The sequence below is a fragment of the Vicugna pacos genome, chromosome 1, assembly GCF_048564905.1.
Source record: "Vicugna pacos chromosome 1, VicPac4, whole genome shotgun sequence".
In the NCBI taxonomy this organism is placed as follows: Eukaryota; Metazoa; Chordata; class Mammalia; order Artiodactyla; family Camelidae; genus Vicugna; species Vicugna pacos.
This window is the reverse complement of record NC_132987.1, coordinates 112,997,730-113,130,048: the sequence shown is the minus strand read 5'-3', so window position 1 is coordinate 113,130,048 and position 132,319 is coordinate 112,997,730. Positions and strand designations below refer to the sequence as shown.

At 46.8% G+C, this 132,319-nt stretch overlaps 1 protein-coding gene across 2 annotated transcripts; it reads right to left on the bottom strand.

The window, feature by feature from the left end:
• Positions 1-18,943: 18,943 nt before the first annotated feature.
• On the bottom strand, positions 18,944-120,471 carry HUNK (hormonally up-regulated Neu-associated kinase). Of its 2 annotated transcripts, XM_072968471.1 has the most exons (11): positions 118,620-120,471; positions 80,639-80,931; positions 67,691-67,746; positions 62,629-62,764; positions 50,209-50,336; positions 42,774-42,909; positions 38,219-38,381; positions 34,791-34,874; positions 29,804-29,851; positions 24,808-24,988; positions 18,944-22,206 (listed from the first exon to the last, which is right to left on the bottom strand). In XM_072968471.1, the coding sequence occupies exons 1-11, from the start codon at positions 118,878-118,880 to the stop codon at positions 21,548-21,550; spliced, it is 2,145 nt and encodes a 714-aa protein (XP_072824572.1). In that variant the 5' UTR covers positions 118,881-120,471; the 3' UTR covers positions 18,944-21,547. The 2 variants fall into 2 exon arrangements, with proteins under 2 accessions (XP_072824572.1, XP_072824582.1); XM_072968481.1 differs by lacking the exon at positions 29,804-29,851.
• Positions 120,472-132,319: the final 11,848 nt, after the last annotated feature.

Below are 132,319 nucleotides of genomic sequence, written 5' to 3'. Positions count from 1 at the left end.
TCGCCTTCCACAAGGAACCTGGCAGATCCCGTGGAAAGGTCTGCAATCATCCTGAATGAGATGAAGGGAGAGAAATTCTTGCGTTGCATTAAGACTTCTGGAATCATTTCCCAGTATGAATGCAAGATTTGGTGAGATTTCCCTGGCCCCCACCAGTGTGACCATCAGGGAAGTTCACCAAAATATTTCAATCAAATAGTAGGATGACGTGAAACAGAAATGCTGGCAAAACCTCCTACTGGGGGCTTCTTTTATAAACTGGTCTAACTCACTACAGTGGTACATTTGGCCTCAAGCCTTTGAAAATAACAAGCTGGGGTTTACAGCCAGCAGGGGGGACCAGGGCTACGGGTCTTGCCTTGAAATTCCTGTTTGTGTCCGCCCAGGAGCTGTTTGGCACCATGTGGATGGGGACAGGCTGGGCGCCAGGGCGACATGCCGATTCCCGGCAGCTGATTAGGATGTCTGAGAGGCTCCCTTTCATTCATAGTTTCCCTGCCCTTTGCCAGCGTGAACTCCTCTGGGAACCTCCCCACTGGTCACGCTGGAAGGGGGCAATGCCAGGGACGCCCCTGCCACTCACACTCCTGGCTCAAACTCCCTGCGGCTGCAATCAGCTGCCAAAAAGAGAGGTCAGGCTGGGGGAAAGAGGGGGAGGGGGCCCTCAGCAGCAGCGCCAGGTACACCTGTGGCAGCCAAGGCGAGGGTTCCACATCATACATGTGATCACAGAGGCATCGAGTGGAGGCCAAAGCAGGATTGGGCTGCCTTTTAGGCTTGTGTGTCCTGCTAATGTATCGGTGACCAGCCTTCACGGGGGATGTTAAGGATGGACTTGCGTCTTCCCCGCTGCCTCCCCTCTCCAATTCTTATGTTGAAGCCCTAAGCCCTGGTGTGACTGGGTTTGGAGACAGGGCCTATAGGAGGTAATTAAGGTTCACTGAGGTCATAAGGGTGGGGCTCCAATCCTGTATGTCTGGTGTCATTACAAGAAGAGTCTTTGGGTCCCTCTCTGCACTGGGACAGAGAAAAGGTCACGTGAGGACACAGCTAGTCAGCCCTCTACAAGCCAGCAAAAGAGGCCTCACCAGAAACTAACCCTTTGATCTTAGACTTCCAGCCTCCAGGACTGTGAGGAAATAAATGTCTGCTGTCCAAGACACCTATTCTGGGCTATTTTGTTATGGCGGCCCCAGTAGGCCAATTGACTTTGTGTGAAAACGGGGAAGTCCAGGGAAAACCAGGACAGGTCATTACCCTACCTGGAGGTCCCCATGCCCTCCGCTTCCCCGCTTGGAAAGCCACAAGCGTGTGTACTGCAAGCCCCCTCCCACCATGGGAAGGCCATTGCTCTTTGCCTTCTATCTAAAGCGCTCCAGTCAGCGCCGGGCCATGGGCCACCCGCAGGGATGTGAACTCCCAGGCATTTCCACTCAGTGCCCTTGCAGGTGAAGAGGATCCAGCAGCAGGCGTCCGAAGGTCACAGGTGCAAGCAGGTAGAAGCGAAGCACGCAGAGGCTGGGGGATGCATGCCCGGAATGGGTAAAAGGGAGCCCTGGAGCTCTGGACACCAAGAATGTCCCCTGCTGCCAATATCCTCCCATTTTACAGATGAGCAAAGTGTGGTGCAGGGAGATTAAGCAATTTGCCCGAGACTGACGCGCTTTGGTTTGGGACTCCTTAATTTCAGACTTCTGGCCTCCAGAACTGCAGGAGAATAATGTTTATGTTCTAAGCCGCTCAGTTGGTGGTACATCTTTACAGCAGCCGCAGGAAGCCAAGCCAGGAGGGCTGTGTAATTACGGACTCGGGGGCGTGGCTGTAAGGGCCCCAGGCGGTGGAAGGCTGTTCTAGTGAGTGTGGCCAGCAAGGGCAGCTGCTGCTGAGGTCCTGAGGTCCAACTGCCCTGGCTTCGATGTCCAGGTCAGACAGGGTCTCTGGAACAACGCTGCCTCTGCAGTCAGCCACTGTTAGCTTAAACCTCATCCAGACTGAAGCTGACCCCAGCCGGTTCTTTTCCTTCTGAGCCTCAAGAACATGTGTTAGGAATCAGGATGCCCTGTGGGCCTCCTAGTGTGATAGTTCCAAGCCTGGCGGCTTATTGCACCAATAAGCTGAAAAGGAGCATCACGTATCAGGAAGCCTTGGTTCTCCCCTTCGGCGTCCCCGCTCCAGGTCATCAGGCTCAGGAGGTCACCCAGGACACAGGAGACCCAGTGACCTGCTGGCTTTGCAGCCTGGGCACAGTGAGCACCACAAGGCTGCTCCTTGTAAGACCACTCATGGCAGGGAAGCCACAGCGCCTCAGAGGAGTATGAGGCAGCCAAGGATAACAGTATTTATAGGGAGGTTTTAGAGGCAGCGCCAAATGCTTTTGTTATGTATCTATATTTTGTTAAGTAAATAAAGCTAGTGGCCACACAAATTGCATATGCAATTAAAAAGAAAAAGAAAATTTTAAAAAATCATGTATCTCAATATTGTCCTGTGGTTATATAAGATGTTATCACTGGACCCAAACACTAGGATGACTATTAACAAAAAGGTAGAATGTAGCAAGTGTTGGCAAGGATGTGGAGAAACTGGACGCTTTGTGTGTCTCTGATGGGAATGTAAAATGGTGCCACTGCTGTGGTCAACAGTGTGGCAGTTCCTCAAAAAACTAAACATGAAATTACCATGTGATCCAGCCATTCCACTTCCGGGGATACACCCAAAGGAAGTGACAGCCAGATCTTGAAGAGACATCTGTACACCCGTGTTTATAGAAGCATCAATCACAATAGCCAAGAGGTGAAAGCAACCCAAGTGTCCATCAACAAATGACTAGATAAAGAGAATGTGGTCCATTCCTGCAATGCGCTATTATTTAGCCTCAACAAGGAAGGAAATTCTGACAGGTGCTACAGGCCAGGTGAAACTTGAAGACACTATGCTAAGTGAAATAAGCCAGTCTCCAAAGGACAAACACTGTCTGCTTCCACATCTGTGAGGTACCTAGAACAGTCAAATTCAGAGACAGAAAGTAGAATGGCTGTGGTCAGGGGCTTGGGAGAAGGGTGATGGGGAGTTCTTGTTCAATGGGTACCGTGTTTTAGTGTTGTACGATGGATGGTGGTGATGGTTGCCCAACGATGTGAATGTACTGGAGGACACTGAATGGGACAGTTACAAGTGCTTCAACATGGTCAATTTTATGTTGTGTATATTTTACCGCAATTTTAATGAGTAAAAAGGATATTATCACTGGGGAAAACTGGGGAGGGTATGTGGTACTCTCCATACTGGTTTTGCAACTTATAGGAGCCTAAAATTTTTTTTAATAAAAAGTCAAAAAACTAAATAAAGTGAGCAAATCCTATATGGGTAAGAATGTATTTATGAGTGCATAGGAAAGAATTATGAGAGGATACACCCAATGTTTTTAGACGTGGGATTTGGGGGAAACATTCTTCTCCTTTTTTCCTTATCTTCTAGGCTTGTTAAAATTCAGCTGTATTATTCCATTTAGGGGGGAAGAAACCCTTTCTTTTCAAAAGGCTTCTGCTATTTTTCTAGTCAAATGCAGAAACACGAGTCTCTGATATTAAAGGGCCCAAACAGAGTCTCATTTTTAGACCTCCAGCAACTTGCAAACAACTGATTTATAAGTATAGATTTATAGATTTATATAAATTTATATAGATTTATAGATTTGTATAAATTTATATAAATTTATAGATTTATAAATCTATATTTATGAACACAAAGAAAATTTTGTTGAAGGAACTATAATCACCGTCCCTCTAATCAGTGGTGAGACGAAAACCAGGCAATTGCTGAAAAGAAAACAAAGGTGTCGGTCATAGCCCAGGCTAAGGGCGGGATGCTCTCTTCTGAACAGGAAAGAATGTCATTGTCACCAACAGACTAGTGACCTTGTCACCGGCCATCAGGAAGCTTTTCTATGAAGGTCAATCACTCCATGGGGGCTCTGGTGTCTTTCATCAGACTCCTCTGACCTTTTCCAGGCCCCCCATCACATCGCACCCCACAGACTGTGGAGAGAGGTTTTTTCCAGAGGAAACATCATTTTGAGCAAAAATTCTCATTTCCTAGCTGACTGGCTATTGTAGGTTAAATTGTGTTCCCCCCTAAAAAAGAGAAGTTGGAGTCCTAACTCCCGGTACCAAAGAATGTGACCTTATTTGGCGACAAGGTCCCTACAGAGATAATCTCCCTGCCAAGGAGAGCCCAATACCAGCAGGAGCTAGGAGGCAGGCCTGGGAGACCCGCTCACCGCCCTCCGGAGGAACTGAACCTGTCAGCTCCTTGGTCTCAGGATTGTGGCCTCCAGCCCCGTGAGACGGTTTGTTTGCTGTTCAAGCCTCCCGGCCTGTGGTATGTGGCACTTTGTCATGGGAGCCCCGGGAAACTGACACACTGGGCTTCACTGCATCTTCCCAGCGGCTGCTTTCCCGACAAGCCCACATCAGGCCACCGAAGGGCAGCCTCTGCCTTTGCGTCAGCTGTTGTTAAATTCTCCTTCCTGGACCCAAATCTGAAATGGCTGTTTTCCCATGTCAGCCTCAAAGACACAAGTTTGTCATCTCCAGCCCTTTTGCATTATTATTTTTCAAGTCTGATGGATTGCTCACCAAAAAACTGACTCCTAATACTGACAACCAATTGGAAGGCCCCTCCCCCTGTTCATGATGGCCACAGCCCAAAACAGGGACCACGGGACCTGATGACCTTCAGGACCCGAGACACCAGCCACACTGGGAGGCCAAAGGACAGGACATGTGGCCCTGGGGTAACCTTTCTAAACAGCTGTTTTGCAGTCTTGCATTTCCCAGGTCAGTGGGGTGCTTGGGCATGGCCCCAGATCAGGGCCCCAGGTTCCTGCCCTGGGAGGACTGGCGGGTGGCCCAAATCCACAGCGGATGGTTTGGCCCAGAATCAAGGGAATTCACAGCCCACACATCACAATGGGGAGGGTAGTTGGTGGGTCCAAATGGGATCACGAGCTCCAGCTCTGAGTGGTTTGGCAACATGAAAAACTCACAATTCTAACATCTCCAAACCTCAAACCTCCCCTGTGTGGGAAGGAAGGACCTGCAGGGCGCTTTCCCCACCCCGATTCTGCAGGGCTGCCCTGTCTGTGCATCCCGACCTCCAGCCCCTTTAAAGTGGTGCGTGTTGCTCTCTGGGCTTGGTGGGGGGGGGTGATTACGGGGGGAAACAACTTGCTGTGCCCTTTTCTCTCTAAACTACTAAATTCTTGAGCGATCTCAGCACACATCAAGTCCAGCCAAAGATCGGGTCTTAAAGCCAGGGTCAGATTTCTATTCATGTCATTGTGCAACAAATGTTGGCCAAATGCCTATCATGCTCCAGGCCCAGCTGGGCCTGGGAATACAAGATGAGAAAGCTATGGTTCTGAAGCTTGAAGAGCAGTTGTGAGTAGAAGGGGCAAGACAGTTGCAGAAACAGACAACTGTAAACTAACATAGTAAGTTAGAGTGCTCAGGATATGCACCGACAGCTACAGGAGAATCAGAGAGGGCCACTGCGTTTGACTAAATAACGCCCTCCCCTCAAAGATCTTAATAATCCCCAGAACCTATAGGCGTTACTTTTTATGGCAAAAGGAACTTAGCAGATGTGATTAAACTAAGGATGTAAGGATGTTACCACGGGGGAGAGGGTCCTGGATTATCTAGGGGGGCCAGTTAATCACAAAGGTCCTTACAAAATGGAAGGGGAGGGTCAGGGTCAGAAAAAAGAGGTGTGATGGAGGCCAAGATAGGTGCTGAAGTGAGGCACTCTGAAGTGGCCAAGCCAAGGAATACAGGCGGCCACTAGAAGCTGAAAAGACAGAAAAACAGATTCTACCCTTCAGAGACCCGAGAAGAAACCAGCCCTGACAGCACCTTGAGTTTAGCCCCATAGGACTCATGTCAGACCTCTGACCTCCAGAGATGTAGGAGACTACATTTGTATCATTTAAGCAGCTAAGTTTGTGGTTGTTTGTTACAGCAACAATAAAAAACAGGCATGTGAGGACACAGTCCAGGAGGGTGAGAATGGGGACAATGATATCTCCTTGGGGACAGAACATTGGCCATAGTCTTAGAAAATATGCAGGAAAAGTGAGAGAGAGGGCCCACCCAGCACAGGAGACAGCAGATACATGCAGGGAAATATGAGCAGCTGAGCATGGCTAAAGCACGAAGTTATAGGCAAGGAACGGTGAGAGTTGAGCTTGAAAGACAGGCAGGGGCCAGATTGCACTGAGCCCTGTGTTCTTGCTAAGCAGAGAGGAGTCTAGCCTATGGGTGTTAGGGAGCCAATGAGGGGCCCTAAGCAGGTTAGTGACATGGCCAGAGTTTAACATTAGGAAAAGCAGTGGCCAAGTGGACAAAGGATGGATTTCAGATCAGTTAGATAGTTGTTGCAATAAGCTTGACTCAAAATGATAAAGACTGTTGTAAGGGCTATTGAAAGGAAGTGGTTACAGTGAAAGGATGAAAAAAGCAAGATCCTGAGACTGGTTGAACATTGGAGCCAAAAGAGAAGAATCAAGCATGACAGCCAGGATTCTGGCCCCGGGGACCTCGGTGCAGAAGAAAGGAGAGAATAGAGGAAAGAGAGCAGATTTAGGCGGGACACTGGTCCTTCTGGAGCTTTACATGCTGACTTTGAGGTACCTAAGAGGTAGCTGAGATTTCCAGCCAGAAATTGGACACTCACGTCTGAAGTTCAGGAGGATCTAGATGTTAACAACTTCGGGAGTTTAAACAAAGAAAGTTGAGTGTGATGGCTGGGAGGTAGGGGTGGGAGGTGAGACACCAAAATTTGAAAGCAGGTGAGAGAAGAGGAAATCCAGAGGGAGACCAAGAAGGGAGAGTCAGAGATGAGAGGAAAATTACAGAACTGGGAGAGTAGAGAGTTTCTAGGAAAAAAAGTGTATGAGTCAGCAAAGGCTGCTGTAACAAAATACCACAGACTGCTGGAAGTCAGGGTTGGTCAGCAGGGTTGGTGTCTCCTGAGGTCTCTCTCCACGGCTTGTATAGATGTCAGTCTTCTCACTGTGTCCTTACATGGTCTTTCCTCTGTGTTTTTGCATCCAGGGTGTATTTTCCTCTTCTTATAAGGCCCCCTAGTTTTACCCTGTTTGGGGCCCACCGTTATAACCCCATTTACCCTTAATTACCACCTTAAAAGTCCTCTCTTCAAAGTACAGTCACATTGGGGTTAGGGCTTCAATGCATGAATTTGGGAGGTGGGGGGACATGATTCAGTCCGTAAGAGAGAGAGTCCAGTGAAATAGACAAAAAACATTCATTGTGTTTGGTAAGGAGGAAGTTTCTAATGTTGCTGGAGAACACTTTCAGGGAAGAGACAGGAGAAGATGCCAGAAGACAGTGATGCCTGCTGGATGGAACAGCATGAGGAGACGGAGGCAGCGAATGTGAGGGCATCTTTAATAAATTTGGATCTATTGGGATGAGAAGTGGAAGAGACAGAACAGATCCAAGTTGGAACTGTGTGGGGTCAATGTAGGGCAGGACTGGAGTGGCTCACTGTGGTGTACGGACAGCTTTGTGGGGAACTTCTGGGGGTGGCTTCTCGCCAGATGACATGAGGTCCTTCTAAGAAGAGTGTATTATTCAGGGTTCTCCAGAGAAAGAAAACCAATAGACTATACATACTTATACACACACACACACACACACACACACACACACACACACATATATATAGAAAGAGAGAGAGAGATTTTTTTTATGAGGAATTGGCTCCTGCGATTATGGAGACAGAAGTCCCACAGTCTGCCCTCTGCAAGCTAGAGACCCAAGAAAGCTGGTAATATAATTTCATCCAAATCCAAAGACGTGAGAACCAGAGAAGCATCTGGTGTAAATCTTAGTTCAATAGCCAGAGAAGATGAGATGAGGTGTCCCAGCTGAGCAGTGAGGCAGTAAAAAAAAAAAAAAGGGGGGGGGTAGTATCTCTCCTACCTCCGCCTTTGGTTCTCTCCAGACCCTCAATGGTTGGATGACGCCCACCCACATCGGGGAGGTGAGCAGCTGCTTTACTGAGTTCACTGATCTGAATGTTAAACTCATCTGGAAATGCCCTCACAGACACACCCAAAATAATGATGAATCTGGGCAGTTTGTGGCCAGACACTTTGACAAGTAAAATTAATCATCACAGACAAGATAAACACTTCTACGTGTTTGCTCCATGAATATCTGCCCATCCACTGAAGTGGATTTCTGTGAATCCACAGGGGTGGCCTGTGAGACTGGAAGTCAAAGACAGATCTTCAAAAGGGCTTGCTGTAACCTGTCTGCCTGGAGGCAGCAGGACCTCCTACACCAAGCAGGCAGGTCTGTGCCAGAGGGTTGAAGAGGACGTGACTGCTGCTTCATGCCTGAGTAAAAATGATGGTGGTTTTAGGAGCAAAGAGTCTCAAATTTTTGCATTAAAAAAAAAACAAAAAAAAACAATGAGCAAGCTAGACATTTGACTTTTTTTTTTTAAAGCATTTGGAAAAAAAGCCAAGAACAGATGGCAAAGAAGAGAGTTTTTGATTGTCATGGAAGATTTAAGAAAGGAAGGAGACGGTTCAGCGATGGAGCAGGGGGGAGTTGCCTTGTCACTCAGAAGAGCAATGGAAATGCTGAAAGGTCAGCGCGTTGGACAATTAATTGTGAGCATGACGGCTCAAGTGTTACATTCAGATGCAAGAGGACTTGAACACCAGGGAAATTTCTGTGAAAACTTGCCAAGGATTTTGATTGATGAACTTAAAAGCAAAAACCCTTGGCATTTGCTCTGACTTTTCAAGGGGTGTTTGAAGAAATAAAAAAACCACACAAGTTTTTGAGAAAAATAGTAACTGATCATGCAACATGGTGTTTCTATTATGATCCAGAAGCTTAAGTGTCAACGTTTGTGGTAGAAAACTTCAACAACCCTAAGTCTGAGGAAAAACACTCATTTCAAAAGCAAAAAGGAAGTGTTCATTTGTTCTTTCACATCAGTGACATTGTTCATGCTCCATTCATCTCACAAAAGCTGAGAGTTGATCAGATTTTTTTTTTTGCATAAACACAAAAGTGATTGGGAAATGTTAAATACTTTTTTTAAAGACTGTCTATGATTTGCATCTCACCACTGGCATTGCTTTGGCTCACCACTTACTTTTTGGCACATCGTTATTTGACTCACTTTATTACCAAACTGTTTCACCAGATAAGATTCCAAATGACTTTTGGGTGTTGAAGTATTTTTTAAATCCACTCAGAAAGGAATTGGACTTGACACTGTTGGTGGCATTCGGAAGTGCATAATGAATCAGAGCTCCTAAGAAAAATGGCTGTTTCTAGGACTGGGGCAGAGAAAACACAAGATGAGCCTGGAGCACCTAGGAGTGCCGGAAAATAAGGGAGTGCTCAAAAAACAAAGAAAGGAAGCATATCAAGGGGACACAGGAACAAATCTGAAAGTTATTGATGGACAAGACTGGACCAATTTGGGCAACAAAACAAAGTGTGCATATTGAGTTATAACTTAAAGTACAGAGCAGATGTCCCTGCGTCCATACGGATATTAATAAGTGATTGAATGAATAAATAAATGAGAGGAAAGAGACACATCTTCCTTAAAGAAGAATTTCAAATAATGTGTGTAATACTCCTTCTTCCAGGAAGTAGAGCTCAATTCCACCTCCTTTCACTTAGTCACTGATTTCCACAAACTATAGTAGAGAAAGGGAAAAACAGGAACTTGACAATGGAGAAACCTGGCAAAATCTACCTTAACCAAATAACTGAGGGCCATGTCATCATGGTGCCATGTGGTTCCCATGTACTCCCTAACACGATGTGATGAGGAGAGCACTTCTCCTCTGTGGCAGTCCTTACAAGGACCCATACACACCCCAGGCTAATTGAGGAAAACAAAAGACAAGCCCAGATTAGTGACATTCTACAGGACACCTGGTCAGTACTCCTCCAGACTCTCAAGTTCCTGAAAAATAGCAAAAGACTGAGAAACTGCCACGGACCAGAGGAGACTAGGGTGACATGACAACTAAATGCAATGTGGTTCCCTGGATTGGATTCTGGAAGAGAAAGAAAACATTCATGGGAAAACTGGTAAGATCCAAACAAAGTATCTAGAGTTTAGTTAATAGTAATGCACCAACATCAGTTTCTTAGTTGTGACAAATACACTCTGATAATGTAAGATGTTAACAATGGAGGAAACTGGGTGAGGAGTTTACAGGTGATGGGAATTCTTTGTACTATCTTTGTGAATCTAAAATTTTTCCAAAATAAGAAAAGTCTAATTCAAAAAGATATAGGCACCCCAATGTTCATAGCAGCACTATTTACAATAGCCAAGACATGGAAGCAACCTAAGTGCCCACTGACAGGGGAATGGATAAAGAAAATGTGGTATATATAATACAATGGAATATTACTTAGCCATAAAAATGAAAGAATGCCATTTGCAGCAATATGAATGGACCTGGAGATTATCATACTAAGTGAAATAAGTAAAATATCAAGTGAAAGACAAATATCGAGTATTATCACTTTTATGTGGAATCTAAAGAAATGACACAAATGAACTTATTTACAAAGCAGAAAGAGACTCACAGAGATAGAAAGCAAACTTATGGTTACCAAAGCTAGCATCAGGGGGAAGATAAATCGGCAGTTTGGGATTAGCAGATACAAATTACTATATACAGAATAGACAAATGACAGGTTTCTACTGTACAGCACAGGGAACTATATTCAATAGCTTGTAATAACCTAAAATGAAAAAGAATATGAAAGAGAATATGTATATGTACAACTATGCTGTACACCAGAAACTAATACTATATTGTAAATCAACTATGCTTCCATTAAAAATTTTTTTTAATTTTCCAAAATAAAATCATTTTTTAAAAAAAGGCTACTATGAATTCCAAGAGCAATACCAACACAGAATTCCACAATAACAATTTGAAAAATGGCAGGAACACTAGATAGAATATGAGTTCAATCTCTCAAGGGGCGGAACTCGACTGTTTTTGTTTTATTTCGGTGAGGCATCTCTCCCTAGGAAGTGAGCAACTTGTCCATAGTTCTTCAATGCCAATCAAGACTGAAAACGCAGGTCCCCCACTCTGGTGCTCTGTGCAACAGCACAACACCACTGCCACAGGATAGCTTACACTTCTATAGCACTTGCTTTGTACCCAACTGTTCTAAGCATCTTGCATATGGTAACCATTTAATCCTCATTTACCCCATTACCCTGAATTCCTGTTTTGCAGAAGATTCTAGATTTGATGCATCTTCCACTGCACCATGCTAAATGGCATGAGTGGAGAGTGGGTTTCATGCCTCCATGTGGAGTTTGTACCAGCCGTTGCTAGCCCTTCATCCTTGGAGGATGAAACAAACAGGATTTGTGAATGGACTAGATGTGGGAGGTGAGAGGAGAGTGTGGTCCAGGATGATGCTCAGGATGGGGCTTGGGCAAGGAAGTGTCTGCGATGCCCTTTACTACAAGAGGGAGCTCAAGAGAAGCTGCTTGGAAGGATGAGATCATTAGTTTTGGATACACTGAGTTGAACGTGGACCTTCTCTGGGGCTTGATAAGCATGCTTGAAGCTCCAGAGAATATTCTGATCCGAATACAGAGTTTTAGGGCCAATCACATCAATATTTCATAAACCCCTGAACATAGCATTCCCACAATTAAACACCTCCTCACCTCTAAGTTGTCCCTCTGAGTGGTTCTTTTGTGAAAGTCTATGTCAGAAGGTGACCAGAGCATCAACCCGTCCCCAGAGTCTGCCTTCCTTGGGGTGGACTGCCAGTCACTACACGTGATGAGATGTGGATTCCTCTCCTTCCTGCCTCTAAACATTCCAAAGGCTCCACCCAAAGCATCACTTCCTAACACCCTCAATTCTTGACATCTCAAGACTTCACAGAGTTGACTCTCCTGTCGTGCCCAAAGCACGTGTCAGGTCCAGACTTGCCAGGCTTCTAGCCCTGATGACAGTGGGAGAGAGTCCCTAACCAGTGGATTGGGTTGAATAGTGTCTCTATGTCCACCTGGAACCTCAGAATGTGACCTGACTTGGAAATAGGAGTATGACAGGTATAATTAGTTAACATAAGATACTGAGTTAGAGAGGGCCCTAATCCAATGACTGGTGTCTTTGTAAGCAGGCCATATGAAGACACACAAAGAAAAATGGCAAGTGAAGATGGAGGCAGACATTGGAGTCATGAGCCTATAGCCAAAGGATGCCAAGGATTGCCAAGAACTGCCTGGAGCTGGAGGAGGCAAGGAAGGATCCTCCCCTAGAACCTTCAAAGAGGGTGTGGCCCTGCTTGATTTCAAACATCTCTTCACCAGCACTGTAAGAGAATAAATTTCTGTTGTTTTCAGCCACCAAGCTTGGGGTACTTTCTCACAGCAGTCCTAGGAAACTAACACAGCCAGATAATGCAATGAGAAGACCTGTGAGATACGGAACATGTACATGGACAATGGCCAGATCACATAGAGCAATGGAACCCTGATTCTCAACCTCTGCAGTAACCAGCCTGCAAATCCAAACCACACCGTCAGCCCAGCCTTTAGGACTTGGTCAGTGGATGCCAACTCCCCCTAATTTTACCCCTGCTTCCAACTCTGCTCCCCTAACCAATCACATAGGATGTCCTGCTTCCAGTTAGCCTGCCTCCGGCTTCTCCATGACAACAGCCTCCAATGGAGCACACCTGAAGCATTCCCTTGATTCCACTATGCAGCTTTCCCCCTCCGCTGCTTGCAGCTGAGTCTCTGCCAATTGCCGAGTGATGGTTCTGACTCCCTTGCTACAGTGAGCTCTGAGAAATGGCCTCTGTTTGTTCTCACTGGGTGGTCATCATTATTTCCACACCTGGAATCTGAGGGTGTATGAGTTACAAGGGTTGCCATAACAAAACACCACAAACTCGCTGGCTTAAGCAACAAAAATTTATTTCCTCCCAGCTCTAGAGGCTGGAAGTTCAAGATCAAGGTGCTGGCAGGTTGCTTTCTCCTGAGGCCTGTCTCCTTGGCTTACATGTGGCTGCCTTCTCTCTGTGTCCTCACTTGGCCTTTCCTCTGTGCTCAGGCATCCCTGGTGTCTCTCTGTGTGATCAAATTTCCTCTTCTTGTAAGGACACTGGTCACATTGGATTAGGGCCAACCCTAACGGCAGCCTCAGTTTAACTTAATTACCTCTTTAAAGGCTCTCTTGCCAAATACAATTCATATCCCGAGATACTGGGGATTATGGCTTCAATACATGACTTGTGGGAGGACACGACTCATCCAGAGCAGTTTGGAAGAGACCAGGTCAGCTAGGGTGAGACAGAGTTGTGTGAATGCCATCTTGATTAGCCATTATGTCTCCCTTGTAAAAATGCATCATCTGTTTGCAGCTTTTAGGTGATTTGTGTGCAGCAGAGCTGAAAGATGGGGGTGACAAGACATGAACTAAATAGAAAGAGCATCTCAGAGAAGAGCTTGGGCCTCAGTAAACTGGCCTAGTCAACAGCTGCATGGGTGGAGGGGGAGCCAGGTGACTGTCCCAGCTTCTTCCATAATCATGGCACCTGCTTGCCAAATCTCCATATAGTCACCAAAGGGAAACAGTCAAAAGGACAGACATGCATTTGAGAAATGGGGACAATGGCTTTACCACACAACCAAGACCCATGATTAGTTGTTTCCAGGGTGGCAAATGGACCTGTTAGGAGGAGGCAGAACTCTGGCTGTGCTCTGTGAAAGATGCCCGTACCCAAACTTAGAGTCCTGTTTCTTTACCAGGTCCTCCACTTTAATGTTTATAACATACTTGAGGGCCTATGCTCTGGATTAGAGGAATATTTTCCTTTCCCTTAAGTGCCCTTCAGTCAACTACTAGTCTTTCATCTAACTCCTCTCAGCATTTACTCTTAATCCTATTTATTCATCAGTCCACCTACCAATCATCCATTCGCTATCAGTCCAAACTGATCACCAATTCACCACTATCCATTTACCATCCACTACCCATCTATCCATTTATCCATCCATCCATCATCATCCATTCATCCATCCATCATCCATCCATCCATCCATCATTCACCCATCCATCCACCACCCATCAGCATGTCAGATGTACTCATGGAGGACTAGGAGTGTTCAGGGGAAGGTAAGACAAATCATTTGGGAATGTGGAAAGAGCAGTTCCACATACTCTCTTCCTTCAAACACTCCTCACAAATCAGTTTCCTTCTTTCTAATATGGTCATCACCATGTCCACCCTCTGGCCCAAAATTTGCAAAAGGGAGCGAGCAGACCCCAGACATTATGACACTCCTAAGCAACCCCAGGGCATCCTTTAATTCTGGGCTCTTCATGCCAGGAAGTGGGAAGAGAACTGACCATGAAGGTAAATAGTTTGAGTTCTTCATGGCCCTGTCTCTATTCTGGCCTCGGATGCATCATCTGTACCCTGACCTCTGCTTCTTAAAATTATTCCCTGAAATATGTAAAGCAGAGAGGACAATCAGGGAAGGAGTCACAACATTCACACTGATTTTGCATCTGAATCCATGACACATGGTAGTTTTAAGGGGGAAAAAAGGGTATTATCTTTTTTTTAAAATCAGCAGTGAGTTACAAAAACTCTGCTCCAAGCAGCCAATTCGTGCTTATCCTGGAAACCCGAAATTTCTTGCTGCTCTTTGTGGACTGCCCCAAACTCTTGGGGGCACTGAACCCAGGACTAGGTGACCCCCAGGTCCTTGTGATTCTGTGACTTGGGCCTGGATGTTCTGAAAATGCGATTGGCTCACACAGTTGAAGCGGCCATGGGTGGGAAGGATCTGAATGGGCTCTTTGGGGCTCTCTGACTCAGACGGCTCTCCGCGGAGGGGATGCTGGTCCCGCGCCGCGTCATTCAGGTGTGAGTAATGGCCCCGATTTGTCTACTAGGCATCACACAGCTCCGCATCTGCTCTCAATTTAGACTTGTTCCCTAAAACGTTGACTAAGCTCTCTCTTTTCATAAGCAAGCAAGAGCCCATTTTTGAGAGGCTGTTCACAAAGAGAATGGGAGATGGCTTGAATGGAATGCAATTTGAGTACCAGGGCCACGCTCTGTTCTGCGCAGAGGAAGCAGGGATGAATCCGAGATGGGGTTGGGGGGACGAAGTGGCAGCGGCAGACTTGTGACCAGGACACTCTCCTGACGTGTCGCCCTGCCCGTGGAGGGCAGCCAGCATTGGAAATCTACCAAAAACAAAACAGGAAGGGGCTCTCTTTCTTTTTTGCAGGTGGTGGGTTCCTAAAATGAAACATCTGTGGTCTGTGACGGCATTAATCTTGGTTCTGTGAACTGGGCGAGCTACCTAAATGTACATGTGAAACAGAAACAACTCGCCCACTTCACAGGGGCCTTGTGAGGACTAAAGCAGGAGGCCTGGGGGGGGACTGGGGAGGGTAGAGCTCAGTAGTAGAGTGAGTGTTTAGCATGCATGAGGTCCTGGGTTCAATCCCCTGTACCCCCATTAAAATACATATAAATAAGTAAACCTAATTACTTGCCCCCCCCCCCCCCACCAAACAACAACAAAAATCCAGGAGGCTTAAGGGCCAAAATCTGTGTGGCTTGTTCTTCTCTGCAGTCTACACATTTTTAAAGGGTTGTTAAAATTAAAGCAAAACATGAAGAAAAATATAGGAGAGACTGCATGGTCATCTGCTAAGCGTAAAGGACTTGCTACCAGGCCCTTTACACAAGTCTGTGGGTCTCTGGATTGAAGGAAGAAAGACACTTGAAAGTACCTGGCACAGGGCCTGGCACACAGGGGACGCTTGGAAAAGGTAGAATTTCATCACCAAAAGAGGACGGTTTTCAGGGAGTAATTTAGTTGTAAGAAAAGGGTAAATGAGATTCAACATATGGGACAAAATCTGTAGGGTCTGTAGGATATATAAATATTTCTATGTGGCCTCCCCCCGTGTTAGTCTGCTAGGGCCGCCATAACAAAATGCCACACACCGGGCGGCATAAACAACAGACATTGCTTTCCTCACAGCTCCAGGGGCCGCAAGTCCAAGATCAAGGTGTCGGCAGGTTCGGTTCCCCCCTTGGCCTCTCTCCTTGGCTGGCAGATGGCTGCCTCCTCCTCGTGTCTTCCCATGGTCCTGTCTCTGTCTGGTGTCCCTCTGTGGGTCCAAATTTCCTCTTCTTAAAGAACACCAGTCAGACTGGATCAGGCCCACCCTGATGGAGGCCTTATCTTAACTCACCTCTTTAAAAACCGTGTCTCCAAATACAGCCACATCTGAGGTGCTGGGGGTTAGGCCTTCGACAGATGAGTTTTGCGGGGAAAACAACTCAGCCCATAACACTCCCTCTTAAAGGAAGTATTAATAAGTAACAATGCTTATCCCTTTATTCAGAACAAATAATCCTTACGCGCTAAGAGGTGTCACAACTGGGTAACAATGGGAAAGGCTGGTCCAATTTTAGGGGACCTGTAAGTGACAGGCCTCTGTACCTTCCTTGTGGCAGAAACTTTACCTGCATCCCAAATATCCACATGCTCTCCCACATTTCTCAGCCTCTTGCTCGTGGACAGGCACAGGACTAGTTCCAGCCCTCACAGAGCACTCAAGGGCCAGTGGAAACTCTTCAGCTCACTCTTGCTCTGCTGTGGTGGCCAGAGAAGCTTCACTTTGAGTGAACAGGACCACAAGCTGGAAGCGGCCTGGATCCCTGAGTCACACATGGAAGGCAGGTGCTCTGGAGTCAGCCAAATGGCATAAACATTCATGGGAGTAGGAAACAAACCTTTATGGGACAAACCATAGAGATTTGGGGTTTAATCTCTTCTCATCGCTAAGTCTGATCTACCTAACACACTGGTTGCCAGAGAGGAGCCGAACACTGGTGATGGGGTCACAGAGGCATTCTCATCTCAGACCTGCCATGAATGCACCACCTAACCTTGGACGAGAAGCCTTGGTCCTGATACTGGCTGGCATCCCACCCTTGTCCAGCCGGCTGTGTTAACAAGGCTTAGAAAGAATACATTCTGTTATTCTGGAGGGGCTTATATATAATATCAGCCAAAGATTTTCCTTTCAAAATAACTATGGGCCGCCTTCTGAGCAGCGAATATGTTGAGTAACTAGCTCAGGCCCTTAAGTCAGAGTCTTTTTTTTTTTTTTTTTAAATTCTGTAAATAATATACCTTCCTGGCCTTGTCCTCTCTGCAATGCCCTACTGGTTAGTCGCTCAACTCCAGTTGGTCCCCGAGTTTTCTCCACATCTGTCTACTCTATACTCCCCGAGCTGGTGCCCCCGAACTCCTCCTTATCGGCACACCAGCTCAAACGTGGATATACTTGTGGAAGGAGGTTGCCAAGGCTGAGGTGTCCCCTGACCTTCCCCACCCCCAGTCCCTTGGTGCCACAGACATGAGCTCTCAGAGATAACTGTGTGTCCTGAAGACAGGTCCGCAGAAAAGTGCAAATATAGACCCCATTTGTCTTTGGAACCAGATGTCTGAAAAGCTCCCTTGACAAAACAAACCCGCCACAAATAACACATTCATTTACTACTCAGGAAATACACTCCTTTCACTGGGAAGTGATGACATTAAGTTGAACCAGCTCCCAGTACTGCTCTGAATTATTCTAACTGTCTGTAGCACAGAGGGCCTTACAGAGAAAACAAATACAATAACCAAGAGGCTTCCAGACGCCCCCTGAAAATAGCAGTCTTGCATTCTTTCTGAACTTGTACCACTGGACGACATGACTATGCAGAAAACACTTTATTGACTTAATCCAGTAAAACCCAACAGCCCTTTCACAGCCAGCGCAGATAGCAGGGCTGTGCAGGGGTAGATGTTTACGTAGGGGACCTATTGAGAAGGAAAGTCTTTCTCCAGCTTCGAGTCGATAGTAGACAATGAGTGGATAACATGTGAGGTTCAAATCTCAAGAAGCTGCACGATTTTGAGAAGGACTTAAAACGGCAGCCCCGGTCCATGCAGAAACCTCAGATCCCTGTCGTAATGACGGTTCGATCTGCTGTTGGCTTTCCCCTCTGCCCACGGTGGCCGTGCTCTCTGAATGCTCTGTGTTCTTTGAGGGAGCAGCCCCGCTCCCCAGACTCAGTCTGAGGCCAGCTCACTCAGGGGCCCTGGTGAGTCCTTAACCCATCTGGGGCCCCAGTTTTCTCTTCTTTCATCGCTGGTTCCTCTCTGCTGTAAAATGATCTGAAAACATCATCATGAAAACTATATACACCTTCTTACTCCCCAACCCCACCCAACTTCATAGAAAGCTTCATGCAGCGCAAACTGTGGGCCTCCTGCTTTCCGCCATGCCACCCTCTGAGCCCCACTGCACGGAGGACATGGGGTTTAAGCAAGGTGGGATATAGGAAAAACTTTTTGTGAAGAGTTACGAATAAATCTGGAACAGGGCCAATCCAAACAGCCCATCCAGGACCCCTCCCATTCCACTTCATTGCCCCTCTCCCCACCTCCCTCACCAAGGCCTGAAACAAGGACAAAATCTAGAAGTGACGTTCACAGGTGTTATTCCTCCTTTGCCATTTTCAGAGTCTTCAAGGAAGATCATGACCCCGGCCCCCAGCCCGGAAAGAAAAATGCTGATTCGCCTTGAGCTGCCATTTGCTGCACACCAGGCAGATGGATTCTGCAGGCACACCTGTTGCAAGTGAAATGAAGCCGAAAATGCTTTCAAATACCCACAACGCGATTCCGTCTTGCATCCTGTCAGTTGCTGGGCCAAGAACTTTACCTAGAAGATGATACGATTATTTTGCAACCTCCTCTTAGTTTTCATATTTATCAGCAAAACAAACAAAGCAGCCAGAGTGAGGGAAAAGTGTATTTCACAGTCATTATAAAAGCACATATATTTAATCATGGTGACATAAATACAGTCCTTACTTGTGACCAAATCGTACAATTAAAGTTGACTTTTCCTCCAGGACATCACACGATGTTGGTTCAGTCACCTCCGTCGGTAAGTACAGGCTGACTGAGCTCACAGGCGCAGACTAACGAGAGACAGTCATGGTTCAAACGAATGACACACTTTGTCCTTACCAAGGGAGAGTCAAGTTTTCCATATAAATATAATAAAATAATAAAAGAATTTAACATTTCTTCTTTTACTCGATTTCATAGATGGGCCAGGTGCTCACACACACACAATACAGTTTTCCACCCCCCACCCCCGCACCCCCTCACTGGGTTCAGAATTGACCTGAGTTCACAGTTCAAGTTGCCAATGGTGACACGGTTGGTCAGTTGTAGGATCGTCTGCGGTGTTCTTGAAACGTGCGAGGGACGGGAAGCGTCCCGACAAGCTAACGGTGACACACTCATGTTCCCAAGGCAAGTAAAACACAAGAAAGAGACACAAAAGGCCAGACGAAGTTCACAGGCACAGCTACGCAGCCCTCAAACCTGCAGAGGGGGCCCTTGAAGCTGGAAACCAGCCTCCGAAACGGCTTCTTCACCCATCAAAACCCAAAACTTCACGGCAGATGGACAGAGGGACCTTTCTCCGATGCTTCTTTTCTTTCTCTCTGCTTAAAAAGCTCTATTTTCAATGGAAAGTTCCAGAACCCGGTCTGGAGCCATACAAAGGAATGTCACCAACAGCCAGGAGCCTGACCGCCTTGGGCTGGGGCAATCCTATCAAGCAGGAAGCTGTAGCCCAAGATCCTGTCAAGCCAAGACTGGGCATAGGGGTGGCTTCTGGGGACAGCCAGATATCCGTGCCCTCCTCACTCAGCCAGAGACGTGTGGGGCAGAAGGTCACCGCTGGTGAATGAGGAACCACTCCCACTGCCCTCTGGCGCAGGCTGGCTGCCAGCAGAAGTGAAGGCAGGCTTTGCAATGCTCCAGGCCTGCTTCAGAATCAGTGAGCTGAGAGGACCAGCCCTGGGGTGGCCACAGCGGTGGTTTCTGGTCATGCCTGCACCAGCCAACAGTTACAGACTCCAAGCCGCAGTGTAACCTGTCTCCCAGGCTGACGGCTATCCAACCCGTGCTGATTCTTCTTTTTCCAGTTCTGCTCATGACCGAGTGGTCCCCACCAAGTGCCAGGGCCCAGGGGACCCAGCCCCAAGCCAGCTCCAGCCAGACACGGTCACACAACACGGAGGTCCACAAAACACGTATGCAGCGACGGCACGGACACAGACCCGGAGATGTATCTTTGGTTCCATCCTTGGCAAAAGGTGTGAAAACAAAACAAGGACTCAAAGCCTGTTTGGGGAACACCGCTTTCTTCAAAGAAGACGTGGTGCTGTACTTTGAACGTGATTCTCTCCAGGCAAGCCTCTCACAGCTCACCGCCAACTGGCGGAGTTCTAAACCAAACTTATTTTTTTGGCAGCTGGAAAACTGCACTGCACAGAGGTAACGGTGTCTTCTGGGTACATCCACATCCAACCTTAACCATTTTCTCTCTTTCTAAATAAGCAAACCTGACTATGCAATATAGCTTCCAGAAGGAGGGGGGCACCGGGGGTGTGACGGGAAGAACACAGGGCCGGCTGTGATCAGTGACCACCAGCCACTAAAAACATCACCTGGGTGAGCTTTGATGCCCTCCACACATATCCTCTCGCAAGAACAGGAGTTTGCCGAAATCGCTTTCCATCTCTCCATCCAGGTTTTTAAGAATTATGTTGCTTTGATTCAATGATATCACATAAAGAAAAATCATCTTTGGGAAAGATAATTCAACTATTAGCAAGTTTCAACCAAAAAAGAAAAAAAAAAAGTCAAAACCTTGCTTGGCAAATGAGTGTCCCCACTGGTCCTTTCCTCTCACCAGGGTCCCTGCTGTTTGGATCAGTCTTTGATCAGATGCCCCGTTTTGCTCAGAGGGGTTGGTGCTGGTTTCAGAGGCTCCTGCCCATCTTCTTCAGGGGTTCCTGGAGGCTGGTGCTCTGGGGCACCAGCTCTTGCCACCCTGCAGGGATTCACTTCTAGGAAAGGAGGGGAAACCGTGGCCTGGGTGAACCCCTCTGACTGCTGAAAAGGGAACCACCCGCTGAGAGGCACACACAGAACACAAAATGGAGAAAGAGCTCGAAGGGTATGTAACTGGAGGAGCCCAGAGGCCGATGCACGGTTTTTGCCTGCCCGGGCCCAGCTGGGAGGTGGGCAAAGGGTCGGTGATTGGTGGGAGGAGGGACGCCGCGCATGATCGGAGCTGGCTGCACAGAAGGCCACCTCCCAGGGGATCCCAGCATCCCCGGGGGAACCTGACTTGAGACCAGGGTATGAGGGCTCTGGGTCTGCAGGTTTCAGCTGTGGGGACATCACACATCAGGAGGAGGTGGGGCCGGGAAAGATGCTCCGTGAGAGGCCTCTGAGTCTTCACACCCTGATGGACTCATGGAGCTGCTCACTGCTTCCCGTGGAAACACCCAGAACCCCACCGCTGGCCGAGTTAACACTGGCCTTTGACCCCGTCAGCCATGTCAAAGGAGAGGCTCACGGGGGCCATGGGCTGCAGCGGGGGCATGCTGGCCTCCAGGGGCCTGTCCGCCGGGGGCTGCACGCTCTGGTGCCGCTTTCTCAGCATCTGTCCAACGCCCATCATGGGGAACCTGCCTCGGCTTTTCACACAGTGCGGGCTCCCCAGGGGCTGCGTGGAGCCGTTACCCGGCCCTGGGGGTGGGGAACACACGCCCTCCTCTTTGGGGGGGCTGTTCTTATCATCGTGGGCAAAGGAGACCAGAGTGGGGTGCAAAGGGGTTTGGAGGGGGGATGGGCTTCCGGGCAGCAGGACGGGCGAGAGCGTTCGCTCACCGGGACTCCCGCGAGCCAGGCCCCCGGGGGAGCTCAGGATCCTGTAGTGATGGGATGGGGACAGCACTTCCGTCTGCTCGTCGCGATCCACGGACTCGAAGGAGCGCACCATGTCCAGCATCAGGGGGTCTTCCTTGGTGGGGATGCCGGCGCTCCCAGGCCCTGGCTGAGGGGGCTCCGGTTTCTTGACAATCTTGGGGGTCCTGGGGGGTGGCACCGGGATGAACTCCATGGAGGAAGAAGCCACACAATTGGAGTCCGAGGTTTTGCGGAAAATATTGCGGCAGCCGAAGGAATCTGCACATCAAGGAAGCAAAGGAAATCATGAAGATGGCTACACCAACAGGGCCGACGGCCCTGCTGCCACCTGCTCCGACCTCCAGCGTGACTGAGACAGTGAGAAGTTACCCAGGGAGGTCAGGAGAAACCGAGAAGCAAACGGCCTCAGCATCTGACTCACCCTATGGGAAACAGATGGTCGTCCTAGAACAGAAGGGACAGGAGGCTGGGGACAGGAGGCCTCCTGGGTTCCGATTCACCTCGTGGAACCAGCTTAACATCCACTCTCCTTCTGAATTCTTTTTTCCCCTCAAAGTAAGTTTTTAAAAAAAATTTTATTTACTTTTTAAAAATTGCTTTTCTAATTTTTTTAAAATGGAGATACTGGGGATTGAACCCAGGACCTCATGCATGCTAAGCACGTGCTCTACCACTAAGTTATACCCCAGCCCCCTCTGCTCTCCTTTTGGTTGCTTAAAATTCTGGACCCCACCAGAGAACCTTTAAATACAAAGGCACATGGCTCAACAGAATGACCAGAAAACCACTGGAAGGACATGGAATCCAGCATGCTGAGGACTTGCAAATTTGGTCCTCAGGATCAAAACTGGAAAGAGGGTTTTGCTCGTGACTTTTTTTTTTTAATTATGGTAAAAAATACATAACATAAATTCATCATCTCAACCATTTTTAAGTGCAGCGCTCAGTAGTGTTAAGTGCATTCACACTGTTGTGAAACGGAACTCTTCCCCTTGCAAATCTAATAGCGGTTGCCGGGGGCAACCGGTCTGTGAATCTGACTGCTCTAGGTCCCTCATATGAGTGTAATCTACAATATTGGTCCTTTCGTGACTGGCCTGTTTCACTGAAGGTAACGTCCTCCGGGTTCACCGGTGCTGTAGCATGGGGTCAGAGCTCCCTTCCTTTTTGAGAACTCCCTCCTGACTTTTGGTCTCCCTGGAGCCTCATCTAGTTCTGAGCAAGGGAGAAACACTCTTCCATCTATATATTTAGGGCAACCAGCCAATCCCCACGGTTTCCATCTCAAGTTGGCACAGACTAGAATCCAGGTTTGCAGATTCTGCCAGAAAAGAAAGGGAAAATCCCCACGAATGTGGAGCCAAGGGAAGTAAAGCCAAGTTCCTGGGGAACAGGCTCTGTGTCAGCTGCCTTGTTTTACCGTCACATTTTACAGGCCCCGTCGGGGCCGAGTGGCAGGAACAAGCTGCCACCACCGGGAGTGATGTCAGGGGCAGCCAAGGGCACTGGGAATCCTCCTCGCCTTACATAAATAAACACACGGATCCCGAAATAAACCTCCTCCTCAGGCCAGCACAGATGCCTGAGCTTCACCGGCAGGGAGAAGTAAGATTTCACTGACGGCTAACGTCTTCCAGGCTTCCAGCTGGCACGGGCGCCCCTCCCCTCTCCCTGAGACGCGCGTGCTCCCACCTTGCAGCCCAGCTTGTCCCTCCGCCCAGCCCTGCTCCCTTCACCTTCCCGCACCTGTAGATCCTGGGATGCTGCCTCACACACTCGCCCTACAAATCTCCCCAGTCAGAGTCAGCCCCGGGGCACCGACCAGACCCTGCATCCTTCCCAGCAAGGAGGGCGTGGACACCGGCCCGACCCTTGAGCACGATGCCAGCTCCTCTTCGCCCCACCCTCCTGGGAGGCCGTAGGCTACACAGGCCAGGAGGGAAAGCCCTAGGGCCAGGCTGTGCGGTTGGGAACCTGGACTCCATCACTTCCCAGCTCTCCGACTTCGGACAGCTCTCTGCTGTTTCCTCGTCTCTAGAAATGGGGGTGAGAATGATCTCACTGGGTTGAGGTAAGAGTTGAAACAGCGCCTGCCACACAGTGAGTGGTCAGTGTTAGCAGTTATACCGGCTCCGGGCTGTTCTAAGCCAGCAGGCTCTCAACTCCCAGGAGGAAGGAAAAACGCAAAGAAACAGAAGACCGTTGGCCTGGGAAAGTACCAAGGAATGGACTCCACCTCTGAGGCCGCACGTTTATCCCAAACACAGCAGCGATCTAGACTTCCTTGGGGGTATTTCCACAGGACGCCGCTGTCAAGGGCCCAGATTCGCTGCTGGTTCCAAAGCCAGAAAGGAGAATCTCCCAAGGAGGGGCAAGCACGGGCCCTCCAGTGAGACCTGCAGGACTAAACTGGACCAAGCGGGGTTGTCCTTCCGGGTGAGAGCCAGCGCCTCTCCGGGTCCGCAGACCCGTGCCGCTTGGGGCTGCGTCGGCCTCCCCAGTCCTTCCCTGCTTCCCCAGGGAACCGCCGGTTGGCGTCAGACAGCCAGGGCCCTCTCTGAACCTCAGTCACTTCTATTTAAAACGAAGGGATTGTACTGAACCCCATGATCTCTCCCATGCCCCCCCTTCCATGTAACAAAGACCTGTCCTCAATACCGTGCACACCGTCTCCACTTTCCCAAATCCTGCCTGCACAGGGGGCCAGCACCATGCCGCGTGGACCCTGATTGTCCTCGGGCACCTCACATGTGTTAACTCTGCTTTCCCACAGGCATGAGAATGGGTCTGTCCCGGGGGCGCACAGAGCCACGTCGCTGAACACGAGAGGCCTGGCCCGAGACCCCGCGGCTGACGCACCTTTGTCAGGGAAGCCGGGCTTGGTGGCCTTCCGGTCCTTCAGCAGGGCCCTGGTGTTCTGAGTGTGCGTGATGAGCGAGGCTGTGGGCTGTTTGTGCGGCGGCAGGTTCTTGTCCAGCTTCTTGGAAAATGGCCGATGAAGAAAGTCCCCTCTTTTTTCTTGTTCTTTGGGCTTTTTATCCTTCAAATCAGAAGCAAACATATGCACTCAGATGCACACAAGAATATACAATGTGATTCCTCTTTGAAGAGTTGGGGGAAGGGATAAATTAGGAATTTGGCATAAATAGATATGCACTATTATACATAAAATAGATAAACAACAAGGACCTACTGTATAGCACAGGGAATTACATACAGTCAATATCTTGTAATAACCCATAATGGAAAAAGATCTGCAAAAAATGTATGTATAACTGATTCACTTTGATGTACACCTGAAACATTATAAATCAACTATACTTCAATTTTTTAAAAAAGCCACACCTTGAAAAATAAAAAGTTATCGAAGTAGTTAAGAAACCCCAGTTTTTCAAAACACAATGCTCTTAGCTGCATGTTGAACAACAGAAGGGCCGAGGCCCAGTGATGCTCCAGGGAACCCGCCTCCCTCTCTCTGGGCACAGCGGGCTTCAGTCGTCCCTCGCTGTCTGCACTGTGCTGTTTCAAGGTGTTCCAACAAGGACAAGGTCATCCCTGGGCGGTCAGTGACTCCAGAACACACTGAACAAACCGAGGCAAAGCAGATGAGGACCTGAGGACATCTGCCGTCTTACTGAAAGCAGGGCCCTAAGATTCTGCCCACAGTAGTGGTTTTGCAAAGGCAGCTTTGCAAAGGAAACATAACCGCTTCCATCTTAACCTCAGTGTTGGTGTGTTTAGTCAATCCGAGGGGGTGGACAACAGCCCCCCGGAGCCCGGAGCCAGCCTGGGTGAGTTTCTGACCCCTGTCCCACCTCTGGTCGTGGGGCACTTATTCGTATACTTAAACTGGCTCGATTCAGCGTTTGCGCTGTCAGTCTCACCTTGACTGAACTCAATTAGAATGTCTGATGGGAGTGAATCTGACTGTTTTCTAAATCTTCAACCCCACAGCCTCTGGCATAAAGCCAAGGCACGGAGAGAAAGTGTAATAAACAGTTATTGAAATATGGAAAAACAAAAACAAAAAAGCCAGTGGAAGCTGAACTGAATTAAAATGAATTGAGTTCAAGCTTCTGGGAAGGGTGATGCCACTAAGAGGTTTTTTTCCTGGCCCTAAAGATCGTGTTTGATGCTTGCTGGTAAACGGAGGCAACCGAATCCCTGACCTCACCCCGAGTGAGGGGGGGACGGGGCAGAGGGGAGACAGATTTTCACATTTTTGCCTTAAACTTTAAGAGCATTTGCAATTCAAGAGAGCTCATCTATTTTTCATGGATGTTGTTGAAAAGCTTCTCAAGGAAACATCTCCCTGCACTTGCAGAGCCCTTTCTAATGAGGATTTTCAAAGCTTTTTTGGATTGGGGTTCATTATGCCGGGGTTTTGAGTGGGAAAGAACAGCAGGGAAGAGATGGGAAGTGGGGACCCCCAGCCCAGCTTTGAGTGTCACCATGGGGACAGCAGCTCCCAGGGGCCTGGGCCTTGGCTGAGGTGGCTCGTCCCGTGGGGGTGGGTGGGAGGAAAAGAGGGGTGACACTTCCACAAATGCCTCCCCTCCGGCATCCGAACAGCCACCGATGCCTTCACTGAGGATGCCTGAATGCCAGACGCTGCTCTGGCAGGACCCGCGATGAGGCAAATCCTGTCCTCCCCTCTTCCAGAGGACCCTGCAGTGGTTAAATCATTCACCTAGGAGCCAGACAACATCCCAGATTTTCATCTTCCTCCCTGAAAGTCCGTGTTCTGAACCCTTGACTCCATGCTGCCTTCTGGAAGCCTGGGGCAGGGCCAGGCAGTACCAGGGGTGGAGAGAGAGGCTGGACACAGCGACTGGCCAGGGCCAGGGACCACATTGTAGTTCGAGGGCTACAGGTCAGTATCCAGGATGCTACAGGGGGTGGGGGCCATGCGCAGGATGCTATGAAGGGGAAAGGGGACATCTGCTCCAGGTCATCTTGGTCAAGGCCAAGCACAGTTCTCCACCACCTTCCTCTCCCTGTTTCTACCAAACACGAACGGGCCCCCTTCTCTATGGCAAAGGAGAGTGAGTTTTCACGTTGTCCCCTCCCCACATTCCTGTCCCAAAAAGTCTGGCAGAATTCCATCCTTTGGCTCCGTTCTTCCTATCTCTGTTTTTATGAGAAAACTCATTCGTTCTACCTGTTTACACCTTAAACATGAAAAAAGAAATCAAATGTACTTTGGTGATACGTTATAAAACAGCATTTGGAAGAAAAAACAAAACTGGAGTGTTCCCCTCCCTCCACCCCGTCTAAGGGTGCTTTTTAGAAGGATGAGCACTCCGTCCTTCGGGCTGCTCTGCGGTCCCTACACCTAGAGGGCTTCCTGCGGGGCTCCCTGCATTCACCTCAGCTCCTTCCCAAGTCTCCTTGGGTCCTCAATGCTGGAGGATCAAGATACAAACTTTCAAGGGGCCAGTATCACCACCCAGAGTTCATGAATCAAAAGGTGTCCAAGAATGATTCTTCTGCAGAAATAGACCAAGCTTGGTTCTAGAAGTCTCTGCTGTAACTGATAAAGGTATATTTGGCAACCAGTAGAAAGCCCGCGATGGGGGCAGAAGAATGGGTATGTGGACTTATTAAGGCTAAAGATTCCGGGAAACCCTGCTCAGGGCCCCCTGCTGAACTTACTAACCCCAGGGTCCTGAACCCTGGTGCTTCCTCCAAAACCCTCCAGAGCACCCTTCTCCAGCTTAAAAGGATGGGTGACTTCATAGTGACCGGTTTTCTAGGGGGATGCCAAGAGTTCATCACCTGACCGCTCCCTGCAGGGGACAAACCCCTGGGTCAGTCCACATGGAAGGGTCACCAGCCCCCAGGACACAGGTTTGTTTACAAGCAGCCAACCTCCTGTCTTCCAGACACAGGTTACAAATGCAACCGATCATCCAATTTTACCTTTTCATTTGCATGGCCTATTTTCTCCAAAGGAGATTTCCGAGGGAGCAGGATGCTAAATTGCCTTATGTAACAGAAACAGATCTTCAGAAGGACTAATTATGTTCCCCCTTCGACAGGCCTGCACCCACTCCCGCGCCCCGCCCAGCAACGCTGGCTGCCTGCAGGCCTCTTTGGTTTCCTGCTGATTCTCACGGGTGGGCAGTGCGCCCCTCACCCACTGCACCTGCCGGTGGGCAATGGAGCTGAAGCTGCCAGTTCGGGGGGGGTCTTCTTTGCCCCCGCCAGCGCTCATCCCGCACCCTCAAGGCAGAGCCAAGAGGAGGCCACGTGACACACCGGGTGCAAGCAAGCCCCACACAAAACAGCTCTTTGTTTCCTTTAAACCATTTCCCACCCACCACACATGTGCAAGGACATTTACAAAACTGGACACTTCGGAAGTGTGGCCCCATGAAGGATTATCTACCCAAGACGTGTTGGATGTCATGGACTGTTTGAGGGAGGAGAGGAAGAAGCCAGTGAGGGATGACCCACTGGGCTCCTGGAGGGGGAGGTCTGCAGGTTCCGCAGCCCGAACGAGGAGGAAGCTGGTCCTCAGCCTCTGAGACGTGAGCTCCCGGAGGCTGGTGCCTCTAGACTGTTCCCTGCGACTCCAGGTTCCAGAGAGACCCCTCCTCTTGCCTTCCCAGTCTCGCTCCTGAAGGCATCGCCAGGTGACCTTCGGCAAGGCACTTCCCCTTGAGGGCTGCACCTCCCCATCTGTAACCAAAAGGATGGGTCCCTCCCAGCTCTTTGGGGATACAAATGAACCTCACATCTCACCTGCTTCATTGCCTGCAAGGCAAAGGCATCCATCTAACAAGGACAGATGCGGCAATGTCTCCTGAGCTCCCCCCCAACCCCGGCTGTAGGAAGAAGTGCTGCCTGGGGGCGGGGGCAGGGACCCCCTCACCCCTCACGCAGTGAAGAGCTGACCCCAGAGCGTGAAGACGCGGCAGAGGGCCTGGGGACTGGTGGCGAGCGGAAGTGTCCCCTTTGAGGAACCATCAGGTCGGGCTCAGTGTGGGCTTTCTGGAGCCTGGGGTCCCCGTGCCGATGAGGCAACCTCACGTGGCGATTTGGAGCATCAGAACTAGATGTGGACTGTGGACACCCGGGATGGTGCAGGGACCCAGCTGTCATTTGTTCGTTGATTTTGGTTCCTTGCTGCCCATCACATAAGGGAAAGCCACAGAGGCCTGATTTTGCCTTAGGAAACACACGAATGAGTTGAGAAAAAGAGGGCTTGGTTCTTAAGTTAGGCCACTGAGCCGGGAAGCCCTGGACTGCTGCAAACCCCACTTCTATGCAGACAGAAACATGAACGCATAGCCAAGCGTGTAGTTATAGCAAGACAGTTTAAAGAAAAAAAAGAAGTCAACTAAACATAGAAAGAACTGGTCTGATCTGAGGAGATTCTGATAAATCCACTTACAGCGGGACTGGACAAGATGGGGGTGTGTAGAGTCCAGAGCCCCGGGCAGAGATCCGCCAGCCTTCAGGGTCATAGTGATGGCTGCGTTCATGTGCCAAGTTGGCTAGGCCAGGGTACCCCGTGTCTGGTCAAACCCCAGTCTACATGCTGCATTGCAGGTATGTTTTAGATGTGATTGACATTTAAATCAGCAGGCTTTTTGAGTTAAGCAGACTACCCTCCACAATCTGGGTGGGCTTCATGGAATCAGTTGAAAGCCTTGAGAGAAAAAGACTGAGGTGTCCTGAGGAAGAAGAAATTCTGCTTCCAGAAGGCTCTGGGACTCGAGCTGAAACATCAGCTCTTCCCTGGGTGTCCAGGCATCACACACACACACACACACACACACACACACACGGTTTTGGATCTGTTTCTCTGGAGAACTCTGACTGTCCATCACAACCCCCTAGTTCTTACCTGTACAGCATGAAATTCAAGGTCTCTTGTCCAGGTGTCCAGGGAGGCCTGTAAAAAGCAGCATTTTTCAACAATTCAAGAAGCTGCACCTGTTGTTTATTCCCTAAACTCTACCCTCTACCACTGACAGCTCTGATGAAAGATTATTCATTTCAATATCTATAGACAAGAAATCAAATAGTGGTGGAAGCAGGCATCAGATGTCCTAATTCCTGCCCTGAATAGATTTTCCAGGTAAGGTTTTTATTAAAGTCTAGGACACGTAATAGAGGGGTGCTTTGAGGACCAGTAAGTAGTTCGATGTTTTCTCAAACAGCAGAAGCATGTATGGAAACAGCACCCTGATGAAGAAACAGAACCCAGCGGGCACCTGGAAGTCCCTTGTGCCCCATGTCCTCACCCCGTCCCCAAAGGTAACTACCATTCTGATTTCTAACAGCACAGCTTGACCTGATTCCAAAATTTATTTTTAAAATTTGCACAAATTCTGCAATAAGATACAAAGCCAACACTGTAATATTTTACCTTTAAACTTATAGTCCCCTTTAAGTATTTATAGTCCCCCAAAATGCATATGTTGGAATCCTAACCCCTAGACCTCAGGATGTGACCTTGCTTGAAGACAGGGTCAAGACAGGTCTGTCACATCCCCTTTGAAGCCTGGGGACGGGAGTGGGGGTGGAGGGGAGTTGGAGGGGTGTGAACGCTCACTCTCCTTTGCCTTTGAGAAGAGTAATTGTTCATGTTACCTTTACAGAGGTAGTCAAGTTAAGATGAAGTCATCTGGGTGTGTTTTAATGCAGTGTGACTGGTACCCTTATAGAAAGAGGAAACTGATCGCAGACACACACACACACACACACACACACACGCACACACGCACAGAGAGAACACGATGTGAAGATGCAGGCAGAGATCGGGGTGATGCTTCTGCAAGTCGAGGAACCAAAGGTGGCCAGAAAACCACCAGAAGCTAGGAGGCATGAAAGAGATCCCTCCCAGAGCCTTCAGGGGAACCAACTCTGCCGACATCTCAACCTTGGACTTCTTGCCTGTAGACCTGTGAGATGCCACATTCCTTTGTTTGAGGCACTTTGACACTACAGAGAAGCCCTCCTCGTGCTATTGTACAGTTTCCTACAAATCAGCATTATTTTTAAAGACTTGAACAAAAATGGCTCTCTGTGGCTTTAATAAGCCAGTTTAAAAGTGATGACCACCCTTCCATGACCCCTACAGTCCTCAAGGGCCTGTTTTAGGGAAAGGAGTCTCTGAGGCGTCACATGCCCACGGTGTTCTTCGATGAGACAAGTGTGTCATATTTCCAGACACACTCTGCCCGTTACAGGAAGAAGAGGTGGAGAAAGTGTTAAAGTCGTAAAATGACAGCACTGTAATCCCAAGGGAAGTTTTTTAATTCAACTTAATTTGGATCCTGTGTCTCCTAGGAGAAAAAGAACTGGAATTGAGAAGAAGAAAGAGGCCACCACATGCCCTCAATGCCTGGACACAGCCCCAGAGCCCGTCTGTGTGCAACCTTGAACTTCTGTCCACTGCTCCTGCTCCCCACCCCAGCTCCCCTGCCGCCTGGTGGCTTCTCCTCCAGGACCACTGATGGGAACTGGAAGGAAACCCACAGAGGCTCTAAGTGGGCTTCACCTGGGAAACCTGGCCTCCTTCAGACTTTCTTACCACCTTTTCTAACTGGCCCCATTCCACTTTCTAGGTTCCAACAGAGCCGAGTTGGATAATCTAGTCATAGCCTGTAATTTATTTAGCACAAGGATCGCTGCAGTTTGGAGAAAACAAATGGATCATAGAAAACTGAAATGCTGTTTTCCCACTAGCGTTCCTATTCAAACCCTAACCATTAAATATTTCAACAAATGCTTGAAAATGCTTACCATGTGTTTTGGGGCCAAAAGAAATAATCAGCTGAGAAAAATAAGCTGGATGGAAAAAAAGGGGGCCCCTTTTCCATCGTGGCTCTGACACTTTTGAACACATGAGCCGGGTCAGGTACCAGAGCGACCAAGGACATGGGTATCAGCCAAGTGGCTTAGAGGCCACCTGGGGCACACACGTGGGGGCACGTGGTATATCTCAGTTTGCTTTATTACCTGAGGCCCTAAAAGGTCAAAGGCAAAGCAAGAGGCTGGGGAGCCTAAGAGTGAATTCTGCAAAGCCCGGACCCCAGCCAAGGTGACTGCCCACAGTGCAAATGACTATAAGAAGTCCCTCCCTGCCGTAGGGCGTGGCCTTCAGGGGATGAGGGTTCAATTTGTGTGCTATAGTGCAAGCAGTGCCTCCACCTTGATCAAGTTAGATGTCCCACCTGGAATGTTCAAGCTTCTCCAGGTGCTGGCTCAATTCTATTTTTCTGAGACTTGGGTCAAAGTCAACTCGATTATTTCATTTGTTGATTTAGCAAATTTTTTCTTGAGCCCCTGCTGCATGCCAGGCTTTGTGGGGGCTCTAGGGACTTTCCCTGCTCTTAAGAACTCACAGTCCAGAGTGGGAGAGAGACATTCAAATAGTCCCTAAACAAATGAAACCCTGCCAATGGGACAAGCCCCAGGATGCAGAACGTGGTGTGACAGCCCTCACTGGAGGGGTGCGATCTAATGGCAGAGGTCAGACAACGGCAGAGGTCCAGGAGAACAGGATCCTGCCTTGGGATCTGAAGATATATAGACATCAACTCAGCAGAAAGGGGTGGGGAGAACATTCTGGAAGAGGGAACAGGGTGTGCACAGTCCTGGCAACCAAGAGAGCACAGAAGTTGGAAGACCCATGGGACAGAGCACAAAGCAAGAAGCAGGGCTGGGGCTGGGGATGTGAGGGGCAGATGGGGCTGGGAGAGGAGACTGGAGGAGCTGACAGAAGCCGGTCCAATCCAGGACATGGTGGCCACGTCATAGAGTTTGCCTTCCAGGATATGGAAAGAAGCCTTTGAAAGTTTCGAGCAGGGAAGTGACATGGTCTGACTTGAGTGTGAATAGCTTGCTCTGGCTAGTGTGTGGAGGACAGAGTGCCAGGAAGTCGTGGGGAAGGAGGGAGACCAGTTAGGCTGTGGCAGCGGTCCAGGCAAGAGGGGAGAATGGGGATGGAGAGAGTGGGGGCGGTGCTGCTTCTCAGGGTGAGGGCAAGGAATCAAAAGGACTCCCGGGTTTCTGCCCTGTACTGAGGGCGGGGCTGCCATTTGGAGACAGAGACTAGGGGTCAGGAGAGAGGTGGTTCCAGGCGTGCTAGATTTGAGACATCTTGCTTATGCAAGAGGAGGCTTAGTTAGCAATTGGCCAGAGGCGTCTGGGGCTCAGGGGAGCCTGGCCCCTACACCACCTCCACCTAAAAGCCATGCGTGTGCTTGCGGCTCAGCCCCAGGCTGCACATCCCCCTCCAAAGGCTCACCTCCAGCCTGGGGTCAAGGCGAGGCCCACCCAGGCCGCTCTGAATGCACACCCCTCCCCACTCACCCCTGGCGTTCCTTCCTCCTCCCCCACCGTGGCTCCTCCCCAACGCCACATCTCCAAGCAGAAGCCACATCCTCTCCTCATCATTGCCAGAGACCTATGCTCCCTGTCGTCACTCCCCCAAATCCACGTGATCTCTTTTCTGCCTTTGCCACTTCCTCCAGGACATCTAACTGCTCAGTTGTCACCACGGACCGTTTTATACTTGACCTTAACTGTGTCCTCCTGGACACCCTTCCCTCGTGGGTCTCCGGCTGCTCCGTCATCTTTGACAGTTTCTGTGTCATCAAAGTGTCTCCTCTGCCTCCCTGAACCATGCCATCCCCCAGACTCTGTCTAGATCGGTCAGACTCACCACTCCCTAGCTCCACACCTTGCCCACCTCCACACTTGGGGCAGCCACTTTTACACGTGGCATCTGGCAGCTCCGTACCCCATCACCTGCATCACCAGGTTGGCCTGGGTCGTGTCCCATTTGCTTCCTGCTGTCACCAAGGAGCCCAGAGCAGTGTTCAGTCACCACCCCCCAGCCCCTCAATGCCTCTCAAAGACCCAGGAGACCTTCCTTCTCCAGTGACATGTGAGGCTTGTGGAATCAGGGTGAAAACTTATGGGTCAGAAGAGGGAAGAGGCAGTGGACAGGCCACCTGCCTCCCACAGAGCATGGAGGGCGGGTCCTTTTCTGATTTCTCCTCAAATGAAGGAATTCCTGGGTGTCCCAGGAGACGCTCTGGTGGCAGAGGGACTCAGGCACATGGAAGAGGCTCTGGAGGGGAAATGGAAGTGGGTTCCGTTTTCCATGGAAAATCACTGAGAAGGCAGAGGAGCCGCACTCGACAAAACAGCAAATGAGGGGCCCTGGGGGCACCGGGCTCCAGACCCCGGATCTGAATTTCCCAGGCATATTCTCTTAACAAGCGTGTATCTGGGGTCCAAATTTGGGATAATATGATACTAGTCTTTACCCTGAAATCAAAGACCCTCGGTATTTTCTCTCAGGTATGTTCTAGGTAGCATCCGGCCACCAAGGACAACTGCCTGGAAAGGCTTTTCTGACACTTTTTGCAGTTCCTCATCTTACTTTCTTCTTCTGATGCCCAGCGTTACCTTCACTTCTATTTTTCAGCATCTCGTTTTCGCCTTTTGGAGCTCTGCCAGTGGTTTCCAACCTTGACTGTTCAAGGGAATCGTCCAGGGAGCTTTAAAAAATACTGCCCCCCGCTCCCACCCCTTGAGATTCCACAGAATCAGTTCAAAGTGCGGCCTGGGCATCCGGATGTTCAAACGCTCCCTGGGGATTCGAATGTATGGTCCAGCTAAGAACCACAGTCTGGAGACTGAGCGATGGTGGCCTGGCTGTAAACCATGTCTCAAAGGCTCAGTTAATTAAGCGAGTATTTGTCTTTGGCTACTTTTGTGTCCCATAATGATTGGTTTCCTTTCCACTCCACCCCCACAAAAATGGAAATCCACTCTTCCAGAGAGCTCCTGGGCTGTGTTTGGGGGTCACTCACCTCATAGGGCTCCTTGGTGGGCCTGCACTTTTCTATCTGATAGAGCTGGGTCTTGTAGCAGACACTGTCCTGGATGTCGGATTTCTACCAGAGAAGAGGGGAGAAAAAGCCTGGCTTAACTCATGGGAAGCAGAAATGTCCATTAAGCAGTCATTAATTTTTAAACCAGCACTCGGCTGAGAAAGGGCAGAATGTGGTTGGCAAGGCCCTTAATTGCAGTGCAAAGCCTCATCGGAGGTCAGCCCGCAGGAGCCCGGGGAGAGCGCCGGGCCCAGAGTCAGGTGACCTGTCTCTGTTACTGGCTCTGCCAGGAAAGGGCCAGGCGGCCCTGGGCTCATCAGTGCTCCTCGCTGGGCCTCAGTGCTCTCACCTGTGCGATGAAGACCACTCCAAGACGTGCAAGTGGAGACCGAATATGTGAGCAGGGAGGAACAGCTTATTTTATCGAACTACTGACTAGGACACAGATCTTGCTTGTTTAAAAACAGCCCTAGTTCCCCGCCCAATAAAAGTCACATCCATTCATAATAGCGTTTCAGAAAGACAGATAACCACCCCTAAGATGACCCAGGAGCATGACTTAGGTGTAACGCTCTTTGGTGGCAGGTGTAATTAAATGACTGATTAATTGATCAACCAACAAATATTCATGGGATGCTTTTACAGGCTCTCCAAATTAAAGTCCAGGCCTCTAGGTCTTAGAAAGAGGAAACAAGAATCAAGGGAGAAGGGGAGAAATGACGAATAATTAAGGTATAATATTTACTTTTTATAGTTCACTAGTTTCACTTTCAAAATTACATGTTTGTCAGTAATTAGCGAATGATATTATTAGCTGGGACAGTGCGATGACAGTAGCCTTGTGTGGAAATTACTGATCGGACCAGATATGACTGTCTGTGGGGAATAATTCACTCTTAAAAGCAGCCACCCACCTCGACAGTGGTTCTCAGACCAGCTACGTCCTATGATTTAAGGGTAAATTTTGAAACAGACACAATCAAATAAGAACCTTCTCCAGTTAGAACTACATTAGTTGAGTTTCCGGGAACTTCTCAGCAGATAAAACCACAGAGCTCTGCAGCCCTGCAACATTCGCAGCCCTGCTGCTGGGCAAACAAAGCAGATGGCAAGACACCGGGAGAAACCAAGACTCAGCCCAACAGCTTCAGGCAAACGTCTCTTACATGGGAGGAGCCGCGTGATTGCTTAAGGGCACGAGCAGCCAAAGTTTGCATCTGTAGATGTGGAGGCTGACATAGAAAGAAACTATTTTTAAAGCGAAAGCCCCTCTATCTTACTGATCAGTAGCCAGAGAACCAGTTCTGCCAAAAGAAGAATGTCTGAATCTGCCAGCTTACTTGGGAAAAGAGCAGTGTCATCCTTTAAATATGTGAAATCGTGAACTTTACAGCCAGTTTCGTGGAAACACTTTTTAAAAACTACTTTTTGAACAAATTCATCATTTCAAACAGAAAATCAGTGTGTTGACCCTCCTCTGGTCTTTTTACTTGAGAACTACTAGTCTCCTGGCATGGTGGTCCCCAAATGGTGTGTGACCTTGAGCTCATAGCATGTGAAAAAGTTGTCAGCAGGCATCAATAATATGTGCATATTTATTTAAAAATTATAAGCATGTACTGTACTAATATATCACGTACACTATAAAATTTGCAATAAAATAGGAATTTAAAAGGATAAGATAAGGAAGAAATATAGGGCATATGGTCTCCTTACAGAAGAGAAATGAGAAACAGCTTCAAGGCTAACAAGTCTTTTATGCTCATCAGCAAGGTGAACAGAGCCTCTGCACAGTACAGGAGAATCTCTTAATCACTCCTACTGCACAATAAAATGATATAATTAACACACTACGTGTCAAAGGTCCTGGCCTTCAAGTCTCTCCGGCAGTAGCTTTCCTGTGACCGTGGCACTGTCTCTGAAACCTAGCCTCAAAGCTGCATACCTGTTTCCATCCAAAGTGTCGTCCCATCACTGCTTACAGAGTGTTTTATTTCCCACCCCCACAAAACATTACTCTTTCTTAAAAAGCCTTTTACTATAGAGAATGTCTCTTCTTGTCTACATCTTTCCTTTGGTGTTTCACCAAATAAAAGTTGTTCTGTGGGTAATTTCCTGTTGAAGTCAAATCTGTGATGGACCCTAAGCTGAATCCACTTAGAAACATCAAAACTGCTGTTCAGTTGTTTCACAAAACGCCCATAAAGCTCCTTCATCTGCTCGGCAATGTTTTTGAAATGCCTCCCAAATCTATTTGATAACAAGAGACCCATTCTCACCATCTTGTCTTCCGGGCATCATTTTGGTCATTTTGGTCATTTCTGCCTCATCAGGGAGAATATCATTTCCCCAACTGTCAGTGGATTTTTGTCCTTCGCTCTAATATAAAAGCCTCACAAAAGGTTCTAAGACTATTGTTTAGTGGAGTTTTGTGATATCTGGGGCTATCACGTGACTTTAAATTGCACTGGAAAACTTCAGAAATTCGTCTTCATGTTCTGGATTGTAAATGTCAACAGGGACAAACCCCCACAATCAGATCTCAAGGCGCCACAGACATGGGGTGAAGATCATCCTTCAAGACAGTGGGTATGAAATCAGCTTTCAGATGGGCTCCCTGACAATTCCAAATTTCTCAGGCCGGCGTCCTGTTAGATCTGGTCAGCCCCTGTCACTCCGAGTCAGAGAAACAGAAGGAGTGATACACAGGATCTATCACTGCCTTTGATCCAGTTTTCTTTGCAGAATTCTTTTTTAGCCATTGTCCATTTAGAAAGAGTTGATTGGATACGGAAGCATGTAAGTTCCCTTACCCAGGCATGTATGCACTGCAGGTGGCAGAAGGATGAAGGTGGCCAAAGCAAGCGGGTACCACCATCCACCCCAGACTCCCAGCTCTACCTCCCTCATCTGCGACACGTGACACCTGGGCTTTCTGATGCCCAGACGGAGTGAAGGGGCCACAGTCAAGCTGGTGAAGTTCCATTTCATTCCTGTTTTCTAGCAAAGTAAATGTAAACAGTGGCTTTCTCATACCCCGAGCTTTAGAGGTGAATGCCTGAGAGCCTCTGCTCCCCAACCTTTAAAGCCACACACGTCCCTGGTGCCTTTTAAGTGGCGAATCCAAGGAGCCACCAGAAACTGAAGGAAAAAGAAGCTCGAACCTCTCCCGAGTCTGCCCAGACCTTCACTCTGTGGGCAAACATTTGAAAAACACCTCAGATCGAAAGCGCTCTCTGAGAAGCAGGTTTGGGTACTATTTTCTCCCACGTTCAGGAAACCCAGCCTTACATTCGCTTCAATTAACAGCTCAGATCAAGTGTCAGCAACTGGGAAGGAAACACTTTGGGTGTCAGAGCTCCTCTTTCCCCAGAGGGTAAAGAGAGCCGCCGCGGGGCCCCACTCACCCCTGACAAATAGCGCTCGAGTTTCTTGTTTAGGAGGAAGTAGATGGCGAGGATGTGACAGGCGCGGTTGGACAGCACTGTGTTGATTACGTCACTGTTCTTGTAGCCCAGCTTCTCGGTCATGTGCAGCACCACGCTGGGGCTCAGGTCTTCCAGGGAAATCCTGCTCGGCAGAGGGACAGAAGACCAGTCACATCTCCATCCTCCCTGAGAGGCCCTGGGGCCTGCTTAGTGATGCTCACAAACATGGCAGCACAGAGACCCCCACCCTCAACACACACACACACACACACACACACACACACACACACACACGCCCCCCCATGGACAACCACATCCATCATTCACTCTTTCATTCACTTGACTTTTTATTATGAAAAATCCATGTACAGAAAAGTAGAAGGAATAGTACAATTACCCTACGTGTGCACCCATACATGGCTCTACCCATTGTTAATGCGTCACCATACATGCTTGCTTGCTTTATTTATTTATTTTCTATAGTATTTTATATCCCAGACATCGTGACATTTCATTCCTAAACACCTCAGTGTGCATCTTTAAAAACCAAGGGCATCTCCTGCAGAATCACAATACCATCAAAATACTCAGCAAAATTTTAGTAATGTGTTAATCTTCTCTGATATCTAGAGTATATTCAGATGTCCTCAATTGTCCCAAACGTCTTTGCAATTTGACATTTTTTTCCCTTAAAATGTATTTACTGGACATGGGTGGAGCCCACACTTAAGTTGGGTGGAAGCTGGCGTGGGGAAGGAGAGTGCTCAGGAGCCAGTCCAGCCCGTGTTTAAAGGAACAATGCGAGCTTACAAGCTCACAGATAGGGGATCTGGGGCTCAGCCATAAAGTAAAATGCTATTTGAGAGGCAGCGAGTGTAGAGGTTCGTCTAGACACTGAACTAGGTTGCTCGGGTTTGAATTCTGGGGCTGCAACTTTTGACAGAACCTCAGAACCATAACACCCGGAGAAACCACGCAGTACACCCCCATAATGGTGCAGAAGAGGAAGCCGACTTGCCAAGTCCACAGGCCAGTTAGTAGGGGCAGGAAGGGCAGACCCAGGTCTGCTGACCACCTTCCACCACCCTCAGTGTAACCTATGTCAGCCCTCCCTCTGCTACGTTTGGCTAAGTGCAGGCCAAAGAAAGCACACCCAAGAAAGCAGATCTGCCTTCTTCACTCCTGATGGCCACAAAATGACAAATTCTAGAAAAAAGGTTGAGTAGGGTTGGCATGATTAATGGTTAAAAATAATAACATTTGTTTAAAAAGGATACACTTACTTGAAGACTGCCAAAGCACTTAACACAGAAAGCACAATTGTTTGAAACTAGCTGGTAACATCCAAGTGTGGGCAGGCCTGCCTTTGGCCAAGGAGATCACTACCCCCACTTGACCCCACTCGTGGCCAGTGAGATCCCTGCTGTGCCCCTGACATTGGCCAATCAGACCATGGCTTCGTGGCCTCACCCCTAGCCAATCAGATCATGATTTCTGTGACCCTCCCCCCACCCCGACCAATCAACCCACAGCTACATTGGATGACCCCACCCCTAGAAGGCCCTGGCTATCTGACATCAACCATGGTTCCCTGGGGAGCAGGCCCTGGAAGGGGTGCCACCGGGGTGGGGCTGGGAAGTGGAGGAGAGAGGAGGAAGTGAGCAAGGGCAGACACCCCATCTCTGCCCTTCATATCCTTTGTCTTCAAAAACACATGAGCTCTGCCAGCATATAGGCTGTGGGCTGACTCCTGACTGAGAGGAATATTTTAAATATTTTCAATAAGCAATGTGTATATTTGGTGCTTTCCTGTGTCAGTTACTGAATTTGTATCATCACTCCATGTTTGGATTACAGAGACGATGGTAATAAAATGTTCCGGAACACTAGGTATAACTCTGAGTAACATGAATCCAATTTTATTCCACTGTGGTCTAATTCTGTCCTGCGCTACCAATGGCCTCCTTCCCCTCCCACCCATCACCAGCGCTAACTACAGGTGTGGGAGCCTGTCCAGGCCCAGGCAGGGCAATGGGAGGGGGTGGCTTAGGGTCTGCTCTGAAAAAAATGTCAGCTCCCAGAACAGGGAGGCCAGCCCGGCACACCGCAACATCTGTGACTGGCTGGCATGAACATTTATTACAAAAAATTTACTTTTAAAGATATTTTCCTCTTGCCTCTTGGAAATCAACCTGGAGGCCCAAATGAATGAACAGAAGGCTTTACAGAAAAGTGATGTAAAGCATGGGACCTTTATTTTCTTTCTTTCCCAGAAGTAAAACATGGACAACATCTAAAATAATTAAATCTGGGGCTACACATGTTGGGAAGCTATAAAATAGACTTTATAAAGAAAATATTCCTTTCCTGGTCACATATCACTCCATTTATCTGTGTAAATGGTAAAACCAGAAAGATAATTATCAAAAGCACTTTTTGGCCTTATATATTTTTTTCAAAATAAAGACTGTAGAAATTAACACAACATTGTAAACCAACTATATTTCAGTTAAAATAAGAAGACTGTACATAACATCTGTCTTCCCCAATGGTTTAGAGTTCTGGTTTCATTATTCAAAAACCACACATGGATTTGGCTCTAGTATAAAATGAATAATGGGCTTCAAACAAACAGTAGGGACTGAGCTGCTGTTTTCGTTAATATACAAGATTTTAACCATTTTTACGATCTACCTAATTGATCATGTGTAGCCTTTATGCTTTTGACCAAGTCCAAATGCAAAAATTATCAATCTGGCAAAGCCAATACAGATTACTAGAATTTAAGTTTTAATCTACAAACGCCTGCCTATAACCCAGGGAGAAGGTACAAAATGAGATGCCAGGGCATGAGCCTTCGTGGATGAAGACGCGGCCAGCAGGGAGGGAGGAGGCTGTATTTAATACCGGGTTCCCTTCCTTCAACAGCTGCCCCATTGAGTGGATTGATTATGCTCATTTTGACAGTGATTACATTAGGTTAATGACTCATCTGGCAGCTACTAATGCCTCCTCTTTTAACGGAGAGCATACCTGTGTGCTTCAGTGCGGTGTGAGCCCTGGGAACGAGGCGTAGGTCCTCGGCTCTGCTTTCTGTTGGGGTAATATTCCTGGTATCTATTTCAGATACTAGACCAGACCGAGCCAGCACTGGAAACCAGCAGTCTATTTCCAGGTTCCCTTGGTAACCTGAGTAGCCTAGACTTTGTTTAAATTACCTCCCATGGGTGAAATGCTAGAATTCTATAAGGCAGCTGAGTGAAAGCACCCCACCTACGGCCAGGCGAGCATCAGTGTGGCCCAGTAGCCTAGATGCACATCCCACACCCCACCCCCAGACCCCCTGAAGTTCTCCTAGAAGGTCCTCCCCGAGGCAGAGCCCAGCCTGCCCGTCTCAGCTGGAGACCTCAGTGCTGCCTCCTTCATAAGGCTTGTGGATGCTTCCAGACCTTCCTGGGCCTTTTGAACGTGTGATCACAGAGGACACCTCTTTCCCTAGCCTGTCAGTCCCCATCTGCCCCCCCCCCCCATCAGTGGTTCTTCTGTCTTCATCTGAGCTTCAGATCTAGAATGTGCAGGCCAAGGTAGCTCCCAGTCCTGGAGGGTATCTGACCCACGTGGTCTTCATGTTTGCTCTAAAGTCACCAAGGTGAAGGGTTAGGGTTAGGGTTAGGGGTCCTCATACCCTCCCTCCGGTGAGTTAACAGTAGGTCAAATGAGAAGGAAAAAAGTACAAGGAAATTTGTTCTCAAATCTGGAGTCGACACCCCTGCATGGGGACGCGTGGGCCATCAGGTGTCCTCAGGGTTTCCACGCTGTGCATTCCGGCCTGTAAGCCTTCCTGAAAGAGCCCTCCCCGTGAAAACGGCCAAGGCGCAGCCTTCCTGGGAAGTCCACAGGGAAGCACGGCCTGGAGGGCTCCTGCTCCTGCCTTTCTTCCCGCCCCCAGCATTGTAAGGCGGGGGGCTCAGGACTGAAACACACATCAGAGCAAAGAGGTGGCAGAACAGGAGCCCAGGGGTGATCTGAAAGGGGAAGGGGCAATTCCACAGGATTCTGCCTGATGCTGGCAGGAGAGCTCTTGAGTGGACCACACACTCACACACTCTCATATACACACACACACACACACACACACACACACACACTCTCTCAAGCCATGGCTAGTCTAGACTGTCCCTTTGTGTGAATTAGAAAGAGGCACCACTCTGGAGAGATGTAAGTCCTTACATCCTCAGGGACAGGGTTGACCATGGGAGTGTGGCCTGGATTTCAGCCTCCACCCACCCACCTCCGGGCACCCCCTGCAGGGTGAGCTCTGCACAGCCGCCTGGGGTGGCCCTGTCCACACCTCCTCCTATGCACTGAGGTGGGCTCGTCTGCGGGCCTGGGGGTGCGGAGGGGGAAAGGGCAGCCAAGAGAAGATGCAGCTATTCCCTGAATCACATACAGCTTCCTGTCCAGAAGTATTCAGGGCTCGTAAGACAGGGCCCGTCTTGCCCGGGAAGGGGTCCCTCTGGGTGCACTGGATTACCTGTTGGGATAGGTGACATTACATGGCACTTTGCCCACGTAATTCTCATTGAGCCAGCGGTTGGCCAGTGCTTGCTGGATGTTGGGCCTCTTCACGGGATCTGGTTCCAGGAGAGAACGCAGGAAGTTCACAGCTCCTGGGAAGACATTCGGCAAAGAACAGGCACATGTCACAAGCTGAACGAAGACTCAAGGCAGGCGGCCCGCCACGCCTCCAAGCCATGGCTGATCTATTTTCTGGCACTCTGGGTACCACAAGTCCTGAGTTTAAGATATCTATCCAAGGGATGCACCTGGGACGTGGTAAAGCAAGAACCAGCGTGGGTCTTCCCACGCCCTGCACTTCCCAGAACCACCGGTGGTCTTTTCTGGAGGCTCACCTCTAAAGGTGAGCCAAAGAGGGATGAAAGGAAGTGAAAAGACAATGCTTGATCGCAAGGTAGGTTTTTGAGGACTCAGAAAGTAAACAGAGGGTAAAGACATTCTCACTTAGACCCTCCACTTTGGCCTTCACCACTGACGCCCAAAGTCTCAAGAGGACAGGGACGTCCTGCTTTCCTTCTGGGCCTTTCTTTTACAGCCATTCTCTGGGGTCACCATTTACTCCCCAGACTCTGTGAACTGACGGTGCACTTAGCTGAGCCAGTCAGGGCGAAACAAATCCAGAGAGACAGACTTGGTTAAAGTGTTAAGTAAACTCTGTAACAAGGACTCCAGTTTTTAAATTTTAGTTCGTGGACAAAATTCATGTACTCTAAACCCACGTTGGCCTGCTGGGCCCGCTCCTTTTGAACTGTCTTGGGCACAATATATGCCAATAAAGTTTGTCCTGACTCTCTAGCCCACTGAAGCTCGCTGCAGCACATCAGTCATGTGGACCGTGGGGTGTAAGCAAACAATGTGTGACATGATTGACAAATCGTGAAATCCTCACCTCCCCTTCCCCTTTCATCCCAGGCAAAAATGGTTTTTTCAGATGCCCTGTTTTCCTTTCATTAAATAAACATGTACAGAGCATCTGTTGTCCACCCAGGCATTAGTGTTAGGAAGCTGGTCTGTCCATAAATGGAACATTTGTATCCTTTAAGATTATAAGAATAGTGAGGAGGGTATGGGTCAGTGGTAGAGCCCATGCTTAGCATGCAGGAGGTCCTGGGTTCAATCTCCAGTACCACCATTAAAAAAAAAAAAAGATTTAGAACAACGGAGACAACTACACAACATGGAAAAATATGTTTATAATGCACATGAAGGTCACAGCCACCAAAATTGTTCAGCACAAGAATATGCAGGTTCACATACGGAAAAAGAATCCCAGGGATTATTTCAAAATGAAGATGGTCTGTTTTGCTTGAGCTGTGGGGTCACGATAGTTTCTTATTTATACTCATTGTATGGAGCATTATGATCACGTCTTTGCAAGAGAAAAAATACATGAACTCCAATTTCCAATATACCAAATGATAGGTTCTGGAAAACGATCTTCATTTGCTTGGTCCCCAAACTTTTCTGTCCTTCTCTCCAAAGCCGTTTTTCAGTTTTCTAAGATAATCTAACCTTTCGAGGAAAGGTCGTAAAAATTCTCACTTTCTCACAAGCTTTAGTTGTCATTTTAAAACTGTCCTTTACAGACTGATGGGTGTGACTGTCAACCATTTGTTGCAGGGTAAAAATGAAGCCATCAGAAGAGGGGCTAATGGGGTGCCAGGATCAACCCAAGAGAAGTAACTTTTGCTAGGTCATGCCTCCAGGTGGGTTCCTATACCGCTGATGAGGTCACCAGAGGGCCATTTCCCTCTGAAAACGTAGTGGGTAAAAGTATATGTGTAGACGTCAGAGCAGTCATGTGATACATTTAATATTCTAAGTTTTATAGCTGGGTCTTCAAATAAAACTTTTCTAAAATGTTCTTCAATGGTCTGAAAAGCAAATGGGGCTCCAGAAGAGGGGTTCCTCTTGTTGGACCCGCTTCTCCCTTCTCCCGACTCCCCTCATTGTAAGAGTCATTAGGATGCTTAATCAGGGGCATCTATTGGTCAAAGAAAAAAGACACCGGCTTCATGAATTGAAACAGGGAGGCTATTCAGTTAGCGATGTTTCTGAGACATCTCTGTTGCTTACCCTCAAAGGACCTGAACAGCAACCCAGGCTTTTTCAGAGTATGATTAACCAGAAGAGCTAAGAACAGACTGGATGTGCGTGTTCATTCTATTTTCAGAACCAAGCGCTCTGCATCTTCACAAATTGCTGATGAGCACAAGTAATTTTAGTTCAGATCTCCACTGGTGAGTTTTCTTTCTTTGGACATCACAAATATTGCATTACTACCCGAAAAGGACTTTGAAGACATCCTGAGAGCTCTTTGAAGTTTGTGTTAGGGCCTTGAGTATCCCTGTGACTCAGGGACATAAGGGATTGAGGTAGTCTCCACTGTCCTGGAAAGCGGTGGCGGGCATGGCTTCTGATCCAGTGCTTGGGGGTCTCCATTCAGGCCTAAGCATAGGGACGGCCCACACGGGGCATGCTCCCGCTCTGTGCTCCATGTCACAGAAGGTGCACATTCTTTGGGTGCAAAACCTGCTTTCGTCCATGAGCATCAGCCTTCCAAAGCCTGGACTGGCTTGTGTGAGCACCCTGACCCTGTGTCTAGGGAAAGAGCCACAGGAAACAGATGAAGCCATCGGACTTTCATGCAGCCCATGGGATGCACGCGGGGTCCCATCCCCACCTGAGGCTCTTCCCTCATCACCTCCCAGGAGAAAGCAGCATCAACAATTATTGGACCGTCTAGCCTCCTTGGAAATCTTAATTGGTGTTGGCTCATCCCTTGCAAATGCTAACATCCCACCTTCAGCATCAATTCAGTGACTTCATGGTACAAAACCCTCTTGATTTAAAGTGAGTGCTTGGCATGCATTCTAAGAGCCATCCTTGAGGCGTCGTGATGGAAAAGCAAATGTGGAAACGATGAAAGGCAGTCACGACTCTGTGATGTAAAAGCACCAACAAGCAGACAGAGAAACTGTCTAGAAGCCAGAATGGGAAAGCTCCCAACAGCTTATGCTTTCAACCCACATGGTAGAAAAGAGGGGCAATTCTTCGAAAGCACGCAGAATGGGCTCACAAGGGCAAGAACGCTGTGCTTTTTTTCAGCTCAAATTTGGCAGAAATTCTTCCAACTTAATCTAAAAAAGAGTACTATTATAACAGACGTGGCGAGAGCACTACAAGTATGAGTGACAGAATCATCAAATTAATAAAGATGTGTTAGTGAGACACTTAAATGGTACATTCTCCAGTTGGACATTTCAATTTTGATATTACTCAAAACAGAGGCACAACAGATGATGCCGCTGAATCTGGGGTGGGGAGGGGACTGGGGGCATCTTACGCTAAATAAAATAAGGAAAGACAGGGAAGCAGCCCAGGATAGTAGGGAAATCCAGGTGTGGGGGTCAAGCAGGTGTAAATTCAGAAACAGAGAAGCTATACCATCTTGCTGAGACTCAGTTTCCCCCTTGGATAATAGAACTTACCATGCAGAGCTGTCCTGAAAACAGGAGATACTATGAAAAGCCCTCACCCATGGCCATTCAATAAATGGCAGCTACTCTTGTTACTGGTAAGCTAGTATTATGGGATGTAAACAAGATGGTATCATAAATGAAGGTGAAAAGAAGTGTTGTACACTTGGGGTGCAAAGGACAAAGGGTTGGAGAAGCTGGGGGCTGGCATGAGGGGAGTGGCTGATGCCCCAAACGAAAGTCATTCACTCTCTAAACAAGATAAGATGACCTGGGCGTCCTCTGCAGCTCTGGGTCCTGCAGCCTCGGGCCAGTTCCCATCCTCAAGTAATCCAGTGAATCCATGGGCTGCCTTCCCAGCCCACACACTTTAACATAAGTGTCAGCAACCTCGATTCCCTGAGCAACTACCAGGTGCAAATGTTTGCCTAATACCTGGCACAAAGGGTTAAAGCCCGACGTGAGTGGACATTTATATAATCCCAATAGTAAAAGAATCAAAGGGGCAGGGACGGGTCCAAATTCCCTAATTGTAAAATCAGACCTAGAAATGCAGTTCATGCTTGTTCATGTTTGACAGGTCAAGACCACAAAGTCCAGCAGGAATGTGAAGGTGAACAAGCACACACGCAGAGCTCAAGGCCAAAGTCAAAACTGATGCTCAGGGCAGGAGCTAGGTGAGGCTGGACACTAACTCCAGTGATGCTAAAATTGCTTGGAGCATTTCTAGTTCTTTCTGTGGAACTTCTTTGGACTACTTTTTTTAATAACATTTTCAGGGGTGCAACTTTTACTTCTTTAAGGGTAAATTTAATTGTCACAATCAGAAAACACTTAGAGCCCAGCCTGTCAAGTCTGGATAATAGTATTGGGATAAAAACAAGGTTAGTGGTTCAGAAGCAATGAGACTGATTTTCTTGTGCTGTTAATTTACCTGTCCTTGCCCAGCTACCCGACTCACCCCAGTGCTGATCGCCAGGTCCCACCTGCTCCTCCTCCTACAGCCTGCAGTTCACACTGATGCTGTTTGATCAACAGATATTCCTGGCTTTCCACCATCCAGACACATGGCAGGGTTGCACTTCCCCAGCTCATTTAGCTGGGTGAAGCCATGTGACATGTTTTACAAACTCAGGAGTTATGAGTGGAACAAGGGTGGGAGAGTTCATTACTGACAAGAGAACTTTTAGACTTCTCTTTCCCTCTGCGGGGACCAGATTTGTTTGAAATGGTGGCTAACCCATCCATCTGGTACCCTGACTGACTAGGATGAACAGAACCCTCCAACTCTTGATCCAACTCTCAACAAATATGTAGCATGAATAAGAAGTGAATCTTTGTTGTCTTATGCACCTGAGATCTGGGAGCTATTTGTTACTGCAGCATAACCTGGGTTATCCTGACTACTACAGTGAGAAGCAGTTCCAGTTCCTCAGTGTCTCATTGGGATTCAAAGTGAGCACTGTCTGCTTTTTCCAGGCATGAGGGTACCAACATCCTCCTACTGTTCTTTGTATTGGACCACTTAGAACAAAACAGCCTCTGAACCATAAGAGGAACTTCAGAATCACTCTGAAAGGTGGCAGGGTTTATGACTATATAACTCTTAAAAGAGACTACCTTGAAAGATTGCATTTATTTGTAAACATTAAATCTTGTTTGTTACCGCAATAAGGTATCATTAGACCCCTATCAGAATGGCTAAAATAAAAAATAGTGAAAGTATCAAATGCTGGCAAGGATACAGAGAAACTGGATCACTCATGCATCGCTTGAGAGAACACAAAGTGTTACAGCCCCTAGGAACAAGAGTGAAGAAATTCTTTACAAAACTAAATACGTGCTTACTATATACAACCCAGTGATTTCACTATTAGGCATTCATCTCAGAGAAACAAAACCATGTTCAACAAAAACCTATGTATGAATGTTGATAGCAGCCTTATTTATCATTGCCAAAAACTGGAAACAACCCAGTGTCCTTCAATGGGCGAATATTTAAACTATGGTATATCTCTACCATGAAATACTGCTCAGCAAGAAAAAGGAACAAAGGATTGATACATGCAACAACTTGGATGGGTCTCAATGGAATTACACTGAATGAAAGAAAAAGCTATCATCTATCTATATACACACACACATATATATACAGCATTTTTGAAAGGACAAAAATTACAGAGTCAGAGAACAGGTGAGTGGTGGCCAGGAGTTAGGGAAGGTGGGAAACAGAGAGGTGGCCGTGGCTTTAGAGGGTAGGATGAGGAATCCTGGTCATGGTACTGTTCTGTATCGTGACTGCGGTAACTGTCACGGGGACCTACACGTGTGATGAGATCGCACAGAACTACGTACACAGCGACACGTACATCTGAATAAGGTCAATGAATTTCAACAATGTCCTGGTGGTCATATTGAACTACAGTTACTTAAGATGCTACCACTGGGGAAAACTGGATGAAGGATAGATGGTCTCTGTATGAATCTACAATCACCACACTAAAAAGGTATTTAAAAATCTAAACTGGTTTAAAAAAAAAACCTATCTTTATTCTCTATCCTCTTATCCTGATTTCTCTTATTTTCTTTAAGAACTTAAACCACCAAACATCACATGTGTTTATCTGTTTGTTTTTTTGCCTCCCCTGCTGATAGGTAAGCTGTATATGGGTAAAGATTGTCTTACTTCTCTTCCTGGTGACAGAGCGTTCCTAGCACATAGTTGATGCTCAGTACATTTTCGTGGAATAAGTGAATGCACGTGAATTATGGAATGAGTGAATGACAGTCACAGAACAAGTGAATGCATATGAAACGTGGAATGAATGCATGAATGTGCTTTCACTGCAGCACTTCCAACATTTCTGAAAGCTCTAAAACTTAAATATAACAACTCGGTCAACATTTTGCACATTTTCTAACTCCAGGAGTCACGGCTCTCAGCACAGAACTATTTCTTTTATATGGACGGAACTGTAACTCATCTTCCCAAGAACACAGTGCCTGCTTTGCTTTCAGCCTGCAGAGATTCTGCCCTCCCCAGCAGAGGTGAAAGTATGAACCGAACTAGATAATTACGGACAAGAACACATTTCAGCTTGGACACCATTTGGCAACCATAAATTCTGGGTCAGCTTCACAGACGCTTTGTAAACTCAAGAAAAAAAAAAAACCTAACAGTAGTAAAATAAAAGTGCTCTAGCTGAACCATGTATCATAAATTGAAATTAAATAATTACACCTTTTTTTTTTTGGCCACATGCCTTACCTCAGTGAAGCTGAGTTTATTCTAAGGAGCCAATTAAATGACCATCAAGGCCAAGCCGAGGCCAGGAACTTGAAGTGAATTGTGAACCAAACAAAAGAACAAATTGTACTAATCTGCTGGATCTGAAACCAAACCTTATAGGAACTGTTTACTGAAATGAGAACCAGCTAAAGTTTGAGTGTACTTTCCAAACACACCTGATGATTCAGTCTAATCGAGAAACTGAACCCATGTAGATTTAAAAGCTTTTGAACGGGCTCAAAAACCCACATTGCAAAACAAATCCCAGACCAAACTCAAATGAAACTAATAGCTCTTTAGAGTGGCTTGCTGAAGGAAGACACAATAGAAATGTGATGACAAACACTGTTTTCAAAGTCAACACTATAAAAGGGTGAGTCTTAAAACAATTCAGCCTCCATTATTTTTCCAGTGGAGACTACGGTCCTTCTGATAGGTGTGTTTTGTGAGGAGGAAGGAGGAAGTTAGGGGCTCAGAATTACGATGGAAAAGGAAAGGACTGAGGGCAGATGAGGGGAGTGGCTCCTTGCAGATAGGAAACCAATCGTTTCTTGAGACTTCGTTTTAGTACCAGGAAGAGACCGAGTACCCTGGACCCTGAATCGGAGTGGCAGGTGCATTACCTGTGGAGAGCTGGGTGGGAAGGGGGTTCATTTCCTTGTCCACCATCTTCTGGTACAAAGCCCTCAGGCTAAAAGGCTCCACCGTGAAAGGCAGGGTCCCCGTCAGCATGGCATACATGTTCACACCTCTGAAAAGAGAGACACCAGAGCGTGAGACCAGAATCCCCGGGAGAGGATGACAAAGAGGCCACGGACCTGGCCCAGCGGCAGCCCTGTCGCTTTCGCATCCCCCTCAATACACCTTCTCCGTCAGTTTCTAGAATCCTCAGCTCTGCCTTGAAACAGCAAATGCGAAAGGCATGGGCGAACTGTGAGGACCTGGACGATGGCTGTAAGAGGGGTTTATCCAGAGCTACCCACCCACTTCAGGAGGGGAAACTATGTCCCTTCCAGAAGGAAGTCCAGGCCAAACGATGTGAAAAAATACCTGGGGGACGACAGGAACCTTGAATAAAATTAGTTCTGCCACGATGTGGTTTTCCAAGTGTGGTTTACAAAGCAGAGCCTGGAGGAGGCCAGACCAAATATTCAGGGCAAGACCCTGCACGGAGGGGCAAGTCACAGCCTGGCCAGCCTGCCTGGTTTCCACGCCGCCCTTTGAAACAAGTCTTATACCCCAAGCCGGTGTTTGGCTCTTGCGTTGAATTCTGTTTGGACCTGTAACTAGAGAAATTCCTTTGTGAGGGGTCGGGGAGGGGGAGGGAAGGGGGAGGGGAGGGGTCTCCTTCTCGCTCTTATGCTTTTATAGCATTGTTTACTGTGAGTTTCTGCTACGTAGCCCCTGCTCAGTATCTCAGATGTGGTCAAAAGACCTTCCAAATGGGCTTAACTGCTTACGTCCAAAGCCAAACTAGAGAACAGCAACATCTCTTGGAGTATTTTTATTTTCCCTATGTGCAAACCTACTATCATTTTGATGCGATTTCCTGATGGGGATGAAACGCCTTGCCTGCCTAGAGGCCTCAAGTGCTCAAAGTACCCAAGGGAATCTGTTTTAAAAACAGGCAACAGGATCTCCAGTCAAAGCAAATCCCAAGACAGGTTGAAATGAAGATCCCTGGGGCCCCACTGCACTGAGGTGCCTCCGAACCACAGTGCTCTGGATAAGGACAGGTCCGGAGCCCCCCAGCTCCAGCCAGAAATCCTTCTCAAATTGCAGACATCCACTGAGACCTAGTTTCTGCTCTGCAAGTCACAGTTGAGTTGGAGAGACAGACACCTCCACATTCATTCCACAAATGCTTTTGGGCTGGCTCTTGGCCCCAGGCAGTGGTACAGATGTTGGCCTTGCGGAGGGAGGACCAGAAAAGGACTCGTCATCTTGGACTTAGAGTGGGGTGAAGGGACAGTCACAAGCAAACAAATAAATAAACACAAGCCTTTCAAGCAGTGAGTGCAGAGAGGGTAAGAAAACGCTCTGGCTGCTCTTGACCCCAGAGGAGTTCAATTAAGGGAGAGAGAGGACCGTAGTAAGTACGTGAGGATGGGTGGCCTCTCGGGGGTAAGTATATGTGTGTGAGCGTATCTGTCTTTGGCTGGCTGGATATGAGGATAAACTGTGTAGACCAAGCATAGAAGATAAGAATGGACGGAACACAGGCAGAGCTGCTTAGAGCAGCATTTCCCTGTGTGTGCCTCATGGAACCCGTTCCCTAGGGCAAGAACAGACTGGGGGGGGATAAAAGTTCTACAGCCAGATAATGTGGGGAGCAGTCATATGGCATTAAGGGGAGGAAAGGGGCTCAGGACAGGGAGCAGGAGACTGTGGCAGTAGATTAGCACGTTGAGAATAAAGTCCTAGCGGGAGGGGAGGTGTACAGTGGAAAGAGAAAGGCAAATATGCAATGGAGACATTTGAAGGGGACGAGGCAGGATGCAAAGGCAGAAAGCAGGACGACGATGGTGACGAAGTCGAGGAGGCTGAGAGGGGAGCCAGTTTGGGGGGCAGAGGGAGGGGGTTCGGGGGAGGTGGCATGTTTGAGAACCTACGGTGCAGTGCGGCACTGTGGGTGTGTCTGAGGCAGAGCCAAGCATCCCTGCTTCCGTCAGCCCTGGTGAGTGACAGAGGGCAAGCTAAGAGGGCCTCCGAACTGTATCACTTTTGCATTCGAAGGGGTCTTGGACACATGGCTCTTATGGCTGGAAACCCCGTGGGACACCCCACAGGGTTGTTGCTGGAAGACCCTTGAAGAGCCTCGGGGTCAAGCTCCCTAAGGCTGCCACTCAGGGCAACTTGACGCACACAAAGGGGCTTCCGAATACTAAGCCAAAGTCTGTAACTTCCACCCACTGGCTGTGGACACGACCAGTCAGCCGGTCCCTGCTCACCTCTGTGTGCCTTAATCCTGGCTCCAGCACGCTCACCCGAAGCTGAAGCACTTAAATAATATCGTTTTTCCCACAAGTGAGTGTTTTATGATACTCAGTGATTCTCCCCCTGAGGCCCTTGGACACAACCTCAGGGGCTCAGCAGTCCCACTTTTTTTTTAATAATTTTTTTTAATTGTAAGGTTTTTTTGGGGGGGGTAATCAGGTTTTTGTGTGTGTGTGTGTTTTTTTAATGGCAGTACTGGGGATTGAACCCAGGACTTCTGCATGCTAGGCACACACTCTACCGCTGAGCTATACCCTCCCGCTCTGCAGCCCCACTTTTGATTTTCTCTTGGGGACACACTAAAACACTTGACAAAGCCCAACAAGGGACATCAGACGGCCACTATACTCCTCAGACATCCTCCACTGTGCACACTTGATTTCATTTCATTTCACCTGCTTTTTGCATTTGTGTCTTACCAACACACACTTTTTGCTAAAATATATCAACTTGATTCTCACAGGCTAATGAGAAAGGATCAGGGGCAGACTTAATTTGTCAGTGGCATTCCTGTATTTCTATCTGTGGGAAGGAAAGCCTCCTGATGATCTGAAGAGCGCAGTGGTTCCCAAAGCGTGGTCCTTTGACCAGGAGCAGAAGCAGCATCTAGGGACTTGTTAGAAATGCAAATTCTTGGGCCCCACACCTTCTGAATCAGACGCTCTGGGGCGGGGTGGGGGGGCCTCCCTGCAGGTGCTTTGGAAGCACACTCAAGGCTGAGAGCCACTGGGATAGTGAAAAGTGGTGAGTGAGCTGGGCCTGAGCTGCTCAAAGAGCCTGTGCCCAGCGTGAGACTCGGACTCAGACTGCATACAGCAATTCAGCTCCCGCGGACAGCAGCCATGACATTTAATGGATGTTGCTACTTTGACTATTTGAGGGTCCTTTTTCATCTTGGTTAGATTTAACTTGTAAATTAGCTTTGGTTTTTCATTTGTACAGGACCCTAAATAAAAGGAGTTTAATTTTACATTTATGCCCAAGAAGTAAAATTTAAATAAAAATGAGAAGTCAACATGAGGGGTTACCAAGAATGCTCTTCCTTTACAAGAAGAGTGGATGATACTCAAGTTTGACGAATGCTGCCCTATTACCTTTCCTATTTTCCTTTATCTTTAGGGATGCTGAGCATCCTGTTACAGGTGGGGTGCCTAAAATAATGCAGGATGCTACAGGAGGTGGGGTGTTATGGTAATAGGGCAGGGATCCAACTGAAGGAGTTTGGCAAATGTAATATGGGAACAGAGGACCAACTCTAAAATCTTTATGAAGTTTCTTTCTTCAAAGAGTTCTTAAGACATTAAACTGCGTGTCTTCTTGTCACCCCTAGCTACAAAAGATGACAAAAATCTCCTCCAGTTACCGCCCCTCTCTGCTACCTGGTGGTGACCACAGATCAAGGAAAAGGATGCTTGTCTTAAAGACAGTGCTGGTGAACTCTGTGGTCAGACCAGGATCGAGCAAGTGGTTTTTATAGGCGTTCTAACTGATTATTTTACCAAACTCCCTCCAGATTTCCATTTCTCTTGGAGGAATTTATCATCAACAGAAACATCCCATATCTGTAAGGAGGACACAGCTCTTTCATCCGGCGTCTCTCATCTATAAAATGCGGTTAATAACCACACCTGCTTCTTAGGTTGTATGCAGGTCAAATGAGCTAAGCCACAGAAAATGCTGAATGCTATGCCTGGCAAGAATTGAGTGCCTGATAAATGTGATCTGTTGTTTCATCACAAAACTTTCAAAAACAAGAGATAAAAAGCTGCAATTACATTTGTACCCTATTGCCAAAGAATAACGGAAACCTACATTAATAGTCACACAACCACAGGAGATTTTAAAAGGGAAACCAGATTGAGCATCTCAATTCCCCGCTCCGGGAGTTTTCATTACACGTTTCATATCTGGATAAAGAGAAATCTAGTCCCTTTGACATTTCGCAAGTATGTGAGAATACCAAGGGGAAATGTGGAATGCAGCTTATAAACCTCCGTAATCCTGTAGAATTAGTAGGAGTTTCAAAACACGTTCAGAATTTCCTGATGTGTCTTTTGAAACATGGCCCAGGGGCTTTCGAGCTTCTCCACGGCAGACGTGGGGCCCTCAAGAACCACAGATAGTTTTAAAGAAAGTGATGAGATGGCAACAAGCAAATATAATTCAGGGCTTTCCAAGCAGGAAGAAATAAGGGTGAGTCACTGATGGATGGAAGCAAATCCAAGGAGACTGGCCAGGTGGAATACTCCGAGGTCAAAAGAGAAAGAAAAGCTGATGCTGGAAGAAGAGAGAAAGGGGCTCCGGAAACGTAGATGTGGAATCTTTGGGATTAAATCAGGAGCCAAGTTGGGGTCCTGATATTTAGTTGGATACACAAAAATAATCCTTGGAGGAAAAGCCGGGGTATCACTCGGCATCTCTGAAAGGAAAGACATGGAAACACAGCTCCCTGGAGAAGTCAGCCAGCAACTTTAACAAGACGCAAGGGACAAAGCAACTGACAGAGGTGTGGTGTCAGGGGAGGGTGTGAATACTGGTTCTCAGGGGGCTGGCGGGCAGCCCAGTCTATACCAGCGTGCAGCTGAGAGAGCCTTCAGCCAACATACCTTGTTTCTGCGTGATTCTTCAAGAAACTGCCTTGGAAAAATTAAAAACAGCTCTCTGCCAAAAGGCAATATCCTTCCATCTTTCAGTATCAACTTTCAGTACAACTTCCGCTTTAACATCTTAAAAGCAGAGTGGGAACAGATCCACCCGTTTGGAAAATCTCAAACTTCACGACTTCCCCGTTAAATGGTCTGTGTTCAGCAAGAATTTATTTTCTTGTGGATTTTAAGACTTCCCCACCCCGACTCCTTTCTTCCTTTCCCCCTTCTGTTTTAAATGCACATGCTAGCAACAAAAACAAAAAGCAAACAACAACAACAACAACAACAAAAGTCTTGGATTTTATAACTGAAAAATCTCAGAAGCTAAAGAAATCTTCTCTTTTAAAAGTCAGAAGCCCTAAAGGACCTAAAAGAAGCCATCAGGCTCCTCTTTCTGCCTCCTTCTCCTGCTAGCTTTCATTTTAAGGGGGTGTGAATGGAGAGGAGGCGCTATTTTGCCATATTTTGCCCTTGGAAGTAGCTGATGGTGTCTGGTACAGAGGACTGAGGACTGGAACAGATTCTCCCACCCTCCCTCCTGAATGCTTAGGCCTATATGGGGATAGAAGGGCTGGAAACAAGATGGTGCCCTCGGCCAACTTGTCTACCCAAAGGGACAGCGCTGGGACAGAGGCTTTTCTCACAAAGTGAAAACAGACCCAGTGATCGCAGGAAGGTGGTCTGGGCATATCAGTACGACATTCCACTAAGCACCAGGACTTCACACAAACGCTTCCGTCACCTCACACATCCACACGAGACCAAAGAGCAGCTTTGGTGGAAAAAATGTTGCATTCTCAATCCTTCCGGGATAGAATTCTCAATTCCTGTTTTCCTTATCCTTAGAGACTCACCAAAGTTCTCAAAAGACCATTGTAATGTTCTGAAAATTAAGTTAATTTTGATTCTTTTCGTTTAAAAAGTACATCTGCATTAAAGTTCTTTTTTTAATTAGCATACATGCCACTCTGAGGACAAGTCAGTTAGCAATAAAAAAAGGTTCGCTGCACCAGAATGAACATTTTATTTTTGTGTCTGAAATTTCAAAACTCATTAGAGATAGAGATATTTCATTCACACGGACTAAGGGAAAGAAGTGAATGAATGTAAAAACATTCATATATGATTCCAAATATGAAAACAATGACCACTGAAAATAATGGGAAACCCTCAGGATAGCAGGTGCCATTTTCCATTTCCTGATTCACTAGATGAGGAGGGTCTTGGGGGCCCCATTTGTGGGGAGGAGCTTTCTTTAGCAAGGTTTCCTTGAATGACAAGCTGGTTTTCTTCCTAAGTCAGTCTCGGAAGTCTTGAAGAAAGGCCCATTTGTCTGCCAAGGTCCAAAAAAAATTTCTGGAGACAAGAGTTTGCTTTTGATTTTGGAAGTGAACCCTTCATTCTGTCGTTGTTTCAGAGCAATAAAAAGGGATGTTTTAAAACAACAGTGCCTGACCCAGGGAGAAAACCGGTCCACTTTCATTCTCTTTTTAAACAGCCTTTAAAATTAAATTCTTTTTGGGTTTTCCGTTTCCATTCCTGCCAGCAAAGTCGTGGGCACCAAAGAGAAACCTAACCAGTTTTCCAGACACAGACCCGACCAGTTTCTCAGACATAACACCCCAAACTGGTGGAAAATTGAATTCTTAAAGAAGGCTCTGAAGTTTTGTTTTCTCCAAGATGAAGAGCAAGAGGAAACAGATTTTTCACATCTTGACTTTGCATAGGCTGTTCCCTCTGCCTGGAAAGTTTCCTTTCCTGTTGTCCACCTGGAAAAGTCCACCTCACCCCTCAGGAGCAGATTCAACTCTCTTCTGATCCTTCTTGAATTTAAGCTAGCTGGGGGCTTTGTTTGTTCTCTGCACCGTGCCTCCTGACATCCCCGCTTTGTTTTCAGGTGAGACTTACAGGTCATCTACCTGCAAGCAGGTATCTTGGTCAACTCAGGCTGCCACAATAAAATGCCACAGACAGGGTAGTTTAACCATCAGAAATTTATTTTCTCACAGTTCTGGATGCTGGAAATCAGGGTGCCAGCATGGCCAGGTCCTGGTGAGGTCTCTTTTCCGGGCTTGTAGGCAGCCGCCTTCTCCCTGTGTCCTCACATGTCAGACAGTGAGCAAGCTCTCTGAAGCCTCTTCTTATAAGAACACTAATCCCATCATGAAGGCTTCACCCTCATGACCCTCCTCCCAAAGGCCCCACCTCCAAATACAAACACTTTTGGGGGTTAGGGCTTCAACATATGAATTGTGGCGGGGGGGGACATGATTCAGTCCATAGCAATAGATGAGTGTTTTCAATTGCAAAAAAAAAAAAGGCCCCAGTGGGGAGGGTAATAGCTCAGTGGTAGAGCACATGCTTAGCATGCACTAGGGCCTGGGTTCCATCCCCAGTGCCTCCGTTAAGGGGGAAAATAAGCCACGGATGTCTTGCCACTCCCTCCATCAAGGGGTGGAGTCTACCTCTCGTCCTGATGCTGGGCTCCGCCATGCGATCTGCTTCACCCAAAGAGACGTGAGCAAATGTGACACAGAGGCCTCTTGAAAAGTGCTTATGCACCAAGGCTTGTCCTCTCTTACTCCAGGGACTCTTCCAGCATCATGTGAATGAAGTTCTACTTACTTGTGGTTTTCTTGTGCTTCTGGTTTTCATGCAGCCAATAATGTATGGCCTACTGGGGACAGCCAGGACTGAGTCTGTGGTTTATTGATCTGACCATGGAGTGACCTCTGTCGGGAGGACTGACGGAGACTTACACTCCACTGTTGGGAGAAGGATGATGAAGACTTCAGTTAGTCCATTTCATCTGTCAGTTAGCGAACTTGATTCAGTAAAGGAAATATTTCATTTACCCTGGGAAGGAGAATGGCTCTTGGGATCTGGCGTGGTGAGTTTTTACTCCCCTTGGACCTTTCCTGAGATCACGGAGCTTAAACAACAGAAATGCATCACCTCGCAGTGCTGGAGGCTCAAAGTCTGAGAAGCAGGTGTTGGCAGGGTTGGTTTTCCTGAGGCCATGAGGGAGACTCTGTCCATGCTGGTCCCCAAGCTTCTGGCAGGCTGCTGGCCATCTCTGGCTCCTTGGTTTGGAGATGCGTCATCTGATTCCTGCCTTCATCTTCACATGGCCTTCTCCCTGGGTCTCTCTGTGTCCAAACTTCCTCTTTATAAAAGGACACAGTCATGCTGGACTAGGGTTCACCCTCATGACCTCGTTTAATTAATTAAAGACCCTGTTTCCAAGTAAGGTCACATTCTGAGGGACTGGGGTTTAGAGTTCCAACATATCTTTTTCTGAAGAACACAATCAAATCCATAACATTTTGTTACCCACCTGCTTACGAGCATCCAATGGCCTCTCATTCCCTTTAGGACAAAGTCCAAACCCACACCTTCCCTTCCATCCACAGCCTCCACACATCCTGTTCCATCTGCCTAGAGCCTTCCCCCCAACACCTCCCTCCTCCCATAGCTGAGTCCTCCTCATCCTTAGGATTTGACATTGAGGTCTTCTCAAGAGGCCTCCCCCGAATGTAATTTGGTGCAGCCACTATGGAAAACAGTACAGAGATTCCTTAAAAAACTAAAAATAGATTTACCATATGATCCAGCCATCCTACTCCTGGGCATATATCTGGAGAGAACTCTAATTTGAAAAGATATATGCGCACCAATGTTCACAGCAGTACTATTTACAATAGCCAAGACACAGAAGCAAACTAAATGTCCACTGACAGATGAATGAATAAAGATGTGGTGTATATATATATATATACTGGACTACTACTCAGCCATAAAAAAAGAATGAAATAATGTCATTTGCAGCAACATGGATGGACCCAGAGATGATCATACTGAGTGAAATAAGTTAGAGAAAGACACATATCATATGGTATCACCTATATGTGGAATCTAAAAAGATGACACAAATGAACACAAAAGAGACTCATAGACATAGAGAACAAACTTATGGTTACTAAAGGGAAAGGGGGCAGGGATAAATTAGGAGTCTGGGATTAGCAGATATAAACTACTGTACATAAAATAGGTAAACCACAAGGTCCTACTCTATAGGACAGGGAACTATATTCAGTATCTTGTAATAACTTAATATGAGAAAGAATATATATATATGTATAACTGAATCACTTTGATGTACACCAGAAACTAACACAACCTTGTAAATCAACTATACTTCAATAAAAAAAGGCCACCCCATCCTCGTTCCCTGCAACCCCCATCACCAACTTCCTCCACAGCAGTGACCACACTGAATTTACAACTTAAAAAAAAAATTTGTGTCTGTCTGCCCCACTAAAATGTAAACCCTCCAAGAAGAAGGACAACACTGGAGCAGCAGCAGAGGGTGACGAGGCAGACTCGAGCCCAACCAGCTGGGTGAGTCCTGGCTCTATCACACACCAGCTGTATTATCTGGGCACGGGCATCAGTGTCCTCATCTGTAAAGTGGGACAACAGAGCATTCCCTCGAAGCGTTGTTAGGCAGGTGAGATGAGCTGAAACATGCAAAGCCCTTAGGACACTGCCCATCACTCCGTCGGAGGGTGTGAGGGTTAACAATGATCATCACAGGAGCAGAACAGACCGAGGCTGTCTTACTCACCATTGTGCATTCAGAACTCGGCTCAGCGCCTGGCTCCACAAATATTTGCCGAATGAACAAATTTCTAGTAAGCCAACATTTGGCTCATGCAGCTTCCTTTTGTTTTTTTTAAGCTTCATCAACAGCTTCTAAAAAGGGCCTAGTTTATATCATCCCCATGAATTAGGTGTGGGTCATGGGGTCTCACCCCCTAGGATGGAGTCGGCTAACACAGGGTTGCTCCGGGCAAACCTCATTTCTAAGAAAGATTAAAACATGGTCCTTTGTGGCTAAGCAAGGGTAAAACTCTCCACCCCAACTCCCTGCCACAGGGCACCCAAACAGGGACTGTTGGGGCTGTGGTTTCCGGTCTACCTGGAAATCCCACGTGGGACTCCAGAGTTTTGCCGCGATGAACTGAAGAACCAGAGTGTGTACAGTGCATTACTGTGTATCAAAGGCTTTTGCATACATTACTTGATGGCATCATGACTAAGAATGAGGCCTGATTAGAGCTTTCAGGAGATCTTCAGCTGCAAGTCACCTTCTTAAAAAAAATGCAATTAAGTGGAGGTTAGTAAAGGCCTCAGTGTTGGTTACAAGGCCAGGTGCTCTTCTGCATCTCTGACGATTCACACGCTCCTTCCTTCTACCAGCAGCTGTAGACTTTTCGGAGATGCCTGCTGTATCAGCCACGGACTGGAAAGGTCCCCCTTACACAGGCTGAGTCTCATCACCATGACAACCGGTGATGACACTGTATTGTCCATTCTCCTCAAGAGCAGGATCTCAGGAGCACACTGTAACCTCCTCTCCAACCTACCAACCTTTCTTTCCCTTTGATCACTATGCCGCCCACCCTGTTCCCTGTTGCCATAGTTATAAGTCACCCCTGAACTTCCTGGTCTTTCAGATGCCCCATTCTCCATAGCCTTCTTTTTGGCACATAAATTTTCCCTTTCAGAGTTTCCCATTTAGCATAAATAAGTTATGCCTAAGGGAAGAAGGTGATTATAGACTCAAAACAGTTCTATTCATTCATGAATAAATAAATATTTATTGAGAACAGATTATGTGCCAGACACTTATGAGACCAAGAATGGATTCCACCTGTATGTTGACTCTAATCCATTGGTGTCGGCTGTCTGGAGGGCTATGTTGAGAAGGATTCTGAGGCCCATCTGGGCACCGTATAAAAACTCTGTGATTAGCGATGCCATCCAAGCCACCCAGGGCACCTCAAAAGAGAAGGTGTCCTCTGCCGCTGCTCCCTGCTACCACTCCCACCCACCCCAGCGACCCCCGTCCCCCTTCCTGCACAAGTCATCAGCACCCACACACTCCATATGCAGCCTCCACTACACCTCCTCTCAAGAGGTAGGAAAAGAAGCCAGGAGCTCAGACTCAAGTACAAAGCACAGCTCCACCCTGTGCAGGCTGTGTGTCCCGGGGCTGCACTAACCACTGAGCATCCCCCATCTGTGTAAAGCATGCTGAGATGGCCTCACACTCTGTCCTGAGGACCACGGGGGACAGTTAACTCCATGCACTCAGCAGCTGTCCCTGACTAACCCACTTCAGCCCCTGGCTGAACAGGCTAAGCTGGGGTGCCAGGGAGAGCTGGTCCTTTCTGGGAAAGTTCCAAGAATTCTGGTGCCCTCAGAATCACATTCTTGTCTCTGGTTCCTCTGAATAATCTCCAACCAGAACTTCCTGAAGTCCCCTCACTGGGTCACTTTCCTTTGCTTCCTCTGCCAACTTTAGCCCAGATCCTCCGGCTTCAGCTCACCTGGACCAAATGCCTGTCCCTCCTTCCCTTCCTCCATTCTCTTCCTCCCTTCTTTCCTCCCTTCCTTCCTTCCCTCCTTCCTTCATTACTTCCTTCCTCTCCAGCCAAGGCTCTATGCTGGGTGCTGAGAAATCCCTGGAACAACAAGAGATGGACCCTGCATAGTGAAACTGGATTAACACCAGAACGTGGGACTGGACAGGCCATTTGAATGACCAGGAAATGGCATTTCAGGCAAAAGAAATAGAGAGTGCTTGCCAGAGGGAAGGGGGGTGGGAGGTGGGGCAAAATAGGTGAAGGGGACTAGGAGGTCCAAACTTCTAATTCTAAAATAAGTAAGTCACAGGAATGTAATGTACAGCATGGGGAATATAGTCAATCACATTGCAATAACTTTGTATGGTGACAGGTGGTGACCAGACTTATTGTGGGGATCAATTCATAATATATATAAATGTCACATCGCTATGTTGTACACCTGAAACTAATATAACATCAACTATATTTCAATAAAAGAAAAGAAATAGCAAGTGCATAGACCAGAAGTAGAGAAGATAAAACAGGCCAATGTGTCTGAAGAACCGGGAGCTGAGGGTGGGGTGGTGGGTGAAGAGGCAGGAGAGGTGGGCAAAAGCCAGACCTGCGAGGAGCATGGCTGGGCACCGAGTCTGGGTTTGACACTGATGTTGATGGAAACCTTTGGGAGACTTTGATCCGGGGAAGGATATGAGTGATGCATGAAACTAGCACATGATCTCGGTAGTGCAGGGCAATGTTTGCTTCTCCCCGGGTACCTTAACAAATTTTAATAAAAGCCTCTTGGGCAATTTGTGGATAAAAGACAGAAAGAACAGAGATGGAAAGTGGGACCCCAAAGAATCACTGGATACACATCCCAGAGCCTATAACTCATTCTCATCAAACACTCAAATGTTGTTGCATAAGAAGAAGACGGTGGAGACAGCAGGAGGGAGAATTCACTCTCAGAAGCTCAGTAACTCACATGGACCAGACATCGATTTTGGGGCCATATTTCTTCCTGGCAAGAAGTTCGGGAGCGGCGTAGGCGGGGCTGCCACACTGCGTGCTGAACGGGTCGGAGTGGCCCAGGATCCCGGCACAGTTGCTCAAACCAAAGTCTGCAAATAGGGGAGGAAAAAAGGCTCTGAATTAGAAAACTGTGGAAGTGAAGGAGAGGGTGAGGCAGAGGGGCAGGAAACATTCTCAGGCTAACACATCGTTTCACATCCAAAAGGAAAACCAGCAGCTGGGAATCATAACCTCTGGATATGGGTCTCAAGACAAAAGAATGTCAGGCAGTGGTTCCCTCGCTGAACTGGAAACAGTTTCCATCAGGCCTCCCAGGAAAATCCAACTCGAGCTAAAACGTATGTTGAACCAAAACATATTTTCATAAAATCTTGGAAATGAGTCATCCAGAAAAAAGACAGGCTTCGCTTTCGAGGACTAAGGCAGAAAGAGAGAACACGCAGAAGTCCTTGGAGTCAGCCTGCTGGCTTCCAAGTGGCCAAGTGGGAAAAAGATGAAGGAAGATCGATTTTCTCTGGCTGGCACTAGCGTCATCCCAGGTGACACGCGATCCTACCAGTTAAGAGGTGACTTTTGCGGCTGAATGTTTTCATTTCATGCAAGTCTCTTAAAAATGCTCCCAACGCATGCGGCAACATATGGTGATTTGAAGAGGGGGAAAAAATACACCCAGCGATTCAGACAATGCTGAATGTTGGCTGGAAAAATAACGCCAGAAAGACAGCAATGAGAATCAGACTAAGTGACCTCCCAGCACTGCTTTGATCCTGGCAGCAGGGAAGAAGAAAGACGAGCCCAGGGCACCTAAAGCGTCCATTACGCCTTTTGTGCTGTGTTTACTTCTGCTCTTACAGACACGGCAACTGACAGGTAATTAGAGAGCTGTTAGTGTCAGGGCCTCATCTGATAGCTTTCCTCTATCTCTGTTGATCTCAGAATTAAGACCAGGGCTCCTCCTTTGAACTTCAATGTAAATATTATGGTTCTGGTCCCCAAACAGAAGACTCGGCCCACAGGGCTCAGTCAGAAAGGGGCTATGGTCAAAAGACAGGCTTCACGTCTGGACAAAACCCTCGCACTTTCTCAACTGGCAGGATTTACATCTAATTTTGTTACTGTGTTTTTCTCCTCGACTCTAACACGTCTCCACCTGCAAAGCCGTGGCTCTTGGGAAAGCTCAGGAAAGGAGAAACGTCGGTGGGCCGGCGGGTAGAGCTGTGAGTCCACGAAGTTACAAGATGCAACACTAAAAGCCCCCCCGACAGTCGTTGGGTTAAGCTGTATGGTGAAAGAGCGTTTCCAAACGCAACCCCATACTTGGAACGAAGAATCAGAGCCAAAACAGGGACTGGCAAACCAACCAGGAATGCTGCCTGTTCACACACTTAACTTTTCTTTTGGGGTTGGGGTTGGAGGGGAGGGGGTGTATGATTTTATTTTTGCCTCTTAACCTCCCTCCTCCTCTCTTCCTCTGCTCCCAGTTCTTCCACTCCCACCCTCACCTGGCCCCCGTTTCCTTTCCCATCAGCCCAGTCAGCACCATTAGGTAGGCCCCACACAACCTGCCAAAAAGGCCCTTCATGAGCCCCAAGGCTCTCTTGGATTTGTATTTTAGGAGGAGATTGCTGTTCAAAAGGATCTGAGGGCCCCTGATCTCAGGCCCCACCCCGTAGTATCACGGAAGTGGGAGAAGGGTGTGGTCGTAAGTAGAAAAACCTTGTTGAGCTTTACATTGAATGGCCCTTTACAATTCCTAAAGGAAACTGAAGGAAACAGCCAATGCGTAAAGAGCACCCACTATGGTGAGATGGAGACATGGCATCAAGGAATAAAGATTATATTAACTGGGGCAACATTTTAAGGAAAATTTCATAAACAGTGATTTAGAGCCCAATCTCCTAGGAGCCCCTAAAAACCTCCCTTCCTAACCTCCATGGGGTTCCATTAACTCCTTCAGTTTCTTCCCTCAACTTTTGACTTGGGTGTACGACAAAGCGACAAGGCGCTTGATTTTACAAAAGGGCAGGGGAGGAGAGATAAGAGGCCCGATCACCCCCGGCTCCCAGGCAAGCTCGCGAACACAGCGTCTTGCCTTGTCTTAAGCACAGTTTCAAGAAGATAAATTAGCCGAGGACCTGGGGAATGAAGAAGATAAAAATCTACATTCTAAGTGACTTCTGTTGACCCAGCCAAAAGGGCTTAATTTAAAATACACTGTAGAGGAATAACTGGTATGTTTCACATGCTTAATTGTAAGCATTAAAGTTTTACACATATGCCTATAATTAGAATTGTGGAATGAGGGAGAAGTTCGCCTCCCCATAATGCCACACTGGTCTGCCTCAATTAGATTTGGTAAACACATAAACCAATTATCAGTCAATTTTCTGAGAGCTACAAAATGAATCTCAAAAAACACCCCAACGAACGCTGTTTTGGAAAACTGAAGTGCAAAACTGTTGTAAGCTGTGGCTCTTATATTTTAAGATTATACTAAACTAAAAACATCAGCCTGCTTTTTTTTTTTTTTTTAAGGAGGGGGAACCCTGATTATATCAAATCTTATTCTGGTTAATTCTAGTTAACTTGAAACACGGCTTACATGGCTTAAGTAAATTTATTTAAATCAAATTATTTCAAAGAAAGAGAAACTATTAAAAGAAAATGCTAATAGCTATAATTAACCTTTGAATAAACAACTAGGTAATCCCTTTGAAGAAAAGGTTCAAAGGGCTTTGAAGTTGCAGAGACAGTTGTGGAGGCATTTGCTCCAAATTGCCCAACCCAGGGACAAGAAAGCCCGCAAGACACTGGGCCTTCCTTGCCTCCAGCACTATTCCTTCCCTCCTCCAGCCTGCTCTGTAAGAAAAAATGAGGAAATGCAGATTCTACTAAACTAAAGGCAGTTCGCAGCTGCCCTCCGGGATGGCAGAATGTCTCTTTCCATTGAGTTGTGCCTTAGTGCTCTTGGGTTTGAGCTGATCAGGAGAGAACTGGGCGCCAAGTGAAAAGTTCTAACAAAGGGACATCCAGGGATCGGAGCCTCCTTCCCAGCAGTTTTGGGAATTCAGGTTTCTGACACCTGGTTTCTGACATTTTGTCCAGATGAGCTGCGATGCCTATGTGGGTGCCAGTCCAGTGGCTGCCAAGCTAAGAGGTGACAACTCGGAGGCACTTGAATAAAATGGTTCCTGGTATCTAAAGGGTCCCCCCACTCACCTCCAGGGGAACCGTGGGCTCTAATTCAGGTCTATCCTTCCCTCATCTTCTTTGCGCAGGTCTCCTCTAAGAGGGTTTATTAGGCAACTAATCTCTGAGCTACTTATAAATGCATCCGCTATTTACAGAGATTGGTTCTTTCAGAATCTTCTCAGCAGTGAAAATGTCTGAGCTTTTCAACATCGTTTATTCCTTCGGACACACCTGCTCTTATAAATGGTCACCTAAGGCCTGAAGAAAGAGAAGAGAGAGCAAGGACAGAGGCAGAGAGGGAGGCAAAGTGAGAGGAAGATGCGGGATGCTGAGCGGGAATGGAGACCACCCCCCAAGGTCTGCAGTTTGCTAGAATTACCAGCCTCCATCTAGACGACGCACAGGGAAACGAATTATTCTAACTCGTACTGGAATGTGCATCCGGCCTTCACACAGCCTGTTCTCTTACAATCTCTGCTGCTTTAGGGAAACCCTGTCACTGTCACCACCACATTATCTGAAGGCAAGTTCCACAGCAGCCTGCCAGGGAACTTACAAAACAAACTCCTTTCCTCCATCCCTCACCCCCGGACTAGGACGTGCCTTTGTTTACGCCACAGATCCTGGAAACAACGGCCAGAAAGACATCCTACAGGCATTTCAACGTCTGCCTTGAATGCTGCTGTATTTTGCCCTCAGGACAACGAAAATGCGATAGCAAAACAATCTGATAAAAAAAAACAAAACTCTTCAAATCGCCCAAGAATCTTTTAAGAATATATCCTATAAAACCTTTGGGGGGGCAGGAATCAGTTTCCTCTTATTAATCTTCTAATAACGAGTGCGTTTATCAACACCTGTCAATGGTGCTTAATCACCCAGCCAAGGGGTCTGGTGTCCCTGCAGCACCTTGCCTGTTTCTGGGTTGGAAGCCAACTGGGATTCCAAAGAATATAACTGGTCATCTGAATGATATGTTTTAGAAAGTCTTGAGATGGTTTTCAGTATTTGCCAAGCAAAATTTCCTTCTTGGGTATGAATGTTAAATTCACAAAGTTCTATGAGTCTTCTCTTTACTCCTAATATAAAGTTGTTTGAAGTAGATCAAGGTGGAAGAAACTACTTGCATTTTAGGTGGGAAAAGAAAAAAAGGAGTAAAAGACGGTGCTCACATCTGGGTATAAAAATGATGCCCTGCAAACATGCAGGCAAACAGAAACATGACTCTTCCAAACAGTGAGTGTGAATTCGCATATGGACCCTGAATTGTAAACCGATGGTGACTCACTCCATTCCAGAACCTCCCTCCTTCTGATTGGCACAGACCTCTAAGTAGCCCTCCGTGGGGGTTTCTCTCTGCACGACCACCAGTGTACTACAGGGCTGGGATAAAGGGATTAAAAAGAGAAAGCAAGTCACGTTCCTCTTATTTCAGTGCCTCTGCATTCATTGAGAAGAGGAATAAGGCGTGGTCAAGCTAAGGGCAGCATTTCTGAATCAAACAATGTTCCACTATTTTTAAGAAGCTTTCTGGTGAATTCAAATGAACAGAGCCCCTAGAAAAGTTCAGCTCCACCTGAATTAATGGAGAAGCAGAAGTTTGAATAATCCTAAGAACTAGTTTTATGTTTCAATTATTATTAAAATTAATTTTCATTTTCAAAACTATTATTAAATATTGAAGGTAAAAGGTGATACTCTAGAAGTATTGTTTGGGGATTAGAAATAGACCATGATAATTTTCAAAGTCAGAAAATAAATAATTGAGAACTGACAACACACCACTTGAAGGATAATCTTGCTTAAGGAAAAAAAAGTCATACCGATCAGCTTGATATTATTGTCTTCATCTAGCAGCAAGTTTTCTATCTTCAAGTCTCTGAAATAAAGAAAACCATACAACATTTCAGGTAAGTACTTGAAACAGTGGAATAACATTTTGCTTCTGAAAGAAAATGAACTGTTTAAGAGCCACTTTGAACCAACTCATAAAGCTTTCTGCCAAAACTCACACAATCGATAAGTAAATATTTATAGAACGTGATATAAGTAATTGCAGCAGACTGAAAAAGCTACATGATTTCAGAGAAGACAGACAGCAAGGAGGGCGGAACAAACCAGTTTCTGGGAAAAGTGGGACCAACGCTGAAACTTGGAAGTGAAGGAAACCGGGCTTGGGAGACGGTGGAAGACGTCATTCCAGGCAGGCTCCGCTAGAACAGTCGGGAAATGCAAATGTGGCCACGTGTTTGTGAGTCGGTGAGCAACACCAGCCAGAGTAAGAAAGATGGAGGAAAGCAGTTTAAAAAAAAAAAATGAAATCTGACATAATTATTAGTCCTACAACCTCCAAGCTTGGAGCCCAAGTGTTATCCACAAATTGGTAGGTGGTAATAAATTAATCTATTTAGCAAGCAGCTATTACAGTAGGCAGAAAAATAAACCCCAAAGATGTCAGGGTCCTAATCCCTGGTATTATGCCTGAGGACATGTTAACATGACATGACCAAAGGGAATTAAGTGCTAATCAGATGATGGGTGACTTTGGTCGTGGACACTGAGCTGACTGGAGGAGGTGGGAGGAAGAAATGCACTCAGGGTCATGCTGAGTGAGGGGCCTGTGGCATCCATACAGGCTGACTGTCAGCCCCTCGAAGGCAGGAAACACGTCTGCCTTGCTTACCACTGTGCCCCAGTACCTTTGCACATTCCATACCTAGTAAATATCAGTGCATCTAATTATCAAAGTGATTGTTTAGAATTCCAGAATTAAAAAATGTGGGCAAAATAATAAACCATCTACGTCAATGATTATGAGCATCTTAGGTTGTAGCCTCTCAACTCAGACACACCATGAATATTAAATATAGAAGAATATTCCTCCCTTCTATACACACACAAAATGCTTTCTCCCACTGTCTTGAAACATAGCATCCTTGGTCCAGTTTTTATTTTTCCCACTTGTGAATAGAGATATGGGCAAAAGAATTATTTTTGTCCTCTTATCTCTGTTGTACGAACTAGAATAGCGTGGTCATGGTAAACAAAAACAACAACTGATAGCAGTTCGTCAGAAGAGCTGAGGCAGAAGGGAGCAGCTTCTAGGACCGTGGTAGCCCAGGAGAGCACGAAGTGTCCCATCTAACGGGGACAGCAGCTCACAGCTCGGTCTCAGCACTGCCACCTCCTCCTGTTTTCCAAGAGAAGCCAGAAATCTGGATTCGATCCCAATTTTTAAATGTTGGCAACAAATTCACATCTGAAACAACAGTAACAACCACAATGCGTGGGCCAACCTCGCAGGCAAGATACAGCCCACAGGCTACCAATTTTCAACCTCAGTATGGGTGGAGGTTGAGCCTTGAAAGGACAGGAGATGCCCAGGGAAAGGGAAGAGGATGATGGGGGCGGGGGAACCAAGGATGACATCCTGGTGGGAACACTGACATCCAGAGCTGGCTGGGAGGGAACAGTCGGGGAAGTATCAGCACAGGAATGACAAGAGGCAGCATTTCAAGATGAGAAGAGTTAAGTCAAATGCAGAAAAAGACCAGCTCTGAAAACCTGACCGGAGGATTGCAAAATTGGAAGGTGGCTGGTAGCCTTAGGGCTGGACACCCGGATGAGAAGGGAGATTGCGCGGAACCTGGCAGTTGGGGAAGATAAACATAGTTCCCAAACCACACACACACACCCCCACCAATGGGAGGAAGAACTGTATACCTTCACTTCAATTCAAACAAAACAGTACACAGAGTACTGAAAAACTGCCCAGCCGTTAAAAGATATCACATATGTCCAAATGCAGGGTGTCCCCCAGTATAAGGTGATCTTCCTCACTCTTCCAGTGGGTAGACCCTGCCCCTCAGGAGGGGTTTTGAAAAGCACAGAGACATAATTTTTAGAAATGCAATGAAATTACCAAATGATTATACTATTTATCTATAGAGCTGCACCATCATATTCAAGAGCAGATACTATAAGGTTAATATAATTAATCTTAGAAATATCACTCCCATACCCTCACATTTTATAAAACAATTTTATTCAAACTTGTCGCAGGCAGGAGCAGGATGACAGAGAGCATCATCACAGGGTGTTTCCAGTGTAACGTGATCTTTAGGTGGACTGGATGTTTGAGATGAAGCACTTTTCAAATCTGTGCATGATGCACTTGCTGGAAATACTATCCCAGGCATCCATTCTGAATGTCTATAAATTCACCGTTCAGTGAATTGAGTTTAGAGTCGTCTCACAAGTGCTCGCAATTATGTCATATCCCTTTAGAAGTTATTATCAAAACTATATAAAATGTCTTTGCCTCCCTTTCTGTTGGCTTCCTCGGGTGACTTCCAGAGTTCCCAAAGTCATCAGCGGGTCAGGTCAAGGTTAACTGGTACTTTGTTGTTGAAAATAAAATAATTGAGATTGTGCTCCCATACTGTGAGACACTTGGCAAGCACTCTGTAAGGCACCTCCTCTTCCCTGGAGATGATGGGGACAGAATATAACCTTAACCTTATATTCAAGCATATACGGTAATTCCCAGCCACTTGCAAAGACTCACAAAACATTGTGCCAGCAACAGCCCAAACTGTGATTCTGTGAAAACTGATTATAAAGCAGCAGCACTATTTTCATCTAAAGGAGGGCCACAGTTTATTTCCAGCAAAATTAAACCTCTTTCCCTGGGAAGAATGGAAGCCACACTAAGGTATTAAAGGAGAAATTTGGTTCAGAACAAATACTAGGGAGAAAAACAGCTTAAAGACAGGAGGTAAAAGAAAGCAATTGACAAGAATAATAAAACTAAGCTGGATAATTCTGGGGCCACAAAAGCCCAGGGAACAACCACAATGATTAGAAAAATGATATAAATGGAAGGCTAAAAATAAGAGAAAATGCAGAAGAAAAAAAAATGCCCACTTTTAAAATCAGGAAAATGTCATAAAACCAGGGGAGAAAGTATTACAAGGTAATTATTAGGCAAAATGAAAAAAATGAAACCACGGTTTATTTTCACCCATTGCATCCCATAGTAACCTACCCCAGCCCCTGGGAAAAACGCTCAGCGCAAACCTGGCTAACTGGTTGTTTACGCAGACCTTACCCTTTTGTTAAGGTTTCTAAAGGATTTCAGCAATAACCAATCTAACTCCTAAAGGTTCCAGGACTAGTTAATGGAAAGGTAACTACATCTGTCTCTGTACTCAGTCTACCCAAATGAAAGGAACATTAGACCTCTTCTGGCTTTAGTTCCGCCTCCTGCTTTGTCTTTGGAGACTTACCTAGAAGGAGGGGATGGATACTTTCCTTCCAACTCTTTAGGGAAAAAGGCTCTAAAATTACATTTTTAAAAATAGTTTTGGGGGAGGGTATAGCTCAAGTGGCAGAATGCATGCTTCGCATGCATGAGGTCCTAGGTTCAATCCCCAGTTTCTTCTAAGAATAAATAAATAAGTAAACCTAATTAATTACCTCCCCCACCAAAATAAAAATAGTTTTAACAACATTGTAAATCAATTATATTTCAATAAAAAATAAAAACAAATAAAAGTAGTTTTAGCCTAGGTATCTACCCAAACGAACAGAAAACTGATGGACATGAATGTTTACAGCAGCTTTATTCATAACTGTCAAAACTGGGAAGCAACCAAGATGTCCTTCAGTAGGTGAATGGATAAACAAACTGTGGGGCATCAAGCAACAAAAAGAAATGAGCTATCAAGCCATGAAAGCCATGGAGGAGTCTTAAGTGCATGTCTTTAAGTGAAAGAAGGTGGTCTGAAAAGCCTATGTACTGTATAATTCCAGCTACATGACTTTCTGGAAAAGACAAAACTATAGGCAATGAAAATGTCACTGGTTGCCACAGGTTGCAGGAAGAAGGGTAGAGAGAAGAGGTGGAACACATTTTTTTAGGGTGGTGAAACTTTTCTGTATGATACTATAATGGTGGCGACATGACATCATGCATTTGTCAAAACCCATAGAATGTACAACACAAAGAGCATCTTAATGTACTGAGTACCCTAAGGAACCCTAATGGAAACAATTAATAATAACATATCAGTATTGGTTCATCAATTGTAACCAATGTACTATTCTACTGTAAGATACTAATAACAGGGCAAACCATGTGGGAGGGAGCTGGGAACTCTGCAGTTTTGCACAATTTTTCTATAAATTTAAAACTGCTTTAAAAATTAAAGTCTATTAATTTTTTTAAGTAGTACCTGGATATCTTTCCCCTTCCTACGAGGTCAGTATTAGGAATGCTATGGTTACCACCAACTGCCTCACTCAGGATGTTCACACTCGAGCATGCTTACCACCTGAGGTTAATTAAGAATCCATTCAGCACAGTGGGCCACTCAGACCCTCTGCCTGGCTACTCAGCAATGACCCCAAAGGCCACAAATACCAAGAGGCCACAGAATTGAAAGATATTGTCTTGAATAATAAACAAAGATGAACTTATTCTTAAGGTTTTAGTGTTAATGTATTACCATGTAACATTAAAAAAAAAAAATACTGGCAGGCCTCTATTATCCAGAAAGTTCCCTGTGGTCCAAGTGAAAAGCATGGGGTTTACCCTAGCTCCATCCCAAGAACAAACTGGCTGTGTTAAGTGTCAGAGCCACCAGATGGGAAGGAAGGTTCTGACAGTTGATGGTTTGCACTTAATGATGGGGCGATGCTCACTTTCGCATTAACGCTCCTTGATTGGATTAATCACTTTGTGGTGAAGAGAGAGTAGAGGGCTCTTCCTCTAGTCCTACAGTGTGAGATGCTCCTCTCTGTGGCAGGCAAACTTGACATGGTGTGAACTTATAACTGAAAGCCAAAGGGAAGGAATGAAAATGGTCCCTGCTGGAGAGGCAATAGCCTTTCCTTGGCCAAAAGGGAATTCCAAGAGGAGTCAGTGTTGCTGGCAATTAGGTTCTTGTCTCATCCCAGAAGGAATTCAGAGCCAAGTTGTGGAAGTCAAGAAAGTTAAGCGAGGATTTATTAGGTGATGGACAGTACCCTTTCAAGGGGAGGGCAGGCAGGCTCAGGTGAGCAGCTTCACTAAGTTTCTTTGGTATTTGGTTACCTTGGGTGTAAAAACGAATGGGTGGAATATTCACTGGGGAGGGAAGGGCCTGGGGGCCTCTTCCTTGACTTTCATCCCAACTCCACCTACCCAAGGGAAGGAGGGATTTGTCCTTATTTAGTCTGGATCAGAAGTATCAGGGCATCAGTGCATGAGGGGTACTTCTAATCTGCAAGGCTAATTTTATTGTAATGAGGGCATAATGAGCAAAATTATACTTGGACACAGGAAATTTCTGCCCTTTCCCACCTTTCTTTGCCTGCCTCCAGGACACCTGTCATCCCCTAAATGTGTCATCTCTTATCAGTCCAGAGGTTCCTCCTTTCTTCTGTCTTCCCAAGGACCCCCGCTGTTTACAAGATTATGGTTTCCTGCCATTTGGCCCATGCCCCCCCTCCACCTTTCTCTGTTTATATCTAGTTATCTGCCTGCTCCAACATCAGGACAAGCAAGAAAAGGGATGGAGCTCGTATGGAGGACCTGGTGACTAGGACAGTGCTAAGGGGCAGTGGTGGGAACAGTGTGTCTTGGGAACAAAGGGAAGTAGCCAGTGAAATGGCCCTTCAGCAAAGCAAGAGGAGGGAGCCCAGCCCAGAGGAGGCCAACCAGAGTGCAGGTTCAGAGGCTTCTGGACCCTTCTCTGGTAACCAGGCAATTTCAGGGAGAAATGCCTAATGGGGCTCATCATGGCGGCCCTTGGCAGACCTGACCTTGGATTCTGTTCTCTGCACTGTCTGGGGGTGGGGAGTCGGGGTGGGGATTCAGGGTGGGGAGGCATTTTTCCAGAGACTGAGAGAAGGCCCAGGGGAGAGCCCTAACCACCAGCCCTTTATTCTAGGTTATTTCAAAAGAACAAGCTCAAACAGGCCATGACTAACAATTAAAGTTCACCCACGGGCTACCAAGCACGCCTCCCCCTCCCCCCACCCAACCACTCCAAGGTTCCTTCCATTTTTTAAAAGATGGTAATCTCTAGGGTTTGGAGACTGGCCACAGTGAACTCCAATCACTGCCCTCCCAAACAGAGGGGTGGAGCGGGGGACCCCGTTGCCAACAACAAACACAGAGTCCCCATGCACTGTGGTTGGGGGTGGGGTGGGGAGAAGTGGCAGCTGCTAGGACCCTGCAGAGCAGAGGCAGATGGGAGCAGCACGGGGGAGTGGGGAGTGGGAGTGTGTGTGTGCACACTCACCTGAGTCTGTGCATGGGTGTGCACGTGTGTGGCAGTGCACACACTCCATGTAGGAGTACGTGTATGAGGGTGCACGTGTGTGACTATATATGTTGCATGCATGCCTGCAAGTGTGTTTGTGAGCACACGTGCCCATGTGTACACATGGGCATGCTCTGTATGTGTGTGTGTGTGTGCACGCACATGCTTCCAGAATACCGGGCTGGGAACAAAGGAAGTTTCTCCCCTGGGCCTCACCAGGCCATGCAGCGAAGGTCGAAGGTCGGGCCACTAACAAGCCCCAGGCCTCAACGGAGGGACAGGAACTCAAGAAGGAGCCTGCGGGAGCCACCCAGGGCTGAGACCCAAAAAGAAAGTGAGGAACCAAGGGGAAGAAAGCTGCCAGGATTCCAGGGAGGGGAGAGAGGGATGGAGTGGGACCTGGAGGAGCTGGTGAGGAGCCAGCGAAGGCCCAAAGTCGGGGGGCTGGGCAAAGCCTGGACAAACATGGCAGCCTGGGGAGGCGAGAAAGACAGGCAGCCGAGGCCAGGTCTCTGCAACAAGTCTCTGACCCGCTGAGCGGCCTGGGGCAACTTACTTAAACTCCCTGAGCCTCGGCTTCTTCTTTGGAAAATGGCATCACAAGAGGGCTGTTTGCAGGTGGAAATGAGAAAGTGGGCCGCTCCCAGCTGAACAACCTCTAAAAAGAGGTGAGAGGCCGGTGAGGTGAGGTGAGGGTCGGCCGTTAAAGATTCTAAGACAAAGTGAAGGGGGAGACTCCGGAAAAGACTTCAAATAGGTGGCTCATTTGGCGGTAAGCAAACAGTACCAGGAGGCATGAGCCCTCAAATGAAAGGTCAGAGAGAAGGGGCTGGGGCAGGAGGCGGGGAGGCTGGACCAAGCGCACAGAGGATTAGGTCTGGGGGAGAAAGCTGCGCCTGTGCAGATGGCCGCAAGATGGATTTCAGTAATAAGCCAGAATAAAGCATTCAAGGAAAGTACGTAACTCCCCAAGGCAAGAGGCACTTTTCAGTGAACAAGAGGGTTTTTTTTGGTTAGGTTTTATCTTCAAAAGCGCCGTATTAAAACCAAGTGATTTTTTAATCTTTGATTTCTTTACAATATGAGCAATTTGGTAAAACACAAGAATAATTTGTTAAGCGTGTACCTAATTTATTTATTCAAAACGAAACCTGTATTGAGCTCCTACAATGCCCCAGGAACAAATTCTGTTTATAAAATGAAACAGCTAGTCATTCACTAAGAAGATGCCACTCTACAAATCGTGACCTGAAAAATAAACAAATTGGTACGACGTCAATGAAGAGACTCCCTTGAAATTCCAGGGAGAATACGAAACATTCCAGAAAGAACATGCAACTGGCTACCAGAAAGCTTCCACGCCAGTGCTAACTCTGACACTAGCTGTATTCATTCAGTTTCCCTTCATTCATCCAACAGTCTTACTGTGTGCGTCCTGGGCTGGGCACTGGGCTAGGTGGTGGCCTGTGCAGAGGACAGTTACCAAACAAGCAAGTTATCATGTGAAGAGTATTTGGAGATCAAAGTAGAATTCCGGCGAGTCTATGACAGGGGCGGTGGGGGGTGGGGTGCTTAGCCTGGAGGGCCTCCTGGAGGAGGAGCTGGAACCTGAAAGATGAGCAGGACTCAGCCAGACAAAGACAGCAAGGGCAGCACAAGCAGAGAACAGCTGTGAGGCCTTGAGCATGCAGAACTCAGCCTCCGTGGATAAAATGAATGAGGTAGACTGAGTAGTAATCACAGCAAACACGTACTCAGTACTTACCAAGGGTCCCAGTGTTAAGCACTTTACATGAATTGACTCATTTAATCCTCACAACAGCCACGTGAAGTGGATAATCCCTTATCTCTATTGTGTCGCTGTGGAGCGAGAGGCACAAAAGCCTGAGTGATCTGCCCAGGGCAGCTTCTAAGAGGCAGACCCGGCGTGTGGACAGACGCAGGCGGTCTGGCTTTGGAATCCACACGGCTAACCACTGTACATCACAATCCACAAAGTTGTGGGGCTAGAGCTCTGTAAAATTTATTTCCCATCATGTTTTTTCAAGCCTAATTAAATGAAAAGCCTTTGATCTACATAATCAGCACTTCCAGATAGGTGCTCAGGCCCTGGGATCTCCAACAGCCCCTGGGTGCGAGCAGAAGTCATTCCCTTCTCATCTGACTTCCCCTCCCTCCTCTCTCTGAGAAAGCCTGAGTTAAAAGAACTTCTTAATACCCCACCAGTACAGGTTTGGGCCTGCTTCTTGTCAGGCCCTCGAGAACAAAGAAGGGTCCCCTCTCTTGCCCTGCATTCCTCCCACGTGCAGAAGGCCCTTTCCCAATGTTGATGAGTGAGGAAGGTCATGGCCCTGGGAGCGGCCGCGATGACACACAGCCAAGCCCAGGCTCCGGTTCCCTTTGATCATATGTCATTCTCTCTCTCTCAGTCCTTCGGGCCCCCATGGCTTGTCTCTTCCTGCTTAGGGACAGTGGTATTGTGGTACCCTGGTATGTTTTGTCTGCACAGCTTGATTGGACCTTGTTATTCTGAATGAACAAATGAATCTCAAATTAGCCTCTCAGCAGAATCAGCATTCTTGATGATGGATGTTAAGAGTCAACGGTCTACCTAGATTAGGGGACCATCAGATTTTGGCACCCCGCTGGGTGAGCATGGTTGAAAAAAAAAAACTCATTAGATTTTTAAACTCAAAGTATCTCAGGCAATCCTAAAACGATATAATAAAGAAGTTAAGACCATACTCTAACTTTGCAGAAGTTAAAAACAGCCCTATTGCAGCAAAAGACACAAAAGCTATGGTAGGTCCAGTTTAAAACAAAGTTCTCTGCCAGCTAAGGAAGTCTGATTTATAGACGTTTCGTTTCCTTTTTCCACTTCCACTTGTCATAGTTACATGATTTTTAAAGATCTTCTTCCTTTAAATGGTATTTAAATAGTTCCATATAGATAATTTTAAGTATTTAGATTTAATTTCACAGGAAATGAGGGCTCTGCTATTAAGATGCATTAAGTTGACGATGACATGACGATATGGTATCAGCCTAATCGGGAACTTTTAGAGCATCCTCTAATACACACAACCAAACACCCTTTAAATCACATAATGTAGCCAAATTCATCCTAAATCCTTTCGGATGATCTGATCTGTGTGCTCAGAAATCTGCCCGCTGGGGACTCCGGGACATCTCTGAAATGCTATATAAATTCTCTTACTCATTTGAAAAATCTAACCTCAAAATAATTTATGAAATTCATTCCACCTTTGCAGCATAAAGGAGAAAATTCTCCATCACAAAAAAGGGCTACAGGATATAACCAGCGGGGAGCCAGATTATGTCTGCTAAAAATTAGTGGTATAGAACTTTTCAAAGTCAAGATATTCCAGGCAAAGCCACTCATGAGTCTATTCTAAACAAACATCGTCCCGTGAGGTTTCAGCCACCTCATCACTTGTGTCCGTGTGTGTTGACACTCATTAACTTGATTTCTAGCGAGGAAAATGAAGAACTCCTCCAAAATGACACCTAGATTTCCAGTCTTCCCTGACTGGGAGCCCCAGACCTCCCCACAGTGTCCCGCTGAGACGCAGGACCTGAGCCTTTGCCAGGATTGGCTTATGAATATATTTCCAAAGAGGGAGGAAGAAATAGAATGCTGGAGAGCAGAGAAAGAAAAGGCACACCGTCTTTGCTATCAAAACATTATTAAATTCATTCCTTTGACATTCTGACAGTAATTGTGCTGAGAGGGATTGGATTTTTGTTAAAATTACTTTAAAAGGGTGTTGAGAATTTCCTGCGGGAGGGACCAGCCAGCAAGGCGCAGCCTTCACTGGCTTTTCTTTGTTGTCCTCAAAATCTTGCAAAGTCCAGTGTGCATCTGACTTTTGACAGCAGGAAACCCTTGTAATAACACCCTCAGAAAGCTCTTCCCCTGGTTCTATTTTCTGCCGTGACCCGCGGAGTTGGTAATCCAAGCTGATTCATTCGCGAGGTTTCTGCCTTTGTCATCTTAATCAACGGAGACAGAACCAGGCACTCTGACGACCATCATTTTCCTAATAATGGCAGAACTATGACACGGCAGGTTACACAAGGGTATTGTTGGAAAGAGCCAAAAATAGTCTTATTCACTTCAAATTTCTGAATGTTCCCTTCCTTGTGGATTGAAACTCAAAGAGTTCTAATGAGGCGTGATTTCGTGACAATATGTGTGACTAAAAATACGTACATGGAGAGGTTGCCTTACCTTGGTGAGGAAATAATCTGCTTGAATGGGGCCTGGCCAAGGCTGGCTCCTGGAAAGCTCTGAGCCCCAGACCTCCCCACAGTGTCCCGCTGAGACACAGAACCTCCCCTACTGTGTTCCCCTGAGCCCAGGACCTCCCCCACAGTCTCCCTCTGAGCCCAAGACCTCCCCACAGTGTCCCCCTGAGACACAGGACCTTCCTCATTGTGTCTCCCTGAACCTGGGACCTCCCCTACACTGTCCCGGGTTCTAGCACAGAGGGCAGATCATCCCCCAGTGCCAACCCCACTGGTACAGAGACAGCCCTCTCCACCTTGAGTTCTACTGATTAAAGACCTGGAAGCTGCTTTCTCACTGATCAGAATATGAATGGCTTTCAAACAGATAAAAGACACCATTAAGAGTTGAATTTTTAAAAAAACATGTTTCCTCAAAAGGTTAAACTTTGGAGTTTACCTTGTGATACAGCCCTTCCACACCTAAGAGTAGAATTCCCCAAAAGAAATGCAAACATACGTTCACACAATAACTTGCACGTAAATGTTCATGGTGGCATTAGTCACATCAGCCAAAAGGTGGAAACAACCCAAATGTCCATCAGCGGATGAACAGATAAACAAAATGTGGATTATCCAGAGAATGGAATGTTATTCAGTCATTAAATGAAGGAAGGACTAATAGACTGCAACAGGTATGAGTCTTGTAACATTATGTTAAGGGAGAGAAGCCTGTCTTAAGAAACCACATATTGTTTCCATTTATATGAAATGTCCAGAATAGGCAAATCCATAGAGACAGAGAGATTAGTGGCTACCAGAGGCTGGTCAGAGGGGCAGGCATGGAGGCTGACTGCTAATGGGTATGGGGTTTCTTTGGCGGGTTGATGGAAATATTCTAAAAAAATTTTTTTTCTTGGGGGGTAATTAGGCTTACTTATGTATTTATTTATGTAAAGAAGGTACTGGGGATTGAACCCAGGACCTTGTGCATGCTAAGCATGTACTCTACCACTTGAGCTATACCCTCCCTCTTTTGAGCTATACCCTCCCCCTCTGAGCTATACCCTCCCCCCTTAAAATTATATAGTGGTGATAGTTGTACAACTCTGTGAATATACTGAAAACGACTGACTTGCACACTTTAAAATGGTGACTTTTATAGTATGTGAATTGTATCTCAATACAAAATATTTTAAACACGTGTGTGCATATATATATATACACACACATATATATGTCATTTCCTTCCTCTTGATTTTTAAGTGAGAATCAATTAAACATCAGCCCTAATCTTTCTCAACAACTCAGAGTAATTATCAATTACAATTCCACGAAGGAAGAACAATGCGTTTATTGGTGAAGTCAGCACTTTCTTGGCAGGAAAAGAGGGCACCTTCCTTTCTCATTTTACTGTATTGTACTGATTTTATTTCACTCTAGCATGAGAAGTCGGCACCCACCACCAATGGCAGCACTGCCAAGAATCCTGTTTCTGTTCACTTTGCCTGCAAAGCTCCTGCTCAGGAGGAAACAGGCTGTTAAAAAAAAAAAAAAAAAAAAAGGTTGATTTTCATAATAATTTGCAAGGTGGGTTTGGCTTACGGGGAACATCCCTCACTTTCAAAAGCAAGTTCACAATTCAAATGGTGATTCAATTCAATTGAATAAAACAGCTATTGAACAAAAACCATATGTAAAGCAAATACAATGAAAGCACCATCACTCACTGAAAGGCCATTTCATGCCGTCTTAACACTGATGCTTCTTTCAGGCACCTGAGTAACTGTTCTCATAACTTTACAAATATTATAAGAGCAGCCAACACTTAACAAGTCCCTAACTATGTACCAAACACTCTTCCAAGCTCTTTCCATATATTAACTCATTTTCCCTTACACCAACCATGAGATATATATCATTATTACTCCCATTTACAGAAGAAGAGATTGAGGTTCAGAGTGGTTAAGTAACTAGCCCACACAACTATTAAAGGACAGAGCCAGGATGCAAATCCAGGCACCTCTGGCTTCAGACACCACTCTTTTAACCCCACATTAGCATTAACCCAACTCACAAAACACTTCCACGAAACGAAAATGTAGGAAGAACTGTAAAACATGCTATAAGGACTCAGCCTTGTTTGGAGCACACTGTATCAGCGCCGTCCATTCGGCACGGAGCTGGTGATCAGCAGCATGGCATGGCCCTTACCTGTGGACCACCCCGGCCCGGTGCAGGTGCTCCACCGCCGAGATGAGCTGCCTGATGTATCTGCGGGCTTCAGATTCCTCCAGCCGCTTCTTCTCATATATCTTGTGCATCAGGTTGCCCCCAGGACACAGCTCCATGACCAGGTAGTAGCTGTTTTCCGTCTCTAAGATATCGAGGAGCTGGGTGATGTTGGGGTGGCGGATCATCTGCTGGATCTGCCCCTCTCGCCGAAGGTTTTTAGTGACATAGGTGTCCTTTTTGGCTCTCTTCTTGTCGATGACTTTTATGGCCACCTAAAGAGACACCAGGAATATGGCTGCACTCAGACACTGCAGGCAAAATTTATTCCCTGACTATTCACAAAACCCTAGGAAAATACACAGCGACTCCTCTGCACCAGGAGAAAAACCTTATCTGAAATAGCATCAAGGGAAAAAAAGAAAAATGTAACATCAGCAAAGATCTAAAGATTCAATTATTAGAGAAAAGAATGAAATTTACTTAAGCAAACTTGAATGGTTGCCTGAAAGGCTCAGTGAAGAGTCGGTGTCAAACCTGGTTCTCCGCAAGGTGAAAACATAAATTCTCCTCCAGCAAAGGCCCCTCCCTACTCCCTCTCAGGCCTCAACACCATCCCTCCAGGTTGCCCCCCCCAGTGCCTCCATTTCTGAAAGACCAAATCCGCCCCCATCTTCAGTTCGAGGGCGTGGTTCGGGAGCTGGGGGTGGCAAAGCCCAGTGATGCAGCACCTCGCCCCTCCTGCAGCAGGCCCTCAGGCCAGCCGGCCTCTGCCCTCTGATGGTTGTGATCGCTGCACAGGTTAACTCTTGGCCCTAAGCCAGGCCCCAACCTGTTGCTGCCCCAGAGTCGCATCTCAACTGCCCATTGGACATTCTCCCGGGCCACTTCCCTCACAACCAAAATCACATGTGTGGACCTCCCAGCATTGTATAAAGACAGGGAAAGACAGAGGGAGGGAGAGGAGAATGGACCTAAGGACGGAGGGATGGAGAGGAAGGGAAGACCGTCTTCTGCCCAAATCTGCACCCTTCCCCGCTCTCCCCTGTCTTTTGACGGCGGTCACCAGTCCACTCACCTGGCCTTGAAACACACCACTGGTTGCCCTCCTCTTGTCTTATATCTTCACTCCTCTTGAATGTGACCAACCACATTGATTCCTTCTGCTAACCGCCTCCCTCACTTTTCCTTCCTCTCTGTTCCCACGCAGGTCGGGTTCATTAAGGACCTTGCCTCCTAGCACCCGGACGCGCTGTCTCTAGCAAGACGCTGGTAACCCAAGGGGCATTCTCATACAAGGTACTGACTCACTGGGCCCCAGCACAAAAACAGTGGGCCTTCCATGTCTGTTTACTTCCTTTTTTTGTAACTGCTTCATAATGCACTCAATGTATGAGTACAGAAGTGATCAATCAATAGAAGATTGATAAACGGCTGACTGACTGGTAGGTGGACAGATACATGTTTGCAGTGAGGGGTTCAAAAGTTATTTCCTTGACATAGGTTTCTGATTAAAAAAGTAATAAAAGTCTGGCCACCACTAGCCTGGACTATGACATCAATATATTCCTCCTGGGCCCCTGAATACACTCTATGCTCTGCCCTGAAATCAGGTCTAAAACTCTGATTTCCTGCTTAAAGCTCTCCGGAGGCTCACTGCCGCCCGCAGGTCCACAACCCCAGCCCGGCCCCATGGAGTCCAGCCCGACTCCCAGCACCGGACGCAGGTCTCCTCCCAGAACGCTCAGTTACGCTCCAAGCTTGTGCTCACACCACCCCTTCACCCATTCAAATCCCCCTCCTGCAGAGGCTAACCCCAGTTCCACCCCCTCCTAGAAAGTCTCTTTACCTCTTCTTCCTTACGCTCCCACCACACCCACCACTTGCGATACCATTTAAAGCACCCATCCCTTCCTGCGGGGACCCTCCTCTTTCACCTCACACGGTACTTTGTAAACAAGTGACCACTTGGTCACCAACTGAGGAAATCAGTGAACCTTTTTTTTTTTTTTTGATCATTGAAGCAAAAATAGCTATAAACAGCTTAATCTGTTCTCTCTTCTGGAGAACAGTCTTTTTTGTTTGTTTGTGCTTTGTTTTCATTTATAAATTTAAACACCCTTCCAATTAACATCAGTTTAATGGACCAACATTTAAACAATGTTTAGAGAACAGTCTTTTGTTTCATTTTTAGTTTTTGAGTTGAGATATGGTTGACATATAACACTTTATTAGTTTCAAGTATCCAACATAAGGATTTGGTATATGTATATACTGGGAAATACTTATCACAATAAGTTTAGTTAGCATCCATCACCATCATTACAAGTTTGTGTGTAGGATGAGAACTTTTAAGATCTTCAGTGTTAGCAACTTTCAAATGGACAATGCAGCATTGTTAACAATATTCATCATGTTTTGCATTACATCCCCAGGACTTCTTTATCTTATAACTGGACGTTTGTACCTTTTGATCACCTTCGTCCATTTTAATGGGGATTTTCAGGCCCATTATGACTAAGAGGGGATAATGAGCCACTGGACCACACAAGCCGGGTGCCTGCACTGTCCCAGGGCAATGTGAGGGTGATGCTGTCCACTCACAGAAGCGGGCTGTAGTTTGACGCCCCCTCAGTTCAACAGATACTAGACTAAAAGCTTTTAAAACTGTACTCATTTGTGACTATATATATATACGTATCTATCTCCATCATCTTGTGGGGGGTGGAGAGAAAGAGGGATGCTGGAAAGTACAGTAAGATTCCATCTTTGCTCAAGTCTATGTTACAATGTTTTAAAAATTACACCCTTTGGCAATGAAACTCTTGAAAGTACTATGAATAAACAACAGCCTGAAATCCCAGCAGTAATACGACCTGCCTTCCTTAACAGCACACAATTATTATTAGGATATTCGGCTTCACCCTTTAATTGCCTGTAGCAGGTTATATAACAGTTACCCAGAGACATTAAGTCCCCATCCTTGGACCACGTAAATGTAACCTTATTTGGAAAAAGGGAAGGATTTTGAGATGAGATTAACCTAGATTGTCTGGGTGCGCCCTATCTGTCAGCACGAGTGTCTTTATTAAAATAGAGGCAGTGGGAGATTTCACACACATTCACAGAGACATCCAAGTGATGAAGGGGGCAGAGATGGCCGTGATGGGCCACAAGCCAAGGAGCAATGCAGCCACCAGAGGCTGGCAGAGGCAAAGGACGGATCCCCCGGAGCCATTGGAGGGAGCACAGCCCTATCGACACCTTGATTTCGTTCCAATGAGATTGATTTTGGACTTTTGGCCTCCAGAACTGTGAAAGAATAGATTTCTGTTGTTTTAAGCCACTAAGTTTGTGATAATTCATTACAGCAGCACAGGACACTAACACACCAGATGTGTGCCCCACCACCCTCTGACTTCTTGGTTCCCAAGTTCTACTGATTCTCAGAGTCCTTCAGTGAAAAACCTGGACCCTTAGGCAGCCTTACCTGGAGAAGGTTTCCTATAAAGCCCTCTCTCTGTTTTTAAACACCCTTTCTTGTAAGCATCCCTAAACTTGTAAGCTCTGCATTGATAATGCTGCAAACAGAATGCCATTCTTGATTACACAAAATCATTTCATCAACTTCAATTGTAACAACCGAAATGGGAAAACTGAATGGGAAATGAAGGAAAAGGCAATGATCAATGATTACCAAAGGGAAGCATCTAATTTAATTTGACAGTAATCAGAGACTCACAGGCACTGATCCTACCAGGTGGAGCCCAGTGTGATGATGGGTCTCTAGCTGAAAAGATAAACTGCTTTAGTGAGGAGAGTTTTAAAGATTAAATCTGCGCGGACTGACTGAGGACCAAGTCCAAGGACTAGACTGGAACTCCCAACCTGGTTCTCTTCAATGGATCCCAGTTGCAAAGCCTCCTAAAATTTTACAGAGGAATCTGTTTTCACAGACTGCCCCCATATTTCCGAGTGGCGGGAAATTAGTAGCAAGAGAATGTCACGGCTCTTGTATAGCACAGCTGAAACGGATTATTCAGCAACTTCCCTCAGTGTGAAAAGAAGTTGCACTTTTCACAATATGGCAATTCCCACCTCCCACCACCAGAAAAATACCTATCAGTGATGGACAAGATCAGTAAACTTTTAAATAGCTAAGCCCATAAGAAAGAAAAGGAAATCCCCAAAGGCCAAAAAAAAAAAAAAAGAGCAGATTTAAGAGGAAGAGGCAGCAGCTATGGGGCAGAGAAATAGAAGATACAGGAGAGAAGGGAAGACTTCAGGCAAGGAGTTCCTGAGGGAGGAAAGGAACAGGGAGAGGACTCCTCTCTGCAGGGAAGAGGGGCACCACTGTCCCCTACCGTCCCCACCGCAGGAAAGAAGGAACGGGAGCACGTGGATCCCAGGTCATCAGGAGAGGGGCCAGCTGCAGAAAGGCATTCACGCTTCACGGCCCTGGCTATGTATCAGGAGAAAAATTCCAGCGTAGAATTTTACTTAGGATGCACAAAGGCATATGGCCCCGGTCACGGCGCACACCTCCACAAACCAATCGGTACCTGAGATAACGTACTGTGTAAAGCACTTAGAACAACATCTGGCGCCTAGTAAATGCTCCTGAAATTGATGCCCCTATTATCATTACCATTTTACTTTCACTGAGGCAACCTGTAGAGAGGGCGAAAAGCATTCAAGCTAAGTTCAGCTAAGAAAAAAAAAATGTGACTTCCTTGACCCGGCGCTTTAGCATATTACAAAGAAGAAGGAGAAGCCTGAACTACATTTCAGTGTTTGGAACTCTCTGGAATAGAGTCGCTTTTAAATCCCAAGGCAGTGGTTTAATATCAGTCTAGTCTCTCATCTTCTTTAAATACTGACTCAGTGGAGACTGTCTACATGGGATCAGAGTTAACAGGATTTAAAACGCATCCCTTCATCCCGAGTCACCCTTCACTGCCTTTAAATTCATTCCTCTGCAACACATCAAGGATTGTTCATGTAGCCAATCTCCAGAATGAAAAGGCAGATGTAAAACGGCTGAGGAAGGAAACCCCTGATCAAAGACACTGCTCTTTAAAATATCACAAAAACACGTATGTTTACCCATTAGACAATGTATCATGTGTTTTTGTAAGTTCAGTCTTTCTTTTTTTATTTATTTAACATTTTTATTGAGTTATAATCATTTTACAATGTTGTGTCAAATTCCAGTGTAGAGCACAATTTTTCAGTTATACATGAACATACATATATTCATTGTCACATTTTTTTCTCTGTGAGCTACCACAAGATCTTGTATATATTTCCCTGTGCTATACAGTATAATCTTGGTGATCTATTCTGCATTTTGAAATCCCTGTCTGTCCCCTCCCACTCCCTGAGTTTGGTCTTTCTCTAATAAAAGAGCTTTTATACCGTGATGTTTTAAATAATCAGAACACAAGGAGAATAGGAGGCCCTGATCAGCTGGATTTTCTTTTTTTTTTTTTCAATTTTGTTATAGATTTTTTTCATTATTTTTTCTAATGAAAGTCCTGGGGATTGAACCCAGGATCTCATGCATGCTCAGCATGTGCTCTACCATTAAGCTATACCCAGCCCCTTGAATTTTCTTTTTACATGGAAATTAGCCAAAAAGAGATTTGTTTCCAAAACATGTTGGTTTCTTAATGAATACTACATGTTAAACGCAAATGAATCTTTTCTTCTTCAGCAAACATTTATTAAGCACCCAAAATATACCTGACACTGTCCTACGTGCCAAACGCACACTATGAAAGAGACGTGGACCTTCAGGCCCATTTGCAGGGATAATTCAGATTTTGTTATAGTGGCTTAAGACAGCCACTCGTCATGGGCTGCACTGTGTACCTCCAAATTCACATGTTGAAGCCCTAACCCCTAACGTGACTACATTTGGAGATAGGGCCTTTAGCAGTAAAAAGATTAAATGAGGTCATAAGAGCGGTAGGACTGGTGCCCATGTAAGACAAGGAAGAGATACTGGAGATCCCTCTGCCCACACATGCACAGAGGAAAGGCCATGTGAGGACACAGCAAGAGGACAGCACCTCCAAACCAAGGAGAGACGCCTCACCAGAAAGCAGCCCTACCGGCATCTTGGTCTTGGACTTCCAGCCGCCACAGCTGTCAGAAAACAAATGATTGTCATTGAAGCCACCCAGTCTGTGGTCTTTTGTTATAGCTGGCCAAGCAGAACAGACCATCTGAGCATCATACAGTCCTTGCCCTGCAGAAGAGTCTCACTCTAAGTAAGAACCAAGGGCTAGCGTCCATTTTCCAAGGGCCGGGGTCAGGTCTGATGGCCCCTTTCCTGACATCACCCTGCCTTCCACACTCTGGAAGTTCAGACAGTGGTCTGGCACAGCAGCTAGGCACCCAGGCTCCAGGGCTGGGCGCCTTGACCTCAGAGCCTGCCTCTGCCACCTGAGTTCCTTCACTGTTATAAAAACTGAGGGGGAGAATAGTGCCTACCTCACAGGGATGTTGGGGATATAACTGAGGAGACCCAGGAAGGATGCTGAGTGCTGGGCACATTCATGGGAGCCCTCAATAAGGGTCCACTGTTAAATTTGCATGTTTTGTGTAGGAAGAGTGAGTAAAAGCAGAAGCCAGGAAGCCCCTGCCACCCAGCTCCCATCCCCATCACTCCCTAAGTCCTTGCCAGGGTCCCTGGTGCCTCCTGACCACCCAGTCCATGAGGTCACTCCCTCTCCTTGCCGTCTGCGGGCCTTGCACCTCCTGTTTTTCCTCCCAGCCCAGCCTTCCCGAGGGTCTCCTCCCTCCTCACATTAGGGATGTCCCATCCATCTCTTCCACTTCCGTGATTCCTATGATCTTCCATATGCTGAGAAGCGCCAACTCCTCCATCCCGCTCATACCTCTGTCCCGAGCTCTGACGGGCCTGTGGACATCTCCATCTGGATGGTCCACGGGTTTCCCAAAGCCATCACTTACCCCTGTTCCTCCCTGAGGCTCCCCAGCTCAGCCCAAGGTACCTCCCTCCACAGGCGCCCTTGAACCCCAGCTGTGCATCCTCCCCTACCCACCACACTCCTAGTCCCACAGCTCATTCATCACCAGGGCTTGTCACCTCCACCTCTTAAAATCTGCCCTCCCCATTCCCCTCCACTGCGTGCTGCACCACCATCCTCTCTGGCCTGGATGGGGCTCCTCTCCCTACCTCCAGTCTCCTATCCCTGCCTGGAATCCCCTCCCACCCAGCGCTCTCCATCTGGCCAACTCCCACCTCCCAGTCCTCTCTCTGACCTCAGATTACAGTTGGCTTCTCCCCTCCAGACTGGCTCGTGTCACCCTGCACTTACTCCCCCAGCTGTCACACCCATCACACACACACTCTGAACAACTGGGGGCTCCCTCCCCGCTGTCATTTCCAGGAAAGCAGGCGTGGTCTGGCCTCCTTACTTTTGTGTTCCCAGCTTTCAGCCCTGGGCTTGGCTCATTAAGACCAAGGACAGGAAGGAAAGAAAGAAAAGGAAGAACAAAAGATCCCCCCAGTCTGCCATGGCCGGTCAGGATGGTGAGTTTGGGGCCATCTCTACGCCTGCCTTGGGTAACCTAGCCCCTCAAGCCCTCCCCTTCCTCAGCGACAACACAGGGGGACCCAAATCCTTCCCTTCAACCATTAAAATGATCAAATGTGATGCCACCTGTGGACGTGGTTTCAGCTCATGTGTGACTGTGGTGCAGAAACACAGCCCCCGCCCCCCACTTCTCAGAGAGCCTTCCCTAACCGGCCTGATTAGAGCTGCTCCCACGCCCTCTCCCCACCTCCCAGCCGGCAGCTTCCACAATCCCCTTACTCTATTCGGCTTTTCCACTGGGCAACAGTAGGACGTTCCTCCTCCCCGGCACACATTTCACCCACTTCCAGATCCCCTTCCCAGATTCTGGAATTAGCCCTGCTGGATCCTTCTTGCTCTTCTTCGAGCCTCATCCTTTTTCATAGAATACTCTCCTAGAACCCCGTCCCTGGTGCCAGCCCCCATTGTCACTGCAAACATCACTCACCCTTCCATGCCCAGTGCCTCGCAGTGTCAGGAACAGAGAGGCTCAATAAACACGTACTGGACCAAGAACACAGCCAACGTCTGGGCAAGTTAAGGAAAGAGGAAGGAAGGGAGGAGGCCAGAGGAGAGGGAGGGTGGACAGGTGGCCACAGCACCCCCATTACATGCATGCCTTACAGAAGCCAGACGACGCACGCTAAGGTCTCCTGCTAGAATACAGATCAGATGACCCTGAACAAACAGTATCCCTGGTGACCCTCTCGGGTGAGCGAGAGCAGAGACTGAAACTCAGGACCACTGCCAAGCTAAAGGCACAGGGACAGTGGTCTCCTGCTCACCACGTGTGGACCACAGCCGTTCAGCCATCTTGCTGCAGAAAGCAGGTTCTTACTTCCTGAGATTCTGGCTGAGAGCTGGGAGAAGTCACTACGGGGAAGGGGTGCTGGAGAAGATAGCCATGATCTGTGTTAAAGCCTGCTTTCTGGGCACTTGGCGTCCATCAGGGAAGCAGCCTCATTCTCTCATCAGCCACGCCCGTGTACCCTTAGTTCCCTCCCACCCCAACGTCTAATTCTGGGCTGTACCCCTGCCAGGTACACCCTTTCTCCCCCCTAAACTTGTCTGAACCATCTGTCACCTTCTCTAGAACAGCTAATCTCAAGGGACAGGAAAGTTCCCCCAAAGCAAGAACCAACCAGAATCCCATGTCTCCCAGAGACTGGAGACCCCACACGCAGCTGCTTCCATCTCTGACCGCATCCCCCTCCAGTCTCCTCATTCTCTCTGCTCAACTACTGGCCTCCCTGCAGTTCCTAGGATGTGACAGGTGTATTTCCGCCCTGGCCACAGACTCACTCCCTCACCTCCAAGACTTGCCGAGGTGTCACCTCTCAGAGGGGCTCTCCTGACCCACCTAGTGACAGCCACACCCACCTGGCACTCACCATCCCCTTCCGTCTGCTTGTCCCCCTCATACTTATCCCCTCTTTAATCCTACAGAACTCATCCACTGCTTGTAGAACCTGCTTGACCCATGGCAGCTCCCAGAGGGAAGAGACAGTCCTCTGTCTCCTCTGCTGTCATGTTCTCAGCATCCAGAAGGGTCTCTGGCTCATGGACAACACTCAGTGAATACATCTTGAATGAATGAAAGAATAAATGCAAGTGCAGTTGGGAGAAATGATTCTATTAACTATGTCGGAACCTGTTATGGACCGAATTGTGTCTACCCTCAACTTCACATGTTAAAGATTCAACCCCCAAGGTGACTAGTTGGAGCTCGGTCTTTACAGAGGTAATTAAGGTAAAGTGAGGACATGAGGGTGGGGCCCTAAGCCAATAGGACTGGTGTCCTTGTAAGAAGAGGAAGAGACACCAGGGATCTGCTCACACAGAGAAAAGGCCATGTGAGGACACAGCAAGAGGACGGCCATCTGGGAGCCAAGGAGAGAGGTCTCGGGAGAAATCAAACTTGCTGACACCTTATTCCTGGACTTCCAGCCTCCAGAACAGCAAGACATTAAATGTGTTGTTTAAGCCACCACGCTGGAGTATTTTGTGGTGGCAGCCTGAGCAGACTAACGCAGAACCTTCGTGAAAGTTATGAGTGATGACAGGATGGCTTGCTTTGTAGATGTTACTAGAACAATCAAATCTCGGTGACAAAACTGGATGAAGTCCACTGAGCGGGGGTGAGCTAGAAGGGACGCCCCGAAAGCCACAAAGAAAACAGCAAGGGGCGAGAGCTCTGAGGCTCCAGGCTCCAGCCCAAGCCTGAATTCGGTGTAAAAGGGCTGAAAACTGTAGTGATTAGCATGACCCAGTGGGACGTATTGGAAATAAATTGGTTTCACGCCTTCTTTCCGAGAAACGGTTGGTGTAAACGCATCGGAGTGAAACGGGCGCCTGTGTGGAGGATACTTACTTAACAGAAAGCAGAAAATATCCCCAGCCGGCTTTATAATTAATTTCAGGATTGCTCCAATTCCCGGAGAAAGGATGCTAGACAGCAAGGCCAAATTCTTTTCTAGGGGCCCATTAATTGCTGCTATTTATACAGCAGAACAGGACAGCTCTGACCCCGGGCCCCCCGCCGGCCACCCTCCCGCGGCGGCACGCTCAAATCTGTCTTTGTGGAAACGAGAGGGAAAAGTTGCCTTCCCCAGTTTAAACAACAGAGCTCATTAGGACCGATCCTGGTGACAAGAGCAGAACCCAGAGCTGGATAAATGCAAAGAGCTCAACTCTAGTTTAAGAAAAAAATCAAGCCAGCTCACAATGCAGGGCTGGGAGACCCTCCCACGTCCTCCCCGGGAAGTTCTGAAGCCACGATCACCGGGTCTCTGCGCCATGAGTCCAGCTCTGATTCAGAAAGCAAATCACGTCCTGACACCCTGGAAACATCCTGCTGGTGCGAAACGAGAAACTAGTTCCTGTGAGGGAGGAAAAATGCAAGAGAATTTTGAGACAGCAAGGTGGCCTGACCAGGTGCCTCAGGAAGGGCAGAATTGTGCAATTGTTGGAATTCTTGCCAAAAGCCCATCTACTTCATTAAAATACGTGTGCTTCCTTTTCATCAAAATGTATTTATTATCCATAAGGATAAAAGTAACCCCTAATTCCCTGCCCAGCTGGAATTCACCAAAACTCAGGAATCCTAAGGGGAGACGAGGTACGAATTAAAACAGGTAATGCTAGAATCATTTCTCCTTGGTTTTGGAAGAGAGTCAGAAAGCCCCAGCTCAGTAACAAGAATACAAGTTTTTTGAAACCAGGGGTAATTCATTTTGGTATTCCCCACAGCGCCTGGCTCCCGAAGCAAAAAATACATTAAATCACTAAATACATTGGTTAAAAAACTGAATGCCCATTTGTCTCAAATACCCTTCAACGCCGATCCCCCAGCAGCCTCATCCTGCTCCATCTCTCTTCCAACTCGGCCCCATTTTTAATCACCTAGAACGTAACTCGGGGACAATACTGAGGAAGCCTCAAATTACATCATCTAGGAGCAAACTGATCCAAGGAATCCAAAAGATAATGGCATGGTTAGGCATGACTACCTCTCCCCAGCCATCACTGTCAACTGGCTGAGAACAGCAACTCCCCACTGCTCCGGGGACACCCACATGGACAGCCTGCAACCCAAACCTCCCATCACAGCCTCTCCAAGAGCACACCCGCTATGTTCCTCCCCTAAGACAATCGCTCTCTGCTCTCCGCACTGAGGCCATCATCCTCCCCATCTACTGGCTGAGCAGTCCACTCCCTCCACCCCCTTCCCCTTTCCCCAGACATAACCAATCACCATGTCTCTTCTGTAAGTTTCCACTGCTGCTGGTCCAGCCTCCTGAGGGCTCCCTGAGGTTCCCTCAAGTCTCCAGCTTCTTCCTTGTCTACACACTGAGGCATGTTTTCTTTCTAAGGATGGTTATGATCATCTTCTGTGCTCAGGAATCTTTAATAGAAACTTGATTCCTTATTAAGAAATTAAAAATCCTTCATAATCTGGTACTAGCACCCTGCCGCCCTTACCTCCCCCTCTGCTTCTTTTTGAACCAAATTTTATTTTGACTAGCTTGCATCCCATCAACTTTCATTTAACCCACCTGCTTTCAGTCCCATAAAGTCTTCATTCTTTAAATGTTTTCACATAATAGTGAAAATAGACATATACACTTCTTAAGTTCTTGTCTGTTTTTTTCTTATTTATTTTGATTTTGATAAAAGACACCTAACAGAAAATCAAGCATTATTAAGTACACCATTCAATGGTATTAAGTATATTCATATTGTTGTACAATCATCACACCCATCCATCTCCAGAACTCTTTTCATCTTGCAAAACTGAAGCTCTGTACTCTTCAAGCAATCGCTCCCTGCGACCCCTCCTCTGGTAATCACCTTTCTACTTGTTTCCATGAGTTTGATTTTTTTTTTAAAGATTCCATATAAGTGAGATCATGCAATATTTGTCTTTCTATGTTTAGCTCATTCTACTCAGCATAATGTCCTACAAGTTTATCCGTGTTGTCACAAATGGCAGGATTTCCTTCTTTATCGTGGCTACATAATATTCTATTATGTATGCATTATGTTACATTTTCTTTATCCATCCATCCGTCAACAGATGTCATCTGTTAATTTGTTTCCATATCTTGGCTATTGTGAGTAATTTTTAAGAAGACAATTTACATTTTTTTCACACTAACTCTCTGAAAACTGATGTGTATTTCTCACTCTCAGCTGATCTCAGTTGAGATCAAGCACACTTCCAGTGTTCAACAGGCAAATGTGGCAAGCGGCCAGGGTTGGATAGTGCAGTCTTGGTTCCATGGCTCTGGCCAAGTCACTCACCCTCTGAGCCCAGGACCCAGCACAATGTTTGCCTGAGACTGAGACAAAGCACTCAACTAAAAAAAAGTCTGGTGAATGAAGAAAGAAATGAAGAAATGCTCCCTTGTTTTCATCTGCAAATTGTGTAGGAGATTACCAATCACACCAATTTGTAGTGAAAATAAAAGCATGCCTTCTGGAGCCAACCAAGGTCTTGCCTCAGGCAAAAAACTTAACCTCAGTAAACCTCAGGCTGTTCATCGGTAAACTAGGGGGTGATGATGGTGGCCAAGATATAGCACGTTAAGTGCCTGGCACAAAGTGAACACATTACTTGTAGTTAAAACTGAGCAAACAATAGTAAGAACACAGTGGGATCAGGATACTGCTGCTCTAGTGACATAGTGCTAATGGGGAGAGGAAGAAAGGAAGACAGAGAGGGAGGGAGGGAGGGAGGACTGCAGGGGGAGAAGGGAGTGTCTCATGGAAACCTTTGCAGAGGAGGGATGTGCTGCTCAAGGTGGAAAAGAGTTCACCGGTCCTCACGATATGGGGGAGGGAGAGATGCGATTCCAGGAAAGGATAGAATAATAGCTGTGCACTAACTGAGCGCAGGAATCCTCGCCAGCCCTCCCGTCTCCAGAGCCCCGGACGGCTGATGCCCTCTCCCACGAGGTCCTCAATCGGCGTCTACTGACGGCTTCCCTGTGCCACGTGCGCACAAAGCTTCCTTCCTTGCCCCTTAAATCACGCGTTAAACATCAGGGCTGGCCTCAGTGCCTGTGTTCATCAGAAAGAGAAAACTAGATCTTTTTCCCTCTCCGCTCTGATTTATACGCCTCCATTTATGGTGTCAGTCTGGGTGAAAGCAGAATTTGTGTTCCTGCAGTGACACCATAAATCCTTCTGGTCTCCCTTCCTCTGGCTGGGAATCCTGAATGCTCTGCTCCCACTGACAGCAGGTAATGGCTCTTAGGGGAGACAAGGAATTCACAAGCAGGTCACAACGGGACTAGGAGGGAGGGCCGTGCGTGTCTGCCTGCGCCTGTGCGCAGAACGGGGACCGCGTGGAGAGTGCCTGGGGGAAACCGTAGGACACCAGCCCTTGATTCTTTTTTCTCTTTTTAATATAGATTATTCTGGCAATCACTTTAATTAATATCTCCCAGTGTATTTGTTCGCGAGGGCTGCCATGAGAAACCACATCAGACGGGCAGCTTCAACAATGGAAATTTATTCCCTTACGTCCTAGAAATCTGAGATCAAGGTGTCCACAGGTAGGTTTCTTCTGGGGCCTCTCCTTGGCTTGTAGATGACTGTCTTCAGCCTGCATCTTCATGTGGTCTTCCTACTGTGCATGTCTGTGCCCTGATCTCCTCTTCTTATAAGGACACCAGTCATACTAGGTTAGGGGTCACCCAAGTGACCTCATTTAAACTTAATCACCTCTTTAAAGACCCTAACTCCCGGGGGTGGGGGGGGCGGTTAGGACTTCAACATCGGAATTTGGCTACGAGACACAACTCAACCCATAACATCCAGTAAAACGTCTCACAAACTTTAAGAGAAAGGAAGCAACGAATCTAAAGGAGAAGGAAGCTCACCAACAATGTGACCTGAGTAAACTCAGTTCCAACAATCACACGGCTTTGAGTTTCTTTTTATTTGTCACCTGTTTTCCCTGCTTATGACTTTCAACATACTTACTATCTTAAGTTACACCCTTTTCTACAAATAAGTATTATCTCCTGCATCTTAATTTTGGACATTTACTTCCTCCTCATCTTCGAAAAAGAAGGTGACCATCTTTTTATTTGCATTTGTCCTTGTGGTTTTCTTTTCTTTTCTTTTCTTTTTTCAGCTGCTTTTAGTGATGCACAAAGTTTAGGAATCAGATAAAAACACTTTCTACTCTTTACCATTTGTTCATTTAAAGTTTAGCAAAAAAATAAACAGAGACGGAAAGAGGATGCAAGAATAGACTGAAAAAGATTTCCTGAAGCAAATCCATGTCAAAAATCTGCCAGGATTTCAATATGTGAACATAAAAATCCGGTCCTTTGTGGTGAATAGTCATAATCTGAATGCTGAACAGAGAAGCTGTGAATAATTGCTTAGCTTACAGGAAAGGGGATCTCGAGATGGTTCTAGGAAGGAACAGAATTGCTTTTTGCCTCCATCCTCCTTAAAGAGGTCTTTAAAACTCTTGTAGTAACTGCAAGTGTCAAATGAGAAATTCACACCCATCCCCAAAGAGCCTATTTTTCCATTAATACTGTTTAGTTTTCTTAAACGGTATCATGACTTAAGAGTAACATTATTTAAATCAGCTATCAAAAAAAAGAGGAAACCACTTTTAAGCAATGTTGTTCACCCCATTAGATACAATCTGATTATGTTTTAGAAAGACTTAAAACCTTTCTTTTATTTTCTCTAAAATCTTTTTCTTCTTGTGACAGTGCATTTTTCTTAGCACATCTGTCTGAAAATGTGAGCATTTAAGAAAGGATTGGGAGTTTAGTTTTGTTTCCATTGATGGGAGGGAGTAAATTGTATTTAATAGGAGTTCTGGGACTTCTCGAGGATGACACAGACAATGTGGCAATTCCCTGACTGGAATGTAATTATTCCAACTCGATCCAGGATACCAATGTTCAGAATTCTTTTAAAATACAGGCTTTTTATTCATCATTGAGTCAACTGCCTGCTGCAAAGGTAATTTTGGGGGCAAGAATAAATTAATCTGTTTGGCCAAGAATTAAAATTATTTTGAACTCAACAGTATTGTCAGTAGCCAGCAAACATTTTTTATTATTCCAATGGCAAAAAAGTAACTAATGAAACAACATGAAACATACACACACAGCAACATGAATATTTATATAGTCAAGTCCAATCAAAGAATCATTTCAAAAGAGCAGACTATCATCGACTTCAAAGAGACATTTCCCACTTAAAAGAAAGTGATCACTATGAAAATACATTTTAAATTCTGAGATATCTTTTTTTCATTTTTGGTGGAGGGGTATCTGTGATTGGAGTTATTACTCTCAGTTCATGATTTCCAACGCTACTGGGTCCCATAATGTGAATTTGGGTCAAATACCAGTTATCTATTTCTTCCATCAAAATTAATGGAGCTTTGTTGTGTCAAAATCAGGATGGAAAGATTTTAATAGAGTCTTTCACAGGAGACAAGATTTACCCATTGCAAACATCACCTCCTCTCCCCTTCCACCAAAAAAAAAAAAAAGGCACTTTAATCATTATCAGGTTTTTTAAGTGGATCAGTAGTGATAATCTCATTATATTGAACACCTTTTTTTATGATTACAGAAAGAAAAGATTAATAGTGTGAATAGTATTAAAAATTCATGTTGTAATTAGGGGTCAGTCTCCCTAGTCCAGATAAATCGATCAGTCAATCAACTGAATAACTAAAAGCTGTGTAAATATTCAAACTGGCTGGGGATCCATTTCATGATCTAAGTTGTCTAGCTGAGCTGTCTATAAGCATAAAATTAATGAGCTATTTGGACAACTGCCATTTCTTTGCCAATTACCCGGGATGAAAACATGAAAGGCACACGTGTAGACCACAGTCACTGAGCCACATGAAGCTCAAATCGGAACTAGTCCTATTCATTAAGCACTTGCCAAACAAGACTCTGCAACTCGTTCTACATCATTTGTCCCATGTGTCTCCCACAACCCTACTACTTTCCCTTTTTACAAGAGAGGAAACTCTTGGTTTCCACAGATTAAGAAACTTGCCCACAGGTGGCCCAGCTGGGACATGGTACAGCCTGAGTTTGACTCTCAACCCACAGCTAAGTTGCTTCTTGCCATGTAGAGGGGCTGTTGGATCTAGGTTGGAGTCCAAGCTGGATGACCCAGTGGGTTATTTGATTGCTGTAAACCGATAAATCAGGTAATTCAATATATTACAAAAACAAAACAAAAACAACTCATCTTACTATGCACAATGGTCACTTTAAAAGCATAATCCCTATACACAAAATGTTATGATAAATCACAGAGAAAAAAAAGTGACAATGAGTGTGTATATGTCCATGAATGACTGAAAAATTGTGCTGAACACTGGAATTTGACACAACATGGTAAAATGATTATAAATCAATAAAAAATGTTAATAAATAAATAAATAAAAGCATAATCCCAAGTCTCTACATCATTCCACTGCCTCCTGGGACATCGTACGCTGCCTCTGCTAGCCAAGAGGAAGTAGTCCGGCCCCACCGATGCTCAGAACTTGGCTAACAGAGGAAGAAACAGGACAGGTGGGACAGTGCAAACAGAAAAGGGCAAGTCCCAAGTTTAAACATTAGCTAAACACAGGTGTGACTGATGCAAGGTCCTTAGCTCTGAGACCTCAAAAGCCCCCTCCAGGAGGGACTACCAATTCCTGCGGACCAGTGCCCGCGTTCCCCGAGCCCGGCGGGTCACTCCTGCCATCAGCCTGAGGCCTCCATACAGAATTGCTGGTGATGCATTAACGGCCAGGCCCACAGCCCAGAGGTGGCTTCCCAGGACCACAGGGAGCAGCACGGATGGGCACGGGCACCCTCTTCTCCACACCTGCTTCACCTCGGAGCGTGCATCCCTCCTCCCTGGCAGACATCAGTGCCTCACCCAAGGCACCCAGGCAGACACACCCCTGGCCCACAGAAGAGCCAGAGTTCAGTGCTGTCACTGGTTGAAGTGTGCCCCCAAAACAGTCACTCTGAAGTCCCAGCCCCCCAGTACCTGAGAACACGACCTTTAGAAATAGAGTCGCTGCAGATGCAATTAGTTAAGATAAGTCACTAGGGTGACCTAAACCTATGACAGGCATCCTTATAAAAAGGGGAGATTTGGACACAGACGCACGCAGGGAGGAGGCCACGTGCACATGGAGCTGCGCTGCCACAGGCCAAGGAGCACCCAGAAGCTGGGGGGAGGGGGCCCTGCAACACAGCCATCCCTAGAGCCTGCAGAGGGAGCCTGGCCCGGTCAACACCTCGATTTGGGACTTTCATCCTCCAGGACTGTGAGAAAATAATTTCTGTTGTTCTAAGCCACCCAGCTGGTGGTACTTTGTTACCTGGCCCCAGGAAACTAATCCAGGACTCATCCCCAGTGCATCCTGAAACCTCTGGGAAGTCCTTTCCAAGCCCTCCACATTCAGTCCATCAGGAAGTTAAAAATAAACCATGTAAACCGGAGGCTGACTTGGGATAAAGGCTTATTTCCAAAGTACTGATTAACTGAGGTCTCACACAGGGCTCAGTAGAGTCACGTTGTTCCAAGGAAACCTCTGGATGGTGACAAAGCCTCAGAAGAATGGCCGGAGACTCCGCAGGAAGACCTGCCTTCCACCAAGTTGTCCGGGACCCACCATCTGCGAAACACCAGGAGAGGAACAGAGGAGTATTTATTTTGAACAGCTCAAACCTGGTTCTGCCTAAATAACCCGGCAAATTGATGAAGGAGCTAACACACACTCACTTATGCCCACGATGTCACATGAGTGTGAAAGGTGAAGGGGGAGGGGAGACCCAGAAGCAGGAGACATCTCTTTGAACCAGGCAGATCAGGGCAGGCTCCCTGGAAGAAGGGGCATCTCAGCAGGGCTGGAAGGGTGGGCCTGCAGGTGGCACCAGCAAAGAGCAGGGGCACACAAGCAGGCCCCCACAAAGGACATGCGGAGGACAGAGAATCCACCTGGCCTGGGCTGACACAAACACTGGTGGAAGAGAAACCAGGACACAGCTTGGGGACTGAGTACTGTGAAGCCCAGATGGAGGGGACCAGGACACGGCTCGGAGACTAAAAACTGAGAAGCCTGGATAGAGGGGACGGCATTTGGAATCCACTCTGTAGATAATAAAGGCACCAGCCAATCAATATCTTTTAATAATCTATAATGTAAAAGAATCTGAAAAAGAATATATATGTATAACTGAATCACCTTGCTGTACACCTGAAACTAACACAACAGTGTAAATCAAATATATCTCAGTATAAATTAATTAATTATTTTTAAGTTCAGACAAAAAATACAAAAGAAAACAAAAAGGTATGTTGAAATCCTAACTCTGAGGACCTCAGAATAGGACCTTATTTGGAAATAGGGTCATTGCAGATGCAATTAGATAAGACAAGATGAGGTCCTACAGGAGCAGGAAGGGTCCCTCATTCGATGTGGCTGGTGTCCTTATAGGAAGACACAGGGTGAACGCCTTGTAAAAACGGAGGAGAGACTGAGTGATGCAGCTATGAGCCAAGAAACACCAGAGATTGCTGGCAAAGCACCAGAAGCTGGGAGAGGGGCAAGAAAAATCCCCCTGCAGGCTCCACGGGGAGCCTGGCCCTGCCCACACCTTCATTTCAGACTTCCAGTCGCCAGCACTGTCAGATGAGGAATTTCTGTTGTTTTAAGCCACCTTGTCGGTGCTTTGTTTTGGCAGGCCCAGGAAATGAACACTGAATGTGAAAACAGAAGATGGAAAGAGGGTTAGCTCATCGGGAAATCACTGCCAGCTTTAAAGGCATCTCGGCCACAGCACCAAGTGTGGAATTTGCTTTTCCGGGTTATACTCAGATAACTTCTACCAGAACAGTGGGAGAGGGTATCACTTACAGTCACTGAGACTGTCTCCACTGTAACATGCATCATGAATGTTTGTAACGTTAAGCCATAAAAGAGAGTAAGTTCACTAACCGTATCCCTCAGGAGGCTCCCAACAAGCTATGTGGGCGCATTGATCGGGCTTTGTGCATATCCAAGGCTTGGCTTTCAAATCAGTCTCTTTCAGTATCAGCAGAAACTGCCTTTCCCCAAACTTCTGGTTCATTACTTCACCCAGGGCTAGTCTCCAACCAGCCTCAGCCCCATCCCCACCCTGCCCCACCCCAAAGTTCAACGCCGGGCCTCTCAGAGAGGTGACCAAGAGACAGCGGACAGGCCTTCAGAGTCTGCAAGAAAAGAGAGCTTGCAAAACGCACATTCGGTACACTTACTTTTGCCCTAATAAAGCCACAAAAGATAAAGCGTGTCCTGATAGTAACCCCGAAACATAAAATGGTTTTGCCAGGTGGGGATTTACCCAGGGGCATGCGAGTGAACAATAAGGCTGAGAAATACTGCCCTGGGTTGCTCACCTCTTTGCCTTCCCCACGGAAGCCCGCCCACCCGGGGCTGCGAGCTCAGGTGGAGCTCAGGTCCAGTCCAGGGTCCAGCGTGTCCTCTGATGTCTAATTAGCATCACCATCCGCATTCCCACGACACACCTTCCTCGAGCCTCTCCCCAGGTGAACTGTCCTCCACCATGAGCCCCAAGCGCCCTTAACAGTGACTAGCATGGAGGGAGTGAGGCTGGTTGAGTACCCTAGAAAGCTAGAACGGGGGACGGGGGTGGACAAGGGGGAACAGAGGGGTTGAAACTCCATGGAAGGTCCAGGCAGCTCGCGTCACCTGAAGCCCAAGGAACACCAAAGCCCGGGCAGTCTGTATTCTGGCCCTAACCACTCCACTTCCTTCCCCTTGACCTCGTCTGTCTCTTGCTTTTTGCTTCAAGGGTCCAAAGGCCTTTTACGGACGAGTGAAGTGAATGAGAAGGGATAAGAAAGAGAGAAATCCTAACACGATGTTATGGGTTGCATTGTGTCTCCGCCAAAGAGGCTAAAATCCTAACCCCCAGAACCTGTGAATGTGACCTTATTTGGAAATGAGGTCTTTGCAGATGATAAAGTTAAGATGAGGGCATTAGATGGGTCCTAATCCAGTATAACCGTCCTTATATTAAGGGAAATTTGGACACACAGAGGATAGACAGTGTGAAGATGCAAGGAGAGCGGAGTCTACAAGCCAAGAATTGCCTGAGGCTGCCGTCCTTCCTCAGAGCCTCAGCAGGAACCAACCCTGCCAACACCTTGATTTCAGACTTCCCGCCTCCAGGACTGGGAGAGAACACATTTCTGTCGCTGAAGTCACCAGTCTGTGATACTTTGTTACGGCAAAGTATCTAGGAAACCAACACACCTGACAAAATGCTGTCGGCAGTAATAACACTTTCAGGGTAAACACACTGAGGTTCACAGAATAGGCTTTTGGGTTCACGTACATCATATGCAAATTATTCATAAGCCACTTGCCAATATTTCATAAACAAACAAACTATAAGTATCTTTTCAAACTGTCTTTGTGATTTCACACCCCTAAATGTGTCCTTTAAGAAATTCTAGTAGAAATTTAAACTGTTTTTGTTCTTCTGAAGGCTGTAGAAACATATACATCAGGAAAACAGAAATCACAACCGGGACTAAATGTTTTCAGAAGGATTATTATTTATTTATTTATTTATTTATTTATTTATTTATTTTTGCTTTTCTACATGGAATCAGACAGCCTGCAGCATCACACAACAGCAACAAACCAGGAGTTCAATTGGCCACATCACTTTCCTTACTGCGAGGAGGTGGCTGTTTCCAGAGATTATAGTCTCTGGACAGAAGGCAATTCACTACAGAGCAGAACTCAGTGAGGCAAGGAGTGTGAGGGGAAAAAAAAAATCTCAGGTCCTTTCCAAGAGGAAAAAATTACTGAAGAAGCAAGAGGACGTGGTCTCGATAACCCACGGAAGTTTCCAGGCACGATTCCTGAGGCTGGCCCCAGCTTTCGGGACACCCAGCCAATTTGGATATATAAACACTGTATGCATTTGCCACAAAATACCACAGCACAGGTGACTTACACAACAGAATTTATTTTCTCATAGTTCTGGAGGCCGGAGGTCCAAGTTCAAGGTGTCAGCAGGGCTGGTTTCTCCTGAGGCCTCTCTCGTTGGTTTGCAGATGGCTGCCTTCTGGCTGGGTCTTCACATGGTCTCCCTCTGTCCTAATCTGTGCCCGGGTCCCCTCTTCTTATGACAGCATCAGTGGTACTGGGTTAGGGCCCACCCACATGACCTCATTTTACCGTAATTATCTCCTTAAAGTCCCAATACAGCCACACTCTGGGGTCCTGGGGGTTAGAACTCCAACAAAGGATTTGGGGCGGGAAGGGGGACAATTCAGCCCATAACAAAAAACCAAAGAGATGCAAGACTTGGACCTCTGTGTGAGGATGCTCAGGACAGTGGCTCACCACCACTGCAAACACCAAGCACCGGCTTACAAGCCCTTGGAGGGGCAGAAGCCACACTGAGCAGCTATATTTAAAAGGTTGCTTATGCCTGGGCACCAGTGAGGCATGGCCCACCCAGCTGTGTGTGATAAATCAAAAGTTACTTTCCTGCTGAAATCTTCCTCTGTCACACTGAGATAGATGCGCCTCTCAGCTGACACACAGAGAAACCCCAAACCATTATGCTCCTTTCCCAGAAAAACAACAGTGAAAACCAACTCTGTTCAAAGACTCTTGCTCTTCATTCTCTCCACTTGCATGTAATTGTCACCGACCCCTTATTAAACTGTCTCACTATTTACCCATCCAAGGAAGGGATCGTGAGAAGGGGGCTGAGGCCCAATCAGCACTTTGGGGGAATTTTTCTGTTCGGACTTGTAGAGCAGGATCCATGGGACTCCAGTTGAACAGCTGCTGCAACTCTTAACACATGGGAGATCTGAGCCTCAGTCCTCTCCATCGGGTTGAATGATGACTCAGGAGACAGGGGGTCACAGGTCTTGAGGCTCCAGGGAAGGGCATTTCCCCCCCAAGATCTTAATGTTACATACGCCAGAGTATGCCTTGGGTCTCCCGGGAAATGAGTAACACAAACACAACTGAATTTATTTCTCATCCAGATTCTTCATCTTGCTTGTCTTTCTCTTAGAGAGGACTTTTCCAGAGAGGAAGCAGGATTGATTCTGCAGAAGTTTGCTTGAGATTTCCTAAAAGCCTAGGACACTTCATCCATCACTCTTTGAGGAAATGTATTTCCCATGATACCGTGAGGTATGTGTCTGTGGTTCACGGCTTGGTTCTGACTCTAAAAAGTCCCTGCTTTCCTGAGGACAGATCTGATTCTTGTGCCTGTTCACAGTGCATTTTACGCACACACACACACACACACACACAAAACATCCACTGGAGGGGGCCATTTGGGACAGAAACCCAGACTCCACTTGGCTTGCCAACCCGTGTGGCCTGGTGGCACCACGTACCATGGAGCTGCAGCCACTCAGGGGGCGTCCATTTCCAACTGGTCTACCAAAGGGGATGCCTTTTTCTAAACAGTCTGCCCAGGGCAACATCTTTTTCTAAGAAGTCTACCTAGACACATATGCCTTTTCTAATTTGCACAAAAGCCCATACAAGTGGCCAGCAACTCTGCATGAAGACGGCAATCAATAAATGCCTGAATGAAAAAACACACGATCATCTCCAAGGGCCAAGGAGAGATAAGGCTTTCTTTAAAAACTGTTCACAGCCCGGAAATGTCTCTAGCCATGAGCATTCTGACATCATAGTACACCTAGCCAATGGCTTCAGATTAAGGAATAAATCTTCTAAAAGGATATTATGGAAATGGGAAGGGTCTTCTATGAGTGTAGACGGAATGATTTAGAACAGAGAGAAGTCATCAGCTGTCCTCTCTTTTCCATTCTCTTTTTTCCCTTCCCTTCCCCTTGGCCCTGGACAATCTTCCCTTGTGTAACAAAGAGATCTTAGACATGATATCTTCAAAAGTTGGCATTTCGTACTTTAAACTCCAAAATGAGCTCTAATTCAAGAAGCATTCCTGTCCCACAAGCAATAGGAAACAATCAATATTCTATTCTCACATCACAGGACGACTGGCAGCCAAATGGAGCTGAAAAAAGTACAAGAATAAAGTTGCCTTTGAAGGGAGGGATAAGCTTGGGGGGCACTACAGGAACTGGAAACACATATTTTGGCAGTAATAATCCAATAAAAAAATTCTTAACCCAATCCTGGACTCTAAAGAGATCTTAGAACACACTGGAAACAGACACTTCCAGCGAAGGGCCAGTTAACAAATGTAGCCCCATATCCCCAAAACCACAAATGGAGAAGAAATCATAACCCCTAAAGACAGTAGAATGTTTTACTGAGTGTTGAGGAAAGAGCTGGCAACCAAATCAAAAACATGGGGAATTAAGTTGTCTAATAAATTTTCCTAAACTGTACCAATCTGGGAACTCATGGGGAATCACCTATAAATTTACTCTTTCTTCTATTGTTAAAATGATTTTCTACTGTTAAAGGATGCTCAGTGCCAAAAAAGGTGACCAGAAGGTCAGGACAGTAAGGATTCAGCAATCAGACTTCCAAGCACTATGTTCCCAATTCAGGAAATGTCAGGGAAACAACCCTTAGAAAGAGCAGAAAGGGAAAACCAGGAGGCAGAGATGCAAAAAGCAGAGAGGATGGCAGACAGAGGAATGTTCTTTACAGTCAGAGAAGTTCCAGGCAGAGGAAGGGAAGGGAAGAGGAATGTTTGGAAAGCAGACATCCAGACCCCTGGGGAGTCCTGCAGACCCTCCCGTCCTCAGGGCGGTGTTTCCTGCAGAGGTGGGAGACGCAGCCCTAGTCATCTTCCTCACCTCCCCTTCATCCTTAAAATACACTTCATCTTCCATGATAAATTGAGTGGGTACCTGTTACTTGCTTTCTAAAAGAGCCTAACTAACACATATCTTTAAGGGTTAAATATAAATGTGAAAGTCTAACAGAAGAAAATAACCCACTGCCTTAGTTCACTAACACAGGACAGAATACATTTTCAGACTAATGATGTGCTTTACACATATATACACATACAAGTATGTAAAACATATATGTATGTATATTATACATATGCATACATATATATTTTATACACACATTTAATCAAATTTCCACTGAATACCAATGAGGTATTATTATCATCATTTTACAAATACAAAAAATTGAAGTTTAGAGGGTTTGAATACCTTACACAAGATCACTCAGCTACTAGGTAGCAGCTGAAAGGCCATAGGAACCCAAGGCTGTCAGCTCTTGAGTCTGTGCTTTACTACGTGACCCCATTAGGTTAAATCATTATGCAAGAGGTTAGAAAATTCAGTCAAAAATACACGTCAACACAAAGATTTTTCTGCAGACAACAATGAAACACTGGCAAGACTTACTGATCATTTATAAAGCAAAACCAAGAACAAACCCTCTAGTTTACTTAAATATCAAAAAATGAGAAAACTAAAGAAAAAAGACTAATTGGTTTGTCTAGACAAAATATAAAATTTTTATGTACCCCCCCAAAAGGAATCATAAAATGAATCAAAACCTAAATACCAACTGGGAGAAAATATCTGCAATAAAGCAGATAAAAAGCTTTTATCCTTAATATGTAAAGAGTCTGTACAAATCAATAAGACAAACAGGAAGAAAATGAGGGAAAATTATTAACAATAGTTAATAAAAGAGAAAACACATTTTCAATCAAGTACACTAATTATGATACACCCTACTAATTATCAAAATACACTTTTTAAAAGTGTATATATACACACACATATATATGTATGCATATATATGTATATATCTGTATCAAATGTAACCAGCTCGAACACCTTAACCCAGTGACTATCACTGGGTTGTGTGATTACAGGTGATTTTTATTTTCCGCCTTGTGTTTCTGTTTTAATTTCCATGAGGAACCAGGGGATGGGGGGAGAACGGAGGTGGGGGACAGGGGAGAATTATGTTTAATGAATCAGAAAAAAAAAAGGATAATTGTTTTAGGGTATCTAAAAACAGAAAAGGAGTAGATGATGAAATGTATTTAGTCAAGTGTGGTAGCAAGTGGCAGAGTTAAGAATGAAATATTATTTGTAAGTGGCTATGCAAGAAAAAAATACATGGCAATTAACAAATATTAGCCTAGGATTTATCCTGATTTACTAAAAACCTCAAATATTCTAGAATGTACCTGTGACTGGACTAGTTTAAAGAATCCTAAAACACAAGTTACTTAGTCCAAGATATTTTTTTAATTATTTTTTAAATATTTATAGTTGATCACAGGAAAAAACACTAATTTATATTAGATGATTTATATGTGATTTATTTTATTTATATATATTTATAAATATAAATATGCCCCATTGAAACCTGTAGGATATTATTCTAAGTCTGATTATTGGAAAGAAAGTTCTTGTTATCCTACACACTCTCAGGTGCTTTAATTTGATGGCCCTCTATGATAAAAAGCTCATTCTTGATCTAAGAAAAAGCATCTCAGGGTAATGAATTGGGTGGGAGTACAACAGCCATAAAGCACCTTCCCTCCAGAGGGAAATTCAAGTTTCATTATGTCAAATTGGGCTTGAAATTACAAATGTTAGTTTTAAGTAGAATAAAATGTCATCCTGTGGGACTGACACTTTACAAACCTGAAGAAGTGTTTTCAAAACAAGTTTTTTATTAGTGGTATAAATGTAAATGCTCAGCTGAGAACTGAGTCATCGACTAGTTTCTCTAATTAAATTTTTAACCTGGAATAAAGAATGCACTTAAAAAGCCAGACTTCTACATCAGAGCACCAGTAATTCCGACTGAAGACCAGATTTACGTCAGTGATAACACTTATCTTCGTCCCTTTGGTTTCACTGAAGTAGGGCTCAGATAAAATGCTAGAATATTCTGATCCCAGACTTTACAACCAACTTTTTCTGAAGCTTCATTTTCACTCGGGCACTTCCTCCTTCCATCTGCCTCTGGTGACCCCTCTCAGCCCAAATGGGGGCTGAGCAAAGGCTTCAAAAAGCTAGCCTAGCTCCAACAGTCTGCATAAAAAGCAAGACAAAGGCACTGGGTGTTTTGCTTTGTTTTTAATAAACAATCTGTGTTCACCCTTGAAGGAGGGTGTTCTAACAAGGAGACTCTAACGAATTGTTCAGTGAGCTACATAAGAAGTGCTCTTGCAGCTTCACCATTTGATTCAAAAATCCTCTCTCCCCAATGAACAGATGGAGCACAAGGGATTTTTAGGGCAATGAAATTATTCTATATGATTCTGTAGTGGTGGCTACATGTCATTATGCATTTGTCAAAACCCATAGAATGTACAACATCAAGAGTGAACCCTACTGTAAACTACGGACTTTGGTTGATAATAATGTGCCCATGTTGGTTCATCGATTGTAAACCAAATATGCCACACTGATGAGGGATGTTGACAGTAGGGGAGTATATATATGTGGGTAGGGAGGGCTATGTGTGAACTCTCTGTATTTTCTGCTCAGTTCTGCTGTGAACCTGAAACTGCTCTAAAAGAATAAAGTTTATTAAAAAAAAAATCTTCTCTCCCCTCATACAGATTTTTCTTCCTCCAGGGCAAAAAAAATGGTACTAAAGCTAAGATTGAACGCTAACCAGAGCAACTCAAAGTGGCTACCAGTCCTCACTGCTTCCTTCATTAAGAAAGTCTGTTACTGACATACCATATCACTATATGTGGAGTCTTAAAAAAAAAAAAGGATACAAATGAACTTATTTACAAACCAGAAATAGACTCACAGATACAGAAAACAAACTATGGTTATCAAAGGGAAAGGAGGGGATAAATTAGGAGTTTGGGATTAACATCACACACTATTATATATATACAAATAAATAAACAAGGACCTACTGTATAGCCCAGGGAACTATATTCGCTATCTTGGAAAAGAATCTGAAAAAGAATATGTATATGTTTGACTGAATCACTATGCTGTACACCAGAAACTAACACAACATTGTAAATCAACTATACTTCAATTTTTCAAAAGTTTAAAAAAAGAAAAATCTGCTACCACAAAGTTGTGTTTATAATTAGCTTGGTACTATGATGTTTATTTAATAGTACACACACACACACACATACACACACACATACACCCCAGGCTCAAGCTCTTCATCTCATAGTGAACTTGGAAAAGATGACAGCCCAGTACCTCTGCCCACGCTTGGAGACTCGGAGTGCACTGTGAACCTAGCACGTTGGAGCCAAGGGGTGGGAAAAGGCCCCCCTCACTACCCAGGACCATCCGAGAAGGTCATCATCCACAGCAAGCATCCCAGTCATGCCCAGGGCTTTGGGCTTTGGTTCATTCATCCCTGATTCACAATCTGATGAATTGCTCTTTAATACTTGTATCTGAAATCCTTTAGTAAGATTTCAAACATGGATGAAATGCTCCCTTGGGTTCATCTGGTTTTGCTGTTACCTGAGGAGTTTCCCAAAATTCGGGACTTTCCAGACTCTCGGGCACCTCAAGATGGCTGGTCAACCTAACTTGCGAAATCGGGACAATGGTACCTACTACAAAAGGTCATTGTAAGGAATAAATTTTATCATGCAGCAGAGAGGGACAGGGTTTTCAGACATAGCCTAGCAGATGGTATGCAATCCATAAATGTTAATTATTACCATCATTATCAGTATTACATCCTCATGGTCAAAGCCAAGAGGAAGCACTCAGTCCTTTCCTGTAGGTTTTGGTGACTCAGAAGGTCACAAAAGCCCTGCTCTGCTCCAGAACCTGAACTTCATCCCATCATCCTAAACAGACTGTCCCTCAGCACCACACGCAGTGTGTACATCCATCACCGCTGTCCACCCTCCCGGGTGCTATTCACAGAGCTGACAAAGAGCAAGTCATGACCAGGAGAGGAAATTCGTGGAACAAGACTGTCTCAACAGAGTCAGAAAGATGGCCAGACACCTTCCCAAAAAGCCATGGGGCAGGATGTAAGACAAGAACTCACAGGAGATAAAAGTGACAGGGGTAACGCAAGGAAAGGGATGAGAACAGAGCAAATGGCTCAGAGAACGGGCAAGAGAAGTAAGCAGGTTTGCTAAATGTTTTGGCAGCAATTTGGCCACGAGACTGATAAACTTATTTAAAAAAAAAAACTGTAGTCAAAGAGACAGAATCCAAAACTTCATATATCTCCATGGGAAACATCCAAAAAAAATGTATGTTTGCAAATAGCAACATCACCCATCTGCTGCACTGTTGGAACATTTTCTCAGGAAAGAACTGAGGGTCCATTAACAGCCCCATGACATTGCAGAATATTCCTCTGCCTTGCCTGGTCACTCTGATACCGAGCCCCGTAACAAGTCCCTGCAGGAGACACGGTTGTTCCGGGGCTGGGATGCTTCCCAAAGAGCGCCAGTTAGACAGCCTGTCCCATCTACTCATCGCTCACACACACACACCCAGGAGCTGCAAGAGGTGAGAGAGACAGGGCTTTCAGAACCATCCCTGGCCAAATGGGGACACTGTCGTCCAGAAGGCTGACCTCATGTCCTGGGGAGAGCAGAGCATTCTTTCATCCATTCAAAACATGTTTACTTACAGAGCACCTCCTCTGTACCAGGTACTATTCTAGCCACCGAGGACGGAGCACAGACCTCTTCCTCATGGGGCTTCCAGTCTTGTGGGGAGACAAATAAACACCTGAACATATAAATATATACCATGGGATCAGGTGAGATTTTGAGTTGAACTGAGTACCCCCCCACAAATTCGTATGTTTAAGACCTATCTTGGTCTGTTCAGGCTGCTATAAAAAGAAATACCATGGGCTAGGTAGCTTGTAAATAACAGAAATTTATTTCTCACAGAGTTGGAGGCAGGGAAGTCCAAAGTCAAGGCGGATTTGGTGTCTGGGGAGGGTTCTCTTCCTGGTCCACACACAGCCATCTTCTTGCTGTGTCCTCACACGGCAGAAAGGGAAGAGACTTCTGGGGTCTCTTTTTAAGACCACAAACCCCATCATGTAATGACCTTCCAGAGGCCCCACCTCTTAATACTGTCATACTGGGGAATCGGTTTTAATGTATGAAATTTGAGGGGACACAAAACTCAGACTATAGTAGGTTCTAACCGCAGTGCCTCAGAATGGGACCTTATTTGGCAACAATGATCTTGACAGAGGTAATCAATTAAAGAGGGGACACTAGGGTGGGCTCTAATCTAGTATGACTGGCATCCTCATAAAAAGGGGACACGCAGGCACAGAGACAGACACGCATGTGAAAAGACACAGAGGGAAGACAGCCACCCACAAACCAAGGAGAGCAGCAGATCCTTCCCTCACAGCCGTCAGAGGGAGCCAACCCTGCCAACAACTTGATTTTGGACTCTGACCTCCAGAACCGTGTGAATAAGTCTCTACTTGTTTAAGCCACCCAGTGTGTGATACTCTGTTACAGCGGCACTAGCAAACTATACAGCTGGTGAGAGCAACCCCACTCCTGGGCATGTGTCTGGCGGAAACTAATTTGAAAAGATATGTGCACCCCAATGTTCACAGCAGCACTATTTACTATGGCCAAGATATGGAAGCAACCTAAATATACACTTCCTGGGTAAAGAAGATGTGGTATATATACACAATGGAACACTACACAGACATAAATAAAAAAGAATGAAATAATGCCATCTGCAGCAACATGGATGGACCTGGAGATTGTCATACTAAGTAGAGTAAGTCAGAAAGAGGAAAAAAAACTTACCATATGGTATCACTTATATGTGGAATCTAAAATACGATACAAATGAACTTATTTACTAAACAGACTCACAGACACAGAAAACAAACTTATGGCTACCAAAGGGGAAAAGTTACCAAGGGGGAAAGGGGAGGGTGAAGGGGTAATTTGACAGTTCAGGATTTGCAGATGGTAACTACTGTATATACAGTAGAAAAACAACAGGTCCTACTGTATAGCAGAGGGAACCATATTCAATATCTTAAAATATCCTATAATGAAAAAGAATGTAAAAAAGAATATCTATATATGTACAACTGAATCACTACGCTATACACCAGAAACTACAATGTTATGTTATACTACACAACTATATTTCAATTTAAAAAAAAAAGAATAAACAGGGAGCAGGCAAGATGGAGGAGGCTTCAAAATACATCACTGAAAGAGGACTAACTGCCTTAATATATAAAAAGTGCCTATAAATCAATAAGAAAAGGACCAAAAACCCAAGGGAAGATGGTGAATGGACATGAAAAAATTAGCAGAAATGAAAATTGTTGTTGGACATATGAAAATATGCTCAACTCAAAAATACAAGAAATCCACATAAAACAAGATACCATGTTTACTCTACTAGATTGGTAAAGATCAAAAAGTTTGAGACTGCCTTATATTGACAAAGATGTGGAAAGATACTGCCATACCAGGTTAATGGAAGTATAAACTGGGACAACCTCTATGGCAGGTAATATTCATCAACAGTTAACATAATCATACCCTCTCACCTAAGACTAGGAATTTATTCCTTAGGTATACTTGAAACATTTACAAAATGACACATAGGCACAGATAAAATTTACTGCAGCACAATTTGGGAGTAAAAAAAAAATTGTATACAACCTAAATGCCCATTTTTCAATTGTGCTCAATTTTTTAAATAACATCTATGGACTGAATCAGCAGGGAATGGAAAAGTAAACACGGTACCACCATACAATGAATACTATGCAGGAATTAAAAAGAATAAGGCAATTCTGTAGTAATTTAGGGAAAAGATGTTCAAGACATATTGCTAAGTTGCTAAAAAAGCAAGATACCGAACAGCATGTACAGTGTAAAAATACATCTTTCTCTCTACATTTACAAATGTATGCACATAGAGTATCAGATGTATGTACACTTGTATGCAGATGGAGTATGTCTGGAGGGCCACACAGGAGGCTAGAAGTCGGGCTACCTCTGGGGAGAGGAACTCATCACTGAGGCCCACAGATGGAGGCAGAATTACCTCTCACTGCTTCCCCTCTTGAAACTTTTCCATTGTAGACCATGTGTCTGCATTACCTATTCCAAAATGTAACCATATGAATCTTAAAACACGCACACATGAGTGATTAACAACCAAAAAGAACCTAGTAATTAGAAATTGCAAAGCTTGGTAGAGCAGTGCCGGTGCTACGAAGGAGAAAGTGGTTAAGAGGATGCTAAGAGATGGCTCCCCAGCCCCTCCAGCAATCTTTCTGTCATCCCAGTGTCTGGAACCGTGACTCTATTTGACAGTAATCCAAATTCCCACAATTCCAGAGTGACGGGGGAGGGAGGGTCTCTCCCACTGCCTCATGATTAGACAGACACACTGGTCACCAAGTTCGCCAAACTCTGTTGACATAAATTTCTCAAGAGAAAACACAGAGAACATATGAAAGTGCCCTAAAAGTACCCACAGACCAAACAGAGAGCCCTGAGGATCCTCACTGCAAAGAAACCTGAGGCCAGAATAGTCCCAGGATGCTCAGAGCGCTTAGAACGGAGACTCTGTATGCTATTCCCTCATTTCAGGTGGAGGCACCACAACTTGGTTGGCAAAGTGGGCTGGGGAAGCTGCCCACTTTGTTTATGGAACCAGCTTGAACTCAAATTGAGACCTTGTGCTCTGGCCCTGTCTCCCCCAGCAAGCCGTGGACATCCGGCCTCACTGCTCACTTTTCTGGGTTAAGAACTTCCTCCCCAGCTATTGCTGCTGCTGGCTGTCTGCTGTGAGCTCACCCGAGGAACTGCCCTCAGCAAGTGTTCAAGGCCATGTGCCCTCCCAAGGCAGCCCCCATCCAACGATGGGTCCAAAAGTATAAAGGCCTGGTCCCCTCGCCCCAACGTGGACACCTCAGCCAATATAAAGATATAGAGCCCCAGCTTGGACATCTCAGCTCCTGAGATCACCATGGCAAGGGTGGGGGCTTCGGCTGGGATGGCATCAGGACCCAACTTCTTCCTCTGCCTAATGCTGCCTTGCTGCTCCCCTCTCTTCCCCTCCCAGGTGCTGGTCCTGCGTATAAGCCTTAAGACCACATCCCCCGCCTTCTCAAGGTCCACTTTCCAGGAAATTACCTGCAATGCAAGCTTCGTATCTAAGAAGGTGTTGTGGGTTGAACTGCATCCCACCAAACCATGTGTTCAAGTCCCAACCCCTGGCACCTGTGAATGTGGCCTGATTGGAAATGGGGTCTTTGCAGATGTCATCAAGTTAAAGGGCATTCCTACCATTTTAGGGGTGACCCTAAATCCAACGACTGATGTCCTTATAAGGAAAGGGAGATGTGGTGCCCAGGAAGACACCTAGAGAAAAGAAGCCATGCAAAGGCAGAGGCATAGATGAGGGTGCAGTAGCTACATGCCAGGGGACGCCAAGGATCGCAGGCACCAGAAGCTGGAAGAGGCATGGAAGCACCCTCCCCTTGAGCCTTCAGAGGCTCTGCCAACACCTTGATTTTGGTCTTCAGGCTTCCAAAAGTAGAAGAGAAGACATTTCTGTTGTGTTAAGTCACCTGGTTAGGATAGCCCGAGCCACAGAGAAGAGAAGGGTTGAGGAAGAATCTAGCCAGGGCATACTTCCACGTGCTCAATGGGGGTAAGGACACTGGCAAGTTCATTCTCACCCACCCAGGGCCACTTCTAGCATCTAATGAGAAAATGCACGGAAGACCCTGAATACACCAGAAAGCACTATACCACTGAGCTGGTGTGCAGGAGAAAGGAGAGGCAACAGCTCTCTCCACCTGTCTTCTCGGGTACCATTCACCCCTCTCCTGCTCTGGTCATCCTAGCAACCAAGAGCATCTACGTTAGAGAGGGCGAAATTCAATTCAGGTCAGCACTTGAAAGTGGCCAGAGCCCAGGCTGAGCAGAGGAAAAGGTTTCACCAGTTTGCTAAAAATAAGGCTCGGGGATTATCTGTGGGTTTCAATTAGCCAGGAGAGCAAGCAGGTCACTCGGTTATCATGAATAATCAAGATGAGGTGTCCATCCCCAGGTAAATGACACTTTGTGCCCAAACCGCCTTCCCACAGAGCACACCCTGCCTGGCCCTCCCCCCGGGGCAGACACCGCTGCCGCCCCCCACACCTTCTGGGACGATAAGCCCTGGGATGGACGACTGCCACGCAGCCGGCGTTGTACGACACGATGCAGCTGAGCCCAGCCTGTGCCGGTGACTCCACACCTGCAGAGAAAATCGAGGGTTGCACTCCTCTTCGTGGGCACCGCTCAGCACTGTTGTGCCGACTCCAAGCGCCCTTTGAAGTCCATGGGACCTGCGTATCAGTGAACACTGAGAAGCCAGCCCTAAGTGCCAATTTCCACCGTTCGCGAGGACTTCAAAAAGATGAGCCCGGGCAGGAAGTTCAAAAAGCTTGTGCCTGCAAACTGCAATCTCGGAAATTATAGGCACTGCCTTGTCACACATGACATGCTGAGCAGGTGCTTCTGCCAAACGCCTCTTGCTTGCCAAGAAATCCCTGCTGAGGATTAATAGGAATTTCCAGTTCTCTTAAGTATTTCTTATTCCTCAGAGCTATTACCCCTAAATTTCTAGCTCTTACAAAAAAAAAAAAAAAACAGGATTTAGCACCTGTTTGTTTCAGAAATACTCGTTAAAAACAATCTGCCAAAAGGCGATCTCTAAAATTAGTCATATTTCCTGCTCTGAAAAACATAGTAAACTGTATTTTTAGTAACTCCTTCACTCCAGGTATCTGGCACTGTAGGGCCCGAAGTAGAATTATTGACAGCTTACTAAGCAGGCAATCCTTTTTTTAAGCCCCAAAATAGCTCCAGTGAAAGTGATAAACAGGCTTTTTTTTTCTAATGGAAGTCCTGGGGATTGAACCCAGGACCTCATGCGTGCTGAATACATGCTCTACCACGGAGCTATACCCTCCACTCAGGGTTTGTTTTTTTTTTAAACCAATGGTTAGAACAAAATATTCAAACATCTTAACTAATCATTTTATGTACCCAACTGTGTCTCTTAGGGAGACAATCACAAAAAAGGTAATTGTGGCATCAACTCTCTGCCCGTTTTTGCAGCTTTGCCTGCCTGTGAAACCAGCTCGACACCTGAGATACACGTGTGCTTTTCTCTGTAAGCCTCTGCAGCTACACCTTATCATTTTTTTAAATGCAATAACAACCTGTGAAGTGCCAGCGATTACGCGCTTCCCAGGTTTTGAGGACCAGCATCAGAGGTCGCAAGCACACCTCTCTCTGGGTCTTTTAAAGCTGTCACTTGATTCTCCTGCTCAGCAACTTTGCTCTTTGTCTCAAAGCTACTGAGAATACTTTTCAAAGTCTGATTTTGTGATCGTTTTTCCTCGTCTAATCATCAACTAGTCCAAGACAGACTGAGAATGCGCCGATTAAGAGTTTCACATGATCGAGTGAATTATTTACTTTTAAAGCCACATTAACGGAGGCTGCACCAACTCAAAGCTAAAGGAGGACAAAATTTGGTCTTGCCCAAAGCCAGCCTTTATTTTCAGGCAGTAAAAGGGCCGTCCTGATTCAAATGACTTTCAAACAACTTCAGTGAGAGGCAGGCAAGAAAAAAAAAAAAATACTGTCCTGCAGGAGTGGTGGGGAAAGGAGCCTTGTCATAAGACAGGATTGAAGCCTGAAATGAACGTCAGGGGGCTCCTTCTGTCAGTTGGACTCAGTAACTCCCAGCGAACCATGGGAGGAACCCAAAACGTTTTGGGACTATGTGCCAAGTCAAAAAGCAACTCTCTCTCTCTCACACACACACAGACACACACACACTCTAAGTGCCCCCAAACCAGCAATACTCTCAATTTTGGCATAAATCACCCAAAACAATGTATACAGTTTGAGACTTCAACTGTGAAGCAGACCAAATGTGGGGCACCTCCTCTTCCTCCCTTTTTCCGTCCGCCCTTTCAGATTTTTAATGAACTGATTCCTCACAACAACTGCCTTGGATCCTTCCACCCAGGGGGTGGCATAAGGGGCTACATCTATTTCTTACTACAGTGTTAATGACTTAATTCCCCTCTTGCAGTGGTCTGTGGCCTTTCGAAAAGGAAAGGAAAAAAAGTGAAGTGCTTTCTCCAGAAAGTACACCCTCCGCCAAGGAGGGAAGTATTGAGGTGAGAGGCCTTCCTGGGACATTAACGTCACCCTCTGGGGACACCTGTTTCCCTGCCTCGGGTCCTGTCATCTCAAGGTCTCCCCTTGTTTGGCTCACAGGATTACTCCTTTCTCTGGGCAAAAACCCTCTTAATAGCTCACCTTTTAATGAGACCTGGAGGCTGCAAATAGTGTGAGGTTGACTTCACCTTTGTCCTGGCCTTAGTAAGACAATATCCAGAACATGAGTGGGGGCGGGGACGCATGAACTCAGCAATCCTTCCCAGGCAGAGTTGTACACACACACACACACACACACACACACATCACTTGAATCCCTACGACCTGCCAAAAACTAAATCTATTAGTTAAGCATTAAAGGTGTTGGATTTGGAAGATAAGGGCTATGAATGACACCCAATGGTTCCTTAAAGCTGGCAATTAAGTGAACTAAAATCCAGATTTCTCACGATTCTTACAGTCCCTGGAGTACCAATTCTCCTGGCTGAAGTAGACCACGTCAGAAAAATCTCCCAGCCCCTCCTTCATCCTCAGAACCATCCTCCTTCACTAGATCCAGTCAGTCCAGCAAAATAATTTTACATCCAATTTATAGTTCCTCCTGACGCGGAAATAAAGTGAGATTCACCACTTAAGGAAGAAGAAGAGATAAATGGGCATGAGCACCTCAGGGTGCAGAGGGCTCCTCACTGGACCCTATTCGGGCAGGAGTCTCCCGCATTCCAGTCTGCCCATGGGCCCCGCACAGTGTTCTGGAACCCAAGCACCCGGCTGGGGACTGAGCTCTGAGAGAATCCTCAGGCAGTTCCGCCAAGGCTAACAGCCTGATATTATGGGGCAAAAGTGCACCGGGGAGGAACTGGAGCCACAACACCGCGCAGGAAACTGTCAACATAAAGCCTGGTCTCTTTATGTTAAGTTTCAAGAGGAAGCATACACAACCTGACTGAATCCTACACATTTCGAATGAAAATGAAGTCCTGCCACCTGTGCCAAGAGGAATTTACACAGGGACGGAGAAGTGAGCGCAGCGTAATCAGCGAGCTGGGCCCCGGGCATCCTGGAGCCCAGACGGGCTGTGTAAGTTCTCAGCCCACTTAGAACCCAGGAGGAAAGTGCGCAGCGCTCCCTCTAGACTAGAATGAGGCTTGGAGGATTTTTTTTTTCCTTCTTCTTTGAAGGGATCCTCAGTTCAGAAAGTAAATTCTGATCATGTGCCTTTTGCATGGAAATTCAAGCAAGAGGCACTTCCAAAACTACTCACTCTAACCCCACTTACTCAAAACAAAGGAGCACCCCACCCAGAGTAGCTGCAGGAACAGAGGACAAATGAGACCTGCACTCAAATGCAAGCGGCTCGAGGACACAGTAGGGAACCAAGGAGGGTAACTAAAGATAGGTGAGGCTGGGGACCAGAGGGCAGGCTGCTGGCCCTGTAATCAGAGGTCCCACTGCAGAGCATTCCCAGGAACTCCCAGGCTGGGCAGAAGATGCCAGGGCAGGGGGTGGGAGGGCAGGTAGGAAGCCAGGGGCTTCCTTGTCCCTCCCATACTGCTGATGCGTCCCTGGTGAATGGGCCACATAAAGGGCGTACTACCTCACCTGTACTAAGCAAGCCCCAGCCTGGGGCAGAGGGGCAAAATGGGGAGCCTTGAGTCTGAGGTGACCATGAGCTTGGGGCAGCCCTAGTCTGAAACAGTTCCAAGCTTGGGGTAACTCCCAGGCTGGGGCATCCTCACCTAAACGTGTCATCATATTTTTAGTGTCTTCTAAGTTGTAACTTAGGTCTATCCGGGCCGTGCCTGGCAAGGGCTCACAACCCAACAACTTCTCACAAGCCTGGAGGGGGTGCTCCTCCACAACCCTGGGGGTCTTCCTCTGCTTTCCCCTCTTCTAGAAAGATAAGGAGTCTCCCAGCCTCTGCAGTCTGGGGGTATCAGTGTGTGCTTCTGTACCTGCCAGAGCTCCCACCCCAGCAGCCGGAGTGAGGACCCAGAGAGGGGGTGGAATGATTGGCGGTGATAGCGGGATGCAGGGGTGGGAAGGGCGGGTGGAGGGAAAGGCGGCGTGTGAAAACTCTACTCTGAGCACGAAAAAGTTCCCCCAGTCGCCCCAGTACACAGCGGGGAATGCCCCTGTGGTCTCGGCCTTTCCCGCACCTCCTCTCCACAGCCTAGGATGGGGATCAGACTACAAGTTCCCCCAAGGGCTGGCTAATCAGCCCTCCCACCCACAACAGAAGGACGCACACACTCCAGCCCTGGTTCCCGCCTCCGCGCTGATCTACAGCCCCTACCGGCCCCGAGCGCGGCGTCCCCCTACCCTACCCCCCGCGCCGCTGTCCGCCAGGCGGCGCCTTTCGAGGAGCAAAAAGGCTGCGGGCGGCTTCGCGGGTAAACCAGCCGCCCACCGGGGAAAGCGACCCCAGATCACCCCTCGGGAAGGGCTGCGAGGGCCTGCGCGCGCGTTTGGCTCGACCGCTCTTTCAACCCGCGAGCAAAGGCAGGCGGAGAGGGAGGCGCTCGGCCCGCGCTCCGCAGCCGGACTCGCAGCGCGTTTCTCTCCACAGAGGGTCCCGCTGCCCCTCCCGCCCCGAATGCCCAGCCCGAGGGCCCGGGGCCGGCGCCCCGGGCGGCTCACCTTCTCTCCGGTCAGCACGTGCAGCCCCTCGCGCACCTTGGCGAAGGAGCCCTCGCCCAGCTTCCTGCTGCCGATGAGGTAGTTGCCCACGCGCTTGTGGTGCTGGAAGTCGCGGAGCCGCTCGCGGGGCACGCCGCTCACCCAGGCCGGCAGGAAACTTCCCTCGCAGGCTGCCGCCGGCCTGGCCGCGTCCTCAGCGCCGCAGCCGCCCCCCGGAGCCGCCGGCTCGCCCAGGAGCCCGTCCCCCGCCGCCGCCGGCATCGCGCTAGCCCGCGGCCCGCGCCGCTCCGGCTCGCCTCCCGCGCTCGCGGCTCCTCCTCCTAGTCTGGCTCCCCGGCTCCCCCGGCTCCTCCTGCCGCCGCCCCGGGCCCGGCCCCGCCCGGCCCGCGGCTCCCGCGCCCCGAGCCGCCGCCGAGCGCCGCGCGCCGCGCGCAGACAATAGCGGCCGCCTGGGCCACGGGGTCCCAGGGGCCCGCCCCCAAGAAGTTCTTCTTCGGAGGGTCACCCGGGCCCCTTTCGGGACCTAGAGACCCCACTCCGGGTCCCGTCCGGGCGGCTAGTGACAGTCGCCCTGCTCGGGTGCGCAGAGGGCGCGCTGGTCCGGGAGGGGCGGCGGGGGGCGCGGTCCGGTGCCGGGTCCCGGGGCCGGAGTGCCTGGTGCCCGAGCCCAGGCGCCTCCGCAGCCTCAGCCCTCGCCGCCGCCGGCTGGCCCGCACGGGCTCGGGTCCGGCTCGCTGGCTTCTAGCTGCGCTCCGGGCGGCCGCTCCCGCCCGAGAGGAGCGCGCGGCGGGCTGCAGGCGCCCTCTGGAAGGCAGCAGAAGAAAGCCCCATTCAGTTTGAATTTGCAGAAATTTAATCCGGTCGCGGGCGGCGGGAACAGATGCGAGCTCCACTCCGCAGCCTGTGCACTTTCAAATCCCTCGTAGCCCCTCCTTCCCCGCGCGCAACAGCCAAACTCGACCCTCGCCGGAGAGGGGAGGGCCCGGGGAGGGGAGCGGCGAGTGGGCGGCGGAGCCACCTGAGCGCCAGACGGGGAGACCCCGCGCGGCCGCTGAGACGCGCGCTCCCGGGCCGCCCAAGTCGGGCCGCCTCCCGCTGCGCCTCTTTCCCGGATTCTGGGCTTGTGCTTTCTGGTCCTTCCCGCGATGAAATCCCCCACCACTGGCCGCACCCACCAGGGCAGGAGGAAGGGAAGGAGGCGCTCTTGGACCTGGCGGACTGTCGGTTAGGTGCCCGGTGGGTGTACAGCCCAGGGCCTTGCACACAGTAGGGCTCTCTGGACCCTGGATGGGTGGAAAATAGGATGGATGGAAGAAAGGGTGGAGAGGTGGCGGGGCGTCTGCCCGGGCTCACACCAGACGGGAACACTGTGTTGGAGGAGGAGCAGCCGCAACAATAATAGTAGCAGCGGTAACGTAGGAACCAGGGCGCTTGCTGTCGCTGCTTGTACGTTTACACCTTTTCTGCTTTCCATTGAAATGATGCGGGCGATTGCAGGAGGAGGTGGACCAGCGCTCGCTGCTCCTGGAGGCTTTTGTTCTGTGCGCGCCCTGACTCTGCTCATCCCTCGTAAACAAGTGCAGCTGCCCTGACGACTCTGATCTTCTCCGGGATCCCCAGTGTCTTCTCAAACCAAAAATGAAGACTCGTGAGGGAGAAGCGGGGGGAGGAAGAAGGTTGGGGGAGGCATTTACAAAATGCTACCTGTTGAACAGCCAGATAAAAGGCGCCAGCGTTTAATGCACACGTAACCCATGATATTACAACAGCAGAGTTGAAAGGAAGGATTCGGTCCTAAACAAGTTCCTTTCTTTATTGACTCCTAGGTAAACAATTATGGCACAATCCACGTAAATGCTCGTAGATTGGGACGGGGCTGGGAGGGGGTACAGCTGTCAAAAATCCAATGTCTTGGGGGCTTCCTGACCCATCTGAAAAGTGACCCAGACAAATGCCTGTTTTAAGTAGATCTAATATGCTATGATCAACTACTCACGTGTTCTGACTGAGCGTGTTTTTTCCATCAGTCTTCTCATTGTTCCCTTTTGCCAGTGTTAAAAATACACTTTCAGATGTTTTTCTTGTTGTGCTTAAGGAGCTTCTTCGCGGCCACTCCACCCCTATCATTTCTGCAAGGCCAATCTAATTGCTATAATGTCTCCTATTCAATTATCAGATTTTAGGACAATAACATGGAGGGAGAAGGGAGCTGTCGGAATAGCACAGTGCCTGCAGAATGAATGCTCAGCAAACATCTAAGGGATGAGGAGCTCACACTGAGATCAAAACCATTCGGAATCTTCTTTCAAAAAAGGTTTTAGAGTTTTGCAAATTAATAGCCTATGTATTAATAGAGTACAAATTTCTTTCAATTTTAGGACAATTAGCTCTAGATGAAAATTTAGAAATTACTTTATTATAGTAAAGGCAAATAAATGTCAGAGACAGTTCATCAAAGGATCTTTATGGCCAAAAAAAAGTTAGCTTACTTCAGGCACAAAAATGGTGGAAGACTTACAATGAAAGAGATTTTCTTTCCTTTTAATTATCCTCTCAGGGTGGAGGTCAGGAAAGAGGTGAAGAAGAGAGAAAATCCAGGCCCATTAATTCTTTTTCAAGCCTGATGCCTGGGTTTGATTCAGGTTCACTGCTAATTCCATCAGCTGGGATGGATGCCAAAGAGAAGTCCAAATCCTACTCTGCCTGGGCTTAGTAACTGGTTTTTGAACCACAGGTCCTGTTCCCTGAAACGGCCCTGTTTAATAAGGAATAACCCCAGAAATTCCTTTATGTAAGACAGATTAGGACACAAAACATTGTACTGCCCGCATATTAGATAGATGTGCAGAAAACATCTGGTTGAAAGACAGTGGTCCAGCACTGATTTTCTACCAATTGTCCCAAACTCAATCCCACTCCTGGGGCATCTCCCTGAGCACTACACTTCAGCTGTCTTCATCTGGGATTGACTTCCTCACCTCTGCACCTTTGCATCTGCCACCCCCACCCCGAGTCTGCTGCCTCTGACCCATCTCTACCTAGCACAGAGGTTCCCTTTCCCATGAAGCCCTCCGTAATCAATGAACTGCAAGAGACTGGTCACACCTCCATCCTCTCTTACTATATATCACTTACTCTCCTTAAGTCCAATATTACTTCCTGTGAAAGTCCTTCTCTTTTAGACTCATTGAGAACTGGAGCTGCCTTATTTCATATTCGATTTGCCCTAGAGCACCTAGGACAGTGCCTGAGACATAATCATCTTTCAATATATATTTGTCGAATAAATGAATGAAAGTTATCTTTCACTGATTCTCGAGTGAGTGGAGCTTCATTGCTCCAGACAGCCAGACCCCATCTGTCCTGGGGAAAGATATTTCAAATAACTTTCTAAAAGCATTTGCAGTCACATAGTTGGTTACCCTTGGGGGTCAACAAATATAACTGTTTGTCTCGTCAAAGATGGGCCATTCTCTAACTTGGGTGAGTTAACCCTTTAAAAAAAGATCACCAAATTGCAATGGGCTGGAAAGCCATGAAAAGCTTTCTCAGTTGACTCATACCGGCTGCTTCCTTCCTCCCTGTCTCCTTCCCCATCTCCTTCCTCCATATGGCTGGGAGACTGTCTCTGTGCTCCCACAGAACGCCAGCTAGGAGACCCAGCTGGAAGCAGTCAAAGACAATTAGAAGTAATCAGGCTGGCACAGCCAGGAAATGAAAGTTGGCTAGAGGGGTTAGGCTGGCAGAAGCTGGCTGGTTTCTGGAGAAGGAACGGATAGCAGAGCAAAGACAGCCGGCAGGCATAAACTGCCTGGAAGACATTCTGTGAACTCTATATGTTAATTCTCCTCCAAACAAAGCTTCCAATAAATCATAGGGGCAGGACTTGAACTCATGCCCCCAGAGTTCTGGTCCACCATTACTCTTTGCACAGCGCCCAGCTGTTGAATGTGCGTGGTGCAAAGGCTGCGGAAGGCAGGGTCTTTCCACCACAGACTGGGGTGTTGGAGACAGGGGAGCCTGGTATTGGCGAGCAGGCAGCCTGCAACACCCTGCAGTGAAGTTCTTCTCTAAAAATGAATCGTGACTCATCACCTCTTTGTGCCTGGGTCTCCTTCATCTGTAAAGCTGTGATATTAAGGAAGTGTGAGGATTAAATGAGATTATGCACAGAAAGCATTCAGCCAAGTACCTGGCACTTATAAGCTTATGGTGAATTTGAGCTCTCATTCCTTCAGTCAATACCATCATCATCAAAACACTGGGAGCAGTCACTCAGGAATGCCCCAGGATTCCACAAACACAACCGTCCTTATTATGGAAGAAACCAAACATTTTCTTCAGGTTGGATCACTTCCCTGAATCCAGAGTCCTGTGACCAGCACTCTTCTTCTCCACCAGGCAGTCTCAAAGGGTCTCAGACTTCACCTGGGCTCAACACACAAACACACATACACACACACACACACACACATCCCTCTCCACTCCAATCCTAGGGCTTCACCCAAATTCACCCCAAAATCTGAGTCATCCTTTGCTGCCTCTTCTTCCTGAATCTCACATCCAATCCCTCAGCAAATGCTATGGGTTCTGCTTTCACAACACACACATATGTGACCACTGCTCATCCCCCTTCGCCTCTGTCACCCTCCTCAAGCCACCATCATCTCTCTCCTCCTAACTGGTAACCCTTGATGCCTCACTAGAGCCCAAACTATCTCTTAAAAATGGAGATCTGATCACAACATCACTTCCCTTCCCCAAACTATCCAAGAGAACCCATCACAGAAAAGATACCCCATGTGCCTTGTGGCACAGCTGCTGCCTCCCTCTTCAGCATCTGACCTTCTGAGACTGGGACTAGCTGTACCTCCCTCTCGCTCGTCCTACAAGCCACCCTTAGGGCTTTTGCCCTTGCTCTTCCCTCTGCCCACAACAAACTTCTTCTCAATCTGCATTTGGTCTGTTTCTCCATTCATTCAGGGCTCTGCTCTCTGGATCAGAGAGGCGGGGAGACCTCCCCAGGTCCCTTAATTGCCATCCTTTTCCCCACACTCTGCTCAGTATTTCCTCGAGCCATTCGTCAGTAGCTGACAGAAGAGTGCACGTTGGTTTGTTTATGTGTTTATTGTCTCTCTCTCCCTCAAAACTCTGTGCACACAGCCAGGGACGTTGTCTGTATCGCAGCCCCTGCGCAAGGCGGGCATATTGCAGGAGCTCAGCAGCACCCGAGGAACCTCATCTCAACTCCTGGTCTGCTCGTGCGTAGAGAGTGGCTGGTGGTACCAAGCCTGCCCTCCCAGGACGGCTTCCCAGCAGCACCGAGCTGAAATCAGGAAGAGAAAGGGGCATTCTTCAGACAAGATCCTGATGGCTGCCCCTGGGAGAGTCCGACTCTATCATGGTTGTACCTCCGTCAGTCCCCAAGAGTCGGATGCCATGTCTGTTTTGTAAGAAAAATCTATCCCCCACCTCACAGCCACAGGGGAGCCTGGGGCTTTAGGAGACCACTCCTTGGGGTTTGGGCCCTTCCTCCAAATCCCAGATGGAGGCTACTGAGGAGGAATGGAAGTTAAAATACTCTATAGCGAGAGGGCATCACACATAGTCCTCTGGACCATTTCTCCTTGCATGCATTTCTTATTGGCGGTCCACCCCAGCACCATCCCCACGGCCCACAAGGCCCTTCCCGCTCTGTGACCTACACCCCTTCCCCATCCTTTTACTTCTCTGAACTCACCTCCCCCTGTTCACTCTGCCACAGCCACACTGGCCTGCGTGCTGCTCCCACACATGCCCAGCTCACTCCAGCATGAGCCGGCCCCCTCACCATCTTTGGGTCTTGACTTCAATGTCACCCCTTCTGTGAGCCTGTGTCTGACCACTTCGTTTACAAGGCAGACTTCCCCCAGACTCCCAGCTCCGGGACTCCCTCTTTTCCCTCCATGCTTGATTTTCCTTCCTGGCACTGAACACCACGTGACAAACCCTATAGTTTCCTTGTTTATGTTGTTTCCTGTCTGTCTCCCTCCTTAGAATGGAGGCTCCATGAGGGCTGGGATTTTTGTTCAATGCTCTCTGTGTGGTGCCTGCCCCCTAGGAAGGAAGCAATACAAATGTGTTGTGATTGAGTGAATTTGTAATTTACAGGTTCTCCCATTTCCAAAGAGGGGACCATAACACATGAGAAAGCAGAAAAGAGAAACCCAGCAAAAGTGAGTTCTGCTGAGGAAAGCATGCCTCATAAAGACAGATTGGGGAAAAAAATCAATATTCATGCCACAAAGATAAACCTCTAGAACAAGACACACATTTGTACTCTGGCAGGAAGGAAAAGGTGGTTATTAGCACTCAGGCTGGAAACTGATGGCCTCCATATATGGGTGCTAATGACTGTCCATTTCTGGCTGGGGACTGGGCAGAACCGAGCAGGATCATTGGGTCTGCAGTGGCACCTGGAGACTGAGCACACAGTGGGACAACTCTAAAATGTGACCAGTGGGTGGAGGGTCAGCGAGAGGAAGGGCATTCTGGAACTGAGCCCACTCACCAGTCATGGGTCTGGCTCTCAGACAGTGAGTGACTGCAGAAGCCTGCTCAGGATGGCAGTGGCCAGACCCAGACAACGAGAGTCAGGCGCCCCCTGCTGGTTGACTCCGCTCTGCTTTCCCTCACAGCCTGCCAGGAAGCCCAAAGAACCAGTCTGGAAACCCAGAACCTCCCTCACCAGCTGGCCTGGTGACCCTGAGCAGGGCATTTATCATCTCTGAACATCAGTTTTCTCCATCTGTAAAGGGATTAACTCCTTTCAGTACTTCCTAGTTCCCTGGACTGTCGCCTGGATAAAATGAGGCAAATATATATGAATGTGCTACAAATATAAAAGCTATCTTGGTTATTGTCATCTTAAGTCAAAGTGGAAAGTGTGTGGGACATACATTGGAAGACAATGAATTTAAAATAAAATGGAAGGGTTGAAAAGATGTGGTCATTTAGAGCCTCTTCCTTCTGAGGTAGAGGCTTTCTGGGGGATATTGACATGGGTGTAAGCATCATGCTTTGTGCCTACCATCTTAGGACCATCCACATGTCTCCACCTCAGACCTCCTTAACGATGATCTTCCTATGTTTCTCCTTCCAGGTCCCTGGTCAACTGACAAGCCATTTGTTACTGCCGATGAATCTGTGTGTATAGATAATAGAAAGATTGATGGTATATATTCTTCATCTGGACCAGTAGGTGACCAGTTGCACTGAAACTCCACCCATTGGAAGGAACTCCCCTCCCTGTTGTCTCCAAGGCCAATTCTGGGGGCAGCTGTAGTGCAGTTACTGTGTATTTTGGGCTGGTACCCACACACACCAAGCAAGAACAAAGCTCGTGCATTGGCCTCTTCCATAAGTATGTCATCAGGGATCCGCCTTCCAAATGTGGTCATATGTATGAGCTGATAGAGAGTTGCTGGTGCAACAAGGATGCAGGTTATGGAGGTCTGAGCTACCTGCTTCAGTAGCTTGCTTGGGCCCTCAGGCCCTCCTCATACTCCATCCCCGAAGGCATGACTGGAAATTTGGATGATACAGTTCCAAGATGCAAGGATGGGAGGTTCACTCTGGCTGTTGGCAGGAGGCCTCAGTTCCTTGACACATGAACCTCTCCAAGTAGTGGTTTGAACATCCTCATGGCAAGGCAGTTGGCTTCCCCCCAGTGCAGTAATCTGTAAGACAAGGCAAGGCAGGAGCCTCAATTATTCTGTTTTCCTGAATTTATTGAGTTTTAATTGACAATTTTGAATTGTGTATATTTAAGGGATACAACTGGATGGTTTGAGACATAGATATGGATATAGCTATACACACACGCATTGTGAAATATTCATCGTAATCAAGTTAATTAACATATTCTCACAAGGTTGCCTTTTTTCATATATGTGGTTTGAATACACTGAAGATGGAATTTTAGCAAATTCCAAGCATCCAATGCAATATTGTTAACTATAGTCACATTATTGTACATTAACTCTCCAGAACTTATTTATCTTGTATGACTTTGTACCTGTTGACCAGTATCTCCCCAGACTCCCCTCCTCCCAGCCCCATTCTACTCTCCATTTCTACAAGTTTGACAATTTTAGGTGCCACATATAAGTGAGAACATTCAGTATCTGTCTTTCTGTGTCTGGCTTATTTCACTTAGCATAATGTCTTTCAGGTTCATCCATGTTTTCTCAAATGGCCGTATTTCCATCTTGTTTGTGGCTGAATAATATTCCACTGTGTGTATACACCACATTTTCTTTATCTATGCATCCATGGACATTTACATTATTTCTATATATTAACTATTGTGAATACTGCTGACATAAACATGGGAGTACAGATATCTCTTCAAGATACTGATTTCATTTCCCTTAGATATATATTCATAAGTGGAATTGCTGGGTTATATGGTAGTTCTATTTTAAGTTTTTTGAGAAACCTCCATATTGTTTTCCATAGTGACTGCACTAATTTACATTCTTACCAACAGTGCACAAGGGTTCCCTTTTCTCCACATCCTCTCCAACGTTTGTTATCTTTTGTCTTTGTGATAATAGCCATCCTAACAGATATGCGGTGATACCTCATTGTGGTTTTGATTTGCATTTCCCTGATGATTAGTGAAGATGAGCACCTTTTTATGTATCTGTTGCCCATTTGTATATCTTCTTTTGAGAAATGTCTATTTAGGTCCTTTGCCCATTTTTTAGTTGGGTTATCAGGATATTTTTGTGTGTGTGTGCTCTTGAGTTGCATGATTTCCTTATATATTTTGGATATTAATCCTTTATCAGATATGTGGTTTGCAAATATTTTCTCCCATTCTGTAGGTTGCCTTTTCATTTTGTTGATGGTTTCTTTTGCTGTGCAGCTTTTCAGTTTGATGTGATCCCATTTGTCTATTTTTATTCTTTTATTGCCTGTCAGGTCCAAAATACATGTATTTATTTATTATATGCATATAATTATACATATACTTGCCCAGCTTGTTAGATCCTATATCTCAGGAGAGTACTCCTAAATTGACATGCTCTCCTTTATCCAACTGTATGTTCCACCTCCCTTCATCCAGCACCTGAGAAGCCAGTTCCTTCTGTTCTTTTTGGACTTCTGCCAGTACATGTTGGCTGGGTCCTGCAGCTCCTCCAGCAAATAGTTGTATTGCTCCCTTATTCACACCAGCACTCCACCAGTTGTATTATGTTGTGACTTAACCCTAGCTATTGGTCTCCTGGCCAGGAGGGGAGGTTGGATCAAGAGACCAAGGCCTCTATACCATGCCCAAGCAAGAGGGAGGTGCTAGCCTTCAACAGGGAGATGAGACTATAATGGTAAAGAAAAGTGCATCCTCCAATGTCAAGATGGACATGAAAAGTAAAAGAAATGCAAAGGCTAAATGCTATTTTTAGATCAAAAGCATAAAACTTAAAATACAAAGCAATCCCCAAAGAGAATCTAAGAACATGCACATTTTAGCTTATACAAACAAATCTAAACACACAACAGCAAATTCAGAGTCCAGACTTGTACTAAAACTGTAATAAAAGATTTCAATGAGGTCTACCTTAATTAAAGTCAAAATTATAGCCTTGTTGGTGATGCGGTACACTGTGCAAAAGAAAACAGGCAGAAGAACAAAGCTTTGGTGAAGGACCGATGACCTTCCAAGAGAATGCTGACGACCACCAAGGAAGAAAAACCCAGGCGGCAAGGTGAAAACAACTTGTTGGAAATGTACTAAGTAAGAGAAAACGCTGGGCTTTTTTTTTTTTTTCCCCATTTAATAGTCAGGAAGAAAAAAATGTGAGGAGGTGTCATTCCTGAGTGGAGATAGTGGAGTATTTCTGTGTTGATTTTCTTATGCTGTCAATACTTCCTGGAACTTATTTTCTTCCAGTTTTATTGAGATATAACTGACATACATCACTGTGAAAGTCTAAGGTGTACAGCATAATGATTTGACTTAATGTACATCATGAAATGATTATGACAATAGTTTAGTGAACATCCATCACCTCATATAGATGTAAAGTGAAAGAAATAGGAAAAAATTCCTTATGATGAGAATTCAGCATTTATTCTCTTAACAACTTTCATGTATAACATACAGCAGTGCTAATTATATTTACCATGTTGAGTGCGACAGCTCGAGGGCTTATTTACCGTATAACTGGAAGTTTGTACCTTTTGACTGCCTTCATTCATTCCCCCCTCCCCCCGACCCCTACCTCTGGAAACCACAAATCTGATCTCTTTTTCTCTGAGTTTGTTTGGTTTTGAAGTATAATTGACCTACAACATGATGTTGGTTCCTGTTACACAACAGAGTGATCTTGGTATTTCTGTACATATCAAAATTATCACCACGATAAGCTTGGTTATGCCGCTATACAAAGATACTACATAGATATTGATTGTATTTCCCACACTAAACATGGCAGTATATACACCTATATCTGTATCTCTCTGTCTGCGTATTTATCTAGCTAGCTAGCTATCCATTCATGTGTGATTATTTGAAGTTGCGGTTCTCTTAAGTTCAGACTCAATGGTCATGCATTTTCACTCACCCCACCATCCAATGTTTACTGGTTTTGACGTCATATTTTACATCTTTCGGTTTTGTGTGTCCCTTAACTGCTTCTCATGGCTATAGATGATTTTACTGCTTTCGCCTTTTAATCTTCCTGCTAGCTTTATACATGTCTGATTTACTTCCTTTATTGTATACTTGACTTTACCAATGAGCTTTTTCCTTCTGTAATTTTCATGTTTCTAGTTACGTCTTTTCTTTTATGCTTAGAGAAGTCCCTTTAACGTTTCTGGTAAAGCAGGTTTGGCGATGCTGAATGCTTAGCTCTTGTCTGTAAAACTTTTGATCTTTCCATCAAATCTGAAGGAGAGCCTTGTTGGGGAGAGCATTCTTGGTTGTAGGCTTTTTCCCTTTTACCTCTTTAAATATATCATGCTATTCCCCTCTGGCCTGCACAATTTCTGCTGAAAAGTCAGCTGACAGCATCTTGGGGGTTTCCTTGTATGTTACTTGTTGCTTTTTCCTTTCTGTTTTTAATATTCTCTCTTTATCTTTAATTGTTGCCATTTTAATTACAATGTGTCTTGGTGTGTTCCTCTTTGGATTCATCCTTTTTGGGACTCTCTGTGCTTCCTGGACCTGGATGTCTCTTCCTTTCCCAGGTTAGGGAAGTTCTCAGCTATTATGGCCTCAAAACTGTTCTCTGCCCCTTTCTCTCTCTCTTCTCCTTCTGGAACCCCTATAATATGTTAGTACACTTCATGTTGTCCCAAAGGTCTCTTAAACTGCCCTCATTTCTTTTTATTCTTTTTCCTTTTTTTTTTTTCTGTTCAGCATCAGTGATTTCCACCACTCTTCCAGCTCACTGACCCATTCCTCTGTATCATTTAGTCTCCTGTTGATTCCTTCCAGTGCATTTTTCGTTTCAGTTGTTGTGTTCTTCATCTCTGTTTAGTTCTTCTTTAGATTTTCTACACATTTGTTAAAAGCTTCTAACTTCTCACTCTGTTCATTCCCCCTTCTCTAGAGCTCTTTGAACATCTTTCTGATCATTACCTTGAAGTCTCTGTTGGGTAGATTGCCTGTGTCCACTTCACTTAGTTCTTCTTTTGGGGTTTTATCTTGTTCCGTTGTTTAGACTATGTACCTCAGTCGCCTCATTTTGCCTAATTTGCTGTTTTTATTTCTATGTATCTTACAGGTGGGTGATGTTTCCTGACCCTGGATAAGTGGCCTTTTGTAGGATGCCCTGTGCATCCCAACAGTGTACTCCCCTCTGGTTGATGTATGCTCTAGAGGTGCCCCCTATGTGGGCTGCATGGGTCCTTCTGTTATAGCAGGCTGACTACTGTGGGTGATCTTGTAGGTACAGCTGGCCCTCAGTCTGGTTGGTTGCCAGGTCCTGCCTTGTGCAGAGGCTGGTTGATGAGGCCAAGTCACAAAGCTGCTGGCTGCAGGGCCTCGGGGGTCCCAGGACTGGTGCTGGCCCAATGACGGGCAGAGCTGAGTTCTGAGGTGGGTGGTTGTGAGGCCAGGGAGCTCAGATCCAGCAGTATAGGCCTGCTGGAGAGTGGGGCCAGTTCCTGACGTAGCTGGCTGTGGGGTCTGGGATGTCCCAAAGCTGGTGTCAGCTTTTTTGGCGAGTAGGGCTGGATCCCAGGCAGCTGGTGGAGGGATCCAAGGTGTCTCAGTGCTGGTATCAGCCTTCAGGTAGACAGGATCAAGGCCCAGGGGATCCCAGGGCTGGTGCCAGCTCATTGGTGCATGGAGCCAGGTCCTGAGGTCTCTGGCTTCAGGACCCTGGGGGTCCTGGAGCTAGTGTCAGTGCACTGGTGCTGGGGAGCCAGGTCGTGGGGCCTCTGGTGGTCAGGGCCACATCTTGGGGCAGCTGTGGGCTCAGAGGGTCTTAGGTCAGCAGGCCTGCTGGTGGGTGGGGTTGTGTCCCTGCCCAGCTAGTAGGCTGGCCTCCCCGTACTGGTGCAGAAAAGCTGGTGGATGGGGCTGGGTCCAAAAGCCAGAAGGATGATTTCAGAATGGTGCTTGCCAGCCCCAGTGCCCACATGTAGAATGAGCTCCCAGAATAGCTGCCGCCACAGTCTCTGTCTCCCGAGTGAGCTCCGGTGGCCTCCTGCCTCTCCAGGAGACTCCAAGATCAGCAGGTGGGTCCCCCCCAGGCTCCTTTCAGATGACTGCTCTGCCCTGGGCTCCAGGGTGTGTGAGATTGTGTGTGCACCCCGTAAGAGTAAAGTCTCTATTTCCCACAGCCCTCTAGCTCTCCTGAAAGTAAACCCCATGGGCCTTCGAAGACAAATATTCTGGGAGCCCATCGTCCCAGTGCAGGATCTCAAGACCAGGGACCCTAGTGTGGGGCTCAGACCCCTCGCTCCTCAAGGACAACCTCTGCCGTTGTAGGAGTCCTCCTGTCTGTGGGTTGCCTACCAGAGAGTGTGGGACTTGACTACTGTACCACGTCTCTGCCCCTCCTACCTGTCTCACTGTGGTTCCTTCTTTATATCTTTAGCTGCAGATCTCTTGTGCTAGGCTTCTGGTTCTACTCACCCGGCGTTGGGTTGTAAAGAGCTGTAACCTTGGTGCGGTCACGGGAGGAAGTAAGCTCAAGGTCTTCCTACTTCACCATCTTGGCCAGTCCTCTTCTTGGAATTTTAATTAAGAATAAAAATACCTTAGGGGTATTTTTCACAACTTCTGCAAACTCTAAATAGGATCAGACAAATCTACTGTAGACCTGAGACTCTGTGTGGGGACTAGGGAAATATCTGGAATTCTTCACCTTCTTGCTCAATGGTGAAAAACTGACAACTTTTCCTCTAAGTTGCAGCGTCTTATGCCATCCATCATGAATTACGAATACAGACCACCAACAACGGGAGTAAACTTCTTTCCAAAGGATGTTCTGGACCTCATAAAAATGACAAGAAATAATACAGATACTCCTATGTGTCCATTGTTGTCTTTTAGGCTTCAGACATCCCTAGAGCCCTGTTAACCTCATCCAACTAGGAGACCCTGCTACAAATGCATAATTCTTGCATAATTCAAGCCCCAAAGCCCTAGCTGATACAAAGTACAAACATAAAAAAAAATGTTCTTGGTCTAAGAAAAACAA

Excerpts from the sequence above, each read along its gene's own strand:
- HUNK (XM_072968471.1), bottom strand. The coding sequence starts at position 118,880 with ATGCCGGCGGCGGCGGGGGACGGGCTCCTGGGCGAGCCGGCGGCTCCG. Across the intron at positions 62,765-67,690 it reads CAATAATATCAAGCTGATCG|ACTTTGGTTTGAGCAACTGT; the intron begins GTATGACTTTTT and ends CCCTATTTGCAG. Across the intron at positions 29,852-34,790 it reads CCACCAAGGAGCCCTATGAG|GCCTCCCTGGACACCTGGAC; the intron begins GTGAGTGACCCC and ends TGCTTTTTACAG.